This window comes from Eubalaena glacialis, chromosome 6 (genome assembly GCF_028564815.1).
Source record: "Eubalaena glacialis isolate mEubGla1 chromosome 6, mEubGla1.1.hap2.+ XY, whole genome shotgun sequence".
In the NCBI taxonomy this organism is placed as follows: Eukaryota; Metazoa; Chordata; class Mammalia; order Artiodactyla; family Balaenidae; genus Eubalaena; species Eubalaena glacialis.
In genome coordinates, this window is record NC_083721.1 from 76,664,951 (window position 1) to 76,809,129 (window position 144,179).

The 144,179-nt window shown below is 42.2% G+C and overlaps 1 protein-coding gene across 1 annotated transcript; it reads left to right on the top strand.

Moving 5' to 3' along the window:
- The first annotated feature begins 15,468 nt into the window (after positions 1-15,468).
- MB21D2 (Mab-21 domain containing 2) lies at positions 15,469-117,657 on the top strand. Its single transcript, XM_061193265.1, has 2 exons — positions 15,469-16,150; positions 115,648-117,657. Exons 1-2 carry the CDS (start codon positions 15,940-15,942, stop codon positions 116,910-116,912), a joined length of 1,476 nt encoding a protein of 491 aa, XP_061049248.1. The 5' UTR covers positions 15,469-15,939; the 3' UTR covers positions 116,913-117,657.
- Positions 117,658-144,179: the final 26,522 nt, after the last annotated feature.

Consider the following 144,179-nt stretch of genomic DNA (forward strand, 5'->3'; position numbering starts at 1 on the left):
TGAAAGTGCTAATAAGAAGAGGCACATGATAATTATGTAAATGAGGTAGAGTATATTTAAAATTTTTAAGTGGCATAATTCACGAGACTGCAGAACATTTTCTGAAGACAAAGAGCTATTCACAAAGCAGGTGCAAGGATCTGTGTCTACCTGGGCAATCAGCAAGCATCATTAAGAGCAACAGAAAGTGACTGATGAACAAAATACCACTTGAGCGTAGGACTCTAGTTTCAGTGGCAATGTGTTTATTCAGAACAGAGAAGGCCATGAGTTCGTAAAAGAATTTAAAGGGGAAGCAGGGTAAACTTGCTGATGAGATCTGTTACAAGCTATGAACAGTGTGTGGGCTGAAGGATCTCAGTGAAGAGGGAGGGAGTGTAGGCACAATAACTGCTGAAGGATTCCCCATACTTACAGGGATTATCAAGGAAGGAGGTGGCCTGACTCAACAGATTTCCTTCATATGAGATAAATTGGTTATTTTTGGAAACAATGTTGGAGGAAAGGTAAGAAGAAGTGAATACTTGGCTTTAAATTTTGAAGATCACACTCATGATCGTATGTGGTTGAAATGAGGATGTGGACGATAAGTTTAAACCTCTTCTGTATTTGTTAAAGTGAGTTGCTAATTCCTGTTGGTTTAACACAATAAAGGTATATTTCTCACTCATGTAAGAATTCAATGTGGGTGATGCTTGTGGCATGACATTTCAGGTGCAGAGAGCCAGAAACTCTGTTTCTCATGACTAAGCTCTCCTTTAGAGCCTAGAAGCCTCTCCATTCACTTAACAGATAGAGACAGGGGCTCTGGAAAAGGCACACCCACCTCTTAACCATCCCACCCAGAAGAGACACACATCACTTCCTCACGCTTCCCATTGGCAAGAACTAACCAGATGCCTCCCACTCCAGACACACAGGAGAAGGAGCAAGAAATATAATCCCAGGCTGGGCATCACTTCCTAGTGACAAACTTACACTATGAAGGAGTCTTTAGGGGTCAATTATCTAGCTTTGCTACACCTACTGATTCAGTTATGAACAAAAGTATTTACAACTAACCAACCTATCTATGTATAGAGAAATAGGAAACTTCTGTGGTAGGTACTCAAAAATAGGAGCTATGACTCACAGCATTGAATACCTATAAAATGAATGAATAAAAGTAATTTTTAAAGGAACAAACTACAGTTTAAAGAAAAGAGAGGTGCTCTATTTTAGACTGTAAATGTCTCCAAGTCAAGCTTGGGTGATACCCGTGTGTGTGTGTGTGTGTGTGTGTGTATGTGGGCACAGTATCTCTTCCTTTGAGAAACTACCCCACCCTCATTCTGTAAATATCTTACTCACTTCTTGCAGTTAAAGGAGGTGGGGGAAGGACTGACCAGAGTCACTTCCCTACCTCTGGGCTTGCATGTGACCCAGTCCTGGCCAATCAAGCAGCTTCATCCCTCTGGTCACAGTGAGTTTTTGGAGATGAGCATGTGACCTAAGCTGGGCCAATCAGAGCTCACTTTGGAGGCTTTTTTGCAGAGGCTCTTTCTCTAGGGCCATAATCTCTAAAACCCATGTAAGCCTGGCAGACATTCTAATATTACATGGAGACAGACTAAGAATGAAGCCAATCGAGAGAGCTGATGACATTATTTGAGTGCCTGGACAACCAAGACCAAAGTCCATTACTTGAACTTCCTGTTATATGAGCCAATAAATTTCTCTACTTATACTTTTTCTTACTTTGCTTAATTTGATTTGAGTTATTTCTGATAGTAAAGCCTTCAAAATTAAAAATGTCCTAACTATGACACTTGGTTTGGATTTTTCATATCTTTTCATCATATTACTATTCTAAACCTTTAATGGCCTCATTAATTGCCCACGAAGCCAAATTAAATCTCCTCTGCTTTATTTTCAGAACTTTCCATAAAAAGTGTACACCTTCCTAATCCAAGAACATAAACCTTAGAATGCCCAAGCACGTCTTTCTCATATTGACATCTGGTTTTGGTCAGGTGTTTTAACCTGTCTCAACCTCTAAAATTCCACTTGTTAGCACAGCTCCTGTGGAAATTATTACTGCTCTGACGTCAGGGACCAGGTCTCACAGACAATGGTAGTCAACATGGCCATCTACACCCTTACCGCTTGCAACAGTTCAATTCTTAGTGTGGTACAGAACCCGTAAAACACTCAGCAAATACTTGTTGAACTATTTTTCCACAGTGATATTTATTTGGGATGCAGACATTAAAAGTTTGAACAGTCTACATTTTTTTTTCTTTCTGAGAGGGAAATAACTATCTAAGTAGACAATTTGGGGAGTAAATTTACAGCTTGAAAAAGGTGCTGAATTGACTGAAGCCTTCTTGGAGGTTAGCATTAGGGTGACCTTTTTCTTTATTTCATTTTGAACACAGTTATAGCTCAGATAGCAATTCAGAGAGGGTTTCCCAGTAACTTATCTAAGCGGTCTTTTAAACATGAAAAAAGAAATCAAGTTCTTCACAGATCAGCCATCCTGAAGCTGTTAAATGCCTGTTCTTCATTATTCTTGATGTGCCATATAGTATAGTGTATAGTATTTGTTGAATGAATAAATGATATCCTCCTTCCACTGGGTTTTCCCCCCAAACCCAGATCTCATTAATTCCTGAAAAATATTAGAAAAGTGTAAAATTAAGGTGTAACAGTTCCTTACATCTTTAAGTATTTTTATAGTTTTTATTCACATCCTATCATTTTTACATGCCCTCTATAAAAACTTTGTAGCTAAGAGGGAAGAATAATATCCATTTTGCAGAGGAGGTAACTCAGGCTCAGAGGTCCTAAAGGTCATACAGCTGGCAAACAACAGACCCAAGGTATCAGGCCTCCCGAGGCAGCTGTATCACTTCCCACCCAGTACCCTATCCACTAGGTCATCACATGTTTTGGGAGGCAACCAGGAAGGCAGCCCAGTGTGGTGGTCAAGACCATAGAGTTTTACTGAAGTAGATACAGGTGAAAGTCCAGGTGTGCTGCTTACACAATATGGCCTTGGATGAGTTACATGATCAATTCAAACCTCAGTTTTCTACCCTGACAAATGGGAATAATCCAATAACCTTTTATGGAGATCATGAGGCTTGAATGACATGCTGTCTGAGACTCAACAAGAGCTTGGAAAGCACCAGCTATTAAGGACAAAGTTGTTGGGGAAATGAAGAGTCACGCAGGTACAGAGAGTGGTTACCACAGGTCTGAAAACTGGACTTCGATCTCCATTTGGATGAAATCAACTAGTTATCGTGTCTATTTAAGGCACTGTAGAGGACTGGACTGCTACTGTGGGAAATTCTCCCTCTCTGGAGAACATCAAGAAGAAGTTGCTGGCATTCACCCTCCCCCTTCCATGACTTTATCATTGAAATATTATCCCTCGGTGAATACGCAAGGGAACCCACCTGAACAAACTCAGAGTAAAGTCTCCCAAGGAGGGCAATGGCAGGATTAGAATCCCGGGGTGGAGGGGTTGGATCTCCGCTAACCCCATGCCACCTGAAACTCTCAAAGGAATTTCTTGCTAAAGCACTTGTTGCACTCTCCCCACGTGACAGCACTTCCTCCTTTAATGATCAGCTACATGGGCAGCTTTTCCCACCCAGCTTTGTGGTGTTCTCAAGTCCTGGAAGAAACAGATGCCTCCTCCAGCTGCCACACCCCCGCCCACCCCACAGATGGGAGCCTGACCCATCCGGAAGTGACTTTTGACTTTTCATACTCTTCTAGTTCCAATATCAAGCAAGTGAGGCTTCTTATTTTCTACCTACCTCAGCCCTGCCTTTTGTACTTTTCTGAGGCCCTCTACCCTGATGATTGTCTTTGAGAATGTACACTCTTTTCAGGGGATACTCTTCTCTCTATCTGAAGGGATGTGACCTTATCCTGAGACCAGAGTGAAAAACAATAAGCTAAACCTTGTTACAGTAGATTAATACCCACTCTTGAAGGAGAAATTTTATTTAACGAAGACGGTCAGTTAGTTCGTGTGATTACCATTTATCTTCACCAAGATGCTCCATGTCTATCTCTCCACACCAGCCCTTCTGAAATACACACAGGTACCTTCCTAGACACACAGCTAATCAGGTTATTCACGTGCTGTGGAGGGTTGAACTCTGCCCTCCAAAATGTAATCCAGTAGTCTGTGAGGCTATGGTTTGCCTGTCCTACAGGATTGTTGTGGAGATTAGCAATAAGATAATATCGTACACAATAAATCTAAAGCATTGTGTAAATTTAAAGTAATGGGATTCTAAATCTTTAGACACTTTCTGATTCTCCCCACCCTTGGAAATAATAGGACCGCGTCACAAGACAAATGTCCAGCTATCCACTGAGGAAGTTGAACTTTGATCCCCCTTGAGCAGTCCACACATCTGTGAATATCCACTCCTTGGTGATGTCCATTTATCTAATACCTTTGATTAATAACCTCATTTCTCCCCAGCCTCCCTTTTACTAGCCTCTTTGATAGATTTAATTAAAGTAATGCACTTTATGGAGATATGAAACCAGACACTTGATGATGTCACTTCCTGGTTTGGGTCCTCAGCTTCCCTTTCATAAAGCAGAAAGTAGGAGGGGCAGAGGGGGAAGATAGGTCTACTTTGCTTCTGCTCAATTCACCGCGATATGAAACTGAGTAAAGACTTGCTTGGCAAATGTCTGGAATCCTCTAATTACTATAATTCTCTTAATTTTTTTAAATGTTATACTAGTCTCAAAACCAGGCACAAGGGCTTCCCTGGTGGCTCAGTGGTTAGAAGTCCGCCTGCCGATGCACGGGACACGGGTTCGTGCCCCGGTCCGGGAGGATCCCACATGCCGCGGAGCGGCTGGGCCCGTGAGCCACAACTGCTGAGCCTGCGCGTCTGGAGCCTGTGCTCCGCAACGGGAGAGGCCGCGACGGAGAGAGGCCCGTGCACCGCGATGAAGAGTGGCCCCCGCTCGCCGCAACTAGAGAAAGCCCTCGCACAGAAACGAAGACCCAACACAGCCATAAATAAATAAATAAATAAATTTATAAAAAAAAACCAGGCACATTGTTTTGAGTGCCATAAAACCATCAGTTTGGGGAACAAACCCATGGCTGGTGAGGTCATTAGTAGAAAACATGAATTCCTAGGTTAGCAAAAAGATGACTGACTTTAATGCAGGGATGGGGGAGGCTGGTAGTGGAGTAAGGCACGGGCAATATCTATTTCACAGTGACTTGCTAGACCAACAGCTATTCCTTGAAATAAGGGAGGGGCTTGGGGCATGGAAATGTGATGGCTGGAAGGAACTGTAACAAGTGGAATATAAAAAGCACACCACTGTGAAATAACTGGAGTCCTGGGTGAACTTGACTTTCTGGTGAACACGGTGGCTCCTATATGTACTTGCTTTCTGCATACCGTTCCCCTGACCATGGCAATTTAATTATAGCACAAACCAAGAAATACCCTCGACTGAGTGCTAAAAGCAATAAGTTTTAACTTTATGATATATAAATCCCTAACCATCTTATTCGGGGCATCGATCCCTATATGCTCATTGAAAGCTAGGACCTAATAAATTTCTTCCACTTATCAAAGAATAACATGACTTTTTCAAAGATAAGTAAATTGAAATAACAAAGATAAAGCATAGTCTCCTTTCTTAGGGATGGTAAAAATCATTTTTGAAGAGTCAACTGTAGCTTCTGAAAGAAAATGGTACTGACTTGTATGTGAAAGTTTTCTGTGTGACTTTGGAGGAGCCTCTTGATCTCTCTGTTTCATCTGCAAATGTTTTAATATCTTTGGAATAAGTACTTGAACAAGTACTGGGTAATCACTAGCTAAATAAAAGAGGTTTTGATGAATGCTCTATATTTCCAGCCCAACTGAACCACTCCATGTTTCTATATACATCACACATTTTCCTGACTCTACACTTTTGCTTTTGCCATTTCTTCCACTAGGAAGTCACCCTCCTGTTTTCCTTGTTCTAATTTTACCCATTCTCTAAGGACAAGGTCAACTGTCTTTTGTGTTTTCAGCTTTTCCCAACTTCTTTAACTAAAAGTACTGTTTCTTTTTCCAGACCCTCAAAGTTAGCACTTGTTCTTTACCTCTCTTATAGATGTATAGAGCTTCATATTTTTATGTAAATGGTTTATGCCCTTCCTTCAGAGGGCAGGGACTGTGCATGATGTATCTCAGAGCTTGGAATGTGATCAGCACTTAATAGATTTATAAGGTAGATGTGTGATGGTTAGTGTTATGTGTCAGGTTGGCTGGGCCACAGTACCGAATTCTTTTATCAAACACTAATCTAGCTGTTGCTGAGAAAGTATTTTGTAGAAGTGGTTAATATCTATAATCAGTTGACTTTAAGTAAAGATTACCCTCAATAATGTGCATGGGCCTCATAGAATTAGTTGAAAGCTCTTAAGGACAAAAATGAAGTTTTCTAGAAGCAATTCTGCCTCAAGACTGCAGGATCAACTTTTGCTTGAGTTTCCAGCCTGCCAGGCTGCCCTACAGATTTAGGACTTGCCTGCTGTACAGATTTTGAGTTTGTTAGTCCTCAGGATTGCATAAGCCAATTCCTTGAAATAAATCTCTTTATGTACATATACACTATTAGCTCCATTTCTCTAGAGAGCCCTGACTGATATAGATAAAGAGGTTACTTGCAGCACAATATATCCAGTTTATCATTTAAATTAAGTGACTTACCAAAAAAATCTCATCTAGATCCATATAGACCATTATTCTCCAAGTAACATTTTCTACTCAACCTGGGAAAAAAATTTAAGTGACTTCCATGAACTGTAAGCTCTAAAGTGACATGAATTTTTGCTTTGTTCAATGCTGTATTCCCAGTGCCTAGAACAGTGCCTGACACATAATAGAAGTTCAAGAAATACTTGCTGAAAGAATGAAGGAATAAAAAAGACACCTTTATGGAAAATACCACTTTTGGCTATATAGTAGGTTTCAACTTGCCCTTACATACTTTGGCTCTTGTGCTGACATACATGGCAGAAAAAATCTCAGTCCTGCCATTTGGTGTGTTCCTATAGGCAAGTCACATGCATTCTTTGTATCAATGCATCATCTTTTTTATCTGAATGGTTAGGATTTTGATCTGGTAGAATTCTGAACTCCCTCCTACCCTTCTTTAATACCTGTGATTTGTGTGCCTGGCTATAATATCGTTAATTTTGCATCATTTTTGTTATCATACACACTTGAATATTATTTATTATGTGATGATTGCTATTTCTTTCATGGCTCATCATGCTATCATCAATTACTACCTGAGATTTAGAAATTTGCTCTTCTCCAAAGTACCTAAAGAAAACTTCAGCCTACATTTCTGGGACCAGACTTCTTTTACATCTTGGTTGTAAAGAAATAAAAAGCCTCCTTAAGGCTTTTTGCCAAAACCACAATTCCTTGTCTTCAAGCGCTTCATAAACCGGCTATAAAGGCCCATATATACATTCATCCTGCACCTGAGCTTCAGAACATCAAACCTTTGCTTCTCATTTTAGGGTCAGAAAATTATTTTATAACTGTTTTGCAGCCTCTTGTAAATACTTCCTGGGGTACTTTCTTTGGGTACCTTTATTTCCTCTCATCTTGAAGGGAAAATTTCTAGAGTCTGAACATACCTGCTGAGCCCTGGCTGGTCCCTCAGAGCCCAGAGGCCATCTCTCTGTGCCCCAGGGCCAAGCTGCTGAGTGAGTTTCCACAGCAGGCTTTGCTCTATCCCGCCCCCCAGCAGAGAATAAGAGGCTATTAGCCAAGACATGCCAAGGAGGGGTTCTCCATGCACTTACAAATTCTCCTCTCTTGATTTCAGGTTAATTCTTTTAAAGCTAGGAACCTCAACAAAATTCTTAGGACGTCCAACTATGGAGTGTCCAACTGTGCAGGGAAAGACTGGGGAAACATAAACAAACAAAACGTGCTAGAAATTGTACTGAGCACAAGACTGCTTTGCTTGTCTTTTCCTGTCAGAGTCACAGTCTCAGAACGTCACACCTGGATGACACCTTATTCTATTCATTCACACTTGAGGAAAAGGAGTTTCAGAGAAGAGGAGAGGATTTTCCTCTGATAATGGAACTAACTAATGGCAAAATCCAGATTCACATCTGTCTCCTGACTTCTGGCCCTTTGCTTTTATCTGAATGTATTTATCCATAATGCGTATCTATATGGCTCCACCACCCCCCGCAAAAATTCCGAGGCACAATAAGGTGAGCGTAACTCACATTCGCAGGGTAGTTTAAATAGACATGATTCATCAGAAATTAAATAGAGAAAGGGGGCTGTGGGGTTTTTTCTGTTCTTTTTTATATTTCTTTCCTTTTTTTCCCCGTTTTCTTTTGTTTTTCCACTAGATGATGTAGAAGCACTGGATAATTATTTAAGAGGTTTGAGGGTTTGTTTTTTTTTTTTCTGCTTAGAAACTACTAACAGAGAAAGTAGAATGCGAAGACATGGTCCAGGAAGTATATTTATGGTTGTGTGTGATAATGTTGTCAGAGCTGAAGGAGTGTCAGCATTTTCTTTAAATGCCCTCTCCAGGTTTTGCAACTTGGAATTTAAAATGAGCTTTGGACCACAGCTAAACATGCTGGGTCTCGGACAAGGGGAAACAACTCCTTCTGTTCATGTACTGTGCTGGGCATAGTTGAAGGAAAAAAAAGCCAAGGTTTTCAAATAAACTTGTTACAGTGTAGGGCTTAGAGAATCATTTTTTGACAAGCTTTAGAAAACAAAACAGGCATCATTACCATTCCCTGCTCAATTTTACAAGTCCGCTCAGAGAGCCAGCTTCTATCATTATACGAAGTGTGTAAATAAATGTGTTCAAGGAAATCCCTTTCTTTTCTTTTTACTGAGAGCTTCTCTGAATGTGAATTTGGGTGTGGAATTTGTGTTTGATGTGTGGGACAGGTGTCTATACCAACAGAATTTCTTTGTAGGCGGTGGAATGAAATTGCCTGCTAGATTGGACAGTAGGAAAGCCAGAAACAACGAAATCCATGGATATTTTAAGCCGAGAAAAAGAAAGACACAATCCTTTATTTGGGAACTTATGTGAAAACTGATATAAAACACCTCGTGTTCAGAGTGCAGAATATAGTTCTGTTTTGAGGTGGATCCTTACAGGAAACTAGTTCTCAGTTATTGCATTAACTGAAAAAGTATCACAGTCTTAGGTTCTCAGAGCTGAAAGGCACCTCAGGGGTCAAAGCCTATGCTCCTTACCAACTCGGTAACCTCTTCTGGTGTAACCCTGACAGATGGGTACAGGGCTCTCTGAACACCACCCGTGATGGGGAGTTTACTAATTCAGAAGGCAGCATATTCTGTGCAGAGTGGCTCACATGGATAGAAAATGCTTCTGTATCCTGAGCTGGAGCCTGCATTTCTGTAACTGCCACCCATCTCTCCTGGTTCCATCCTCTGTAGCCACCCAGAAATAATATAAATTAATTTCCCCTGTGACACGCTTCATTTAATGGCTCACAGCGAACCAAACCGAACATCTCCAGTCTTCACTGATAAGGTATTGTGCACCCTCCCCCCACCATCAGTACCTGACCCAGCACCCAAGGTACATACAAGACAGGATATGGATTGGTGTAGAGGACCCAGAGCCTGGCCTTTTGGCAAGTTCAAGGGCTAGATGGGGATGGTGCAGTGTCCAGGGATTGCTAAGAGGGGTCCCACAGTTTCCCCAGAGCAGTGGATGAGGTTAAGTCATTTGTAAAGAAATAGGATTTCTAGGGCAATTATTCCATTTGCTTTTTCTTGCCTGATGTGTGGAGGTCAAGGAGGCTTAAGTTTCCCCAAAAGAAGGACATATTGAATATTTAGACTTAATTTTTTGTAAGTTATTTTGTCATAAAATTTATTCAACAAAGAGCCTTCGCTCAGACTTTAAAAGACAGAGAAGAAAAGGTTTTGCTTGCCATGATGGAACTTGAGCTTTGGGAGCCGATTGTGTATGCAAAATGCTAGGTAAAGTGTAAAGCTCTCAAAAGCATAAGAGATGGTTGGTGTTTTTCTGGAGGCTCGGTGGTTGCTGATAACAGAGCCAGGGAGGTTTGGTGGAAAGAACCTGGGTGGTAAATCAAAGACCTGAGTTTGGGGCCTGAGCCAGCCACATGGTTCATTCATTTACTTTCTCCTTTATCAAACTTGTATTGAACACTTACTGTGTGCCAGACACATTGGTGATCAAGAGAGACACAGTCTCTGCCCACATAGAACGTACACTTTTGTGAGGGAGACAGACAAGTTATGAGGCAGCTACAACGAAGTGATAGAGTCAAAGGCAATGAGTCTATAAGGAGCCTCCAGGACCTACCCGGGTGTGGGGAGGGGGCGGAAGAGGTTCAGAAAAAGCCCTTTGCAGGAGATGCCATCTAAATAGAGAGCTGACAGACAACAATTAGTCAGATGACTCCACAAACATCACCATCTCTCTGAGCCTCAGTTTCTTATCTCTAAAATTGGAATAATAATCACAATCCCGACCAACCTGCTTTATTCAGTAGGAGGTTGTGAGGATAAACAGATTTATGTGATAAGTGCTTTGAACCGGAAAGTGTTCCATCATTGGAAGGAAGACAATTGTTAATAATTGTTATCAGATATTGTTATCTCCCATCCTAGAGTCCATTTTCTTCTTTCCACAGGTACAGATTTGGCTTCCTGGGGCACAGCAGGAGCAGAGAATAAAAGGACAGATTTGGGTGATTTATATGCAGTTTCTGCACAGCTAGACCACCCAGGCCCCCAGGGCTATTAGGGCACAGGGTTCAAGGAGAGGGTGAAACGAGCCCCCATGAACCATGTGAGTGTCAGAGGGGTGGGGCTTCACTCTGGGGTCACCTTGTTAGAACTGAATAGACTTAAGTCATGACTTATCCATCCTGCTCTGGGGACCTCACTAACAATTCACTGGCCTAATCTCACAAGAGGTAAAATTAGCAACTTGCCCCAGACGGGGTCATGTGCACCTGAACGACTTTGTGAGATACCCAGGAAATTCAGCTCTAGTCCTGATTACTACCTATTAGTGGCAAAAAGCTGTAGCTAAGTAATTCCAAACGTCAGCAATTCCTGATATATCGAAATTTAAACTTTCAAGATCAATGAGTCCATTTTGCCCAAGGGCCATTCTCCTCTTGTTTTTCTTACGATTCTGGTCCAATTTCCTAGCATTTTCCACACCCCCTCTGGTGGTCTGGAAACACAAGAAATATTTACTAAATTTGAAGTTAGTATGAGAAATAGAACAGCACTGCCTCTACTATGTAGGCAAGCCTCCTCTCCTTTTCTGTGTCCCAGTTCTCCTATCTCAAAGTGAAGGCGGTGGATGGAATTTATCCCCCAAGTCCCTTCTGCTGTCAACATTCCACATGTCTGTGGTGTTTGCCTCTCTTTTTCCTGCCTACATTTTCAAATCATAAGAAGCTCGGGCTACCTCCTCTGGTTAGACTTTTATTGAAAATGGAACTGCCCAAGAAGGCCAGATCTTGTAGCCTGGGCTGCTCTCAGACCAGAGAATCTTTGTTTAAAATTAAATTTTGTTAATCCATCATGTGGGTGTGGAGCTTGCTATTTTTAATGCATGGGCTGCACAGCCCAGTTATTCATGGCTGAGAGTTTGCCACAGAACTTGAGAGCCATATTTAAAAACAAACAGCCCCAGAGAAGCAAGCAGAAGGCTTCTCTCACAAGCTCATACAATTTGGGTGCGGGAAAGTAAGGGGCCAAGTTCTGCCTCTAAGTGGGACAGCAGTTTGGAAAGGCAGTGAGTTTCTTTGGTCTGTTTGATGCCACACAAGCAAGTAAAGGAACGACCTACCTTAGTGCTTATTTAGATGGTACACTCCATTGACCTTTCCTGAGTCATCTGTCAAAACTCTAGAAACCTGCACTTTTTTTACAAGTCCGAGACACTCTTTAGTATCTTCTAATAATTTTCTCTTTCTCTTTCTCTTCACCTTCCTCTCCATTTCCCTTCCTTCTCTTAGGCCATATAACATACACAGGGAAAAATAAAAGGCACACAAATAGAAACATTTCATTAAACTTAAGCAGAAATACCTACATTTATAAGAACTCAAGTGATTGTCAGGAAACCATAGATAGCTTGCATTGAGATATTTAATTGTAGCAAAAATCAACTAAATGTTGACTTCCTGGACTTTGAGAGATGGTACTAATTTGTTCATTCATTCATTCATTCAAACACATTAATTAAGGTCATAAGATGAGCCAGGAAATGTATTAAATGTGGTGTTTACAAAGGTGAAGAGACAGCACTCCCCCTTGAGGAGTTCACAGTCTACTAGGTTAAAAAGTCTCCCAAAAGGGGAGTCTCACTATGAGAACCGTCCTGTGACTGGTCATCGGCCCTGTTACTACATTAATTTGGAAAGATGTTAGATGGAAGCTGGCCATGTAAAGTGGTCCGGACCTTCTGAGAGCTTTCATTCTGCTATACAGCCTAATGAGGGGAGGCTACCCAGTCAGTGATGGGTTTTTCTTACAGCTTAAGTAATTCCAATTTGGTGGATGAACCAATCTTTAGCAAAACAAGATACTTCAAAAGAGATCTTTTTTTTTGGTTCTGTGGATTGTGAAGGACATCCAAATCTTTTTAAACTAATTATTTTAAATTAGAAGAGTAATACAAGCACATGTAAAGAATTGTAGAAAGGGAGTAATACAAAATAACCAGTCACTCATAGGTGATCACTGTTGAAAGTTTCTCTCTTTAACTCTTATCGTAGTTACCATTACAACTTCTACCTATTGATTTATCAACTTTGGGTAACATCTATTGACTCCTCACTATGGGATATGAAGTATTAAGTGCAATTGCAATATCATTCATGTCCCATCTTCCACAACATTCTCAGTTTTTGTTAGTTATATTTAATTATTACAAAGAATATCTTTGTAATTTTAATACCTCTACTTCTTGATTTATTGAAATTAGACTTCTATTTATTTCCTGCTATGTTTTGTTTTCCTGTTTCCTGTTTTGTTTTATGATTATGATGTTTTCGGTATTTAGTTTGTAATTTGATTTAAAAAAATTTAAAACCAAAAAAAAAAAAAAAGTCTCCCAAAAGACCAATTCAGGAAATTACGGTCTGATCCTCTTTCCCTATTTTGCCAATTGGACAAGGGATATTTATATCATCTTATCAGAGTTGTATAAGAGCATATAAAAGGTATTTAGTTTACTATTTAGGACATTCTCCAAATATATAGACTCACTGAAGGTCAATGATTCATAGAATTCGGATCTGGCTGATGGAAAGTAAACAGAGAATGTAGAAGAACAGAGAGACCATTTGTTGACTCCCTCATTCAAAACATCCAAAACCCAGGGCTGAGGCACAATAAGGCACAATTCCTGCTAACTACTTGTTTTATCTCTATGAATATAAGTATCACAATGGAGAAGCATTGCCTCATTCACACTTTTGGAAATTAACAAAGAAAAAATGTCTTGATTTTTTTGCCTGAATTCTTTCAAACTGTTATTAGGTTGGAGGTTGTTGCTTGCATGGGTGAACTAGGATCATTCTGATCCATGAAATGACTGTGCCTCAGCCAGCTGTCTCACAGATGCCTACCATTGATCATGAGAGAAGCACTGACAGATGGGAGTGGATGGATTTGTGTTGGAGTTCCGACCGCTTGCATAGCTTATCCCACTGCCCAGTTAATGGTAATACCCTCTCAGATGAGAAGTCAGGGCAGCACAGCAGACCTGCAAAAGCCAGAGTTTTAAGTAGCTCCCCCATCAGTGCACCAGCGCTCATGTGGACATGTATCCTCCCTCTTTAATATTGAGTAGGTAAGAAAGTTTGTTTCAGAGAGAAGGAAACCAAAAGCAAAAGAAATTAACTGGTTATGCCAAAGTTCTTCACTCATCACTTGGTTCAATAAACATTGAGTACCTTCCTGCAGGGACAAATCTGAAGATGAGTAAGATGTAGTTCTTATCCTAGGGAAGCTCATAGTTTGAAACTTGCATTAACAATGATAAAGTAGGGCCAAAATTCATCAGAGGCATATGAAAGTTTCTGAAAGGGTGCAGTGGAGGTTCTAAGGAGGAAAATGTTGCCATCAGCTTGGGGGAGGGTCTTAGGGAAGGCTTTCGAAAAAGGCATGTTATGGAATTGACTTTGGTATAAAGTTGGGAAGGGAGTAAAGAAGAGAAAAATCCAGGAGGATGTCAATACCCAGATCTGTGTTTTGTAAAAATCACCATGGCAACAATGTGGATAGGTTGGAAAGAGGAAAGAGCTAAGTTTATAACAACAACAATAGTAGCAGCTAACATTTAATTAAATGTTTATTATGTCAGGTATTGCACTTAGTGCTTGACCCACTTTATTTCATGTAATCCTTGAAACAACATATGAGACAGGAATTATCATCTCCATTTTATAGGGAAAGGCACGACAGAGCCTGGACGAACAAAAGAGTTTGTATTATTGGCCATGAGAACCCAGGTAAGAAAAAGCTTTTATCTCATATCAGGGACTGTGGGATAGAGATGAGTTGGATTTTGGAGAATTAGGGAGGAAGATAACCTTTTTTTCTAAGAACAAATAGGCCTCCTTAGTGTCTGAGTCAAAAACCTCATAAACACTGAAAACACCTCTGAGATCCTATTGTGTCTAAAGGACCATGACTTAGTAGAATCTGCCTTGTCAAGTGAGTATGACTCCAGCTCAGGAACCATGTCCTTTGGCTTATCCCTGTCCACTGAGATTCTGGCACTCCGCCTGGCAAATAGTGGATGCTCAAATTGTAGTTGCTGTATGAGAGAATTTTCACCTGTCATTCAACATTCATTGGAACCTGGGGCAATTCATTGTTCTTCCCCCTCCCCCACACCTACCCTTGAGTTCTCCTATCTTTATATTGGAGGGGGCTGAACCGCATGAAGTCATTGTATGTTAAGTTTAATAGGCTGTTATCCAGGAAAAATTAATTACCTCGGGCAAAGGTTGGGATACTTTATTGGCTAATGGGCGTGTCTCTACGGGACGGGGTGGGCACTGTCTCTCTTTTTTTTTTTTGATACGCTTAATCATATCATATTGGGCAATCTGTGCAGAAACGGCTGATGATTGGTTTATATTCCTTAAGGCAGGTTCCTTCACCACCTAAAGGCTTTGGAGTTCTAGAGATGGAAACGCTCCCATAGGGATGCCCTCGCCCAGGACACCGCCCTTAAAATCAGACAGAGGAAGGCTCCCTTCATGAACGCGCTTGGCAAGCCCTGCCCCCAAAAGGGGTGGAGGTAGAGAAAGAATACGTCTACACCCCTCTCGTCTGCCCGAGTACAGATTGGCAAGTGGCATAGGCGCGCAGACCTCTGTCATTTATTTATTTTTCTTTCCTCTGGGTGCGCTGTCCCTTTAAATGGGGGACGCTGGTGCTGGCTCCGTAACACCGGAGCCGGCAGCTTGTTGATTTCAGAGCTGGTGAATTTCACATTGTTTCCACTTCACTTTCCTCGCCCGGGGGAGGCTCGGGTTGGCTCTACAACCGCTACCGCAGTTGCCAGCTAGGTCCAGGGGAGAGCAGAGACCTGCAGCATCTGGGCCGGCGTGGGGCCGCAGGGAAGGGTGTCGGGGCCACACACGCACTCTCGCTGCAGTCCAGATCCTTCTGAAGCCCGGACGCCCGGAGCGCACCGAGCCGGAACCGCCCGCCTAGACGCCCGCCCGCCAGCCAGCCCGCCCGCCCACGGGCCGGGGTCACAGCCAGGGAGCCGGCGAGGGGAGGAGGCCCAGGGGGGCTGGGTGGGGGGGCGGGGGTGGGTGCTGCTGCTGCCGCGGAGCTGCTACTCGGCGCGTTTTGTATGAAGATGGCGGCTCCCACCGCCAGCAAGGCAGCCTCCCTGGGCTGTAACAACAAGCCTGCGTTCCCGGAGCTGGATTTCAGGTCGGGAGCTCGGGTGGAGGAATTGAACAAACTCATCCAAGAATTCACGAAGCACGACCAGCGGGAATACGACGACCAGAGAGCCCTGGAGATTCACACAGCCAAGGATTTCATCTTTTCCATGCTGGGTAAGGAGGAAAAAGAGGGAGGGATGTGTGTGTGTGTGTGTGTGTGTGTGTGTGAGATGGGAAGCGGGGTAAAGAACCCATTCCCCCTTCTCGCGCGCTCTTTCCTTCTTGATTTTCTTCCCGGAGCCGGGTGCCTGGGGTATAACCCATCTCTGTTCCGCCTCTTCCCTTCTTTCTCCGCGGCAACCTGAGCTGCCTTCCCTCCCCTCCCTACTATACTTTGTGCCGGGTCCCTTTTCCACCCGAGTTCGCTGGCTCTTTTGTTAATTTCTCACCGACGGGGGGCTGGAGCGCAGGTGAAGTGTTCGTGGTGAAACGTCTCACTGTTTGGGGGAAGCCCCTGGAAGCCGCGCGGTCCAGGTGAGAACCGGCTGCGCCTTTCAATTAAGGGATTTGTCTCCAGAGACACGGACCTGCTCCTTCCCAACGCCGAGTCTCGGGTCATCTCCAGAGCTCGGGGCGCGGAGACAGCCTGGGGCTCTGGCTCGGCGCCCGAGCGACAAGTTGCTCTCTAGTCTCGCTTGCGGCGCGGCGCTGTCAAGCCGGGCCCCCGGTGGCCAAACTTGTTGGGTGTTCCCTGGTAACCCGCTCAAGTAGGCTGGGCGCAGGGAGTTTCTGCAACTTTGATTTGCAAATAGATTTCCCACTGAAGCGGTCGGAAGCATTTCCGGTGCTTCTCCGGGCTTCTTGCTGAGCTCGTAATTCCTAATTCCCAGCTCTAAAACGACCACGCTCAGAGCTCTGACCCCGAGGAGCGCCAGCCCCTTCCTCTTTGTGTGCTGTCTATGCACCGGCCGAGAGAGGTGTCCTGGGTTTCGAACCCTGGCGACGTCCGGGTTTAGAATAATGCCGCCCCTCCCACCTACAGGCACCTACAGGTCCTTAACAGATTGTTCAATGTTGTGTAAAGGAAAATAATTGAGTCAGGCCGGGGAGACCGAACCCCTCCCCAGGTGTCCTGTCGTTCGGATTAGTGCTGTGAGTGTCCGCTGCTGGGAGCCTCCCGCGTAGCTTGCGTCTCCACCGGTGCAACTCTGGCTGCATGCAGTACGTGGCCTGGCGGTGAACACTCCGCAGAACTGAGACTCCAGTGTAGCGCTGCCCTACCGCGTGTCTCTGTGCGCTCGACAAATACATTCTTAGGCAATTTTCCAGGTAGTGGGAAATTTAATTGAAAAAGGTTTTGGCCCACAGAGGAAGACTGAGCTTTTGCCTTCCTCCTGCCGTCTACTTGGATTTTAGCCGGCTGTCTGCTGTCCTTGCTGGTTCTATCATCGGGTATTACCTCTCGGTTTGCTTCCTCCCCACAGCCCAGGTTGGGGGTAATACAAACTGAACGTGTGCCGGCGGTGGGTAGTAACGCTTTGGGAAGTTGGATGAAGCATGTTAAAACTTGGGGCTGGATTTTACTTTTTGCTCCACACTCCCCAAGTGTATCCTAGGTTGTGTATGGGGTTGAAAAGCTCTCCGTTGAGACATTCGACCATTCAACTAATATTCAGATGAATTAAATGTGGGGTGTGTGTGTGTGTGTGTGTGTGTGTGTGTGTGTTTAAATAACTCCCTAACCTTGCGGTGGGAAGCTTACAAGCTTACAAAGCTTTCACATCTGAAAACCAGCACAGTGATTGTCAGAAGGGTGGGGATACACAGAGAAGGCTCAGGGCAGTTATTTAAGTTGCTTAATCATGGCCTTTCTCTTTGACGTATATAATGGAAGTCTGCCATTGTGTTATTATAGCACCGGCCTCAATTCCGATGTCTCCTGCCCTAGGTCGTTCACTAGGAAAAGGTGCTGGGTCACCATCAGTCCAGGATAGTCATGGAACAGAAAATGGGAGGCTGATGGGGAGGGGTAAGTTTAAGTGCCCAGCTCATGAGGAAATCCTGTGCTAACCCCACGGCTGATACACTGATTTTGCAAAGCCTTTACGAAGGGTGAATTATTGCAGGGTGCTTAATTTATTTTGTGTTTAATGTCATGAGTGGCATGGTGTTGACAGGTAAACGAAATTCCCTTTTATTCCTTTTTACCCAGTTGATCTTGCGAGAGAAGTCTTTCTTGCCCCCTGGGAATTTGATGTTTCCACCTGCGGGAGAGAAAATTCAGGAGAATGTCGTTTAAGCCTCTTGCCCCTCTGGACACTAGAAGGCAGATGGCGAAATGAGCTTGCCTGTCTGTGTGTGGTGCTGCATTCATTTGTGAGTTGCTTGCTTTCCTTTAATGAGGTGCTGGCGGCTCTAGACAAGTGAAGGTTTGGCGACAGCAAGGGTCCCTGTGTGGATTTACTTTTCCTAAAGCGGATTTTCGCTTGGCTTGAAAAAACAAAATCTCTTTTTGTGCACATTGTTTCACTTGCCGCAGTCCACAGTCTTTCATGAATATGCGAATGATGTGTCTTAATGACCCTCAGCTTGTTAAGGTGTTAACAGGGGTGGCACCAGGCCCTTATTTCTGGGAGTTTTTGGTGGGGTGGGTGTGAGTCCTCTTGGCTTTGTTCTGCTTCTGTATGAGCGGCACCTGAGGATTGTCAGCAGCCTAAAAACATTATCCCCTCACACAGAACGAAATGGCAGAGGAGTTTGGTGCAAACCTCTTTAATGGAGCTGTGGATAACGCTACCTCTGTTTTTAGGCAGCTGGCAGGGGCAGCCACTTTCTGTATGAGATTGTTAGCCTGGACTAAAGCCCCCACCCACCGGCTTCCCAGATCCTTTTCGTTTTATCGAGATTGGAGGCAACTTTACGCAGAAGGGCAAAGTTGTGGTAGGCTATTGTCATAAACAATGACCTGTCGGCACCGGGAAACTCCACTGTCCTATCAAAGCAGGGGTCTGCATAGGCTGTGTAGTTGATCTGAGCCTGCTAGTGGTCACCCAGCTGTCCATGGTCCGTCCTGACCTTCTCTGCTTGTCCGGAGATTCTGATTCCTTTGGAGGCAGGTATTTGCGGGAGTCATCTAGACTCACTATTTATTTCTCTACACCTTGGTCTTTTAGGAGAATGATTGCTGTTATTATCTAGTTAATATGTGAGAGCCCAGATTCTGGGAGAGGCTGGCAGTGCATAATAAACACCATTTATCAGAATTCAGGGAAATTGCCAGAGTTCATTAATATTTTAATAATATTTGGTATTTGCATAATGTCTCTGCCAGCTCTTTTGTTATCTTCATTCCCTGGTGAGGTCGAATGAAGACTGGTTGTGTCCCCATTGAACAGATGCAGAACAGGGGTTATGAAGAAGCTAGAAGAGCCAGGAAGAAATAAGTCGCTTCCCCTTCAGTCCAGATGGTTGGTACCATGGTGTGGTCATTAGAGTAGTTATCACTTACTGACTGCCTTCTCCGTGCCAGGAACTTCACACAACCTTAGGAGTGGTATTGCTTTCCCATTACCCAGATGAGGATATTGAAATTTACTAGGGTTAAGAATCATCCAGGGTCCCATGGCTAATAAATGGAAGAGATGTTGCTAAAACTCTCTTGACCCAATTCTGTCTTTTGCTATCAAGAATTGATGTATTAAATCCAGAGAAGGGGCTTTGTTTAAAAAAAAAAATATTGTCTCTTCTTTCAGAAATTTGTTTCTGATTTCAGCTGTATTAGGGTAATCCGGTCAGCATTTGACGTGAGTTCTGGAGCAGTCTGAGTTGGAGTATTTTATTCCGTAGAAAGATCATTTGTTTGAATTTCAGGTTAAGAAACTGATGGTCATTAGAATAAAATGTTAAAATCTATAGTTCCTGTCTCAGTCTGCCTCTTGCTGCCTAGGTGGTCTTAGTTTTTTCATCCAGTAAACACAGATAATAGTATTTTCATCTATTAAACATGGAATAATAGTAATGCACTGTTTCAGAATTATGTGTGTGAATATGAAGTTACTTTGTAAACTGAAAAGGAATGTATACATGATTTTATTATTTATTTAAAGAAATGGGCATTGTTAGAAAATCTAGTGAACTTACACTGGAATTATTTCTGCAGCTTCCTATCAGAAAGACTATAGAGTATACTTAGAGGTGACCTAGGAGAATATATAGGCTCTGGCTGGAGAGGGCATGATTAATTCCAACCCACATTGCCATTTGTTAAGTTCATACTGTATGCTGGCCCTTGTGCTAGCTACTTTGCATAAATATATTCATGTAATTTTCTTCCAGAAACTTTGTAAGGATAAATACCATCATGCCTGTTTTAGAGGTGAAGTAGGTGGTATTAATCCCCCTTTAAAGATGAAACACTGAGGCTCAAAGAGGTCAAGTACTTATGCCAAGATCATACGGAGTTTGAGTTTGAACCCAAGTATTCCTGACTCGAAAGCTCATGTTCCTTCCACTGTATGGGCAATCAGTTTCTATCGCTCTTGGGCCAGACAACCAAAAAGGCCCCACCCCGTGGGGAATGCTATACTCAGTACCCTGCTTAGCTTGCAGGAGCAGAGATGGTCCCTTTTGGCCTGTCTGTCTTTCTTACTTTCATGCGTTCAGCAAATATTTACTGAATGTTATACTGTTTGCCAAGCAGTATGCAGGGTCCTAAGGATAAAATAATGAGCAAAAACGTTAATTCATATGGGCCTGTGGAGACCCCTCCCTCTTCTGCTTTGCCCATCAACTTTAAGAGAATAGTTTGCTGACTCTTGTCTCCTTTCAGGCCCATGGTTGTGGTGTTTCTGAGTGCTGTCGGAACTACCGTATTTTTAGGTACTTTCTATATCTACAGAGTAGGCCATTTTGAAGCCCGGTCTTTCGAGTGTTTGAATGTCACTTTTCCTTAATGAATTCATCCAGCAATCTTTACTGAGGGAATTTATTGTGAATCTTTGCTTTGTGGGTCTCCAAGTCTTGGTACGTTCTTCAGTGTTCTAGTCACTAATGTGCTGTGGTATCTGTATGATGGATGTCATCTTTGAAGTCTGTTCCAGCTCTGAAAACATTATGCATCTGGGGCAGGGAAGTCCCTCTGAACATTTATTTTTGCTTCTGGTTTGAGTTGGTTTCAATTCTCCCTCCAGGGTTCTGGGCGTTTGCTGCCCTTCGTGACAGAAGAGCCCTGGAACCACTGATGATCCCTGGTCTTCCTATGATGCCTTGTTGGGCCATCCACTGGATAATGCATTGCTTGTGATTAGACTAGGTCCCTTTTGTATTCACAGAAATAGTAGAGTCTCTCATGTCAAACTAGGAACTTGTCCTTGATTGTTAGCTCTTTAGATTCTCCTGGAGCTTTTTAACAATTTGGAATCTCTGGTGCCATTTCAGACCTATTGAATCCGAATCCCTAGAGCTCCCAAACTGGCTGCTCAGCACTCTGACATTCTGTCCCGTGTGTTAGGCCTTGTTCATTTCCTGTCTAGTAGAGCTGCTTGTGCATACAATCAGCTGATGCCAGTTGACTTTTGAGACTAGAACTGGGCTGCTGTGTCTAATGAGCAGATATGTCTGCTGGCTTCTGGTAAAGCTGGAGTCCTTCCCCCTGGGACGGAGACAGGGAGGCATAGTGATTGAGATGATTATTAGAATGTTTCCTCTGTGTCAGAGGTTGTAATAGGGTTTCACATCATTGGATCATTTCCCAAGGACACCATAACGCTTTGAAGTAAAGAAGTATGGAGAACTCTAGGATTAGAAAAATTCAGGAATTTGTCCAAGTTTACTAGCAAGTAAGTGGTGTAGCTGGGACTTAACCAAGGTCAGGCTGATGCAAAACCCTTGCTTTCAACAGTGATACTATTCTGCCTTCTAGAGGGGCAGGAGAACTGGGTTCTAGCCCCAACTCCTCCAGTTAACTTGCTCTGTGATTTTGGGCAAGTCACTTAACAGACTCTTGAGTCTCAGAGTCTGAATATGTAAGTTGGGGTAAATAATTATACCTACCTCCTGTGTTCAGATGCATTCAGTTCTGAAGATGAAGGTACAAAAGAAGGACATTTCTGAGTTCTAGTAAAGCTCTGTTTTGTACTGTGTGGAATGTGTGTTACCCTAAGTCACCTAACCTTTTTTGGGCTTCTTTTTTGCCCACTTTCCAATTGTAGAAAATGCAAAGAAGAAAGTAAAATCACCTCCAAATTGTAATTACTGTTAATATTTGATGTACATTTTTTCTGGACGTCTATGTTTATAAAACACGCTTATACCCACTCATACTTACATGCATACATTTTTACATACATAATCCTATTGGATATGTGGGGTTTTTTTAAGTAAATTTATCAATGTGCTGTCATCTACTACACTTTTGGAAAGGAGCTATAACCTGTGTTAAGATGTTTTCTTGCTTCTTTCATTCATCTTTTATTTCAAAAGAAGATACTGTTCTGGAACTTAGAGCACATTCTGTGGTTTAATGATTGGGGAATGAAGAACCTTCTTGTTGGTGACTTCTGAGGGTTTGGTCTGCCTTTCAATGCCATCTCCTATTTGTATCTTTGCATGTTCTACATGGTCTCATAACATTACCCGAATTTCTCACTTTCTTCTTTTGCTTGGGCTGTTTTCTCTATCAGGATTTCTTAACCTGGGTCCATGGAAACAAAAACTTGGAATCTGTGAACTTGATTGGGGAAAAATTACCTGTTTATTTTTATAAACAGGTCGCTAACTGCAATATTGCATTTCCTTTCATTATAAAGGTAGGTAACAAACCATAGTAGTATTAGCAGTACCTATGTTTTTTGCTTTTGTTGCCAATAGAAATCACAGATATTTTCACTTCACATTACAGATATTACAGACGTCTCAAAAAGCCATTCACTGCTGCTTTGAAATTATGGTAGATGTTAGACTTGCTGCTAGATTTTATTGACTGCATTAATAAAGAATCACATATGGTACTCTATCACAAATTTGTTTTTTAACTGCATTTTGTGTTTTAATACCAATTTTCTTTGAAGTCCTGTGTAATTTTATCATTCATTTAAATATACTTGTTTTTTTTGCAGAGGTCGCCAGGCTTTTCCAGCCTGTCAAGACATCTGTGTCACAGAAACAGTTAAGAGTCTCAGCATTCTGACATCTTATCTCTGCTTTGTTTTCTTCTCCCAGCTTAAATGCTGCTTGACTCATGAAGCTTTCCTATATCTCTCCAAGGAGAAAAGAAATTTCCCTTTCCTCTGTGTTCTCCTAACACCTGGTCCACTTTCATAGCCCTTACCACATCGTTCCCCACGCTGTAGGCTAAATAATCCCTGCTCATTTACCTTTGCAGCGCCCAGTGGGCTTACGTAAACAGTAGGTGCCAACAGAGTGTTACGTGACTTGATGCATTTTAAAAGAGCCTTTCCGTGCACAGCTTCTTATTTCAGGCTCTATTTAAGGCATGAGCACTTTCTGACATTATCTCTTTATGGTTGCTCCCCTCATTAAGCCATATTCCGTCATCTTCTCTGGAGTCAAGAAAATCTTGATCTGATCTCCTCATGTGGTAGGGGAGTTTTTTCCTAGATTCCAATAATAACATCCTTAAGACTTATCATAGGGCAGTTTAAGAAATGTCCCAATTAATTGCTGTAGCTTGTTGACCAAGAGTGGCAAACCATGACTTGTGGGAAATACCCCTTTCTTGTAGACCCTGACTTTTCTTCCCTGGGCATCCGGGGTACTTGCGAACCTCCTGCACTCCCACACTTGGGGCTTTAAAGGATGCATAGAAAGCATAAGTCATCTTTCTCATGAAGGTGTTCCTTGTGCTTATCAGTCAACCTCCAGGTGTTTGGATGCCTATTCTGGAATCCTAATTGCAGCAATTATTTATGATTATAAGCTAATTTGCCATCAATACTTTATCTTTGAGCAGTGCTTTATAGATTACAATACATATTACATCTGATATGGTGTGATATTATTCTTTGGACCAGCCTTTGAGAAAGGAACTAGTAACCCCCATTTACAGATGGGAATACTGAGACTCTGGGAGGTGATATGACTTAGTTGGAGGTTATAGAGTAGGTTGTAGAACAGGACTCAACCCAGATCTCCGGTGTCTTCTGCTCCAGCACATAGTCTGCAAAGAGCTTGTGGCTTTTCTACCCAGATATCTTTCATGGTTGCTGGGGTGAGTCTATGTTCCCAGACCAGGCAAGGGTAGCAACTTTCATACCTCTCTGGCTTTTCTACTCCACTGGGCCAAGGGTACACAGTGGGTAAGGCTGGCTGAGGGCGGCATGGCTCAGTACATACCCTGTAGGCATGCATTCTCCATGTCTGTTTGTTAGCCTCGCATATCTGAGGGCCTGTGACAGCATTCACAATGGACTTGGGTGACTACTTGCCAGCTGAGTGATCTCTTTAAGGGCAGTTCATAATTATGCCATTATGTGAGGCCCTGTCTCCAGGAAACAGCTATCTGTTTTTCGTCCACTTAAGTGCCTTTTCATGAATTCCCTCTGCACGAGATAAAGAGACAGATTACTAGGGACAGTGCTGCTATGAATAAAGCTGGCACGGGGAGCTGTTGTTCAGTTTGTTTATTTTTTATATTTTTTTTCCTCAACACAGGAAGACATGATTAATACTTGTGAGTTAAGTCAGTAGTGGGAGTTGGTGTAAGGCTTGTTGAGGTTTTTGTTTCTTCTAATGAGTATTTGAATGTCTACAGTGTGCATAGAATTAAGCATTCATTCATTAATTCATAAAATTCATTCAACGTATGTTGGAGTGCCTACCATGAACTAGTGTAATTACTATGTTGAAGTTACTGTATTGTAAGAGCACAGAGTGGTGAATTAGAGAAGCAAGGTCACTACCTCCATAGGACTTATGTTCTCTGGGGAATTCAACAAGATTTAAGCACATGAGTAAATAAGGATGTGTGCTTAAAAAAAAAAAAAGCACAGACCCTTATGATGGAAGGTCACTGGGTAGGATGGAGTGAAGAGTGATAGAGAAGGCCTCTCGGAAGCAGAGACATTTGAACTGGAAAGATAAGAAGGACCTGGCCACCTGAAGACTGATGGAAGTGTATTCAAGTAGGTAGAACAGCATGTGCAAAGGCCCTGGGGTAGGTCCATTTGAAAGCAGCTTTCAAGGCTGCTTAAATTATAGCAAGTCTGATTTAGTCTCTACAAGGAGGAATGGTCTATGTTTGGATTAGGCCCACGGTGGAAGGAATGGGCTGCCTGCCTTGGAATATAGCGAGTTTCCTGCAGGTGGAGGTTTTCCAAGTGGGGCCACCCTTTGGCTAGGCTCTTGTTGATAGCATTCAGGGACTGGAGGAGAGGGGGACAGTGTAGAAAGGTTGGGTTACAGGTCCTCAAAAGGCCCTTTGTAGCCGTGTGATTCTCTGATTTCACCTCTGATAGCCCTAAGCTAACAACAGTGAATTCTGTATTAGATGGTTTATGCATCAAACTGCAGTTTTCATGGGAAAATGATAAACCTGTATCTTTTCATCTGGACTTCCACAGTCTACAAAATACTTTCATAGGCATAATCTAGTTTTGATTTCTCACAACAACCATATAGAGTAGGTATTATTATTGGCTCTATTTTAACATAGGAAGAAACCCATGGTCAAGAGAAGTAACTCACTCAAGGTCACTGAATGGTTGAGGTGGAATCAAATTGAAACCCTTTGAAGTTCACCCCAAATTCTTTGTATTAGGCTGATTCTAGAAACCTCCCTTATCCCACGCCATCTCAGGGTATGGAAGAAGGAGGATTTCTGGTCCAGAGAGAGGCACTGAGGATCGGTAGGAAGAACCAAGCCAATGGACTGCAGGTCTGCACGTGCCCGTTGTCGGTATGCAACTTGGAAGCACTTTTCTAGGCTGCTTCAAGATCACCCTTTTAGCAGCTGCAGCTGTTCCTAATAGCAGCTGCTTGTACGGCTGGTGCTGTGATTAATAAAGAAATCTCAACTGTCTGTTCTCAACTGTGCCCTTGGTGTGCGCAGCCTGCTTTAACACAGGCTGTGTTTCTGATCTGGAACAACCGAATCCTGCTGGCATATGGTGCCCCAGGGGCTCATAGCCCAGTTGTGAGAAGGGGCGGTCCCTCTAGATCCGAACCAGGGAGCCAAAGGCCCACCAGGGACTGGGTAGTAAGGAAAGTGTGTGCGGTGTGCCGCGTGGTAAATGCCAGCTGGTTCTTGATGTCAGAGTCAGGGATGCCGGGCAGTAGGGGGCTGCACTGGTGAAGGAGATCACCTCTCACCTCCCTTGTAGGTCAAACTGTGGCTGCCAGTTTATCACCTCTGATTTGGAATCTGAGGCCCCAGAGAGGGGCCATAGTTCATCCACTACTGTACAGCTAGTTTGGGGGCAGAATCATGGTTAGAACCCAGGTTTCCCATCTGCCTGCTGTGTGTGTTTGTGTGTGTTGGTGTTACTTCTAGCAGGCCATTTCCAAATAAATTTTCCCTTTGAATGAAAAACTATCTGTGTAACTGAAAATAATAATAACCACACTCAAATAATGTCTACCATGTTCCAAGAATAGTTCTAAGTGCTTTATACTTTATGTACATTATCTAAATTAATTCTAGCAACAACCCTATGAGGAAGGTATTATTCTTATTTACTGATGAGCAATCCAAAGCACAGAGAGATTAAGCAATTTGCCCAAAGTCACAAAGCTAGTGGAAGACTGGCAATTTGAACCCAGGAAACCTAGCTTCAGGCAGAAAATAGCAAATACCTATGGATCTTTTTTTAACCTCATTAAGAAAAAAAACCTTTCCTCCTGCAAAGTGGAAATCATTGATGGAATACTACAATTTTTTTTAAAAATATTTATTTATTTTTGGCTGCGTTGGGTCTTTGTTGCTGCACGTGGGCTTTCTCTAGTTGTGGCGAGCGGGGACTACTCTTCGTTGTGGTGTGTGGGCTTCTCATTGCAGTGGCTTCTCTTGTGGAGCACGGGCTCTAGGCACGCGGGCTTCGGTAGTTGTGGCACGTGGGCTCAGTAGTTGTGGCTCGTGGGCTCTAGAGCGCAGGCTCAGTAGTTGTGGCGCACGGGCTTAGTTGCTCTGTGGCATGTGGGATCTTCCTGGACCAGGGATCGAACCCGTGTCCCCTGCATTGGCAGGCAGATTCTTAACCGCTGTGCCACCAGGGAAGTCCCGGAATACTACAATTTTAATGCTGTTAGGAAATTTGGAAGTTAGGTGGCCTGAGTTCCTCCCTCCTCCATTTTACAGAAGTGGAAACTGAGGCCCAGAAGGGAAAGGGGACTTGATCATCCTGAACACTGATTTTACTTTTGGGCAGAGTGGAGGTGAGTTAAATGTCTGGCAAGTGACTGCTTCCTGAGAAAGGTGTTTGCACCTAAGACTGTCCACTCAGTAGCACCTGCTCCCTGGGGAGCATCTGCCTGGGTTTAAAGTGAAGGGGAATCACTTTGAGAGGGCTGTGCTTCTAGATAGGGAACATTTCCCTGCTACAGGGCTGCCTTGTAGTTTGAAGTTTTTTTAAGCTATTAGGTGAAGAATGCTGAATAAATAACCTGGTGGGCACAGTGTATTTCTGGTGTGTCATGTTTGCTTTTTGTCTTTTGATTGTTCCTTGTCTTTCTCTCTGGTTCCCCCTGCCGCCCACCCCGTGACGTGTGTCCTTTTCTCACATCTCTGCTGTCTACACAGCTTTGAGTATCACAATGAATATTTTTGTCTCTGAAGAGTCTGTATCTACAGTAAGGAAGGGAGCTGGCTGAGTAGACTGTGGGACGCTGGGTCCAGCCTATGTCTGGGAGGAGTTGAAGCTCCATGGGCTAGTAAGACGCCTGGCAATGGACCTTCCCTCTCTGCTGCTGGTCTGAGAGCTCAGAGCCTTAGGAGGATTTAGAGAGTTGTAATAGGATTCAAAGAATTATAGAGGAGTTAAGCTAGTGGGGATCTTCCTGAGATCAGTTCATCCACCCCGTCATGTCGCTGGTGGGGACATTTAACCCCACGGTGGACGGTAACTTGCTCAAGGTCAAGCTGGTGGTGGTGATGACAATGACTGTATTGGGAAACTCTTCCCTGCTATTTATCAGGCATTGTTCCAAGTGCTTTGTAATCAGTAACCCATTTAATCCTCACAACAATACTGCGATGGGGGTGCTGCTACCATCCCCCTGCTTTACCTGTAAAGCAATTACAGCAGTTAAGTCACTTGCTCAAGCTGGTGAGAGGCTGGATTCAAATCTAGGCAGTTGAGCTCTTAACCCCGTGTACCTTTCCATAACATGAGCGCCGTCACCATGCCAGGCCCTGTGCTCGTTGCTGGCATAAAGCATGAGGTGATGCTAAACGTTGAGGGAGAGGATGGAAGTGAGGGAATAGTGGGCAGAGTGGAGAAGAGGTTGGTTTGATTGTCCGGCGAGCCAGTTGCTAATATGATTCTTCTGACTCCTGGTCCAGACTCTTTTCATTCTATCATTTGACCTTTCTTGGCAGCCCTCAGGACAAACATTCTTTTGATGCTTGTGGTTTATGTTTATTGAAAGTCCTTTGTGTGAAATACCGTCTTATCCATGCTGTCTCCTCATTTTGAAAGTAAGAAGGTGTGTCTCAGCTAATTGATTGATTTAAGGCTCTATAAAGGTCAACTGGGCCCTTGATGCTAAGTAAATTAGGGCAAGTCTTATGAAGGTACAGGCTCTGCCCCCCCTCTTTCCCCCCATGTCATTCCAGATTTAGAACATTTAATTAGGACATAGTTAATGTAGTCTATCATTGTGGGGGGAATGGGAGCTCATCTTTTTTCAGTGAAAGGCAGATGCCAAACGTACTCTTAAGACAGTTACTGTGAAATCAAAATTTATAAATCGAATTGGGTTTTAAGTGAACTAAGGGATCTGACTCTTTAGTGCAGTAAGTGACTACTTTTGAAAAGGGAATAATTCTTTAAGTAAAAACTGGATCTAGTTGCCCTGCTTTGTAAGGGCAGATGTTTGTACGTTGACTTGACTTAAAGCACTGAAGGACATTGGCTTCATGCTACAAAATCAGTCGTTGGGATGAAATCACTTCTTGAAAATCTGGTGCTCATGATGCAGAGGATTGGAACTGGAATCCTCAGAGAGGCCTCATCCCCAACCTACTTACTCATTTTTTCCTGGAATAAAATCTCAGGGGAATGGAGCATCCGGGATGGGCGAGCCCATCTGGACAGTGTAGAAACTCATGGGAGAGAATTTTATCATCTCTGGTTCTTGGGGAAGAGGATGGATGGGAAATGATCTTTCTGAGTATCTTTGTGTCATTCAGGACCAACCTACCTCTGTTCCTGTCTCCTGGGTCCCATCCTCTCTGCCGGCCCACCTTCTTCCCTGGGGATTATTTCTGCCCCTTTTATCTGCAGTTTCTCCTTCATTACTGATTCCTTCTTAAACACTCACACGTGCATTCTCCATATTCCTTCAACAGAGATCTTTGAGAATTTCTGTGCAACAAGCCCTCTGTGAACAGTAGGAGTACAGTGGGGAACAAACCTTCATATTGTTGGTTACAAGTCTTAGAAGGACATGGACAGTGAAAAAAAATTGTAGGTTATGATTAATGCCCTGAAGGAAATACCAACCAGAACAGAACATGGTGCTGTGATTTGTCTTTCCTTCTCCAACTTGACCTTGTAGACCATTCTCTCCTAAACTCTCTTCCCTTGGCTTCCATCCAGCATCCTCTTGCTGGTTTTCTCCTTTTCCTCAATCTCCATGTAAGGGACAGATTTGTATTTCTTTGTCCAGCCCTTGGTGATCCTTCTGTCTTTTCTCCCCTCACACTTTCTCTGATCCTCTCGTAGTATCATTTTCCATCCCTCTTGCTGCCTTCCGAGCCTGTGCCCCAGCCTGGACTTGACTGCCTCTTGCACAAGTCCACTTGGTTGACCCAAAGGTGCCACGAATTGAGTGTCCAAAGTGAATCTGTCTGTGCTTCAAGCCTGGATCAGCCACACCACCTTTCACCAGAGTCATAAGATGGGAACTCGGGAATCATCCTGAGCCCCTCTCTCGTCCTCCTACCCCGAAGCTGAAAAGAAACCGAGGCCTGTCCATTCTGCCTCATCCTTTAGGCTCTGTTCTCTTCTCTCCATTCCCACTGTCACCACCTTAGTTAGGGTCACTACTGTCAGTTTCCTAGGATACTGTGGATCATCTCCCTGGGTTTTCTGCTTCCAATCCCTTAAATCCATTCTCCACGCTGAGTCACCTTTTAAATAGGCCTAAACCCTCAGGGACAACCCATCATTCTTCACAGTAAAGTTAAACTCCTTAGCATATTTTACAGAGTCTTTGGAGACCCAGCTCCTGCTCACATCTCTGGCTTCACCTCCTGCTACCCCTTCAGTTTCACCGTATATTTCTTTTAAATTTATTTATTTATTTATTTTTAGCTGGGTTGGGTCTTCGTTTCTGTGTGAGGGCTTTCTCTAGTTGCGGCGAGCGGGGCCACTCTTCATCGCGGTGCGCGGGCCTCTCACTGCCGCGGCCTCTCTTGTTGCGGAGCACAGGCTCCAGATGCGCAGGCTCAGTAGCTGTGGCTCACGGGCCCAGTTGCTCCACGGCATGTGGGATCCTCCCAGACCAGGGCTCGAACCCGTGTCCCCTGCATTGGCAGGCAGATTCTCAACCACTGCGCCACCAGGGAAGCCCCTCACTGTATGTTTCTTATACACCTGCTTTGAGATGGGCGCTCTGTAAGGTACTGACATTGCAATCTCTCTTGAAGTAAAAGCCTAAACATTCTGAACAGGATTAGAAGGACTCAGTGCTCTGTTTCCTAAGGCCTCTTCAAGCCCCATCTCAAACCTCAGATGTCCTCACTCTCTTGGTTTCAGCCACACTGGCCTTTCAGTTCTTTGGAAATACCATATCCCCACCACTGAGGCCCTTTGCTGGAATGCCCCATCCCTCCTCCCACACACCCATGCAACCAACGCCTTAACTTCTACTTCCCTAGATGATCTCAGCTCAATCCAAATGTCACTTCTCGAGGAGGCCTTTCAGGCTAGCCCAGGACAGGTCACATTCTCCTAAACCTGCATTCTATCTTCATAGGTGTCTCAGTTGCACCGACCCGTTATGAGTTTGCTGATGTCTGACATTTCCCATTGTCATGAAGGCTCAATGATAGCTTATCTCGGACCTATTCTTGCTTGTCTTTTTCTACTTGCCTGAAACACAGTTGTTCAATAAACATTGCTAGTGTGGTTGGCTACTTTGCTTTTGTTCTTGAACTTGAACAGTTAGGTAGAACACAGTTCACAATAGGCATTGAGTTAGCCATTGTGTGCCGAGTTTTAAGGACATACCTTGGTGTGTTCAGGGGACTTCTCTTCCTAGACTCCCACCTCTCTGCAGCTTATAGCCATGGAATTATAAAAATGTACACTTTAGAAATTATCTAGTTTAGTCATTTCCAACCTTTTCTAAACATGAGGGTCTTTTTTTTTTCCAATTAAAAAATGAGGATTCAAATGGTAGTGGTTATATTTTTACTATCAGTTTATTGGAGAAAAATGAGTAGTTATAGAAAGCTACTATGAATTTAGCTAACCATGTGAATTACTTTGAATTTTTTCATAATAGCATCTATATATACTTGAAAAATAGTAGTATGTAGGCTTGAGAGGTAGTGCTTGGTGGGCACATGGATTTATAGCACCAATAACTCCATGCCCTTGTGGTCCTTTAGTTAGGAACTAGCCACTTGGTCTCGCCCTTTATTATGCAAATTTACATCAGATTTAGAACTGGTTACCTGTGGGTTTGGTTTCCCCTATATGTGTTTGATTTGACCAACATGGTGTTTTTAAATATTTAGAGCAAACATTTAAAAGTTGGGAGATTTTTCACAAAACCAGATTTCCAGCTTGAAAAATGAGAAGGACTACCTTTATTTCCTGTATGGCCATAATCTCCTGGAACTGAATAGCAGCTGTGTCCTTTCGAGGCACCACACTTTCTCCAGTTTGTCACAGTCCTCACTCTATCTCTGTCGCTGTATAACAAGTTCACGGTAGAATGGCGACTAGAAACCCAGTGACTTCACCCGACGTGAGCGAGTGAGGCCATCTCCATCTCCACAGAGGCTTGTGAGCAGAGAGAGCCCTGGGCCCAGAGTCAGGAAACCTGAATCCTTGTCTCCTCGCTGTTACTGACTAGCTTGGTGACCTTGAACAAGCTACGTAACTTCTCTGAACCTCAGTTTTGTCATTTGTCATTTTGTAGTAAATACCTCTTAAGGCTCACAGAGTTGTTGGATCTCTGGACGGAAAGTTGTTTAGTCTAATGGAACATGTTTGTTATTAACTCCCTCATCTTCTCTTTCCTTGTCTTTTTTTTTCCCTCTCACTGTTATAGAGGAATCTACCATTTATTGTTGCACCTTGATGTTCATTTTAGAAATATGAGAAGGGAGCTATTGATTTCTCTCCCCAACCCTTTCTTATCCACATCATGTCTGGAGGCAGCTCTAATCCTTTCATCCCATGCCGTCTGCTCCTGCTGGGGGTCCCATGGCCGTAAGCAAGCTCCTGCAGTGACTTCCAAGACACCCCAAAGTTGAACTCCAAATATCAAAGAATTGGAGCCCACTGATTGCTTGTGGAGATGCTCAGTAACTAGCCAGCTCTGTCATTGCTCACGTCTATGAAATACTAACAGGATTCCAGGCTAACATGGAGGATTTCGTTTTTAGTGGCAATATCCTTGTAGCCAGATTTGTGGAACAAACAAATTTCATTGTTTCAGAGGAACCGTACTGGTTATTTTTGTCCTTCTGGATCTGCAAGGGAGAGTAGGCATCAGTACCACAAAAGAGGAAATAAATAGGAGTGTCAGCCTCGGAGATTACAAGAAGCAGTGTGGATCCTGGAAAACAAAAATGGGGACTTTGGAGTCAGGCAGACCTGAGTCTGTTACTGCATAGCTGTGTCACCTTGACTAGCTTGTGTGACCTTGAGCCAACTAGCCTTTTTGATGCTTTTCTTCATTCATAAAGCAGGGATAAAAGAATGTATTTCATCTTTTAATTTTATACTCAGTTTTAGTTTTTAAGGATTTTGAAGAGAATGCCAACTTCATAGGGTTGTTTTAAGGATGAAATTAGTGCATGTTTAATATGTTAAATGAGCAACACAGTACACGAAACTGCCCTTCTCTTCCTACTTTTGGCTGAAAATCCTTTTTTACTTCCTTTAAATAGGATTAATAGGTCAGCCTGTGAACAGGGAAGCAGAACATAAAGTTGCCTGAATAAAGGTCTAGTGTAAGTCTTTGTGCAAACCTTTTGGTTTAACATTTTACGGAGCAGGTAGAGTGGAGCTCCTACTGATTTTTTTTTTTTTTTAAGTTTTGTAAATAAAAAGCTAGGTTTCCCAGGAAACTAAAAGAAATTTCTTCTGCCTTTATTAGTTTCCCAGACATTTCCAAAAGTGAGGATGCTTACTGTAGCCACCCTGTGAACCCAGCCCGAGGGGCCTTTGGAAGGGGAGCAGAACACCTCTTGCTTGGCTGGATTAAAGTAATCGAAGTAAAGCTGAGGTATTCAATCTGATGCTTATACGAATAATGTTCACTTAGAAGAGAGGGAGATAGTTTAGGGGAGACCTGACTTGGAGATGGTTGGACTGTGTATTCAGCTGTGGGAGAATGCGAAACTCTCACTCAAAAGTCTGCATGTGGAGTTTAAGGTTACACTAATCCTTTTGAGAATTTAGGGTGGTGCTGGAGATTGCACACCTGCTGGTGAAATGAAGAAGGTGGGCACTGGACCGGAAGTAAAGGTATTAAGAAAAGACGTCCCCACCTACACGTCCCTTGAGAAGTGAGGGCCATGGCGAGATTCCCTAGCAGGTCCCCCAGTCCCTCGCCCACCCCCCCAGTTCTCTTCATTTCCTGCATCTGTAGGAAATCCCTGTGACCAGCTGGTTGTGTGGAGTGGGTTGATGAAATTGGAGTTGATCATGAGTTGGATACCGAGAAGAATCTGGTTTTTTTTTTTTTTACTTGAAGTATACTTGATTTATGATGTTGTGTTAGTTTCAGGTGTACAGCAAAAGTGATTCAGTTATACATATACATACATATATTTTTTTTTCAGACTCTTTTCCATTATAGGTTATTACAAGATACTGAATATAGTTCCCTGTGCTATACAGTAGATCCTTGTTGTTTATTTTATATATATTAGTGTGTATCTGTTAATCCCAAACTCCTAATTTATTCCTCCCCGCCCCTTTCCCCTTTGGTAACCATAAATTTGTTTTCTATGTCTGTGAGTCTGTTTTGTAAATAAGTTCATTTATATCGTTTTTTTTTTTTAGATTCTACATATAAGTGATATGATACTTGCCTTTCTTCGTCTGACTTACTTCACTTAGTATGATAATCTCTAGGTCCATCCATGTTGCTGCAAGAGGCATTATTTTACTCTTTTTTAAGGCTGAGTAGTATTCCATTGTATGTATATACCACATCTTCTTTATCTGTTCATCTGTCGATGGACGCTTAGGCTGCTTCCATGTCTTGGCTATTGTTAGTAGTTCTGCTATGAACATTGGGGTGCATGTATCTTTTCAAATTAGGGTTTTCATTTTTTCTGGCTATATGCCCAGGAATGGGATTGCTGGGTCACATGGTAACTCTATTTTTAGTTTTTTAAGGATACCAAGAAGAATCTTGAAGAGACTGAGAAGGGCTTGGGAATGTGCTCTGAGATTTCAGACAAAGAAGAGATTGCTTACCAATCCTTATCTTTCTTATTAGTCTTACCTTTTTGCATTGTGGTTGGATGAGAAGCCTAAGGGAGTCTTCCCCTTGAGGGAGAGCTGCCTCATGAAATGGGGGCATCTCTGGTCAGAATGCTTGCTCCTGTTACTCAGGTGGGAGATGCAGGGGTGGGGTGCTGGGTGGGGAGGAGAAGAGGGCTTCTTAAAGAACGGAGAGGTGGAGCTTCATCTCCAGTTTGAGGAATAGAAGGGGAAACTCTAACAATGTTCTCAGGAAAAAAATTAGACTGTACATTATGGACCATGGGCAACAAGTTTATAAGATTCTGGCAGCTTTTAAATGTTCTTGGGTTTGGTGTTCTATTTACCTGTTGTCTCTCTGTTGTGATGAGAGGTTGAGATCTTCCAGGATGAAAAAGGTCATGTATTTGTCTTCAGGGAAGCCGGGTAGAGGGTTGGTCAGAAAGCTGGGCGGCACTATGCTGTACTCCAAAATCAGCTGGGGAGAGAAGAGCCTGGGCTGGGTTCTGAGAGATGGTCAGTGAAGCCTGCCTCAACAAGGCTAAGGATTGTTAAGGACGTTTCCCAAGCATTGCAGGAAATGGAGTATGGTTTTATATGACCGGTGTTGGATACCTCATTCTGTTACTGTGTGTCTTCATCTTCAGCAAGGCACTTCCTCTCTCCAACCCTGACTTTCCCCAACTGTCAAATGAAGAAATTGGGTTGCCCTAGTCTGTGATGCTAGGATTCCATAAGTAGAATCATCTCTCTCTTAACTGATACCAAAACTTGCATCAAATAGCTCTACTTTTGAATCCTGGGATAGACATGGAGATTTGCTGCAGTGGTTGGTTTGGGGGCAGTTATTTATTTTTCGAGGGAGTGTCTGGAGGGCAGTTTCTGTTCTCATTTGAGGCAGTCCTGGTGTCATGTCACAGGACACATGGGGAAGCCCAGATCCCCTCCTGTGGTTCTCAGAAGAGTCACTCATAGATTCCAGGGGAGTTTGGCCCCTGTCAGGGTTTGTTCACTTGGCCCCTTCTGCTGTCAGTGGTACGAAAGCTCAGGGCTTTCTCCTGAGCAGCCTGTGTCGTTACTATGGAAGGCCCCAAGGAGGCAGTTTACACTGAAGGTGACAGCCAAATCTTTTTGTGCAAAGTAAGTAGGACACCAAATGGGAAATTCATCTTAATCTTCTTTAAATACTTCCTGCTCATGTGCCAAGGTTCTAAGTAATACAATTTCAAAGGTTCAGAGGTGTCTAATATAATTTCCCCCCCTCTGTACATAATTCTGTGCCCATTGTGTAGCTCTATTAGAAGCATTAGGGTAATTATAGAGCAACTTTCTGCTTTTCAATTGCTGTAACATTAGCCCCGAGTCTGCCCGGACTGGCCGTATTAATAAGCAATGACTGCAAATTAAAAAGAATTCAACAGAATTTTCTGAGGCTTTCTCCCTCAGAATGTGCTACTACAGGCAGGCAGTGTGGTCCATGGGGATGCACTTTGGGTGAGGAGTTCAGAGGCTCAGTTTCTAAATCTTCATCTGTAAAATGGAGACAGAAGTCTCTGAACGCCGAGTCACTGGTGGGTGTGAGGACCAGCGAGCCTGTTGGGTGTGAAGGTAGGTACTTTGGAAGCTCATGATGGATCATACATGTGATAAGCAGTGGGGGTTGTCTGAGCAACAAGGAGCTGCCACTTTCTCATGTGCTTCTTATGTGTGTATTTTGTGGAATAGAAATTTTATATTTCATATTTGGGCTAATAATTGTAATATTTGTTTGGCACGGAATAGTGTACAAAGTGCTTTTACCCCCAAACCCTGTGAGGTAAGTGGTTTTGTTTTTTCCCCTCCTACCAACCCAGCAATTAAGGTGTAGATGGGTTAAATAATATGCCTAAAATCAGATTAAACTATTGGAAAGTAATTTGTTAAAACTTCTGCCTTGTGTTCACAGCTTTTGGAGCTTTTCTTTTCTCATGTAGCGCATTTTTACTTTGGGAAGGGCTTCCCATCACCTCTGTAACAATAACAATAGCTGACATTTTCCCCATTTTACAGATGGGGAAGGTGAGGCACAGAGAGGTTAACTAGCTTGCCAAAGGTGACACAGCTCATGTGGAAGACCAATTCGAGCTTTTTCTGTACTATTACTACAACTACTAAAAACATTAACATTGACATTTCTCGTTAACTCCTGTCTTTGCCCCTCTCTCACAGTCGATTTGATTTTCAAAATCCCTCTTTTGCTTTTCTCTTACTGATTTGGAAACAGGAAAAGTCAGTGCTTTTCTGACTCTCCTATTAGCTTTGTTATTCTAATCCAGATGTTATATGTCAGCTGTCTGCAGCCTGAATTTTGCTTGTCGACCTATTGTGTTTGGCCCTGATTGTATTAAAAACAAATACACAGTTGAGTTAGATGACAACATCTTCAGGCGACTGTTTAAAACAAGTCTAGTAGCTAGTGGGAAGCAGCACAGGGAGGAGATCAGCTCCGTGCTTTGTGACCACCTAGAGGGGTGGGATAGGGAGGGTGGGAGGGAGACGCAAGAGGGAGGAGATGTGGGGATATATGTATACATACAGCTGATTCACTTTGCTATAAAGCAGAAACTAACACACCATTGTAAAGCATTTATACTCCAATACAGATGTTAAAAAAGAATTAATAAACAATATAAGGAGAATCCAGAATTCAAAGGTGTAAATTCAAGCATAGAGGTAAAATAAAGGGAGCGAATTGGATAAATTTATTGCTACTGCCTAAATGACCTGCCTTCTATTACCAAAGTCAAAGACTATGTAATAAATCTTTTGTGTAACTAAAAAAGTAAATAAATGAAACAAATCTAGATTTCTGGTTTCTCATGTAAAATTGTGGCAATATGGGATCTGCTTATCCACACACTACAAAGGGAGTAGCATCAAACTACTCTCTTTAGCCTGGAAATGATCTTCATTTTTTTCTCCCTATCTCCTTTCTCCATCCCCCACCTAACTACTAGACTGAGATCCCTAGGAGTATATACTTTATGTAAGAGAAAAAAATAAGTAAATTTTGGCATAGAGATGAAACTCAGTAAGTGTATGTTGAGTTGAATTAAAGTGGGTGGCTTAAGAAATAAGCCTAGTTTGGTAACAGAACATTTGCTATTTGTGAGGTGACTTGTTCTTATGGTACTTTTTGCGCAGGTGGGCATATAGGGCTTAATCTGTTATGTAAGGGAATAAGGGCTCTATCCCTCTTCTTGAAGGTCTGTGACTCATCAAAAGGTGATATACTCAGACCTGTTTTTAATGAAAGTACTTGATTATACTGCCCAGTATTTTGGAAATATGAGGAAACTTTTCCTTAAAACAAACGGTAGAATTGATGAGTTAAATGAGATAACATATGTGAAAGCCCTTTCTATATTGTTGGGTATGAAGCCAATAAGTTATTGGAGATGTTTGGAGAGCATTATCCCCTTATTACCATTTCAAGCTCAAGATAGCCTTTGAAATCTGCTCACTGCCACTTTGTCCCTGGCTCAACAAGCCACTTAACCTCTCTGAGCCATTTCCACAAATGTATGTAAATGTGGCTAATGCTATCTCCCTCCCGCCTTTGCCAGTGCCTGGCAAAGAGAAAGTGTTCAGTATAGATGCTGAATAAGTGAATGAATAAATAAATAAATATGGTGATTTTTGAGACTGAGCTAATGCACATAAAGCATCAAGGAGAGTGTCAGCGTATATTAGACAGCTTGCAGTTTTTAGTTTAGGTTGGTTTTTAAACCTTTCTCCTGCATGCAGGCTTGAAAATGATCTAAATTCTTGGATGAAGGGAGCTGAGGGCTGGCAGGTATGCTGGCAGGCAGGTGACAGGAACCACAGAGCCCCAGCTACGTGAGAGACATTGGATAGAGAGAAGCAAACTCATACCAGTGCCAGAGCTGCCCTTGATGCTCTGATCCGTGTCTTTTCCCATCCAGAGCATGCTGCAGGCAAATAATTAGGCACGGGCAAGATGAGTTCAGACCTGGACCTGGAGATGAAGACTATTGGAAATAAAATGTCAGATCTGGAAGGGACCTTCACAGTCATTAGGCTGAACACTTTCTTTTTATGAAAGCTGTGTAGAGATGTGGAAAGAACAAAGAGCAAGGACTTTGGAGTTGGACAGTCCTTGGTCTAAATTTCTGTTTTGCCTTTTCCTATCTAAATGTTAGCATGAGTCTTAACTTTCTTGACCCTCATGGCAATTCACTGGATGTTTGTGAGGTTGAATTAAGTATAAAACATTCTTAGCCCAACGCCTGATGTGTAGTTGGTACCTAAGAAAAATGGCCACCATCCTTGTTATAGAAAAGAAATGGAAGCCCAGAGAGATAGGACTCCTTGGTCAAAGGTACCAGCCATGTGGGGTGGAGCTGGTGCTGACACTTCCTGATGTGGGAGTGTGGTGGGAAAGGACAGGGTGAAGGGGAAGGGGGAGGAGACGTGGACTTACTATGACCAAGATTGAGTTGCCTCTTTTGGGGAGGGAGCTAAGACAGTAAGTTTAGTACCATCAAGGCAGGACCTTACTCGCCTGTTTGAAATAAAATGGCTCAGCCAATTAATTTGAGCAGGAAGCTTCCAGTGGAACTTTCTATGAGTCAGAAGATGATGTGTGTTTTTTAGTGTAAATAAATCTTTTGTTTCATCTTCCCCTGAGTGGTGTTCTTTTTCTTTGAGATAAGCTGTTAAGAAATGATGAGAAAATGACCTCTAAAAGTACAACTTTGAGCATGTCACCATCATTTTTCCTCCACTGAAGACAGTCTTTGAATTTTTATTATTAATATGTTAAAACCTCCATTCTTCCTCTCCCCATTGCTCTGCCTGGATCTGATATTTCTGAGAGGCCTGCACGTTCTATAACATAACCACCTGCCATGGGAGATGTGAGGGCGGCCGTTATGACTTCACGCTATGTTCTCATGTCATATATCGTTTTTGCTGAAATGCACTTGTTTCAGAGGTTTTTACAAGATAGCACAATCACTGAGCTTCATGGCTTTCAGAATTTATGATCCTATGCCGTCAGGAAGAGGCATGGTTTGCCAACTGTTAACTTTATAGGTAAGGTTTTTTCTTTAATCATTTCTTACAAAACAGACTTTTTCAATACCTAGAAAATTATCTTGCAGGAAGCTCAGGTTGTTTTCCTCCTTCATGTATTATAAGTACCCGTATTTCAAGGCCCAGCCTGAAAACCATCTTAGTGGAGACCTCCTTAATCCTCTTGTCAGAAAGATTCCCTCTGCCTCCTCTGAACAAAATTATAGGATGTGAGTGTGTGAGGGGGGAGTGAATAAATAATATTTTAATTTTTCTGCTGGTGACTTTCCACTCATCTGTTTGTTGAAGGCAGGGACGGTGTGGGTTTCTTCCATACCCTTCCTGTGGCTGGTCCCTTCTCTGCCTGTGTGAATGGTGAGGGAGGGGCGTATTCTGAGTCTTTCCGCTAGACTTTGGATCGCTTGGATCTGGAGTTCAAAGGGCAGAGAGCTAGTGCCTTTTGTGCAACATCATTCCCTGCTGAGAAAAGCAAGAATGAACCTTTTAGGAAAAATATTTGCAAAGAGGCAAGGGAGTTAGAAGCTTGTAATTAGATTGCAAAAGACAATGAGTGAAGACAAAGCATTTTAAGTGAAATAATTCATATAAACTGCTCAGTGCTTGCCTAGCACTTAGCAAGCTCTCAGGGAGCTGTGAGATCATATGGTAATGGCTTAATCACATATCATACTGGCTAAAGGAGGGAATCCTCCATTATAAATTATAATCCCTGCCCTCTGGGCATGCCTAGTCTAACAGATAATAGAATAGTCTCTGAGGACCAAAGACTTTGTCCTCAAGTTTACCTGATGACCATAAAACATTAGACAAACTAATTGGATTTTGTGGTAGGATTTTTACAGGTAGAAATTCTTTTCTTTTTTTGGTTCTTGAGAGATTGATGGTTGTTTAGGAACACGCACGCTTAAATGGATTTTTGTTTCTTTTATCAGATGGAATTTACTAGAGTTTCTAAGATATTTTGCTCTTTTAACCTCACGGCTTGTTAATGATTCCCAAGTCTTGCCTGGGCCTCTGAGCTTTGACTTCTAGACGCGTTTCTTTGGTTTAGTCATTATTTAATAGATTTAAAAGCAGAAACCTATCAGGGCAGGACTTTTTCATTGTTATTTAATGAGTTTAGGTGTACAGGACTGGCCCTGAAAAAAACAAACTTGATTCCTGGGATTCTTCTGGTTTTGTCCTGTCCGTTTTGGTGGTTACCACTGGATGAGTAGTGGTGCCTGGTGCTGGGGTGCAAAGGAGTGGGGAGACCTTTCTCCAGAACAGGGCAGTAGTGTTGGTACCCTTCTACTCCCTGAGAAGCAATCTAAATAAAGCTTTGCTGACTTCTCCCCTTGCAAACGCTTGCTGCCTATAAGCCTTGCTACTCCAGGTGTGACCCTTGGACCGGCAGCATCACCTGGGAACTTGTTAGAAATGCAGAATTTCAGGCCCTACCCTGGTCCTGCTGAACAGAAACCACATTTTAACAAGTTCTCAAGGTGAACCATATGCACATGCATTCAACTTTGAGAAGCACTGTCCATTCTAGAACTACAACAGGTGAAAAAGGTCTCAGAACCATTAACATTTGAAAAATATGCTGCTTTTTATTTCTACTTAAAAGCAAAACAACTGGTTAAGCAAGTTGGGGGGTGGGTTATGGTTGGGCTAAACCCTTATTTAAATTTTCTTATTTTGGAGAACTTCAAAGATATAAAAGCAGGGAGACTAGTAAAATGAATCCCCATTTACCTATCACCTAGCTTCAGTTGTTATCAACTCGGCTGATTTTGTTTCATCAGTAACCCCCATCCTACCCTGGATTATTTTAAAGCAAATCCCAGACATATAATTCTCCCCTAAGGATTTCTTTTTCCTTTTTCAAAATTGGTGGTAAAATATGTAGAAAATAAAATTTACTAACTTAACCATTCACAGTTCAGTGGTGTTCAGTACTGCATTCATATTTCTGTGCAACCAATCTCGAGAACTCTTTCCATCTTGCAAAACTGAAACTTTGTAAACATTAAGCAACATCTTTTGCCTTTTTAACATAGCCACAGTACCATCACACCTCAAAAGATGTTCCATTAATTCCTTAATAGCATCAAATACCCCAGCAGTGTTCAAATTTCCCAGAGTGTAGTTTAGCTTAAAGAAATCAAAGGCATTCAGTTTGGCATCTTCTCTGCATGAAGTTGGTGGCCTAGTTTGTTCAGTGAAGAATCTCAAGACAATGGTGAGAGTGGAGGTTTTTCTACTTTCCCAACCTGAAGCTGGGTAGGATTTTGTGTGAAGACTTTGTAATTTCTAATCTTATTCTATTTTCAGGTATCAAGAATTTTACAGTAAAAAGAGCATGGGACTTTTGAATAAGAAGAATTAAGTCAGAGTCAATCACTGCTTCGTAGAATTGGGCAAAATATTTACCCTGTTATCATTCCAGGCACAAGATGACTATGAAAATCGAATTAAATTCTAATACCGTATAGCAATCAGAATGTATGAACCAGAGTCATATTTTCAACATAGGACAATGTCAAAATCATAAAGTTTAGAAGAGAAAGTTGCAGAACGGTTTGTACAACAACACTGTTTATTTAATGTTCAACAAAAAACAATACTATGCATTGTTTATGATTACACACGGAGTAAAAGCACATGAACACATGCTTGAGAATGACACCTGCACATTTCAGGGTAGGAATCAGCACTCTAAATGGAATGGAGTAATCGTATCTGTATTGTCTATTCAAAAATCTGAAGGAAATGTGGCAAAGTATCAAGATTTGCCTGATGGATGCATGGGTATTCATGGTATTATCTCTGTTACGTACGTTTGGAAATATTGTAAAAGAAAGACTTTTAAAAAGCTGGTCAATTTATGTACACATATTTTGTAAACTCAAGTACTCAAAAATGTTCGTGTGATTTATTGATGCACCAAGCTCATCACAAAAAATTGGATGCTGTGGACAAAAATTATGAAAATGATTTAACTGGTGGGGTTCAAGACAAAAAAAGTGAAAAGGGACCACTGTGAAATATGGGAAATTTGTCTCAAATTTCCGCTGGTCTTCTGTGCCCTACCCACCTTGTCTACGTAGATTCTGGTGATGTTCCAAAGAGTTATAATGGTGGGCCAGGGCCATTTTGATTTTATTGGAATTTATAGCTCTGCTGCTTCTGAGGAAGCTTTGAGGTGGCAAAGTCCCAGCTCTGCCGTGGCCTTGAAAGCATTTTACACGCCCAGAGCCTGCACATTGCTCTCACTTTCATCTATTGCTGTCCCAGCCCTAGATAGCACTACTTCTGAGTCCTCTGAGACAGATGGTGTTTTTAAAGATCACTGAGAAAGGGGGCTTCTCGGAGGACTGTTTCATGTTTAATCACCTCTCCCTTCGGAATGGCCTTCCTCACATCCGGGTTTTCCTGCTGTGCCAGTGGAGACCACTGATCAGTGGTCTCATTATAATAATCCTTGCCTAGAGGATGTGATAAAGGTCACAAACTTGATATTTATTCATGAGCAGAGTATAGAACTGAAACTGATCATAGTGGATCTTCTTTCTGGCAAAAAGGAGGAGGATTTGGGCTTTTAAACCAAAATACGTTTGCTGGGGGTGGGAGCAGACACATTGTTAATTGAGCTACATTGACAAAAATGATAGAATATGTCTTCCCAAGAGTTTAAATACTGTGCTATTTCTGAGGTTGTCTAGTGGCAAGATCCCTTCGTTGTGGATGTTTTATTGTTACTAATTAAATGGAGCTCACAACTGTAGTCACATTGGTATCTGAAGACAGCCCGAAGGTCTGCCTCTGGTCTAATGTAACCCTTGCTACTATGATTTTATTTGCCTCACAGAACCGATTTTTTCCTCTTAATCATATTTATTGCTCTTATCTCAACTCTCAAATATGTCTAATCTTCCAGAAACATATAATTATCTTTTAAGGGTCTGAATCATGCCAGATGTAGCAGAAGAATTGCTTCTTGGCTCTCGCATGTCACTAAATCTTTCTGTACCAGGTTTTACCTCTTTGGAGTAGGAATGATACTCTGTCCTTTCCCATCTCTAAGTGATTCATGGATTTGTCCTCTTATTTAAGTATTCATCAGATGTTTTTTGAGCTCAGAAACATTCGTTTGTTCATTTATTTAATAATTATTGAATGTCAGTTTTGTGCCGAGCAGTAGCGTAGGCGTTAGAGACATGTAACTGAATGAGGCAGATGGTCCTTGCTCTCATGGACCTCAGAGGCTACTCCAATAACATCCTAAAAAGGAGGCAGGGAGTTCTTTTCAGGAATTAGAAGCAATGGGAATGATCTTTGTTGGCTCTCAGTCCCTTGAGGTCTCAGTGCTTACAAGTCTAGGATAAAGGGCAAATATCACAGAGAATGACAACCAGAGCTCAGTACATTTGGGGACAAGAGCAGATAACACTGATGCCACTTCTTTTTGTCCACATCACATTTATACCTTTCTAGTGATAAAATTCCACAGGATCAAGGTTTTGTCATCTGACTCGGAGGGCTCCCACTGGCCTGTCCTGCCAAGTTTCTCCAGAGGCTTCCCTCTGTTTGCCTCCAGAGGTACAGATATGCTTATTAATTTAACCAGTTTGTGACATAAACTTCAACAATTTCTGTAGCAAAGACCTGCTGGAGAGCCTGCTTTTTCCCAGCAGGGTTTTGGTAACTGACAGCTCAGATTTCATGACTGTCAGTACAGTTTTCTTACAGCAAAGATATGCATTTATTTAGGGTATTTGGAGGGTTTGTCAGTTAAATTTAATTTTTTATTTCAAAAAATAGTGGGGTGGGGGAGTGGCTGACATTTCTCTTAGAACCATAATACACTGGCCTGAAAGGACCTGTAGAGATCTTCCAGCTTCCCCCTTCCCCAGCTATAACAGGTGGGGAAACCAAGGTCCAGAGTGGCTGGAAATTAGCCTTTGTTCTCCTGGTGAGTCACTACTGGATCTAGGATTTTTCTCTAGTCTTGGGTTCCTTCTTATGTTATGGTGGTTCTCACTTGGATTCATGGGTGGGATATAGAAGTCCAGAAAGGATGCTTTTGTTTTGAGTTTGCATCTTTGTATCTGTTTACAAAGACAGATGCTTGTTACAGAAAATTCAATTAATACTGAAAGATATTAAGAAGAAAGCAAAAATCCTCTGAAATCCCAGCACCCAGAGATAATTATACTGAACATTTTGGAGATGTTCATATTGGGGAACATCCTTCCAGGCAATCCTCTATATAATTTTATACATTTATATCTGTCTTAGTATACAGTTACAGATGTATATAACTCTTTATCATTTTCAGTAAATGGGAAGAGCAACATTTTCTTGCAATTATTTTTCCTTTAATCTGAAAAATGATTATCAACTTATTTTAAGTACAGATGGAAATATTCTCCTATTGATTTGTATTTTACTCATATTAATATATCCCCAGTAATGTAAATTATATTCTTACTATTCTTAAATTTAATCATAAATATCAAGGCAGGTTATGTCTTTGAAGAGGTGGCTGTGAAGAGATGAGCCACTCAGGTCCCCTTTGAGGGAAGGGCTGGCTGACAGTTGCACAGAGCGTAGTCTGCAGACAGCCTTGTGCTAGCTGTCAGCTCTGTGAGGGTCCCCCTGGCTGGGCTGCGCAGAGAGCTGCTCACCCTAGGACATGTCTTCCTGGGGCCACCTGCATTGGGGTAATATCTGGTGACATCAGGCAATAAATAAAGGAGTATGAAGGCTCCCCAGAAACCAGAACACCCCCTGATAGACTGAGGCTTTGGATGCTTTGCTGCCTCCTCTTCTGCCCAATCTTGCTTCCTCCTCCTCCCCTTACAAGGGTTGACCCCTAATTAACATCTTGAACCCCAAACTCCATCTCAGCTTCTGTTTCTGGAGAATCCAACTTGCAACTGTGGATATTGTCCTCGTAGTAATCATTGATGCAGCAGGAATGCCTACTGCAGCCCCTCCTGGGAGCCAGTGGAATCCTAGGGAGCTCAGGAATCTCCTCATCCTTTCCTCCTCTCCGAGTGAGCTCACCCTCTCACCCGTACTCAGAGGTTTGGCATTTGAAGAATTTGGCCTTGGGCAAGCTCACTGCTCTGTGGGTTTAAGGGAAAGCTTAAAGGCTTTCTTGCTATGAGGTATTCTCTGCAATAAAGATCTATTTTAATTGTTTATGACATTAGTCAGTTAAAGATTCATCTACTTTGGGAACTGCCGTGGCAGCCCAGTAGTTAGGACTCCCCCTTCCAATGCAGGGGGTACGGGTTTGATCCCTGGTCGGGGAGCTAGGATCCCACATGTCTCGTGGCCAAAAAAACAAAACATAAAACAATGTTGTAACAAATTCAATAAAGACTTTAAAAAAAAAAAAAGATTCGTCTGCTTTGGGAGAAATTTCTCTAGAACTGTTGAAAGCTCCTGCCTGAGAGTTGATTAAGAAGGGTTTGTTGTTGTTGTTGTTGTTTTGGGTTTTTTTTTTGCCTCCAGCAGATACCCCTTTCTTTAGCTCTCCCCCTTCTTCCAACCTGCTGCACAGTGATGGGCTCCCTGTCTTGAGATTTCCTATTTGCATAATCTCTCCGATCATTCTTTCATTTCCGGGAGAAATTAATAATCTCACTAAGCAGCTAGAAAGGAATACGGAGATGGAGGAAGCAGTGAATGCCTTTTTGAGGCCCGATGGGGGTTTGTTCCAGTCACTGCCTTTGCTCAAATGCTGTGTCGTCTTGGTTATTGTTGGGAGCATCCGTGGGCCCCGCCTCTCCATCTTCTTGAGGTCCCCTTGGAGACTTTAATTTCAAGGTTGTTTGTGCTGCCCTTGTGCTGGTGGCATCTGGCTTAAAAAGAGCCACATGTGCTCTGTGGTCCCTTGGAATTTCTCCTTTCTCTTTATTAAATACTATTGGGGGCAGAAAGAGCCGTTCTTGATCTCTCCCCTCCTAACCTCCAAGATGCAGTTTTTTTGGTGCTTTTAATCTTCAGCCTTAGCCAGCAACTGCTGTGTGTATTTTGGAATCTGTGAATTTTAGGGAGATAAGGAATGCTTGCTGAAGGTTTGGTCATTGCTTCTTTACTACCTATTCTGTCTCTTTTTTCCCCGGGGGTGGGGGGCTGGGGCGGTGTCCTTTCGTATTTTGCTGACACAGTGATCCTGTTCTTCAGCACAAAGTGCCCACCACGTGATCAGCATGCGTGTAGCTTGGGCTGAAGAGTGGAATTGGGATTCTCACAGTAAGGTCTGCAAGACACAGTTCATATAAATGCAGACATTCAAAAGCCTCACTTGCTTAACGGATGTTTTTTAAGGCTATCAAAAAGTTAGTTTTTCATGAAAGGGCAAACTAGACCAGAAGATGCTGCTGAATAAGTCTTTATTCTATAGAAGGTAATAGGCAAAAATCTGGTTTCAAAGAAGTTGTTAAGCTTTTTATTTCTTGTCCAGTTTTCTCTATAGGGGGAGAAAGGTCTATAAAGGCACTCACCTGTGTCCACCTTTTTAATAACTTAGTCCTGCCACTGAATTTGCCTGGGGGAAGAGAACTTATAAGTAGATGATGCACCATAGCGTCAAAAAGCCTTTTGAAGTCTTTTAGTTCACATTCACCATTTTGGATGTTGAGAGATGGGAAAAAGGGGATGGTAAACATTTGGTTGGGGGATAGTCCCTACCTAATTCCAGGTTTTTTTCCTCCACCATCATGCTGCCTGTCTGCGGTTTTATTCTTTTGCAACAGTAGGTTTGTGTGAAAAGGACGTTATGATTTATTTGGGAACCCGGAATTCCCAACAACTGGTATCTTTGGTCCTTCCAAGTTCTGACAACAAAAATGCCCATCAGAATTTTGACATGGAAACCCCTGGAGAGAAAGATGTGTAAAACCTGTGCATCAGTCTGTAATACTTGCATATGAGTAGCCTGGTGTCACTCAGTTGTCACTTACTCTTGTTAATAAAGATGCATTGGCTAGGAGTTTGAGCAAGTATTTGAATAACTACAGATAAATGTTGTAAAACATGTATGTATAGTATGTAACTACAAATAAACAATGAATATTTGAGTAATTTCAGATGAACAGTGTGGACCATGGGAAGATCTCTGTGTGAAGCCTTGTGGGAGGACAGTGAGGTAAACTCTATCTTTATTCTCACTGACGTGGATGGTCGGGGAAGCCTTTGCGGATGAGTTGATATTTGAGATGGGCAGAGCTTGGAGTAGAGAACTGGGAATGGCACTGAAGAAAGGTTCAGATACTGAAAAAGTACATAACATCACCTGTTTGGTGGAGGGTACCTAGTTTGAAATGGTTCTGAACACTCAGAATAGTTGTCAGACTTCCTTACTTCGAAAGCTTAATTTCAGATTAAAAAAAAAAATTATGACCTAGATAGTTACGAGTGTTACTTTAAAGATGAGCTTGGAATCATCTGGAATGATTTGAGGGTAATACAGCTTGAGCACAAAATAATAGATGTAGTAATCTCTGAGAATTCATTCCATCTCCTAAGTTAGAACTCTGAGAAAATGTTAAGTGTGCAGCCAAGGCCTTTATGGAATCTGTGGGGTCCTGGCTAACATGGTACAGGGTCTTAGACTTGCCTACAAATCAGTTGCTTTTCATCTCCTACTTCTTTCTTCTTTCTCCCTCTTTCTCTTTCATGCATTCATCCATAATCATTTTTAATTACTGTGGGCAGACATAGTTCTTGATTCTGGAAATAAGTGATGAGAAAGCCTCTGCCCTCGAGTTTCACTCAGAAAACAGACTATTGTAATTCTGAATAATAAGCCTAAGGTGCTACAAGAGCAGCATAGGGAGAACACCTAACCCAGATTTGGAGCCCTAAGGAAGTTTATGGAGAAAGCTGGAGCCTTAGGGACCAGGAGTAGGAAGTAGCCAGACCAACATGTAGGAAAAATGTGGAAAGGAAGACCGTTCTAACGAGAGGGCGTGTTGTGTTCAGAGACCATGAGCCCAAGGAAAACATGGTCCCTGGGGGAGCCGCAAATAGCTTAGAATGACTGACAATGGAGGGACAGGAGGAAGGGGCCGGAAGTGAGGCTGAGAGTCAACAGGGACTAGATAATGTAGAGCCTGTGAACCGACCTCGAAATATAGGGCATTATCTTCAAGATATAGGGCAATTGAAGGGTTTTTTTTAGCAGGGGCGTGAACTGCTCTTTAGGAAGACCACCGTGGCTACCATGTTGATAACAGATTGAATAGACTAACTGAAGAAGACCGGTTAGATGTGTGTTGCAATGGTCCAAGAGAGGGATGACGAGAGCCTGAGCTGGAGTAGGAGCAGCAATTATGGTGAAAACAGGAGAGGGTCAAGAGACTGTTAGGGGACTTCCTCGGTGGCTCAGTGGTTAAGAATCTGCCTGTCAATGCAGGGGACATGGGTTCGAGTCGTGGTCCAGGAATATCCCACATGCCGCAGAGCAACTAAGCCTGGGCGCCACAACTACTGAGCCTGCATCCCACAACTACTGAAGTCTGCAAGCCTAGAGCCCGTGCTCCGCAACAAGAGAAGCCACCGCAATGAGAAGCCCCCGCACCACAACAAAGAGTAGTCCCCGCTCGCTGCAACTAGGGAAAGCCCGCGCGCAGCAACGAAGACCCCACACAGCCAAAAATAAATAAAATAAGTAAATAAATTTATAAAAAAAAAAAAAAAGAGAAGGTGAAACTGATCAGTTGAGGGGGTTTGATGTGGGTGGTAAAGGAGAGGCAGAAATCTAAGGTGACGGCCAGGTTGCTCTCTTGGGCACAAGAACACATGGTGGAGGCATTCACAGCAAAGAAAGACAGCAATGGGGAGCAAGGTTTTGTGTGAGATAGAGAGGTTGGCATTGGTCCTATTGAGTTGGCAGTGCCTCGGGAATGTTCTAGTAATTGTATTGACATTCCACCTTTGCCATCAGGTGTCCTAACACTCCAGGTAGTGAGCGTAGAATGTCAGAAGTATAGGGACTTCTAAGTTTGGCAGGGATCCTCTGATTTTCCACATGAGGGAAGTGGAGTCCAGAGTGGTAGAACAACTTGCTGAGGGTCAGTCACACAGCTACTTACTGTTTGATCTGGGCCTAGTATCTAAGTCTCCAGCATCTGTGTAGAAGTATTTCCACTCTGACTGTAGCATCTGAAAAATGTATAGAAGTAAATAAATGCATATAACCATGTAGTCCCTTGCTTGGGAAGAACTGCTGGCAGTAAAAATGTGGGCCATAAATCCATGTGGGGACTATGCCCTGTTTGCATCTCATTTGCTTCCATCTGCCTTGACTTAACATGATTATGGCAACTTTGTTAGGCAAGTGGTTGCTTAACACAGTGGAAAGTCTTAATTACTCTTTAATGCTATGTGTGGAGGGAAAGTCAACTTTAATGTTTAATCATTTGGCTGTCTCTTGACAAAGTTTATTTTAGTATTCCATTTGTGTACCCATAAAATATATAAATGCATATTTTTTACATTTCCCTTCTCATTCCAGATTTCAGTGACACAAAAATATTTTCTTTTTAAAGTATTATTGCTATATAAACACTGCGACTTTAATGAAAAATTAAAAATTAAAAATCCACCCACAGTCTTTCCATAATAACAACAACAAAAAATCAAGCTTTATGTTCTTTTACTTCTTTTCTCTCTACGTCCATATGGTAATTCTAATTCATATTCAGTTTTCTGACTTTTTTCTTCCATCAGATATTTTACCATATTGTTCGTTTGTCCATCCATCCATCCATTCATTCATTCATTCATCCATCTCTTTGGCAAGCATCTGAGTATCTTCTAAATGCCGGGTCCTCCACATGGTATTAGGGGATACAGCAGCATCAGTCCTCGCAAAGCTGACATTTGGAGAATAGGGGAATGGTTGGTGGGTAACATAGTAATAAGTAACAAAAACTAATAGAAAAAAAACTTACAATTGAGTTACTAAACATGGTGCAGGCTGTTGTTTTCATGTTGTAGATGTAACATAACTACTTTCTTGTTGTTCAACATGGTATCAGTCAGTGTCTCAGGAGGAAACAGGTGGCACACCCAAATTAGGGAAAACAGAGGAGCGGTTCCTAGAGGGAAATTTACAAAGGTGTGGTCAGCGTGTAGGAAACCCCCAGGATGGCGCAGTACTCCAGGGCTGGGGACCAAAAAGCACATGTTTGCCTGAAGGGGCCATAGGAGGAGACATTTTAAATGTAAACATTTAAAAAGCATCTTTCAGTATTGTGCCCAGTGCTGACGAGAAGGGAGGGAATGTTCTAGGGGAGTCTTCTGCTTCTAGGGAGTGGAGCTTACAGAGCAGGACAGCAGATCAGAGAGCGGTAAGGGAGGGATAACAGGGGAGAGGCACTAAGAGGCTGCTTGGTTTCTTCAGCTGTGAAATTGCCTGAATGGTGGGCGTGGGGGGATGGGAAGAGAAGGGAGGGAAGACTGCGTTGACCTCAGTGGTTCCTTCAGGCAGAGCTTTTCAGATTGGGGCAATGGACAGGTTATAGATGAGGGGGAATGGGCATGGAGGCCTCCTGGGACTGGTGACTTCTGGTCCTGGAAGCCTCTTCCCCTTCACCCCGGTATCATACTCACTCTCTTCTGTGTGCTATGACATGGTGAAGCTGGGAAGTATCCAGGGGCTCTTTGAGTTATTAAGTACTGTCATTCTAGAAATTCTCCCTGTGGTGTCTGAACTTACACCCTTGAGTGCTGGTAACCATTACTCAACTCTAATGGAATCATATCAATAGTTACTTCCTGTACAGTGGCTTTCCATTGTCAGGGTGGGGGGAGGCAGATGGTGCCGGGGGAAGGGCTTCATTTTGGAGCGAAGCACATAAGCACTGCCCCCCACTCTTGGTGTATAGGACAGGGGTGGGGGGTTGCTTCCTTGGGGTTTGTGTCTTCTAAACTGGTGAATTTCATGCTTGGTGCTTTGCTGAGCATTGCCCGTTTGGGGATCTGTTGGGCTTGGGGAGCTAATCACTTAGGCTGCGCCTCAAGGAAAAGGCAATAGAGGTCAGGATCCAATGGCATGTTTAATAGCTGTGCACGTCTGTGTGTGTGTGCGCACACACGCGTACCTTTGTGTTTCTGAAAGAGGGAAACCTTGGCTGTGGCCTCTGTTTTCAAAGACATAGTGTGGGGTCTTTAATGTTATCAAGTTATTTATTCGTCCATTGTTTTGTTCTCTTTGGCTCTTCTGAAGAAGGGAGAGGGGTTTGTCCAGACATGAGCCTGAAAAGAACCTGGAAACTTATTCTGGGTCTTCATGTCAGCCATCCCTTGACCCACAATTCTTTTCTGTCTATTGAAATGTTTGGCCCTAAAGTCAGAGCTTTGCCCTTTTGATCCAGAGGCCTCCAGGGGTGGTGCAAAAGGTTAGCAGTGAGCTCCCCTTTACATTTTGGTTTTTTGGTCTCTATTTATCTTTTTTTATTATTGCCTCAAATCCTTTTTGGAAACAGGTTGAGCAGTAAATGAGTAAATGTTCCTTTATCGAATCTAAACAGCCAAAAAGCAAGGCAAGCATTATTTCCATGCTTCAGTATTATGAGACACAAACTTGGATCATGATTATAAAAAAGTGGGTGAAATGTCTAGGATATGTCACAAGATTAGGTCAGCTCTTTGTTTTTCTTTATATCTCAGTACCTTATGATGTCTCTGTTTAGTACCCAAAGGTATTTCTAGTTACTAAAATGCCTTTTGAACCATCCAATAGAGTCTAACTAATTGCTCTCCCCATAGAGCTTTGCCCGCATCATGTCACTCCTCTACTTGAAACCTTCCATGGCTCCCATTATCATGAAATTGAAAGTCATCCCTGTCAACGTGTTTTTAGGGACCTCCTGGCCTCTGCCCACTCCCCCAACCTCATCTCATGCCTCTAGCCTCTTCGTGCTCTCCACTCTGGGTTCCTTCAAGGTCCTTTAACCCGACTCACTTCCTCTTGACTTCAGACCTTGGAACATGCTCTCTCTGCCCTCTCTCTCTCTCCTATTCTTCAGGTCTTTCCCTGACCCCATAGATGAGGCTAGATTTTTCGGTTCTATTCCCACATCTGTACCTGTACTTGTCAGCTCTTCTCCATAGAAGATGCTCCCCATGAGGACAGGTTTTGTGTTGTTCTTGGCACCATTGTATGCCTAGCTTCCTGCACAGTGTCTTTTTGTTGAGAAAAAGGAGGCATGTTTTACAGTAGTCAGGTTTTTTCTGACATTATTAATCCATGTTTAGTAGGTCCCATCACCTCCTAGATAACCATAGTTTTTAATAAGTTAGTACCCTTCCTTTTCCAAAGAACCTGGATACTTTCAATCTACAAATGGTTGTAACTTTCCGCACTAGGGAACTGTCAGCATGGGTGGCATGGGCAGAAGGTGGATTGTGTATAGAAGTGACTGACTCATGAGCATGCTCGCCTTCCATGTGAATTAAAGCTTTAGAATTGGAAATTCTTATTTGTATAATATCCATTGGTGGCCTCATAATAACCTCTGAAAGTTCTTTATCCACATCTTACAACTAAGAGATGTTCCTGGTAACTGAGTAGTGTCTGGTGGAGCAGTCGCATTGGATATTTGCTCTGGGGATGGAGATGACCAATTAGGCCACGTTGATTAGAAAGAGAGCAGTATGGCGTTACAGAAGGAGACCATTCTGTTCGGAAGTAATATATTTTAACCTAAACAAGGCATGTGATAAGAAGCTATCCCTGGACCTGCCTGTTTCAATGTGGGTTTTGTATTTTTAAATATAAGGGTAGCATGGTCAAAACACCCAACTGATCTAGGGCACTCACTCATTGCCCTCACTATGCTGTAAATGTTCTGGTTTATTTACCCATTTCACAGATAAGCTGAGAGTCAGAGGATATCATTTCCCAGGGAGATTCAGTTGGGGGGATGGAGTTGAGTTTCAGATCCAGGTTTCCTGACTCATGCTGGGGAAATCCTCTCTGGGCACTTGAGAGTAAAGGGCAGCCCTGATTGCATGGTTTGGGGATCATTGTGTACCTGAGCAGTTCTGGGCCAAGATCATCAGATTTGGTTGTATTAATGTATTTCATGATGGTTGTTAATTGGCCTCCTCCAGAAAGTCATTCTGACAAATCTCAGGCCCTTGTTCCACTCGAGCATCATCCATCCAAGTACTATTGCTGTACAATTTATTTTCCTCTGGGAATTGCTTCGCATGCCTCTAATAGAACGTGAGTGCTGCAGCCGCCCTGTTTCTTGCTGTTCAGTTCCCTTTCCTTGCTCAGTTCGGCAGTTGTAGACAGTGCTGGTGGCTGCCCAGAGAGCCGTGGTCTTTTCCATTATTCATGATGTTAGTGGCAGGTCGCTTGCTTTGGCCTGTGCAGGCTGGAAGAGACTCATTGATGTCAGGGGCTGCAGCTACTGCTCTTTCCAGTGGAACTGGCCATCACCCCAACTGCAAGCCGAGGTCTAGGGCTATTGGGGTGGGGTTTGCAGAGTGAAGTGTCTCATCTGGGTAATTGGCAGCCCTCACTCTCCTTTGGCACAGCCAGGAAACCCAACTGTGATTAGAGTCTGGGCAGTGTAAGCCACGTACTATGTTGTGCTTGGGGTTTATTCTAGTGATGTGGGAAACAGGATTTGAGCATCAGACCTCAGCTGGAGCCCGCTTTCGGATTCTGGATCTCTTCCTTCACTGTGTCTGTCTCCTTCACCACCCAATCCAGCCACATTATTTTTCCTCCTCTTATCTCATTACTAAATACAGTACATTTATTTTAACAGCTAGTCTGTGGCCTGCTGAATCAGTTAGTGTTTATTAGATGGATACATTTTCAGTTAGTAACATGGTCCGCAAACTCTCTGTTTCATTGCCTCTGTCATTTCCCACTGTGCTTTCTATGGTAGTTTGCTTAGCGAGCCACTAATACCAGTCTGCTGGGTTACCTTCAGTTTTTCATGATTATATGAGGTAGTGAGTAGCATGGAAGAGTTGCCCTCACAGAATCCCAGGGATGTTCTTCCTAGGATTATTCTTTCCTAAGAAAGAAAGAATTCTTCCTTCCCTCAACATAGCTCAGTCCAATCTTTCATTTTAAAGACCAGAAAGCGAGGCCCTGATGTGTTTTAAAATGTTGCCTGTATGTCTCCCCCTACTTCGTCCACCTCCAAGATGATGTCTTTCTCTGCTCCTGATGCCTGATTGGCTAGGAATGGAAGAAAGCAAGGGCCAGCGATACCCCTTTCTCCATTAAGGCAGTTAGGAATTTCAGCAGCAGCAAAGTGTCAGAAAACTCAACACAAAGTTGCTTAAGCAAAATGTGAATTTATTGACATGCATCACTGACAAGTCCAGGGGTAGGTTTGCTCTACCTGCCTCTTCTGTTTCAAGTTCATGGGGGGAACCTCTGCCTTATTTATGTCTCATTGGCTCTGAGTGAATCAGTTACCCACTCCTGAAGCAATCACCGTGATGAGAGGGATGATCAGGCTGATGGGCAGAGATAGGGGGTGGGATTACCCCTGGAGCAATGGAAGGTGAATCCCTTCCTTTTATGTGGACTGAGAGTGGGGAAGGGGTGGTTCCTCAAGTGAAAATCTTGTTCCTGGGCTATGGGGAGGATGGACGCAGACAGTGATGGTCCACCATAAACATGCACCCAACCCTTTCAACTTCTGGATTTGGCTGCCCTAGCGAGGATGGGGTAAGAAGTGGAGGACCACCAGGATGCATGAAGGTCACAGAATCAGAGTTGTTCGAGCTGGAAGGGCTTTTCTAGGTCCCTGTTTCAGGTACTGATTGCTGCATGAAAAACTACCCTAAAACCTAGTAGCTTAAGGTAAGGACTTTTGTATTAGACGAACCTGTGAGACAGGAATTCAGACAGTGTTACATAGGGGATGGCTCATAATTGCTGTATGATTTCTGTACCTCCGTTGAGAGCTGGCCAGACACCTCTCTCCCTTGCTCCTTCCAACCTCTCCCCCACCTCTAGTCTTTCTTTGTGACTAGTTTGGCTTATGTCATAGCATGACAGCCTCCGTGTAAGTCAGACTTCTTATGCGGAAGATGAAGGCTCCCAGAGAGAATGCTCCAAGAGGCTGAAAGTGGAAGCTGCTAGCTTCCTAAGGCCTGGGCCTGAAAGCCCACAAAGCATTCTTCCATGGTATTCTGTTGATCAAGTGGTGGCAGAGTCAGCCTAGATTCCAGGGGAGAGGTCCTCTTCCATTCATAGATAAAACACCTGAAGCCCTAAAGGAAGCAGTGATTGACCTCATTTCTCAAGAGCCCTCTTTCCAGAAATAACATGGAAACAAACAACAACCAGGACCAAGTCCACACCCTCTCCAGCCAGAATGCCTGCCCTCACCACCTTTTGCTGCCTCTCCTTGTGCCATCTGTGAGCCATGGGGCCCAGAGCAGGGGAAGCCAGGGCATAGGGTTTCCTCTCTGCAAATAAGATGCTGACAAGATGCCGCTTGTTGGTCTGGGGAGCCACTTTGCATCAGCCTTAGGCCGCTTGGCTCTGCTGGGACTCCTTCCTCAGCCAAGAGCCAGGAGCGTGAGCCCGTGAGCCCGTTTGAACTGTGCTGCAGAGGATTCCTTGTTGCGTTTTTCCTCCCTGCAAGGGTTGTGGGCGTCGGGTGTGAGGGACTGAGGGTTCCGCAGCTTGGCTTATCTGAGCTGCCTTTTCCTCCTTTCACCCCAGCGCTGCTACCACTAATTAGTGAGGCACTGACATTCCTGTTTGAAAGTTAGTCACTTCGTAACCTACTATTTCAATAGTTTCTGGGTTTATTGTCTCCCTCCGACCCCGGGCTTCACACCATCTTGTGTGTACACGCTCGGGAGAGGAGATGAGGGGGAAGGGAAATGGGTTTCTGCAATCCCTCTGTGTTCTCCCTTCTCTTCCGGGAGGAGGGAAAATGTACAACCTTTCCGCACACAGGGTGAGACATCTATTTCTAGGTCTGTGGGGCTGGAGGAGAAAGATGGTCAGAAAACATGGTTGTGCTTAGTATTTCAGCAACTTCCCAGGAAACCAGTGGACTCCTCTAAAGATGAGAACTATCTTCTCTCCTTCTGAATTATCTCATACCTAGTATGAGGACAGATTGTTTTTTATATGCTTATGTTTCATGCGATCACCCAAGTGCCTCAAAATCAAGCGCTGCCTTCATGGAAATGCAAGACAATTAAGTTAGTTCAGAATTCATTTACAACCTGGGGCACCTGGAAAAGAATACATAACAATTCAGAATGATGCGAGCATGTGTGTGTGTGCGTGTGTATGTGTGCATGCACGCATGTATGCTGAGATGCACTGTGTCTTTAACATTACAGATTAGGCAAAAATAAATCCCTGAAACACACATACTGGGCTACGGGATAGGATGAGGTAAGGAGATTAATTAAATGTAAACTTCATTTATTTCCTTGCATTAATTCCCTTTTTAATCAGAGAGACATCTTAAAACCAGAAGATGAGATCTAATTGATGTTCTTTTTGTTTTTTTAATCCTCATAAAGAGATAACACCAGTAGTATTCTCAGTTCTTTCGGGAAGAATGTGATTCTGGTTTACACTTGTATGTTGCAGCTTTAGTCTGTATTTAAATTTTGCAGTTACTTTCTTAACTTGAGCATTTGGGAGAAATTCTGAGCCCTGGAAATGAACAATTAGCTTAATAGAGTGATACTTCAGGAAAAGTCCATGGGCACAAGGGTCAATGACTCTGTTCTCAGTTTATGATGAGTTGATTTCCTCATTACCATTGGTATCAGCAACTTCAAGCAACCTCCCTTGCTTTTTAAAGGAGGCAGATATAGTCATATATTGGACACAGAAGTCATATATTGAACATAGGAGCATGGCAGGGGTGGCAGGTCAGGGAAGGGGTTAGAGGGGTCTGCTGGACCAGATCTGCTCCCTGAGCTCTATCGCAGCTACATGCATCCCACATCTTCAATTCCTACTTTAACCTCAACTCGTTTCTTAAGACACCCACATTCAGAATGTGGAGATGTAGTTATTTTGATGGTATGCATGAAATCTCTCTCACTTAAAAGATGGAGGAAAGCAGGACTTGCTCTTTTTACCCTTCCAGTAGACTCTTCGTGTAAGTTGAGTAGCTTCCGTTTACTCCTGCTGAACCATTTTCCCAGTATACCATCCTAGGAGTCCTTTTACATGCTTCAAAGGACAAATACACAGAGCTATGAAGGCAGGAGCACCCTGGGGTCAGGAGACCGAGGTCTAACCTTGGGGGAGCCTCCAACTTGCAGTTCACCTAACCCCTGGGCTACCTCTTAACCTCATAGATGCTACTCGGCTCCCATGGTTGTTATAAGAATAAAACCCAGTGACACGTGAGAGTGCTCTGGAGGGGGGAAGCTCTCTACACCAGAGGTTATATAATTATGTTCTGAGAGGGCTCACAGCTGTCATGTGTGACACACTGACATCTTCTTATGCTCCTCCACTATTGAGAAGCAGCTGTTAGTTTCATTTCTGCTTCTCCCATCTCCATATGCCAGAGTGAGGAGAAATGAATGGATTAAAAATCTGGTGGGGGAAACCATCTGATGCGTCTGGCTTTTCATCCATGAGTATTTTAAGTGTTGACATCCCCATTAGAACTACAAGGTGGACATGTATATGTATGGCTGAGTCGCTTTGCTGTGCACCTGAAACTATCACAACATTGTTAATTGGCTATACTCCAATATAAAAGAAAAAGTTAAAAAACATAAATAAAACCCTGAAAAAGAAAAAAAAAGAAAAAAGAACTACAAGGTGGTATATAACCAGCCATAGGGGAAGGAATCTAGCACTCCAGTTACTCTAAAATGAAACAATAAACATGACATAGTGTTCTGGGTGTGAGGGTGGGAAATTGAATAGGACTCTTAAAAATTGGAGTCAGGGTTGTCCAAGCACTTGTGAGGTTTCCTAGACTATTTCCTGTACAGGTTAAGATGCTTCCCCATAGCTCTTATTTTTTGTCCCTTCTTAGGCCCTAATCTACCCATATCTGGAGGAGTTAGTCCAAGGCCTTTGTACTGGGCTGTCATGTCTAGAAAGCACTTCCTTATCTGGTTCACCTGGAGAACACCTACTTTTTAAAGATCTAGTGCAGATGTAACCTTTGCAAAAAGTCTTCCCTGCCACCCACTGTCATGGATGACATTCTACTCTTTTGCTTACCTCTGTGTTTATAGATGCCTCTGTTACAGCACCCATCACTGATGTAAAGGCATCTGTAAAGTTATGGTAGAAGGTGGATGGTGAGTTCTCTGAGGGCAGGAATCATGTCTCCTTTATCCTGTGTCCTCAGGGCTTAGCAGAATTTTTGTCACATGTTAAGCATTCAGTGAATGAGTTTTAAAAAAAACCCAACTAAACCAGTTTCCTGCCATTCCTTCTGATTCAAAAATTAATGTTTTTACTCCATCAAAATTCCCACTTGGAAAACAACTTTCAGTTCCTAAGACATAGATAGAATGTCACCAGGTTCAGGGATTGCTACGTTTATCAATCTGAAGGGCTGCAGTAACACATTGCCGCAAATTGGGTGGCTTCAAACAAATTTATTCCCTCACAGCTCTGGAGGCTAGAATTCTGACATCAAGGAGCTGGCAGGGCCGTGCTCCCTCTGAAGGCCCTAAGGAAAAATCTTTTCCTTGCCTCTTCCTAGTTTCTGGTGGTTGCTGGCCATCCTTAGCATTCCTTGTCTTGCAGCTGCATGATTTCAGTGTGTGCCTTCATCTTAACATGCCGTCTTCTCTGTGTGTGTCTGTGTCCAGCTTTCCCTCTGGTCATTGGATTTAGGGCTCATCCTAATTCATAAGGACCTCCTCTTCACTTGATTACATCTGCAATGACCCTATTTCCAAATAAGGGCACGCTCATAGATAAGGGAGTTGGGGGGTTAGGACCTGATCTTTTTTGCAGGACACAGTTCATCCCAAATTGCACTTTTACCTCTTATGGAATCATGACTCCTTAACTCCTCAGCCTTTTTTCTCAGTGGTTGTCCAGCCCCTGCTTCAGTGCCTCTAGCACTGGGGAGTGACTCTTCCAGGGGCAAATTTTCTATATTTGGGCGGCAGCTTTTGGGGAATTTCTTTCTCTAATGGGGGCCCACTCTCCCTCCTGCCATCTCCATCATTCAGCAATCAGGGTGAACATGGAGTAATGAGCGTCCTCCTCTCGGGGGAGGAGGGAGGGCTTTCAGGCTTTGAAGATGGTGCTCCTGGCTTCCAAGGCTTCTCCTCTCTAAATCTTCCCAGTTTCTTCAAGTCTTCGTCCAAGTATAGTTTCATCACCAAGCTTCCTCCACACTAATGGAACTTCCTATTTGTCAGTGCGTTGGGTGAAATGAAATGAGGATCTTCCAGGTGTAGTGTGGGCACAAATCAAAGCAGACACATCTACTTCCAGAGAATCCACTTCTGTTCATGCAGCTTCAGTCACACAATCTTAGTGGTCATCACACCCCCTTGAAACATTTGAATTATTCTCGGTTGCATGTGGTGCTGCTAAGCTCCGTTCTTCTCATTTAGCATTTTGGCCCCTAGAGCAGGGCCTGGCCCTAGTGTGATTATACTTTTCTCTGCTGCACTTGGCCTGTGCCCCAGCCTATGGAAACAACTGTTCTCACAGTGTTGTCATTGCACGTTGGATGATAATGTCGGATGATAGTAGACTGTGATGGGGGAGGGTGATAGGAGGGGCTGTCACTAGAAATGGGTCTTTGTTAGAGGTCATGGTACTGCTTCTCTGTCCCCAGACAGCTAATCAGAACAGAACCCAGATATGATTTGGGGCTTTAAGGAGCTTTTCACTGCTTCTCTGATTTGCTACTGAGGTGGAAAACACCTTTCATACCATTAGGTGGGAGGTCTCCTCCCATACTTGGGTGCTATTTGAATGCAGGTAGACTCTGGTGGCCTCAACCCTTTCTATTTGAATGAATTTACACAGATGAATAAATGAGTGCCTTAGATGGTCAGAACCAGAAGGGGCTTGGAGATGATAACCTGAGGGCAGTATAGGATTTGGATTAAGGACATGAGACTGGGAATCAGGCAGATTCGCAGTCCTGGCTCAGTTAGCAGATATTTGATCCTGTCCAAAATGCTCATAAGACATTTGGTCCATAAAACATTTGGTCCATGCCAAAAGGTTTTTGATATTCGGTCATATTTGGTCCTGTCCAAAATGTCCACGGAGATGGAGACAGTTGATCCACACCCAAAGGTTCTTGGTATTTGTTCCTGTCCGAAGCCATTTGGCATGGAACAAATATGCTCATGGACGTTTTGGATAGGACCAGCTTTTAAGGACCTTTTGGCGTGGACCTAATGTCTTATGGATGTTTTGGACAGGGCCAAATGTCCAGCGAGGCCCGGCTCTTCCTCTTGCCTGTGAGTTTTGGAAAAATTATTTTGTTAAATGGGGTTAATAATAGTATCAACTCAGAGGGTTGTTACAATTCAATGAACTAATAGCATCCATTTAATTCTCAGTAAGATGCAGTCAGGAAGGGAAGCTGAGGCCCAAGGAAGCCTAATGATTTGCCCAAGGTCACTTGGTGTGCGCTGCCCCAAAGCAGGAACGAAGTTTAACCTTTTGGTTTTTCGTTCAAGGCACTTTCCTCTAAACCACTCCAGCGCTTCAGAAATCGTCAGCTTACGTTATTTATTTACCAATCTGCTTTTGTTTACAGAATAAAGAAAGAGAAATAAAATTGGTATTTAAAACCTTCCTCACTAGAACATCGATTGTATCCCTCTGAGCGTCTATGGATTTATTTCAGATGTGTTTAGATTACTTGTGGGAAATGGCTGCCTTCTGAGTCAGGGACATAAGTGAAAAAGTGGCCGTAGACGTTGGTAATGTCACCTGCTTGTCCTGGGTGGCTCTGGCAGTGCTGGCCCCTGGGGCGGGCAGGCAGACAGGGCACAGAGGCTGTCTGTGCCCACTCAGCAACTGCCTGCATCCTGAGGCCATGTTCTCTCCATTTAATATGCAATGTGGACTATATTTTCTCTCAATTTCCTGTGAATTGGAGAGGTACATTGTGCCAGCTTTCCTAAATTGCCACAATCAATATTCTACTGCCTTTATTTTTTATGCATGCTAATGACTTTTCTCCTTTTCAGATTTACTTGTTTCCCAAATCAGTCTTTGCAGCGTTAAAAAATATATAAATAAAATAACTAGAAAAGAAAAAAAAAAAGCCCTTTGCATCCCCGTGAGTTTCTGCCCAGTTTTGTGGCATGAACCTGAAATGGGGGTGGAAAACAATGCAGGAGACACCCTGGCTGGCCTTTCCGGGCTGGCCAAGGCAGAGTGAAGGGCGGGGCAGCGCTTTGGCTCAGGGAAACACTTGGCCTCGTGAACAACAGTTTGAAGGCCTGTGCTACATTCAGTGGCTTCAAGCATCATTCTCTCCCCCTACCCTCCCCGCCTCCCCAGCTGAATTGCTTTTTAACAGGGTCTGTGTGAGATTGGGGCTACCAAAGTGGCCTCCTGAGATTGGGTGGTAGCCTTCCAGCTCTATTTATACAGAATTATGTGTATATACTGTCCCAGACATTTTGGGTTTCCTTGTACGGTATCTCTGCTTTCGTTTTCTTTAATCATCTTGCATTTAGGACAAGGAACCCCTCACTGCTGTGACATTGCTTCCTCCACCTGTAATGTCTACTCTGACACCTACTCATGTCAGCATCTGTTTTTTGGGGTTTTTTTTTTTTTCCTGAATACCATCCATCATTTCAGGATGAGGGCAAATGATGTTTTCTTCATGAAGCCTCTGATTTCTGCGTTTATTCATTGTTTTCAATAAACATTTCATTGGGTGTCTAATACACGCTTGGTGCTGCGGATGAAGCTCTGAGGAAAACGGACAGAGATCACTGCCCATGGCCCTTCCATCCTATGCAGGGGAGAGAGAGAAAAAATGTATGCATAGGGTGTCAGATGGTGGAGCAGGGATGGGGTTGTCCTTAGTCAAATGGTCCAGGAGAGAGGGCCTCACTGGGAAGGTGATACTTGAGTTGGGACATGAAGATGGAAATTCTGCCTTCTTCTCTGACTGACCTTCAGGCACTCTCTTAGCTCTGTTGTGGGCACGGAATCCTTTTGGGGGGTGGAGGGAGGAGGGAGAAAGAAAGAAACACGAGAGAGCATGTGTATGTGTCCGTGTATGCACACACTCGCCACACTGTCTAGCATTTTGTCTCATGGTGCTTAATAAGTGACTTTGGAGTAAAGATTGATGGCCAGTCTTGTTTTACTGCTGTTCCCAGTGAGGTGAAGTGAGACCTATTCTGTATTGTGCAGTATTGTTCAGCGAGGGTCCATGGTCTTTGGTGGTGGTGCTGCCATTGCTGTGTGAGCCCACTACCCAAGAGCCCCTTCCAAAAGCTTAGTTTTCTCAACCTTAAAATAATGGAGTTGAATAACTGACTTTTTAAGAGCTCTCCCAGATCCATAGTCCATCCATTTTGTGTTATGAAATCCTGGTTCAAGTGTCATCCTGTGTAGGATCCTTTGCGGATGAGTCCAGCTCACAAATTTCTCCCCTGCCTATGCTGTGGTCTGTATCCTGGAAGTAGCATCTGCAGGTGTATCGTCTTCAGCCCTGTGTGTCCTGAGAGCGTGTCTTCTCCAGCTAGATTGTGAGTACTTACGAGATAGGTCCAGGAACATATCTTGTCCCATTTATAACCTGCAATAGATGATACTAAATTGAGGGTTAGCTGATTCATAACTTTATCCATTGATCTCCATTATTTATTGAGTGCCTGGAAAATCTGTCAGCCTCTGTGTTAGATCCTGGAAATACTCCTCCGTGAGTCCACTGGAAGTTCACAACATATGAGATGAATAATATTACTGTAAAGCACTTGGTTGTTTTCACAGTGCTTTCACATCTCTTTTACCCTCTTGGTCTTTAGACATCGCTCTGATCGAGGCAGGACTTATAATATGATGTTATATTTTGTGCCCTTTAATTACAGAAGTGTAATAATATGACTTGGAAAAAAACAGAAAGAGGGCAAGCAATTTAAAGGGTACTGATGACTTGGAGTCCCACCAGGAGGCAGTGTCCTCAGGGGCAGGAGATGGCAGATGGAGACAGAAGTGTGCGCTCTCCTTTGGCCTCAGGTCCCATGTGCTCTCATGGTATATGCATTAAAACTTGTTGACCCTACCATCTGGGTGAGTGTAGGGATATCCAGGGCTGCTTTTTTTTTTCGGTTTTAATATTTTTTATTATTTTTTTAGTTTTTTTTTTTTAGTTTTAATATTTTTTAAATTGAAGTATAGTTGATTGAAAATATTGTGTTAGTTTCTGCTGTACAGCAAAGTGATTCAGTTATACATAATATATATATATTCTTTTTTAAATACTCTTTTCCATTATGGTTTATCATAGGATATTGAATATAGGTCTCTGTACTATACAGTAGGACCTTGTTATTTATCCATTCTGTATATAAAAGTTTGCATCTGCTAACTCCAACCTCCCACTCCATCCCTCCTCCAACCCCCTCTGCCTTGGCAACCACCAGTCTGTTCTCTATGTCTGTGATTCTGTTTCTGTTTCATAGATAGGTTCATTTGTGTCATATTTTAGATTCCACATATAAGTGATATCATATGGCAGTTGTCTTTCTCTTTCTGACTTACTTCACATAGTATGATAATCTTTAGTTGCATCCATGTTGCTGGAAATGGTATTATTTCGTTCCTTTTTATGGCTGAGTAGTATTCCATTATATACGCCACATCTTCGTTATCCATCTGTCGATGGGCATTTAGGTTGTTTCCATGTCTTGGCTACTGTGAATAGCGCTGCTGTGAACACAGGGGTGTATGTATCTTTTTCAGTTATAGTTTTGTCTGTATACGTGCAGGGCTGCTTTTAACATACTTGATTTTTGCCCATTGACTTAGGAACCGATATCCTGATGTGATGTATTCCTCCCGCCTTTTCCCACATCACAGGTGAGGAAACTGTCTCAGAGGGAGGACTTTCCCTCCTCTCTCTGCATGAGGGGCAGAGTGAGAATTGATCTCATGCCCTCCTAACTGCAGCCAGGGCTTTTTCCTCTTTAGCCACATTTCTGTAGTTCCTCAGCGATACTGGACATGTAGACTGGCAATGCCTATGGGAGGAAAGGAGCCCAGGAGCTGGGTAAGATGCACAGGCTGGGTGGGTTCATCACAGAGTGGTTTTCCTTTGAGTCTTCAGCCAGCTCTGGGCTGCCTCGGGCTCCTCCTGGCCTGGGCTGGAGAGGCCTGTTCAGAAATCTGCGGCTGCTTCTCCTCTGGCGTCTAATGAATTCCAACTCACTTTGAATGCTCCCTCGGCTCAACTGCAGTTCTTTAAAGCCCGTCTTCCACGTGGAATTGGCAGGTTCATTTAATCGTTTGGGAGCCAGATAAAAACGCTTTGTCCTTTGTTCCTAGGTTATGCCATTTCAGAATATTTCTTCTCCCACAAATTGCTGAGGCTGCTCAATTTGGGCTTTCAATCGGTTCTCTCTGAGCAGATCTTTCAATTTATATTCCAAGGCCTGTTCTTTTTGATTACACGTTTTAGGATATCAGTTAGATTTCTTTATTTATTCGTATTTCCTTTGGCCTTTCTCTTTTCTTCCTTTATATCTCTTCCATTGTGAAAAGTGTGCAGTCACGGTAGCTGTAACGAAATGCAAATACTTCTTTTTCCTGTTTGCCTGCTGTAGGATATTATTTTTTAATTTATTTTTGCTTAATTTTTTTTCCTTATGTTTTAGGGTGGTGGTAATAATAATGATGATGACGAATATGCCGATGATGTCGTCATTATTTTTAGATGTCACGTAGGCAGCAGGTTATTAGCGGACAAGAGAAACACCCAGGAAACCATGATTCAGGCTTCAGAAAATGTGCCAAGTGCAATGCCAGGGGCAGGGGTAGAGCTGTGAAAAAGGTAAACTGGATCTCTTCCCTTGTGGTGCTTAGGGTCTGGATTCCCTCGTGTTTCCTCATTTCTCCTGTGAGATAGGCATTGCGATTCTCACTGAACCCGTGACGTAACTGAGACGCAGAGTGCTGAAGTGGTCTGCACCAGCTCACAGTGTTAAAAAGTCTGGAAGCTGGGGGCTAAAGCCAAGTGCGGAGGCTCCAGGGCTTGTGCTAAAGGAAGGTATCCCACATCTCACCTCCTCAAACCTGCCCTCTGATGAGACGTAGTGGGGGCAGCCCGTCCTGAGTACAATCAGAAGCTCTTCTGTTTTCCTTTATTCTGAGCATAGATCTGTGGCGTCTTTGTCTTGCTTTACAACTTCTCCAAAGCTCCATTTTCTATCCATTAAATAGTAGGGGGTGGGGAAGGGGGAGGGCAAGAGGGAGAGGAGTTTAATGTTCAAGAGAATGAGTTCTGGAATCAACAGACCTCGCACGGAATCCTGGCACTGCTGCGTTTTGACTCTGATCTTAGATGCTGGAACCCCAGTTTCCTTACTTATAAAATGGAAATGATGGTACTTACCTGAAAAGTCATTTGAGGATTTAATTAAAACGCACACACCCGCACCCACACACACACAGAAAAACAAAACCAGAAACGTAGGTGAAGCATTTAGTATAATGCCTGTCATTTAGCATAGTGCAAAATAAATGTCCGCAGACATCCTATTTCTGTTGGGGTCCCTTATTCATTGACATAGTCAGTGGGTATTTATTGAACGGCGCTCAGGTTGTAACCCCGATACTACTGTTGTAACCCCTGTGTTGGCCCATCATAGGTACTCAGTAAGGAATTGTAAATAAGACATGGTTACATTTGTGGTGAACTGAAACTTGGTGAGCATCAAATGATAAAAGTCACATGGCATTAAATGCTACCTTAGTGTGAAAAACCACTTGGCACAGAAGTGCCCTGCAGAGAAAGGAGTGTTGAGTTCCGACAGGGTCATGATGGACTAGAACGGCTGTGGAATGGTGTGGAGGTGAGGAGTCAAGTGGCCTTAAGTGGGAGAGGAGCGGATGTGGGTGTGATTGGTCTAAAGGTCAGGCTGAGGACTTCAGGCTTCACTCATGTACGCACACATATGTTCATTCATTTGCTTATTTGTTCATTTATGTATAAATATTGGGGTATGTGGAAGATGGATCAAAGAGCTATACAGTAAGATAAACCAGGTCAATGGCGATTCAGATAGTCTCAGGGGGAGGGAGATGTTGAGGGCTGGATTCAGGGTGATAATGGGAAAGAAAAGTAACTGAGAGAAATCAGAGACGATGAGATGGAAGCACTTTTAAGAATCTGGATTTCTGAGTGCTCTGGAAAATAGAAACAGGCAAACCCAGAGAAATTTGGAAATGGAATAAGATTGCTACAGGCAGAGAAAATGGGCATCTTGATGAAAGTGACCTGGAGAGACTGTCCAGAGAGTCTATGGTGAGGAGTTAATTCTGAAAATTCTAAGGCACAGCTTGAGGATTTGCTGGATGACTGGGCTTCACCTGTTTCTTTATCCATCTTCTAATTATGTCGGCCATATTGACACATTTTCTTTGTTCTAATTGTTTTAAATTTCGTATATGTAGAGCCTTTGGAGTCTGGAAAATGCAAGAAAGAACATTTCTTTTTTCTCTCCATCATAAAATAAAAACACTATTTTCATTTTCTTATTTGAGACTATAACGCATTTCCCCTTCCTCTGTTTTTTTCCTCCTTAAAAAATTTCTGTGGGGAAAATGACCTCTAGAACGTGTGTATGGGGCAGGTGGCAAGAATATATTTAAGAATTCTTCACTGCCCGCCGGTTCCAGAAAAGAAACTGTTGCTTTGAAATACGTGCCAGTTTGTTTCCTTTCTGTCCTTACCACTCTCCTTTCCAGTTCATTTATTTTTGTAGTCATTACATTGATTAAAGGGAGGCGGTATAAATAGGTTTGCATGTTGAAAATTGAGGCTGGGCATGCTGATGGAAGACTCTGATTATGACCCCAACTGAAAGGATGAGATAGGCTCCCCCTCCGCACCCCCTTTTTTAATCCTGAACTGATGCGTCCAAGTTCTGTTGTTTGATCATTTCCCCTGTTGGCACAACCTGCTTTGACCCTCAGCCTCAGTGAATGAGTGTGTGCTGGCCTGACTCCAAATGCCTGGGGGACCAAACTTGGCCCAAGTTGGCCAATCATTCCTTATAGCTGCTCAGTTGTTCTAGTCTTTGTTGATGTTTCCTAGAAAATTTTGGCTCCGCATTTGTCATTGGTTACTTAGTTTATCTGATGTTTAGTTTGTCTTGCTTTTTGTTGGGGACTTTGAGGGATACAATGTTAAGACTTGGGCATGGTTTTGGAGGCCGTAGAGGAGGAAGAGGAGGGATAATGCCCTTTTTCTTTAAAGTGTGCAATTTAGTGGTTTTAGTCTACTTAACAGCGTTGTACAGCGATCACCACTCTCTAATTCGAGAACATTTTCATCACCTTGAAAAGAAAGCCCATACCCATGAGCAGTCATTTTCCTTTCCCTCCTCCATAGCAACCCCTGGCAACCACTAAATCTACTTTCTGAATATAGATTTGCCTATTCTAGACATTGCATATAAGTGGTATCATATAACATGTGGCCTTTTGTGTCTGGCTTCTTTCGTTCAGCAGGTTTTCAAGGTTCATCCATTTTGTAGCATGTATCAGAACTTCATTTCTTTTTATAGCCAAATAATATTCCATTGTGTAGATACACTCCATTTCGTTTATGGGGGTTTATGGGAGTATCTTGAGTATTTGCTTGGGGTGTTTCTATGTTCACTGTTCCATGAGCTTTGCCTTCTTAAATTCGTCTGTCCTCACACTTAACCCACAGTAGGTGCACTTGCAATCACCATTTTAAACCTAGTAATTGGCACAGCTAGTAACTGGCAGAGCAGGCTTGTTTTAACTACAGTCTGTGCTCTTAACCCCCACCCACATTACAAGTCAGAGGATATGAAGCATTTAAAAGTGATTATAAACATGGAAGAAGGTTGCAAAAGTCTTAAACTGCTGTATGGGTCAGTAGCTCAGAGTCCGGGGTGGCTCGTGGTTCAAGGGTGGCTGATACAATGTGTGTTGTACTCTGAATCGTTCTTACATGCGCTTTGGATGATGGTGCACTGTGGATTTAGGTCAGCAAAAGTGATCCAGGCCAATGGCTGACTCAGGCAATGGGCGGGGCTGAGCCTGAGGTTCCCAGACAGTCTGTGCACGTGGGTGGGGCTGGGGGCAGGCAGGGACAAGCAGCTCTTTCGGTGGCATGTAGAGGAGCACATGCAGGGCTGAGGGTGGTGGCTGGCTCACCACACATGTGATGAGTGACGGAGTGAATGAGATACCACAGCTGGGTGCCAGATTAGAGAGCCTTGAACCTCGAATTGAAAAGTCCATGCAGTAGGGTGCCTTGGAAGGTGCTGAACCCTGCAGGGATGAGATGCTTGCTTTTTGGGTGGTGTACGTCTTGTCCAAGTCTGTCCATCTTTCTGTTACTCTGCTTGAGCTTTTGTCCAGCATCTGCCTGGGGTCCTTTCCAGGAGTCCTGTCCAAGTTCTTTCCTGTGGCATTGTAGAGTGAACGCCCTAGGAGATGGAATCTTCAGGCCTAGTCAGAGCCCCAGGCAGTCGTTCTGTCATAAAGCACTTCCGTCTCTGGCAGTTCAGTTATTCATTCAGCCAATATTTGAGGCCCTGCTATGCATCAGGAAGTGTTCTAGGCACTTGAGACACACATCATTGAACGAACTGGAGAAGGACTCCCACTCTCTTGGAACTTAAACATTCCAGCAGGGGAAAACAGACAATAAACAATTGACATGATAATAAATTATCATTTTGTTTTTTATTTATTTAAAATTTTTATTAAAAAGTTTTTTGGCTGTGTTGGGTCTTCGTTGCTGCACGCAGGCTATCTCTAGTTGCGGCGAGCGGGGGCTACTCTTCGTTGCGGTGCACGGGCTTCTCATTGCAGTGGCTTCTCTTGTTGTGGAGCATGGGCTCTAGGTGCGCGGCCTTCAGTAGTTGCAGCACGCGGGCTCAGTAGTTGTGGCTCTCAGGCTTAGTTGCTCCGCGGTATGTGGGATCTTCCCAGACCGGGGATCGAACCTGTGTCCCCTGCATTGGCAGGTGGGTTCTTAACCACTGTGCCACCAGGGAAGTCCCATTTTGTTTTTTATTGAATACAGTAAGTGTCATGAAAAAAAAGGAAAAGTAGAGCAGGGTAAAAGGCAATGGGAAGAGGTTGCAATTTTGAATAGAGTAAGATGGTGATACTAAAGCAAAAACTTGCAGACGGTTAGAGATGAGCTGTGAGAACATTGGAGAAGAGTCTTCCAGCCAGGGCAGAATTCTAAAGATAGTCAAGGAACAGCAAGGGGGCAAGTGTAGCTGGTGTGAGCACAGCAGAGGAAAGTGGTGGGAAAGCAAGGCTTGTCACCCCTCTGGCCATTGGGAGGACTCCAGCCTTTCCTCTAAGTGGGATGGCATTTCAGGACTGAACAGGGGAGTGACACATTTGCACGTGTGCTTTAAAATGATCTCTCTGGCTGCAGCATTGAGAATCTTATAATGGTATTGAATCTGTAATACGTTAAGTACACTTCTTTGTGTAGACAGATTAACTACTCAAGAAATAAAAAAGTCATAACTGTGGTGGATCCAGAACTTGGGGAATTCTAGAGTTCTCTGTTAGGCTCCCAGGGGCCCTCTGAATACATTTGCTTTTCCTTGTCTGTGGTCAATCAGAGCCTCAAGGGGAAATAACACTTTGTATAGCAGAAGCTTATCCAACGCCATGGTCATGGGGATGGGTTTTCCTGCTGCTGGCTGTACATGATCAGGCTTTGGATTTTATTCTAGGAAGATTTGGCAATTAGTACTGAATCATTTGTATACCTTAAGTGTATACTTTAAGAAATAGAGATGTGTGTATATACACACACACACACACACACACACACAGTACGTAGCTCCTGGATACTAGTGTATTAAACTGTTGTAGGTTGGTTTATTCCATTTTACAAGGTTTTCTTCAGGTTAGAAATATGAACTCAGAAGTATACTTTTAATGTGCAAAATAGTGGGTCTGTCACAATCTCAACTTACTTTGTTTGGAGTAGGAAGTGGGTCAGGAATTATCTCCTATATGAATGGACAGCCTCTTGTGGCATAAATGTATAATAATATTAAAGTACTGATGTCACATTTAAAAGTCTGGCTTGATGTTGGGCCTTCTCTGGGCCAGAATATTTTGAAGACACCTCCAGTGTTTGAAATTCGTGTATAATTGTTGTATTCCCTTCTCCCCTCCCCGTTAGGGATTTGTGGGATAACTCTTTGGCAAAATGTCAATGCAAATGTTTGTAGAGGTGGGTGAATGAATGAGAAAGCAGAGCAGGCATTTAACTGGCAGGTTGAAAGGAAAATGTCAGTTTTTGTGGGTTAAGCAGTATCTTTGCAGCATATTTGCACTTGACTTCTTCCAGATTTGTCTACATGAAATAACCTCTGTGTTTTCATATAGGAAATATTTGCATAACTTTAAAATATGTGTGTAATGCTGGGTATGTGACCAGATGGACGAGCATTTCTTGGCTGAGACATGTAAACAAGCTGCCGCTAATGTTAATGTCACAGCTGTAGACATAAATATATTTTGGTTGCTTATATTTTATTTTTGAGAGTGTACAGTACTTTGAAACTAAGCCCAAATGGAGTTTCTATTTGAATCTGGTTGATGGAATTTTCATTTTTGTTTATCAATTTTGCCTGCTCTGATTCAGCTAGAGTATTTCAACCCCACGTTAAATGGATGCAACTGTTTACATTTTTCAGATAGTGTCCAAATAATCATTTCCATCTCTAGATCCCTGGAAGACAGTGCTCTGCAAACAGCTTTAGGGTGTTGTAGTCAGTGAAAAGTAAGCTGTCAACTGTTGATGGGGTACTGAGTTTGTAAAAAGTCTGAGCAACTGATTTGCTGCTGTGTTGAATTGAGAATTGTTTGTCCTGCAAGAACTCTGATTTGGGGTGTTACGGTGTTCCATTGTTGTATAACCTGGGAATGAAGGAAGATGAAGTACCTACTATGTATCAAGAGACATCCTGTCATGTGCTATCTCATTTAATCCCAACTCTTCATGAAAATTGTTATTATTTCTATTTCATAATGAGGAAAATTACCCTTTGAGAGACACCATTCCCAAGATGCCTAACTACTAGTTAGTGGCAGAGCCAAGATATGGAATCAGTTCTAATCTACTCAAAAGCCCCTGTTCTTTTTACTGTCTTTGGTTGACTTTAGGGAGGGAGCAATCTGACGTTTGTCAAGCATGTCCCAAAAGATTGGGTCTGACAGGTCTAATGTTTCTTAATCTCTGGATAATTAAATGGAGAACCTATGCCTTTGCCTGATTGTGAGTTTATTTTCAACCCTTAATCAGCAAAGTAATACTGGGTCTCTGAGACCCAATCATCTGGATCTTGTTTTGACAAATAATTGTGCGATTGTCTTGGGGACTAATAAAGCCTTAGGTTCCTTCCAACTCTGTGACCCTGAGACCGTGAAGACTCAGGAATGGCTTCTCCCAGGGGATTCCTGGAGACTCTGCTTCCATGTGGTTAGTTTTCCCTGCATCTGGGCTCTGGTTGCTACCTCCAAATAAAGGGGTTCAGGGAACCCTGAAATCAGGTCATCTGGGAGAGCTTAAATTAACTGGCATTTAACAAAAATGTTTGCAGGAATCAAGGTCCCATGCACACAGCTGCCTGTACCATAGTCTCACAGGCCATTGCCTGAGTTAGGGATGGTGTAATGTTCTTCCTGAGACTAGTAATGAATGAAGTGGTTGGAGTTGCTTTTTCCCTGGCTCTTAATTACATATGGAAAAAAAAACCTTACTCAGTAAATTATGTCATTTGAAGAAAGCGCCAGTCACCCTATAATCCTTCTTTTACAATTCTTTAGGCTTCTCATCACTTAAGTCTGCAACTTCTGAGCTTCCCAAGGAAGTAGGACAATGAATACATGTGTTTCTTTTACTTTTGAATCCGATTTACTTAGCAGTCAAATCTTTGGTGAGTAGAGGATCACTCTTGTTAAGAGGCTGTTAATCACCCATTGTAAAAGTTCCAAGTGAGAACTAAAGGGCCAGAGCTTTAATCTTGTTGCCCTCCCTCTGGAGGAAATGAGGGAAGAGGTTGCCAACCGTCTGGCTGAGGGATGGGAGGCTTGGAGGTAGACTTTCTCCTGCAGATCAAAGAGGGGCTCTTTACTTATTCAGGCTTCTCTTTTTTAAGGCAAAACATGGGCCGTGTGTGAATGGTGTCCTTGTGAAGGAAGAGGCTGGAATGGGGCCCTGGGGGGTTAACGTGGGGAAGGGGTCATGCGCGGGGAAGGGTGTTGAAGCATTTCATCTCCCTCTGGGGTCCCCAGCCTGTCGGAACGTGGGAGCTTTGTCACAGAGGCACTTAAACCGCCACTCCGTCTCCCTCAGGGGGTTTTGCTGGCTCCACTTGCCAGAGGAGAGAAATGACAGGGGAGAGATCTGCTGGGGAACAGAAGTGGGTGCTGCCATTTTGTTTACCTCCATCACCTGTGTTTCTGGATTGCATGGGCGCTTTGGCATCATGTTAGCAGTGTGGTGTATCTGCCCATCAGTCTTTGAAAGGGCAAGGCGAGCAGCACCGTGGGGGAGAGGTGAATGGAGATTGCCGAAGGTTTTAGGGAAAAGGTGCTGATGTCTCTGAAGTAACCACATGATTGAGGGCATCCAGCTCACACCAAGGCAAGGAATGTAGAGAGAGTTAATCACATGAGCACTAACTAGCCTTCCGGGGTAACAAAAATTGTCTAAACCCATTCCTTCCAAGGGTAAAATAAACTTGAATGTCGATGGGCATTGTGTATCCAGGCCCGACCATCGCAGAGACTGGGAAGAGGTATAAAGTGTCTCCTGAGACTTGGCCGGTGGGGAGGACCCCATTCAGGTGGTTTCAGTGTAGCTTTCTGACCAAGGGAGATGCAACTAGAAGGAACACAACTGAGCAGAAATCAAAACCTGGACGACAGCAGCATATTTCATAATCAGCAATGGAGAGTGGTCGCTCCAGAGCTGGGAAGACAAGAGCTCTGGCCCAAAGCTGGCGGTTTGGGACTCAGTCTGCAAAGGGGGAGTCCATTTCAGGAGGCTGCTTGTCCGACTCTGCTAGGAGGGTAGCTCTGGCTGCTGACATCCTGGGCTGGGCACTGCGTGAGCACCTCTCTCCCTCAGGCTTCTTGACATGTGGGCAAGGAAAAGGGTATTTATTTCTGTTTAACGGATGAGGAAACCAAGGCTCAGGAAAGTGAAATAACCTGCAGGTTAGGCGGCTGGTAAGTCACAGAGCCAGGATGGAAATACAGGCGTTCCCTTCCAACGTCTGGAGCTCTTTCTTCCCTGACCCAGCTATAGTTGTTTATATGTACGTACTGTACACGTGCCCTTTGGCAGATTTCACTGTTTCCCAAATAGAGAGATGTTTCTCTTTCTGTGACTTTATCAAGTCCAATTTTCAGGAGCAAACGTCCCTACCTCTATTGCTTTTGAACCGAGTAGGATGCTTGGCATCTCTTTCGTCCCGATACGGCATGGTGTTAGCAGAGCTGTCCCGAAGTGGTGATGACAGTCCTGTGTCATCACAGCAGGCGGAGAAGCACGGTTCCTGAAGCTGGGTGCTTAGCACCTTCACTCCCTGGAAGGCTAATCGGCATTCTGCTAGGACATGTCAAACACAGGAAGGAGCTTGCTTTCAGTCCTTGTCTTTTGTAGTTCCCCCGAAAGGACAGCCTTAGTGACAGACGATCTTCCGTTTAGCAAGCTACAGATGGGGCTGATGGAGCCCCTCCCTGTCTGGGGTTGAATCGCGTTACTCCCTTTGTAAAAGCGTCCATGTCTCCCCATTGCCTGAGAGATAAAGTTCACATTTCTCTTGGAATTCCAAGCCTCCCTGTGCGCCATGGCCTCCCAGCCATCTCCTTCTCAGGCCTCCCTAGAGCCAACCTTCCAGTGTGCGCCATGGCCTCCCAGACTTTCTGAATGGCCTCTGCCACCACTTCCCCGTTAGGACCCTAACTGCACTCTGAATGTCACCTTCTCCAGTAAGTCTGCTCTCCCCTCGCCCTTGATAGTCAGCCTTAGGTTAGTCAGTTATGACCATCTTCTGCCTCCACTAAAGTGCCCCAATCCCTGCTTCCATTTGCTCACAGACTCATCTCTACCTCACAGGACCTGGCAGAGTGCTGGGTATAGGGTAGATGCTCAAAGTGTGCTGAACTGAAGGGTTCGGGTTTTGTTTCTGGGTGGAAGTGAATGTCAGAGCACAGTGCGTTCCCTGGAGGCTCTTTGGAAGAATCTGCCTTCATCTTCCTCTTGCTGTCCACCACGGGGTGGAAGGAAGCGAGAAGAGTGCTGGGCTGGGGGTTAGAGAAACCAGGATGTAGTCCCAATCGACTCTCTAGGCTGCGCGATCTGGGCCAGTAGCTTTAAGTCTCGCTTAAGTCTCTCTCAGCCTCAGTTTCCCTAGCTGTCAAATGGGTGTGGGCCAGACGACCTCCCGCACATGCTAAACCACGTGGGCGCTAGCCTTGTAGGTCTGGGAAGTGATGGCCATGTGTGCTCTTCCCACCATGTGTGGCACGCTGCTCCCTCTCCTCCGGTGCCTTGGAGACTCTGTGAGTCAAAGACAGTCAGCCAAACGGTGGGGCCCCTTTGTCAGCTGTCCTGCTATAATTTCACCAGAATGGCCCTCACCGCTCTCAACATTAGCAGCAGCTTCTGGCAGCCTCTGAGTAATTGGATAGTGTCACTTCCCAGAGAACCCCAGGGATCCCACAATGTAAATGTTGTCTGAATCTCCATTGGCATTTTGGTGATTTTTCTCCTGTTACATAGATGACTGGGCGAGATTGATAGTACTAATATTGTTTCTTAGGGCTTTCCTCCTCCGACCTATCGCTGGCGTGAAGGATTGTTTTTGAATTTTCTGAGTGTCACTTACACAGTGTCCTCTTTTATTAGTATTTGACATTATTAAGGATAACAGTGTAATTTGGAGTCCATTCTTGCAGTCGAGGTGATTTAAGAGGAAACAAAGCTTACACATTCACTCTAATTTTGTGTCTAAATCATCTCCGATATTTATGGCATTAATTTCGTAGTGCAATGTGTCGTATGCCAGAACAGCATGTTATATGAATGACTGAAGGATGTGTCCCGTGGTAGTTGTGTCCTCAGGCATGTAACTGACTCTGCACACAGATTAAATGACCAAGTGGAGATTCAGACACCTCAGGCTCTGGCAGACGGCCATGCTCGACATGGTGGACCATGTTCATGATGTATCTCACATTCATTTCTTCTCTCCATTCTTACTTCAGCTGCACTCTAGGTCAGCTCCTTATTTCCTCCCCTGGGGCATTACGGAAGACTCCCGCTTGACTTCCTTGCCTCTGGTTTTGTGTAGCTAATTCATCTTCTACTACATGCCCACCAGTGGGAAATCTCAGCCCTAGTTACTGCCTAGGCATCTCCTTGCTCAAGGATCTGTACTCACCCTCCACGGTCTGAATTAGAAGTGGCAGATGCCCTGGCTGGCATCCTGTCTCTCTCCGCACCGCCCGTTGAACCTGTCTGATGCTTTCCTGCCTCTCTGCCTCGTTCACTCATGTCTGCAACCCAGCGCTGCTCCCTCACCTGTCAGACTCATCCTTCCTTCCAAACTTAATTCTGTGACAAACAACTCCCAGCCTTCAGGGATTTCTTCCTCTTCCAAACCTTGCAACTTTTAGTGTAACCTACTGTGTTAGTGATTTATTGCGGTGTAACAGGTTCCTCCACAACTTAAAACAACAAACATCTGTTATCTCCCACAATTTCAGAGGGCCAAGCATCTGGGAGTGGCTTAGGTAGGTGCGTGGCTCTGGCTCAGGGTTTCTCAACCAGGGCTGCGGTCATTTGAAGGCTTGACTGAGGTTGGAGGATCCATTTCTAAGCTCAATTATGAGGCTTTTGGCCAGAGACCTGAGTTCTTCTCCACTTGGTCCTCTCCAGAGGACTGTGCGATGATATGACAGCTGGCTTTCCCAAAGTGAGTGATCAGAGAGAGAGAGAGCGAGAGAGAGAGAGAGAGAGAGAGGAACACCAACTTAGATGGAAGCTGAAATGCCTTTTTGTTACCTAATCTTGGAAGTGAAAACTATCACTTCTGTTGGTCACATTGACCCGCCTTGGTACATTGTGAGAGGTGACCACTCAAAGATGTGACTACCAGAAGGTGAGATCATCAGGGGCCACCCTGGAGGCTGGTTACTGTACCTGCCTTGTCTTTTTCATTCATATACTCTGTTTTTCCAGCTAGCCTGGGAACTGTGGAAGATCAGAAGCTGGTGTCATTCACTGTTGTGGCGTCATTACTTCATTCAAAGTACTTTTTCGTGGAGATGCTTATTTTGTCTTCAAAATAAGCTGTTGGCTTTAAAAAAAAAAAGCGGGGGGTGGGGGTGGGGAAGGAAATGCAAGAAACTAAGGCCCAGGGGGTTTAGCTATCTAAATCAATCAATCAGCTACTATGAGGCAGAGCTTGTGAATTCAGCCCTAGGTCCTTCAGACCTAAAACCTGTTTTCTTTCCATTATACATGTGGTTTGCTGATTCTGATTTCTGTAAAATATTTTCTACAACCTGCTTCCTGTCTGTAAGCTCTGGTGAAAATTGAGACAACTCAGCAGCATCCAGTGATTGTAGGAAATATTTGTATGTAACAATCCCAAATTGTATATGAACGTTTCTAAGAGGTTGTGCTAATCAACTGAAACCTCGTCTTCTAGGCCTTCATTTATTCAGCAATTGCTTCATCAAAGCCTCTGATATCTGGCTGTTGTACTGGACAAGGTCGCTTGACAGGCCCTTACCAGTGCCGTCTTTCAGCAGGATTTTTCTTATTTGCTCATCTGGGGAGATCCAGCCTGTCACCTGCCACCACAAGAAACTTCCTACTGCAAAACCTTGCTCATCTGTTTCAAACAACGAAGGCTTTTGAGAACAAACTCTAGATTTTTTAGGTTTGGTAGGATTGGGCTATAATTTAAATGGGAATAACTCCTGATCAATTGCCCCAGATACTGTGACTTAACTTCACAGGGAGGGTGGAGGGTTTGTGGGGAGGGAAGAAAAGCAAAAAAGCAAAAAGGAAAAGTCCTTGCTGTACCCTCAAGCACAAAGTTATGGTGGTTGAATTAAAAGAGCTTTGATTTTCTTTTTCATTTCGAACAAACTCTGTCCCCCTTAGCTGACTTTGAAACTATGGGATGAGTATAAGCGTTTCTAATTTCAGCCCTTCTCCCTTTATTCTCTGCAAAAAGGGGAGCGCGGCAGGTGGCTTTCTAAAACTTGAACACCTCCAGTTTTTGTGTTCCCTCTCATGATCGCCTTTTATGTCCGCAGGGGACCTTTACACTTATTCTTGTAATGCTCCTTGAATTTTTGACTTATTAACTAAAGATACATTTAAAAAAATACTTTTGATTTAGGTATGTCCTCCAGGCCTCAGTGCTTGGAAGAGTTTTGAGTATTGTTTTTCAAGCTCTTTTCTTATCTCTGCGTGAGTATGCTTTTTGTTTTTTATTTTTTTCAAGGCCACGGGGTGGTTTAATATTACATGCCTTACCACAGTGATTTTCCCCCAAACGGTGGAATTTCTTGGGTCTCTTTAAAGAGTCTGAAAACCCTGGGGAGGAAGAGAAAGGGATTTGAAAAAGAATTGGGAATGAGCTTTCTCAGATGCGTTCCTACACCTCGGTGGTTATAAGTTTGTTTTCTGTGTAGATTGACGTTTCCTTTGGCAGCCGTACCCTGAATGAGATTCTTCAGAGCTCCAAGGAAGTTCCCATTCTGATTACAGTAGAATTCTGTCTCACTATTTTGTTTTATTTTTGCATATAGCAGGTTTAGATAAATAATACTTAAATATGTATATATAGACATACCCACAAGCACAAAATATTTCCAGATGTGTCCATATTTATTTGCAGTCCTTCTCACTCTTGCCTTCAATATGAATGGGCATTTACAAATTCAGGGGCACAATTGTAAGTCCTTGAGAGGCGTTACCTGATCAGGTAGCGTTAAGCAGTTTAGATACATTTTTCAGGGCCTGTGCAGACATAATTGCTAGGAACAGCACAGGTAGGATGTGTCCACCAGAAAGAATTTAGAGCAGGGAGATGAGTGTCCCTGTGGGTGGGATTTCCTTAGAGAGTGCTAAGGGGCTGCTTTGCACCTAGAAGGAAGGTATACAGATCCAGAGAGGGCCTATGCAAAAGGAATTAAGGTGACCTGGGTATATTGGCCTCATCACCTTCTGATGTGCATACCTTTGCTTATAATAAACATGCTAGTAATCATAATTATTAATATGTCTAGCACTTTGCTGTTTGTCCTGCACTGTCATGGATTTTATCTTCTTTGCCTTTGTAGAGTCTCTGCCCCTTCACCACTAGTGAGTAATAAATAATTTTCATTTTGTAAAGAAAGAGGGTAGTAGCTCAGTGGCTAAGTGAGGTACAAAGCTAAAGCTGGGCAAGTTGGGTCTCACACCCAAGTCTTTTTGACTTCTGATTTATTACATTTATGTGCCTCTGCCCCTAACCTAACTGACTGTTCGCTAGCTTGACTTCATAAAAGGAGAATAATGTATTGGGTACCCTGGTCCTTTCTTCTACCCCTGCTCCCACATTCCATGAGGGCAGCGTCAAGACCAGAGATGCTTCTGTATTTCTAATTTCTATTCCATTCTCAGAGTATGACATATATTGGAAATTGTAGTGGTTTAAAATATGTCCACAAATTCTTTGACACTTCCTTTAAAAGATGAGGCCTCGGGACTTCCCTGGTGGCGTAGAGGTTAAGAATCTGCCTGCCAATGCGGGGGACACGGGTTTGAGCCCTGGCCCGGGAAGATCCCACATGCTGCGGAGCAGCTAAGCCCCTGCGCCACAACTGCTGAGCAACCCCCGCTCGCCACAACTAGAGAAAGCCCACACACAGCAACGAAGACCCAATGCAGCCAAAAATAAAAATAAATAAAAATAAATTTATTTAAAAAAAAAGATGAGGCCTATTCTCCATGAATGTGAGTTGGACTTAGTGACTCATTTCTAATGAATAGAAAAAAGTGAAAGTGATAATGTGTAACTTCAGGGACTGGGTCATGAAAGGCACTGTGGCTTCCTCCTTTCTCTCTCTGTTGGATTACTTGCTCCTAGGGGAGGTACCTGCCATGTCATGAGGACACATAGGATGTCTTATGTAGAAGCCTAGGTGGGGAGGAACTAAGGCCTCTGCCAGCAGTCAGTGAGAAACTGAGGCCTCAGTTTGGAAGTGGATTATTCGGCCTCAGTCAAGCCTTCAGATGACTGCAGCCCCAGCCAGTGACTTAATGGCAACCTCGTGAAAACCCTTGAGCCAGAAATACCCAGCCCCACCACACCTGAATTCCCAACTTACAGAAACTGAAAGATAAGAAATGTTTGTTGTTACAAGTCACTAAGTTTTGGGATGTTCTTTGATCTAACAATGGATAAGCTAATATAGAAATAGATGGATGGTACCTCAAAGAACTCCAGGATTATGATGTTTGTGATAGTTAATGATAATGACTCAATGATATAAACTATGATTTGTAGACACCAGCTACTTCTCAGTTGTTTTCTTTCAACTCTGAAAAGTGTAGAGCGGTTTTGAGTATTTCCCAAATTTTATACTCACCCTAGGATCACCTAAAAATACACAGTCCAGAGCCCCACCCTAGACCCGTGAAATAGCACAGCCTAAGGATGAGGTTTTGAAGTTTATATTTTTAAAAAAAACCAAACCCTTTTGAGATGATTCAGATGCAGACAGCCCTGAACATGTCCATTTAGGAACCAGTGAGCTAGAACCTTTCCCTTTTTCCTTAAGCCAGTTTTGATAATCAAGGTTTGCTATGGATAATTTCATCTGAGTTCTCTTTCAGGGCCTCCGTCTTCTGTGGTGGGGGAACATGCAGCTAGGTCCCCCCCGGAGCCTCATCTCAGGCTTGGCATGGAGCCCGTGTCAGCCCAGGGACCCGGAGACTGCCTGGTCAGGTCTTGTGTGTGACCAGGAGTGGAGAATGGAGATGGGTTCCAGTGCAAATGTTGAGTCTCATGCCTGGTATTAGTCTCCAAAACAGTCATGCTTATGTTTGAGTGTCTCTCCCTGTACACAGACTTCAGGAGGCCCCTTTGGGAAAGAATAGAGCACAAACGAAAGTCAGTAGCTAAGGTGAGCACTCCCTGGAGGAAAGATGTTAGCCTTCTAGAGTAGAAGAAGTCCTAATACCTCCTGGATGCTGACAGAGTTCTGGGTAAAACAGGGCATGTTTTAAACATGTGTTTTCAGTTCAATGAAATACCATAATTTATAATTTGTCACTCAAGCATATTATGACTGTACACTGGGTATGAGTTCTTTGATGCCTATGTCTATGCCAAGTTTCAGTGTTTTATTGTATGACATGGATTGTTCTTAAGGAAAAAGTCCAGGCTGTTGAATGTACCTATTTCCCTCTATAAGCTCTGTTCTAGTATCTCTTCAGGCACTAAGTACCTGTGTGACCTTGGGAAAGTTACTTTCCTGCTTTAGAACTGAAGTCTTTTCATTGGAGAAAGGAGAGGTATAGACGAGAAGATCCAAGTTCTTATCTAAACAGGTGAATCAATTCAGCATTGTATTAGTTGTCAAGGGCTGCTGTAACAAAATACCACAGACTGGGTGGCTTAAACAACAAACATTTATTTTCTCACAGTTCTGGAGGCTGGAAGTCCAAGATCAAGTGGTCAGCAGATTTGGTTTCTCCTGAGACCCCTCTTCTTGGCTTCTCAATGTGTCCTCACATGGCCTTTCCTCTGGGTCTCTTTGTGTCCAGTCTCCTGTTCCTATAAGGACATCAGTCTGCTGGGATTAGGGTCAAATAGAGTCACATTTGGAGGTACTGGGGGGTTAGAGCTTCAAAATATGAATTTGAGGGGAGCACACTTCAGCCCATAACAAGCATCCAGATTACCTTTGGGTGTTAGAGGTCCACTGTGAAGCAATGGCCGGGGTTAGGTGCAGACCACCCATGGGCATCTATAGCAGAGGCAGAACAGACAGTAAACCCACCTCTAGATATCTGGTCCTTTCTCTGCTTTCCCAGAAACAAGCTCTGAGATTTTCTCTCTGTGTTAGTAGGGTCAAAGTTAGAGTCACAGGATGCTCGTGATAACCGGGACCTTTGAGTAATGCCCTTTATTTAATAACAGAGGAAGCTGAGGTCCAGGGAAGGATGGTGCTATGTTTATAATTAGGTCTCTTGATTTATGACCCAAGTCTATTCACTCAAAGCCAAATCAGAGCATATAACCATACTCTCTGACATCACTGTTGCCTCACTCCAACACCTCTGAGATACCCCAGCTTAGGAGAGGTAGGACATTTTTTTCAAGCTCCAAGGAAGGGAAGATATAATGGTTTTTCATAGGGAATGTGCTAAGAACATTCCAAAAATAGTGACATCCTGTAATCAAAGCTTTTTGTCCAAGGGAGGGCTTTTCTCACCACTTTGTTCTTGGTCTTCCAAAGGAGGGCAGGTTTTTCACCATGAGTTGTAGGATCAAGGCTAGAAAACCTTCAAACTGACAAGAGTTTTGTTATATTTAAACAGGTGAAGAAGAGAGAGAAACAGAAGTGAGCCATTTACTTCTTTAGTTTAATTCCAGAGTTATAACTGGGAACGATTTTTGATATCTAATGAAACTGTTTTAGACCCAACAGATTGTCAAAATGTTCTAAGCAATTACATCAAATTGTCATATTTCTTTCTGGAATCTGTAAGTGACTTGGGGATCAGAGACGTGACCTGGCCCTTTCTCTGGGTTAAGTGGGAAAAAATTGCAAATATTGCTACATGCTTTTAAGAAACTTTTTAAAGATGCAGGGGCAAATTGAATTAGAATAATCCTCTCAAATATCCATACCTGTTGTAGAAAGCAGTTGTCTACATAATCCAGATATTTCAGTCTATCCTGGGAAAGAAATTCTGTGAGCATCACACTGCTGGTCCCAGTTTGTCTTAATCTCATGCTAAAATAACTAACATTTCATTGTGAACCCATTGAAAGAAGAAGGCTGCCCAGGTTTTTCCCAGATTCTGAAACAGGGACATCCGAGTTTAAGCATCAGTTACATGTTATCTATAAAGTGAATTATCTGAACGCAAAAATAGAGATATCTTTTCATATTGTACAGGAAGGGTGAGTTGCTTTCGTTGTATCTCTGCTATTCATGAGACAGAATATTTGTACGACTGACCCACTCCTTATTTTTGGAGAGTTTTTAAATGATTTATTCATTCAACAAATAATTAGTCGAGTGAGGCTTCCTGCACTAGGGATATAGCAGTAAGCGGCAGCAACAAATACATGTTTCTACTCTCAGGGAGTTTAGTGAGAAAGCTGGACCTTCATAAAATAGTTTCACTTTTTTTTTTTTTTTAAGTTATTTATTTTATTTATTTTTGGCTGCGTTGGGTCTTCGCTGCACGCGGGCTTTCTCTAATTGCAGCGAGCAGGGGCTGCTCTTCATCATGGTGCGCGGGCTTCTCATTGCGGTGGCTTCTCTTGCTGCAGCGCACAGGCTTTAAGCGCCTGGGCTTCAGTAGTTGCGGCACGTGGGCTCAGTAGTTGTGGCACACCGGCTTAGTTGCTCCCCGGCACGTGGGTTCTTCCTGGACCAGGGCTCGAACCCGTGTCCCCTGCACCGGCAGGCGGATTCTTAACCACTGCACCACCAGGGAAGCCCAGTAGTTTCACTTTTGAAAGTATAATTGCAGGCTGGGATACATTCTCCACAGGAAAGAAGCATGATTCGAGGAGGTATGGGAGCAGATAATGAAGGAGGCTGCCCCAGGCTGGAAGGTTTCTCCCTGAGGACCTGACTCTGGGTTGAGAAATGATGGATGAGGGAGAGACTAACTAAATTGGAAGGTCCAAGAAGTGGTGGCAGAAGACAGGGGTCTGGCAAGTAGGTCAGAGGTCGTGTAATAAGTCAAGTAAAGGAGAATCAGTGGGTTGGGAATGAGAAAATTTGGATTTTTGTCTGTCTTGTTTCCTTTTTTTGGTGTAACTCTGGGAAAGATGGGTTCTTTGGGCCTAATGTCCTTATTTGCATGATGACTGAATTTGAATCAGAGAATCTGAGGGACCTTAGAGTCCCTGAACTAGATTCTTTCATTCATACAAATTGACCAAGCACCTGATGTGTACCAGGTAATCCGATTGGTCCTGCAGTTCAAAGAGGAATTAACTGGGATCACTGACCTCAAGCAACTTGGTCCAGCAGTGGAGACAAATAGATAAGGCAATCCATTGTGTTGCCATGTTGTGAGTGTCATGGGAAGACGGATGAGAATGGTATTAACCCTGATGGGAGGAGAGGGGCAGTTGGGAAGACTTCACAGAGTAAAGGATCTTTGACCGAAAAAACAGGGTGAAGTCAGCTTGGATAGCCAGATGGTATGAGGAAATTCGTGGAGATTGGAAATATTCATTGGAACATCAATGAGTTAACACTACTCCATACTCTATATCGATAACTTAGTCATGTCCTTTTGAGCCTCTACGTGCACCTCAGACTCCAAGGTTGATTAGGAAAATCCTTGCCCTGAGTCTCCTTGCTCCATAAGGCTGGGGAAGAGTAGAAGCAATTTCCATGTTCTGTCTTGGTATCCCATCTGTCAGAAAATGCCCTTTACACAGCAGGGTTGTAGTGACTTAATTATTGTTTGGGAGATATTTAGACATTCAGGTCAAGGATGAAATTCTGTTGCAAAACTGAAAGCACATGAGTAAGATGTTGGAAAATGAAGTGGAAGATTTTTTTGTGTGTTTTGTTCTTATAGGGAAAGATTTTAATGGCCTGACTCTGCTGCCATAGTTGGGTCAGATTGTCAGAAAATTATGTTATGCACCAGAGAAAACAAGAAGAGGCTTTTGAGGAGGTGCTCTAAAATTATTTTCTGTTTATTTGCATAAGTATTTGGCTTGAATAGAAAATCGACATTCCTTGCCAAGATGGGGTTAACATTCCTATGATGTTTTAAGAGCTGGCCAAGGGATTGGCATGAGAGGAGACAACCCACGTAACTCAGTGAAGAGTTGCTAGAAATTGCGTTGTGGTCATTTAGTCTAAACGTGATTAGAAACAGAACAAAACAAAACAAACAGTATTCATTTTAAAATCTGTTTCTTGCCTACTTCCAAAAGACGTGAGTATTAAGAAAAAACACATGACTATAACATGACCATTAAAATACACAACAAACTCAAAACCTCCCAAGAAGCTTTGTGCAGCAGCAACTATGTTTTTGACCAAAAATATTAATTATTTTTAATGTTATTATCATTTGGGGGGCATGGATTTTAGGTGAAAGATTCCTGGCAGTCTAAGCAAAAAAGGAAAATATGGTTGCTTAGCAACTCTTATTGACTGATGAAAAAGGAAACAGGTCACAAACTACTATGTATAAAATAAATAAGTGACAAGGATATATTGTACAGCGCAGGGAATATAGATAATATTTTATAATTATAAATGGAGTTTAACCTTTAAAAATTGTGAATCACTATGTTGTACACCTGAAACTTATATAATATTGTATGTCAGCTATACCTCAATTTTTAAAAAAGGAAACAGATCAGCCTGTTAGGAGATATATTCTTTAATATATCTCCTCTAATATTATACAGATTTTTATACTACAAGCATTGAATAGTATAATTTTCCATGACTTCAGTAAGTTTTCTAGTGATGGCAAATTCCTTTGTAAGACAGTTTGTTTGTTTTTTTTTTACATTGACCTTCAGTAAAATCTTATACCAGATCGAAGGCCTTTTTTATATGGGGACATAGCTAAGGCAATCCAGACTTATACTTTCCTATTATGATTTGATGCAAGGAAAAATATTAATAAGAGATGGATATTATCTTGTTTTGATCAGTGTTTTAAATCTTGTGTGTTCATAAGAACTGCCTGGGGCCCTTGGTAAAATATAGATTCCAACGCTCACTCCAGATTTACTGAATCAAAGTCTCTAGCAAGGGGCCTGGGTATATATTTAACAAATGCACTAAGTCATTTCTTATGCTCCAGCAAGTTTAGGGAGCACTGCCATAGATGGTTTTCCTTAACTATTTTTCCCTCTCAGTTGGGCTTTGTAGCAGTCATTTTGAGCACAAATTGTGATAGGAGCCCGAGGCAAGAGCATTAAAAGTGAAATGATGAAGCCCAGCAGAGCCAGTTTAATTAGCTGGTCTGGAACCATAGTGTCATTTCCCTTTCTCAAGCAGTGGTGCTTCAGAATGCAGCCCATCACCTCCCGCCTTCTCATCTGTTGTGCCATTGATCCTTTTACCATCTCCATGTGGCAGACAGAAAAAACATCATACTGTATTTCATCAATTTTAAGATGCACATCATCCCACAATTTTACATCTCTAAAATTTGTATGCATTTGAGGACCTAAGATGTACTAATTTGATGACATCTTTTTTTCCTGTCTTAGTGATATATAAAGTAATGGTGCATCTGTATGTTCAAAGGGGTTGAAGATTGGATGAACTGTGGTTGTTCCTTTTGTAGATGAGGCATCTGAGGCACTAAGAAGATGATGTGAGAGTGGAAAACCACTCCTAGTAGGGGGAGCCCAGTCTCAGACCCAGCTTTCTGTCCTTGTACTAGTTATTTGTCACTGAATAAGCAATACTGCAAAATTCAGTGGCTTAAAACAGCATTAAACATTGATTCGCTCACACGATCTCTTGGGATCAGGCATTTGGGAGTGGCTTAGTTGGGTGTTCCTGGCTTGGGGTCTCTCATGAAGTAGCAGGTAAGGCGTTGACTGGATCTGCAGTCACCTGAAAGCTTGGCTGGACCTGGAGGTTCCATCGACAAGCTGGCTTGTTCACGTGACTGGCAGTTGGTGCTGGGAGGCCCCAATTTATCTCCATGTGGGCCTCTCCACCAGGTCTTGAAAGAGCCCCCCACATAGCGATGGGCTTTCCACCTCCCTCCCCTCCCCACCCCACCCCACCCCACCCCAGCAAGTGATCCAAAGGACCAAGCCAGGAAAATGTTGCGGTGCCTGTTATGCCCTTGCCCCGGAAGTCTCGTGCTCTCACTTCTACACATTCGATTTGCCACACAGACCAACCCTGACTCCGTGTTCGCGGGAACTACACAAGGGCATGAATATCAGGAAGTAAGGGTCTTTGGGGCTGGCTGTTTCCTTCGCTCCACATTGCCTTTCCAACATAGTTTTGTCCCGATCTGCTTGGCCATCTTATATGCTTAGGTCAGGCTCTTGGAAAACTCTCTGGGGTTTATATCCCATTCTAGCACTTCTGAAACTTTAATGTGCCTACACATACTTGGGGTCCCCTGATTCAGTAGGTCTAGAGTCCGGCCTGAGACTCTGCATTCTAATGAACATTCTAATATAATGCCCTTGCTCCTGGTCCATGAACCACACTCTTAGTAGGAAAGTGAGCTGAGCCAGGCAGGCCTCCAGTGGCCCTCTGCAGGGCTGCCCTGCAACCGGAACTCCTCTCTCCTCAAGGGGTACTTGCCCCCTCCTCTTATTTTGGCTGAGAGACTAATGGTTTGGGGGAAGGAACTAGGGAAACCAGCCCACTTCACTAAGCTGGTTAAGGGAAAGAGAGGCATGAAGCCGATAAGAACCCAGGCATTACTAGGTAGACAGCTTGCTGCAGCTGTGAGCCTCTTCACAGTGAAGGTCAGGTTTCAGACAGCAACAGCTGGGTGCTCAAAACAGCAAGGCAATTAGCTTGCAGGGGGGTGGGGTGGGTGGGATGGAACACAAACATTGCTTAAAATGAAACGTGTTGATGCATTATTCAGAGCTCAGATGCCCATCAGTGGAATCCCCATCCTCCTTTCTTGCCTCTCTCCTCTCTCACTCTTTAACACACACGTGCGCGCACACACACACACATACACACATTAGCATTCAGGAAACCTTTAGACCTACAGTATATTTCCCTGAATAAAATGGAAGTTAGAGCTGCAGCAATCCCATAAATGCTGCCACACTTTAAGCTGCTTGGCTGAGATCTAGAATGCTGGCCCTGGCACTCTGCCTTTTTCCTTGCCCATGGCAAAACTTCTGTCCTGTGTCTTTCTACACATCAGTTAAAAGGAACACATTAGACTCTAAGCTCAACAAGAGAGGAACTCTTTCTTTTGTTCATTTCTCTCTCTCTCTCGCTGTATGTACGTATTTAATACATACACGTATACACACGTGTATACATTATAAATAAGGAGAAGAATAAATACACCAACATAATACGTGGAGAGAGGGAACTCTTGAACCGTTTGAATCTCTCAGGAAAACATGGTGAGGTCTGTGCAGCGGAACACAGGGCACTCCGTTTTCACATTCTAGTTGTTGGGGACTTTTGGAAGGGGGTCAAGTTTATCACCTACCATTTCTTTATCAGCCATGCCAGTCTATAACTGTAGAAGCTAAAAATTGCTATTTACCGGGCACTTACTGTGGGTTGAGCACACATAATTACATCATTTAATCTTCCGACAACCTGCGTGGAAGGTAATGATCACCTCCAGTTTGCAGAAGAGGAAATCAAGCCTGTGAGAGGTGAAAGTATTTACCTTACCCAGCTAGTAGGTGGTAGTTTTGCAGGCCGTCCCAGACCGATTTCAGCCTAAAGCCAGTGTTTACTCTCCACTGTCACAGAACAAGATGTCCAGAGAAGGAAAAAAGAGAATGATAGCGCTATCGGAGCCGGAAGGGCTCCCAACATGAGTCCGTGCACTTACTTTGCCTCTGTCCTTGGTGCTGTGAAGGCTACTGAGATGCATTTCAGGGGACCTCTGCTCTGGAAGAGTCGATATATTCATGGGACATTGATAGGAATCGCAGTCATTATCTGAGGCTACCCATTCAATAGCAACCAGTCCATATACATGGCTGGTGGGAACGCACAATGGCACAGCCACTTTGGAAAACAGTGAGACACTTTATAAGGAAGTTAAACACACACCCCACACTTAACAAATGGCACAGCTATCATACACCTAAGTATTTACTGAAGAGAAATGGAATTTATGTTAACACAGAGGCATACAGTTTTATTCATGTTAGCAAAAAACTGGACACAATCCAACTGTGCATCACCTGCTGAGTAGATAAACAAAGTGCATCATATCCATACAGGGAAATACTGCTCAACAATAAGAAGAAGCCAGCTATTGATTTGATGACTTCAACAACATGAATGAATATTAAAAGTTCCATGCTAAGTAAAAGAAGCCAGCCATGAAAGGCTATATACTTTGTCACCTATGTGCCCTTCAGGAAATGGTAAAACTACAGGGATAGAAATCAGATCTGAGATTGCCTGGGGCTTGGAAAGGGGATTGACTGCAAAAGGGCATGAGGACATTTTGGGGGGTGATGGAAGTCTTCTGTGTCTTAATTGTGGCTATAGTTATCAAACTGTATACCTTTGTCAGACTCATCAAACTGTATCTGTCAAAGGGGTGAGTTTTATTGTAGATAAGTTATACCTCAATAGACTTGACTTTAAAAAATACAACAGTCGGTCCAAACCCACCATTTTCCAGATGGGGAAACAGGCCCCAGATGAGGGGAATGACTTGCTACAGTTGTGAGTTGGGAATACAGGTTTCTCGGCCCCAGTCCTGAGGCAGAAGCAAGCTGGAACCTTGGCCTCCTGTCTGGGTCCATGGCACATTCCAGGGAGGACTGGAGCACTGACCCTCAGCTCTGAATGCAGCTCCGTGGGTGGCTTTTTAAAAACTCACACTCCACTGTGCCGCTCATCAGGCTGTTGACCTGCAATTTGGCTAGAGGTCTCCTCATTAGAGAATAAAGTAAATTAGCATTCAGCCAGAACGAAAGCACATAAAGCTCCGATGATGAACTTCTGTGTGCATATTCCATTGACTCTGTTGGGAAGAAAAGGCTTCAGTGTAGTACCATTAATTTATTCGGAAGAGTGCCTTGCAAGGCTTTGTCATCCAGTCTAGAAAGAACAAAATATCCCAGAGATTCACACCAACATCTCGTTGCAGAAAGCTGGTGAGATTTGGAGTGAGCCAGACCTGGTTTTAGTTCCTAAATTTCTTACTTCCTCACTTCATGCCCTTGAGCAACCACTTCTCTGTCTGCAAAATAGTAATCCTAATACCTACCTCTTATAGTTTCTTCAAGGTTTAGGTAGGAGATTGGGAAATTAAGCACCTAGCCCGGCTATGATAGACTTCAGCGTGGCCAGCCGTGGGCTTGTGCTCGACACACATTAACTATCGTCCCGCCCATTGTGGAAATGATCAAGCCCAGGGTAAGTTATCTGTCAGCCATTGTACCACCTGGCCAGAACCACTGGGCTATGTGTAGACTTCAGTAAATGATTATGGATCTGAGTCAAGTCCTATTTATAAAATAATTGATTACAGAGTTTGGAAAGGAGTGGAATTTTGCTTCTTAATTTGAGAGAAAGCCTTACTTTAACTTTTTTGCTTTTTAAGAAAGAATGGGAAACCATTGAAAACAAAATTAGGGCCCTGAGTGAGTGCCAAACTCCCAGTTGAAGGGAGGGTATTTTTCCCACTCAGACTCCTCTATCTTTGCCCAGAAAAAAAATACCCCAACCACGCAAGAGACCTTGAGCTATTCAGGGCCCAGGGAGACTTCCCTCCCACCCCTCAGCAGGGCAGCTCTCTGGGGACGTTCTCTGTAATCACAAATCATTTTGCCTTCTAAGATTGAGTCTGGTTTAACACTAACAGAAATAGGGTCAACTAGGCTTAGGGTTGACTTTTCTTAAACTTAATTGTTTTTCCTCTTTTACAATTGTAATAATATACCAAGTAAGTTTTTCACCTTCATTTGAAAATATGTCTCATTCTGTCACACAGCCAGATTTACAAAACGCCAACTAGTTTTAATAACCCAAGACAACTGGCAAAATACCAACTGGCAAACTTACCAGACAGTAGAATTAGTTTCTTTTTTATTTTTTTTTAAATTTTTATTGGAGTAGAGTTGATTTACACTGTTGTGTTTCAGGTGTGCAGCAAAGTGAATCAGTTATACACATACATGTATCCACTCTTTTTTAGATTCTTTTCCCATAGAGGTCATTACAGAGTATTGAGTAGAGTTCCCTGTGTTGTACAGCAGGTTCTTACACGCTATGTCTGTTTAAATCCCTCCATTATATGCTTCATGTGTGTGGACTCAATTTTCCTTTCCTGACTACTGTCTTCCAGTATGAAGTGGTCAGTTACAGATTCTAGTGCATTCTCTCAAGCACAGTAACAACAGTGGTTTAGGTGCCAGAGATTTCTCTGCTGCTCAGGGCAGAATTACCCTCTTAGGTAGTTAGGAGCCTGAGGACTAGAAAAACTGAAGTCAAGGCTAGTGGTCAAAGTGGGACGGTCTCCCAACACCAGCTCAGAGCTGTTTCCACTAGCCCACACCACATTCCCTTTGTGTAGGTTATTTAATAAATTCATTTCACAACCCGTAGAGCACAGTAGGAAACAATGCAATTACTGAACCATAGGAACACAGCTGCCAACATCTTGTTGATTCAGAATTGTCCAAACACTTCCATGTGTGGGCGGGACTGATGCAATTTGCTGGTTCAACAGTTGACATTGATAAATTGGAGTTTCGTTTCCTCAGCCTTCTGTTGGAGGTGCTAATGAGCATGAAAAGCTGGAGAAACACAGGCGGGAGAGGAAGAGAGGATCTTGCCTGATCTACATACTAAGTAACTGAGCCTGGATGATGTAGACTTGACACTGCCAGGTAATAGATGGACACTTTTGAAGGCACTAATAGAAGCCAGATAAAATTAGCACTGTGAACATTTTAATTAAGTTCTGCTTGCAGATTGTGTGGGCTGGTATCTTCCTTCATTAGAGAGAATGTTTGCTTTTCCTAATATTCTTTCATATGTTTTCTGAAATATTCTTTTATAGTTCATGCAGCACTAAGCCAAGATTACTTGGCTTCTGGAAAATGAGGAGGTTGGGCCACATGATCTCTGAGGTCTTTTCTACGCGCCATGTTTTTACTCGCTTGGCAAGAGAATTTGTCTGAAATGAATTGCATTCCCCCCACACACATTCGTCCAGGCCTCTGTTCTCCCCATTCATTGTTTCCATTCATTCAATAAGCACTTGGATGCTTTCTCTGTGCCGGTTACTGTGCTAGGCGCTAGAAGTAAAGAAGGGAATAGGCCAGAAGGCCACCAGGCCCCTACACCCAGGAGATGACATTCTAATTGGGAGCTAGGTAAGTAAGTAGAGTGTATCAGGGATATGCCTGGGGCAACACATGGCAGCAACTAGACAGAATCAAGGAAGGCTGCTCAGAGGATGTAATATTTTAAGTTGCTCCTTGAAATAAGGTAGAGACTAGGGTGGGGGGAAGAGTGTTTGGATGGACTTTCCTCTGTGTACCTCCCAGGACTTTTTGCCCTAAAGATCATTTGGCTATCTGCGGGATGTCCTTCCAGTAGAAGTATTTCTGTTAATGCTTCGGCATAGGAGTCAATGATTACTTCCATGACTTTTATATTTTCTCAACCTCTTAATCTTAATTTTATTCAGAAAAAAACTGATTTGAATAAAATGGGTTGGCAAAAGTACTGAACTTTTGAAATGAACCTTTTACGTATACATATGTGAAGTCCAAACCAGCCATGAGTAATCTTTTTCCTATCCTTTCAGCTCTCAGCCAGGAGAGTACACTTATCTTGGAGAGATGCATTTTGTTAAGCCGTGATCACAACCCAGTTAGGAATCCTCCAGCTACAAGTCATTTTAGAGATTATCAGACATTTATTGACTCAATGTTTTTAAAGCAAATTGGATTCATTTTTGTATGGCATTAGTCAAAATTAAATCTCTTCTAAACAGAATTTCTTTGCAGGTCATCCTGATTTTTAAAAAAATGTTAAATGTGTTTGGTTAAAGTTACCTATAAATAGAGAACTCAGGATATTCAGTGTGAAAATAATGTTTTAAAAAATGCCAATTTAACTTTGAACGAATACTATAGTAGCTTCTAAATGTGTCAAAAACAACTTCTATCATATTATTATATTCTATCATAGCTGTTTGGTAGAAACCAGAGAAATCAAATGTTAACTGATTATTGGCATTAGTGCGATGGCCGGGCTGTCCTGTAAAGGATTTAGGTTTGTATATTTATAGCCCATCTCAGCAACTCTGTGTGGTCATACTTGACTCTTATACCAGAGTGTCAGTGCTGATCCAAGAATTAGGAGACCTTGACCCACTCCAGGCTCTGACACTCACTAGCTTTGTGGGTTTTAAGTACATGCAGCCCTGCTTTGGCGTTCTTGTCCGTAAGTGTTCTCATCCCTACAATGAAGTGGTGAGACTAGATGCTCTAAGGACCCTGGCACTTTTGAGATGGATGAATGTGAGTGATGAATGCTTCCTTCCCATTTGCACGCAGAGAAGCAAAGCCATGAAAGAGAAAATGATCCACTCGTGGCTGTGGGGAGCGTCACTGGCTCAATAAGAACAGGTCAGGCTCTCACCTTTTTTGGTCCTCTCCGTCCCTTTGGATCTCATGCTCCCTCCTAATCACCCTGATAGCACTTACTTTGATATTGGATTTTATGGTTCACAAAACCCAGTAATTCGCATTTGCTCTTATGTTTGTGGGATAACTTCTAGGTGGATATTTAAAGGGCACGAGAGTAATAAAGTTAGTTGGCAAGATCTTGTTTTAATAGTGAATTCTATCCCACCATTCCTATCAAAACGGGTGTATGAAATGCACTAATATTACTTTTTTTTTATTGAATCTTATTTCGAGGAGAAACAAATAATTAAAGTGAAACAGTAAGAGTTACTCTCCAGGGTATCACAGGTTCTCCTCTTCAACCACATTTAGAAACAACTTCCTGTAGGAGTGAAGAATTGAAGCAGATTCCCCCACTCCCCATTGCCTTTGGATTGATTCTGTTAAGCTTGTTTGTGCTCGTGTAATTAGCTTCTGTATGACTTGCTGTGAATAATGTCTGTTGGTAGCCTCACATTTAGGAATATGATGAATATATATTTGTTTGTTTGGAATCAGATCACATATTTCCACGTAAAAACACCCCAAATAATGCCTGGGTTCATCGGTGCCATTTTAACTCAGTCATCAGCTGAGCCCTAATACTTGTCTTCTTAGCGTGGGTTGGGGGTAGGAGTCCGTGTAGTAGGAAGGAAGAGCAGTTTTGAAACCGACACCTCATTTCCTTGGCCCGGCCTCTGGAGGCCTCCCTGTCTCTGACGTCTGTCCTCAGGGCCTTGCAGCACAAATCACAATCACTGAATCAAAGCTCCCATCCCAGCCAGGCAGGTGGTCTCCACTGTGGTGAGAATGTCTCACTTCGACTGAACACATTTATCCTAAGGAGTAAATGGTAATTAGTACCTTAACTTCCAAGAAGCGATTTCCATTTTCTCTTTTTAATTGTGAAAATGAACCTAATGGGTAGAATTTCAGGCAAGAGGAGAGGGAAAAGACAGAAAATCCAGGCCTGAAAATCTGTCTCCAGGTTCAATTCTCCCTAGATTTCCCAGCTTCTTTCATTTCTGGACCCCTAGTATTTGAAGGCTTTAGTCCCTTTGCCATCTCCATGGAGCTGTGAGAAGGAGCTTAAGAAAAGGGGGAAATGAGATGTGGCTAGTCGTTCCCACTGACCTGTGTGAGATGTTTGTAAGTCAACTGTCTTCTTCTTTATATATACTATATATTGGTGACACTGCTTGGCATGCAGGGATCCCAATTCCCTGACCAGGGATCGGACCCGTGTCCCCTGCTTGCAGTGGAAGAGCAGAGTCCTAACCACTGAGCCGCCAGGGAATTCCCAAGTTAATTGTCTTCTGAATCAGACACTTGGGTTCAAAGGTCAGATCCACAGACTATGTAACTTTGGGTAATTATTTAACCTCAGAATGTCCCTTTCTTCATACCACTTAGGGGCAGCGTAAAGATGAACAGTAATACATTAAAAATCCTTGGCTCAAAGTAGATGCTCAATAAATGGGCTATGTTATTAAGAGGCTAGGAGTGGTTGGATGATGGCATTAGCAATATCTGGAAGACAGCAGCATCAAGGAGAATTTTCAAATCAGTGACATGGACATTGTTATTTGAAGGAGGCATAATGTCAGACTCTTCTGTGTGTGTGTTTGAAATAGATTTCTGGGAATGGAAAACAGGTGGTGAGGCTGCGATGTAGGTACCCCAGGGGTGGTACCTCCAGATGTGTGCAGGTGAGGCCAGCTGAGCTGCTCCCGCAGGGAGGAGGATGGGCCTTTGCAGTGAGAGCCCGGGGAGGGGGTGTGCGGGGGCCAGGATGCTGGGAAGCTTTCAAACACAGGCTGAGCAGTCACGGAGGCATGCGTGCTTTCATCTGCAATCACTTGTTGTCTGTCTGAGGCGAGAATCAATACCAGAAGGAGAAGGTGACGAATCATTCATTGACCGGAGACTGGCTGTAGATCCAGCGCCCGTTGTTTTCTTTCTAACCACTTTAAAGAAACTTCCCCGCACGTCCTTTCCCTGAAACATGGAGCCTCACCGCTGGACGCGGAGAGGTCCTTGGAAAGATCTGAAACGACCTTTTGTGTTGTTAGGCATTATTCTCTCAGGGGCGGAATTAAAGATAGATGTATTCTGTCCCATTCTGCTTCAGTTATATCAGCACTCATCATATTGCGCTTACTTTTTTCGCATCTGTTCCTTACTACTCATGAAGTTTAGAGAAACAACCCATCCGAAAGGTCTGTATTTGCCTCTGCGTGTGTCTGTGGGGCATGTGCTTTACACCCATTGCACCCATTACACCCATTTGCTTGCTATAAACTCACTCTTAAAACATCGCCCCCTCCTTCCCTCAGCTCAGAAACACACTCTTTTTCAGTCAGGATGAACATTAAAGAGTGTCTTGTCCAACCAGCTCTCTCGGTGGCAAGGAGCCCGCCTCTCTTAGGAAGCACCAGGACTGGGCCCTGGGGGTCCTGCTCGGGTTCGGATCCACCTTCTCCCTAGGGTGTTAGCTGGAGGGTCTGCCCTCCAGGCTCCTGCACCTCTGCCAGCCCCCGACCTGCCTTGCAATGTCTGGAAAGGGGTAGAGAGAGTCAAATGAGCGAGTAAAGTGGGCGTAAAGTGAAGTCTTTTTAGAGCTTTGGAATGATTAGAGCAGGGAATTTGGGGGACCTCCCCCCCCAATCCCACAACAGCATTCTGTATAGAGTAGATCTTTTGTAAGCAACTGATTTATTTTTCTGCTGAAGGCCAGCCTCAGGCAGAATTGGGAAATAGCCAACTTGATAGGATGCAGTGATTTTCAACCCTTTTTATTCCTCCCTTTTAAAACTGTAGGACTCTTACTTCAGATAGAAGCATCAGAGGAAGCCCAATATGTAAAACAGATAAAAGTGATTCTAGCAGGGGCGGGAGGCCCAGGGGCTGCCCATCTGGCTCAGGTGCAGTCTCCCTGACCCTTCACACGCCCTCACACTCCACTCGCTACAGGACCTGAGAGGAGCGCTCGGCCCTTGGCACTCAGTTTGGAAGCCACCATAGCAGTGAAAAGCCCATGCGTGGGGCTTGGGCAACCCTGTGTGAGTCACCACAGCAAAACCCTTAACCACTGAGTCTGACTCTTTTCTTGTAAATTGAGGGTAGAATGTCAGACTGAAAGATTTTGCATATAAGTAGTGAGATAACATATAATATACTTGGTTCGTAGCAGACACTCAGAAAACAACAGGGCTTGTGGGGAAAACAGGGTTAGGAGCAGATCACTCCAAACCTATTTGACCTTGTAACCAGGAAATTAACAAAAGCAGTAGCAGTACTGAACAAAAAAAGACAGAATACTCTAATACAGGAGTTTACCGTTGAAAAAAGGTTGAAAGTGGCTTTATGAAAAGGGTTTTAGGGGGGAAAAAAAGGGGGTAAAGTTGTTGAATTGTGGAGACAAAGATGAAATGCACTAAAATCATACAAAAGCATTTCCATGACAGATCACATGCCAATTTGAGTCTCGAAGAATTTGAGCGTCATTCGTTCTGTGGATTGATGCATTCTGCTGTATTTGAGCATGTTTTGTTTGATGGCTATTCCTTGGTTGTACAAAATATTAACATTCTTGGAAAATTGCGTATGAACTAACACTACTTTTATTGCACTGACATAATTTCGCTATTTGCAGTCCGAGCTAGTTCATATTATAAGGACATATTCTGTATCAGGATGGACTGTTTCTAGATCTCAGTAGCCTAACCCCCAGAACTCAGGGGGACACGGGTGAGTCCGCAAAAAACTTATCTTGTGTGAGACTTGGGAATGAATTCAGATAGCCGTAATACAAGTCACCTCATAAATCTCATAAAATATCAGGTTAATCAAAGAGATTGTACGAAGAAAGAAAGGAAATAACATGTGTGAACGTGGGGGGTTAGGAGGCAGAAGCTTTTAGATGGAGTTGGCCGGATTTCAACAGGCAAGGATGGAGGGTCAAAAGGAGAGAATGAGCAAAGGCTTGGGAGCTGGAAAGCAAGGACATAGTTAGGGGACCAGTAGAGTTTGGGGGATCCACTTTGGGGCTGGAGCCACTGAGGAAGATAAGGAAGCAGTAAGACCCATGTTGAAATAGAAGTTGGCCTCAGAATGTGGGAGGCCCTTTTTTTAAAAATTAATTAATTATTTTTATCAGTATATTTTGGCTGTGCCTTGTGTCATGTGGGATCTTAGTTCCCTGACCAGGGATCGAACCCGTGCCCCCTGCAGTGGAAGCACCAAGTCTTAACCACTGGGCTGCCAGGGAAGTCCCCTGGGAGGCCTTGGCTACAGGGATGGTGGCCACCCTATAGGATTTGGAGCAGGTGAGTGATGCGATCAGATCCGACCTTGAAGGAGCTCCTTTTGGCAGCTTATGCTGGGTGTTGGTGAAGGAGAGTGGAGTCCAATTAAGAGGGGTTGCAGTTGTCCTTGTGAGAGACATGAGGGCTTAAGCTCAACTGTAACAATGACATACAGTGGCAATAGGATGTATGGGGAGGGCATGACACAGCAGACATTTTAGAGACAGAATCTCAAGCATTTGTCAACTGAATGGATGGTGTAGAGCTCTGGTGATCTAATCATGACAAATGTACTGTTTCAGTAATGATAGCCAATACGGAGCTTGGTTTTGGAATGTTTGAGAGCTCAGGCTGACGGCTGGCAGGGCTATGGCACACCTGGGTTCTGGGACTGGTCTACACTGAAGTGTGGGCCAAGGTTGTGGCCCTTAGGTTACCGCTGGGTGATCCATGCAGACAGAATAAAAGAACTTGCCCTCAGCTCTGGGAAGGGAAATGGTGTTCCCTAGATTGAGACCTGCCCGAGCCCCAATCACTGCTCGTGTTCTGATCCTAGGACCATAGCATTTTTACATTTGAAAGACCTTAGGGATCATCTTATCTCTAAACCTCTTGCTAGATGGAAAACTATGACCCATAAGGGTTAAGTGTGTGTCCAGGGTAAGTCAGAGGCAGAACCAGACTAGAACCCAGGACTGTCACTTTCCAGTCTTTTAAGGAAATCTTTTAAGTAATGGCTGTGTATTAGAGTTCTCCAAAGAAACAGAACCAGCAGGATATAAAAGGAGATTTATTATGAAGAATCGACTCATGCAATCACGGAGGCTGAGAATTCTCGCTATCTGCCTATTGCAAGCTGGAGACCAGGAAAGTTGGTGCTGTAATTCGGTCTGAGTCTGAAGGCCTGGAACGAGGGGAGCCAGTGGTGTATATCCCAGTCTGAGGATGGGAGGAGGCGAGAGGAGATGTGCCAGCTCAAGCAGTGAGGAAGGAAAAAGAGGGTGAATCCTTCCTTCCTGCACCTTTTTGTTCTATTCAGGCCCTTGACAGATCAGATGATGCCCACCCACATTGGGGAGGGCCATCTACCTTACTGAGTCTACCAGTTCAAATGCTAACCTCATCTGGAAACACCCTGCAGACACACCCCCAGATTTGGGCATCCCCTGATGTAGTCAAGTTGGCATCTCAGATGAACTCTCATAGGCTGTTAGAATTGTTGATCCGTTACTTTGTTCCTCCAGAGTAGTTTCTAATTTTTCAAAGTTTTAATTTACCCATTTCTTCTTTTGACCCTCATTTGATCTCATCAGTAGAGAGACATTGTTCCTCTTTCCAGGTAAGCAAATTGGGCATGACAGGTAATGAACCTTCCTCACCACACAGTGAATTCATGGAAGATCAGGATTAGAGCCTAGAATTCCTTAAACTGATTCCATTTTCTTTCCTGTAGTTGGATTGTGAATTTTGTGACCGTGCTAAACCAGTTCTAACCAGCATCAGCATCAACCGGGAACTTGTTAGAAATGCACATTCCCAGGTCTTCCACCAGAACCACTGAATCAGAAACTCCGGTGGCCGAGGCCCAACAATCTGTGTTTTAATAATTTCTCCAGATGATTATTCTGCATGCTCATTAAGAGAACCACTGTAGTCACAAGACAGAATCTACTCAGTATCAAGGATTTCACTACATTTTGTTCATATACCAAATTCACAGAGAACAAAAAAGATGGTATTAAGCTAAAACTGACCATAAAAATCAGTACATCTGTCTTTTCCTGTTCCTTCTGTTTCCCTCTCTGCATCACTCCTACCAACCAGGTACTTTGTGCTGACTTTTCATTAAAAATGCTTTTCTGTCCCTTACAAAGATGGCAGAGTTGTCATGAGCTTTGATTCATTCAACCCACATTACTTGACAAACGTGGGGAAACTAAAATCAAAAGAAAAAAACAAGAAGGGAGGGAGGGAGATGGTTGAACAGATAGGCAAATACTGGAACATTTCCTTAAAAAAAAAAAAAAATCACATGCCCAAACAGCAAGGTAAAAGCCAGTAATATTAATTGACCCAGAGAAGTGTGAACAGAATGCTATTTTAAAAAGAAAATTACAATTTCTCAGCATCTGCAAAGTTCCGGAAATTGTATTGGGAGCTTTATGTAACTGTTTCAGGCAAGTCTCATAATAGCCTTGTGAAAGAGGTAGTATTATCCTCATTGTTTTTTTTTTTTTAAATGGGGAAACTAAAGTTTCAAAAAGTTCAGTACACTTACCCAAATGTCGCAAAGGTAATAAATCATGAAGCTAGGGTTCACATTCAAGCTTTTCTATATCCTAAAATTATGATCTCTCCATCACATCATCCACATTATCTCTTAGGGTATCTTCCTTTTCCATATGCCTTCTTTACCTTAAAGCTGTGGAAATTGATCAGTGAATGTATGACATCCATCCCACTATTTCAAAAGAATTGCTGCAAGCAGCACGCGGACACTGGGGGTTCACCGGTAAGAAACACTGTATCTGAAACCCAAATCCATTTCGGACTCACTTAGAAAGCATATCAGTAAAATCAGGTATGAATTTTAAAAATATATATCCAACCTGAATTCAGGCCTTTCTCCAGTCCTTTGGCTTGGAGCCTGTCCGAAACCTTAAAGAAAAAGGAAGGCACGACCTCTAGTGGAAACATGGAAAATGTCCTATGGTTTTGCTCAAGGGTTTCTCCCCAAACCACCCTTCCCCGCTTCTAAAATGAATTTATGGAATTTTTCATCTGAAAGGTACTCTCATGACAAGACTTGGGTCAGTGCACAAATGTCATTTTCCTAACGACCTTAAAATGAGATTTCTACATCTCACAGTCACATCACACTTGGGTTTGAGTCCTTTAATGACCTCTCTCAAGCTGGCACTACTTTTTAAAAGAATGCTTGTCATTTAGTCTTTTTCCCGCTTCACTATAAAACCTAATCTCACTGGATTTTTGGAAGGGACACAGTATGCATATGGGTGTCTGTGTTAAATCCACTGTGTCTAAATTCACCTCCCGGGCAGTTGATAGCTTTGGAGATTGTACACTTCTGTCTAAACGGTGTGATCTTTGATTTCAAGGACTGAGCTGTGATTGTGCCCACGGCCACAGGTGTATGGCTGGGCTGCCAAGTCAGCCCCACAGTGGATACCCCCCGACCCACATACGTGCTCCCGAGCGAGGATGGTGCTTGGGCAAAGTACCCTTAAGGATTTCAGTTGATTCCACAGTTGCTTTGTCCACACTTAAGATTGAACAGAAGACAAAAATCAGCCACTGTCTGATGGGTAGAGGGAGTTAGAGGGGTTGAAAAAATAATTGGCAGGAATCTAACAAAAATATCTTTTTCATTCAAAGCAAACTGAATAACTTGGAGGTTGGAGACGTAAATGAGTTCCCCAGGTGTGAGGCATGAGAGATGTCTCGTCTTTCCTGAATCTCAATTACTGGCATGTTTCCCAAAGTCCCACCAAAGTTGTATCTCTCCTGATTTGAAGGGTGGTTAATCTCAGCTCTTGAAGATTTTAGAGAATCACTGGTCCAGTGAACCCCTTCCTCTAACCAGACAGCTCTGCCTTTTCTTGAGTCCATGTAATAAAACTTCCTGCTTTGAAATTGAGGGAGGGAGCAGGCAGTCTCCATTTTTAAAAGCATTTAAAAATTTGCTAGTTTAAAGCACATATGTCTCCTTAGAGATTATGCTTCAGTCCTTCTGGGGTGGGATGGGGGGACCCATATTTTCCCACCGTTTGGTTAGTGACCCCGGCATGGAGTGGAGAGAGCCCTTGACTGAGTGAGGGTCAGGACTTTGCGTTTGCTTCTCAGTACCTGTGCCAGGTGCTGTGCTGTGTCACCCTTGCCCTTTGGGCCTTAGCAACATGTTCTGTCCCATGACAGTTGGAGTACAGAACTTTGGAATTCATTTCTGGCCCCAATAATCTATGATTCATTCCCATTCTTTGTGCAGGGTACACACAAGTTCAGTTTCATCCCCTGGAGTCCAAGAGTTACCAAATTGGCAACTGATTCAAACAACATCCTTCAACAGTATAAAGCTAAAAAAAAAAAAAAAAAAAAAAATCCAAACCCTTTTATATCTTTCTTAGCCACCATTTTAGTTTACAATCTCTGGCTAGAATATTGAATTTCCCTTTTCATCCTCATACCACTGACTCTTGCTCTAGTTTTTGATGGTTGGAGGAAAAGTAGGCGAAAGAAGCCATTTTCAAAGTATCACTTGCACTTGTCAGCATGAAGAGACTCCCTTTTTGACTTTCTCTTCGACTTTTTTTTTTTTATTGTGCCAGCCTGGATTTAAAAACACTGCAACAATTTGACCCTCTTTCAAATGATCTACTCATGCTTTTAAACTGCAAATGTCAACCTCCTGCACAGGGCTTTTTGACTAGTTGTTTTTTAAGTCTGACTTCTTTTGATGTGAACATTTTCAAGCTCAAACAATAAAGTATGGTTTTATCCAGTCATTGAAAGTAATTATCAGGTAGACAATTGTGGCTCAGAAGTAGATTCTTCTCTTTATTAGTGTGTCAGGCTGTCAGTACTTTTTTCCAGGTCTGTTTTCCTTGGAAATATTTATTTGATCCCCTCGTCCTTCCTTAAATTTTAGGTACGGGTGTAATTGTACTAATCTGAACTTTTGTATGGAATGTTCCAGCTTTATACAGTGGAAAAACTTTTAAGACTTGTTAACTGAGATGTTATTTTTTTTTTTTTTAATAAATTTATTTATTTATTTATTTTGGGGTGTGTTGGGTCCTCGTTTCTGTGCGAGGGCTTTCTCCAGTTGCGGCGAGCGGGGGCCACTCTTCATCGCGGTGCGCGGGCCTCTCACTGTCGCGGCCTCTCTTGTTGCAGAGCACAGGCTCCAGACGCGCAGGCTCAGTAGTTGTGGCTCTCAGGCCCAGTTGCTCCGCGGCATGTGGGATCCTCCCAGACCAGGGCTCGAAACCGTGTCCCCCTGCATTAGCAGGCAGATTCTCAACCACTGCGCCACCAGGGAAGCCCCTGAGATGTTATTTTTTGAAGTAGCAGATTTTTAGGATGTTACTACTTTGTTGTTTGGAAACTTGATTTGAGGGTATTAGTACAATGAAATAACATTTTTTTTTCAAGTTAAATGAAGATAAAGGCAATATAGACAAGGGGGTCATGGCTAATCATAGGTGTTATAACAATATGTGGAAAATTAATTACTAATTTTAGGTATCTCATTATTTGAAACTTAAAGACGAATTATTTTCTAGGAATGATGTGTGTTTGTTTAGCAGGTGTCGTTAAGGAAAGAGGGGCATTTTGTCAGTAACGCAGTCAGTCTAGGCGTAACTCAGACCTCTAGGTTTATCATCCGTAGGTAGATTGCCTCTGGCAGAGCAAGCTTTACATTTTCAGCCCTTTCTTTCTCCTTCCGCTCACTCTGTAAGAAACAAATTGATAACCTGGTAAAGAACCCAGATAACACCCCCTTCCTTCTTTCAAAATAATTGTATGTGATCAGACTAGTTTTTAATCTTGTTCAGACCAAAGAACTCTGTGGATATTTTGTACACTTATCTTGGCTAGTCACTTAGCTGTCAAGAGCCAGCTTCCATGCCTGTACAATGAGAACTCTAGTGTTCTTCACAGCATTATTGCTGGGAACAAATGAGGAAAGGATCTGGGAACTGCAAAGCATCACACAAAAAGTAAGGCAGTGTTTATTTGGATTATTTATTGATTGAAGCCAGGTTTTAAAGAATCAATTCCATCTTGGCTCCTGAAATCTTTGAGTGTGTTATTTGTAGTCAGAATGAAACAGTTTTGCAGAAAGAGCGGTGCTTTAAACCTCATACCATCAAAAACTGTTTACTCTGCCTTCTGTCTCCCTTATTCCTGGCACCTGAAGCTTTATTCATGGTTTTTTTGTTTTGTTTTCATCTCAGCTGCAACCGATGAGAGCTGAAACTGTACTTTGCAACGAGGTCTTCAATATACTCTTAAGAATCGTTTGCCAACCATGTTGCCTGCCCAGACAAAGCATCTTTCAGCCTGGGCTCCACCTAGATGGAGCACGTCAGCTCCCGAATAACCAGATTTCCTCTGGGAGACCAAAAGACAAGGTTTTGAGTCGCTGAGGGCAAATAGGCCCCGAAGTGGTGCTTTAATATAGTCTTATCAAGTCTTAGCTCTTTGCTAAGCCTGTTTCCCTAGAGCTTTCTTTGGAGGATTTTATGACTTCGGTGCCAAAAACTCTTAGTAAATGAATGGAGTGTGGGCGCCACCTCCTGGCAGTTATTGGGAATTGCTTTACAAGACGGAATCCGTTTATTTACCTGGTCTGTTCTTGGGCATCAAAGGAAAAATGCACTGTTATAATCTTTTTTAAAAATCAGGTATTAGACTATGATCTTAGCTCACACTGTAATTATATAGTAGCTTTTTAAAAATCTCTGGCTAAGGTTGTTGGCTGCAAATTGGTGCTTTGGAAAATGTCCTAGAGTTAAATTATTCTCAGAGGACAAGAGGAGATGCCTTTAGGTACTTACCATGTAGTTTATAGTCAGCTTATTAACAGGCTCCTAGTTTCTCCCTTCCATCTCTTCTGAGTATGTAATAGGAGTCCCTTGGTTGCAGATATAGTGGCTCTGGGGTCTCTCATCATGTCAGGAAATAACAGTGTCAGACTGACAGTGTCAATCCAAGTATATCACTGAAAATTTTCACCCTTGAAGATTCCAGTAAACTCTTGATGTGATAGCTCACTTGGGAGGTGATTGTGAGAAGCACGAGGGAGGGAGTAGAGCAGTTGAGACGGAGAAGGGAGAAAAACCAATTAAGGGACTGTTCATGAGCAGATTCATCTTTTGGGACCCTCAGGGAAGTTGTGTAGAACTCAGAATTGTCCCACCAGAGTCTGGTGAAGCAGGGCACTTGTCTGCTGATTCCTACCCTCCCCTGCTGCTGGATTAAAGTAAGTTCTCCTGCATGAACTCCCCTGCACTTCCCAGTGGTGCCAGAGCAGAGATAACCCTCAGGCCAAGGAGCAGAATCATTGGCCTTAAGGAGGGAAGTTGCCATCTCACAGGAAACCGCCTACCAATGGCTGCAGGTACAGGGCATCAACAGCCTGTCCTACACGTACACACTCATATATTCACGCATATTAGGAAAAAGGTAAAATCAGTGAAGTCAATAATAGTAATAATAAGTAATCATTTTAAATCTTCTTTAGATATGAAAATGGTGGTTACAGTTTTTTTTAATTTATTTATTTATTTATTTATTTATTTATTTATTTTTGGCTGTGTTGGGTCTTAGTTTCTGTGTGAGGGCTTTCTCCAGTTGCGGCGAGCGGGGGCCACTCTTCATCGCTGTGCGCGGGCCTCTCACTGCCGCGGCCTCTCTTGTTGCGGAGCACAGGCTCCAGACGCGCAGGCTCAGTAGTTGTGGCTCACGGGCCCAATTGCTCCGCGGCATGTGGGATCTTCCCGGACCAGGGCTTGAACCCACGTCCCCTGCATCGGCAGGCAGACTCTCAACCACTGCACCACCAGGGAAGCCCGTGGTTACAGTTTTAAAAGGTTTTGTCAGACAAATATTTTGAAGTGTTTTATGGGTGAAATGGTATAATATCTGGGCTTTGCTTTAAAGAACTACAGCCAAAAATTTGTGAATAAATGAAACAAGAATGGCAAGCATAATTGTTGAAGCTGAGTAGTGGGTACATGGTGATTCATTATACTATTATCTCTACATTTCTGTATGAACATTTCCAAAGTAAACTAATTTTAAGGCAGGACTTTTGCTAGCCAATGAAGTTTTAAAATCCTTTAGCTGGGTCTTTATATAAATTGCAACCATTTTTGAGCTAATGTAGCAACTCTGAGTGTGTCGTGTAGACCACAGCTACACTACTCTACACTGTGGAGTCCCTTTTTAATCAACAGTGACATAGTTTCTCAGGCTGCTGAGTCACAAGGGGCATATCTCTTATTGAGACTCAGGATAACAGTTAGGTTGTTTAGGTTTGATTTGGGTTTGGGTTGCTTTTTTTTTTTTTTTTTTTAGAGAAGGCACAGAATTCGTCATGTTTCTCTCCCCGTGGCTCAGTGTGCCTGAGCTGAGTTTTGCACAGAGGAAAAAAGTGACGGTGGTAGATACTGCTGTGTCCACAAATGAAAAAGATTTAGAACTCAGTAACAGCTTCTAGCTTTGTGGTTAGTATTTCCCTTGGTAATGATGTTCTTGGCCACTCTCTGTCCCCCCCAGTCTAGTAGTAAAAACTTAGGGGATAGGACTTTAAAATTTAGGCTTTGCGGTTGGATTAAAGTAAGCAAATTAAACTACGCATCTGAATATATAGGAACATTTTCAGAGTTTGTCTTGGGGGCCTGAAAGAATTCCAAGGATGCCCTTGGAATTAAAATACTTGTGGAATGCTCTTTCAGAATTGTCTGAGTTAAGTATGCAGCGCACACACGTGCAAGCACACATGGCTGTGTGTCACAGCACTAGATACTCACTTTTTTTTTTTTTAAGTCATTTGTAATCTTTTCTTTCCTATAATCCTTGACCCATTTTACTTATAATACTTCATTTCCCAGGGATGGCTAAAATGAGCTTTTAATCTGCTTTAAAAATCATTTTACTCCAAAATAGAATTTGTTTTATTTTTGGACAGAGAAATAAGCTTCCACTAACTGTTTCTTACAGTGTTTCATGTGGCAATTTTAAAGGTCCAAAGATATTAAATTATTTATCCTCTCAGGAGAGCCCATTTAATGCTGGAAAGCATCACTGGGATAGTGAAAAGAGTATGGAATGAATCTGAATTTTCATCCCATTTCAGTTTTTATGGCCATGAACAATTTACTCGACTGTTATTTATCTTGATTTCCTCATCCGGAAAATGGGGACAGGATGACCTACTTCGAAGTGCCAAGAGGATAGAAGGAAATGACATAGGTGAGACATTCAGCCTATGCCTTAATGCATAGTAGAGCCAATCAATGTTTGTGCCCTTCTCAGAGAGCCCTTGACATGAGATGTACATACTTTGAAAGTGTGCTTTGTAAAGTCAGTCCTTCTTTTGTTCTGATGTGTGTTATTGCTACTACTGTGATCTCTTCTTGTAAAATCGGTGGAGTTGGTTGGAGGATTGTGATAGCAGCTGGGTTGCAGATTAGAAATGACAGAGTAAAACAGATGAGAGGGAAGAGCAGCCTCCTCCACTGGAACATAATAAATGCTCCCCTGGATTTCTTCCTGCACCTGTTATGGGGCCCACATTGCACGGTCGTCGGTGGCTACAGCAGTCTACGTGGTATCTTCAGCAGGAGGAGGATTTGGTGATAGGCAGCCACCTTGAAGGACACCTATACTCAGACTCCATCGCATGTTAGTATTTTTAGTCGTCACTCCTGCTGAAAATGCTGATTGGTCATTTCTTGGGACAGGAAATGTACTCCCTCCACAGGCAGCCTTGCTAGAAGATTCTACTAGATAGACAAGCCTTTCATTTACAGATTAGACTGATTTTTTTTTCTCTCTATACACCTTCTACTTATTGGAATCCTAAAGTCCGTTTCTCCTTTACCAGGATAACTCATCACATATTTGAAGATGGATCTCATGGTCTTCTTGAATTTTTCATTCTCCAGGCGAAACAATTTGCAGTCCTCCTCATCCTCTTCTATGTTTCGGCTAGGACCTTTATTCACTTCCTTCAGAGTTATTATCTCAGCTTATAATTATATGTTCATTAGTGTGTGCTTATTTGATTAGTGTGGGAGTTGTTCATGCTGCTTATCAAATATTTCTGGCTCTCTGCTTTCCCAGCATGAGGTAGAACTGCAGTTTCTTCTCTGGGGTTGGGTGGGACTAGTTTTGGCCAGTGATGTGTGAATGAAAATGACATATGTCCTTCCCAGGCCAAGGCATTTAGCTGCCGAAAAGAGATGCCCCAGGGCTTCCTTTTCCTCCGGTAGAGGGCCTGTGAGTTTCTAGATGAGGGGTACTGTAGCCACCTGGGTCCTGGAAGAAGGAAAGAAGAGCCCTAGCCAGCAACCTCCGATGGTCACGTTGCCTGAATGAAAAATAAGACTTTGTTGTTTGAAGTCACTGAGGTTTTAGGTTTGTTACTCAGCATAATCACATCTCTCCTGATTGATTCAAATGTAACTGGCTTTCTCGCTCCACATAAGGACCATGCAGTGGGGACAGTGTGTTTCTTTTCACTGTTGTGTCTTCAGTATCTGACATAGTACTGGCTCAGAGGAGGCACTGATACTTATGGGTCACATGCATGAATAAATGAAACCCAAGTTTTGAATCCCACCGCCATGCTTGCAATTTCCCAGACTTGGCCTCCTTCGTTATTCCTCTTCTAAAATCTAGAGCCTCCCCCCCACCCATCAAACCCAGCCTTCCAGTTTCAGAGTAATTAAGTAGTTGGCATATACATCCCCAAATGAGAAAGGAATACAAACCAGACTCAGCTGGGTCACAGGCTGAAGGAGGGTACATTTGACTTAATGCTGAACATCTCCATTAGAAGCTTCTTGCTGCTTCTGAAGATCAGGAGAGAGGTAATCTGGTCATCACTGGTATATTTCTGTATCCTTAGGTAGCCTTATGATACCGTATTGGCATCACTCTTATTTTTCACTTGCTACTGTTTTTATCTTTCAAGAATGAGCCTTCTAAAATGATCACTCCTTTTGTAAACTAACAACCTATCTTTCATGCCCTGTTGTAGCTGTAGGCAGCTGCTAGGTGGGGCTAATGAGACACTCCTTTGAGTCTTGCCAATAAGTCTTGATTGGCAGAAACCATGAGTTTTTAAACTATCCTAAGAACTAAAAGGAGGAAAAGGGCAAGGCTTATTGGATGGGAAAAATATTTTGCTAATGTGAGCACATGCCCAGAACCCTCTGTTTATTGACTGCCAAGTGAGTGCCAGACCACACACTAAGTAATTTGGTGTGCATTTTCTTGTTTTATCCCCATGGCCACCCAGCAAACTTTTAATTGTTATTCCCCAATGTCATTTAAGGAAACCTAGGCCCACAACGTTTAATTAGGTTGGTCCTGGATGAATCGGACTTGAGTCCAGGTCTAACTCATGTGCATTCTGTTCAAAATAGCTTAGTAGACTTTGCCAAAGCTGACCAATTTTTAGAACTTGAGTTTTAATTTTCAAAAAAGAAAATAATGAAAGATTCGAGAGGCTTTTTTTTTTCCAACCTGACTTTTGGATGATTTTATAGAGATATGCTGATAGTATTTTCTATTGCATTATATGGCAAATCTCATGATTCCCAATTTGTGATTGATGAGGTAGTCAAGTTGACTGAGCCAAATGATGCACCCAACCCACAGTTGCCTTCTAATCCCAAAGTTTGTATTAGCCCCTGCAGTAGTAAAACCTTGACTGCAGGAGCTCATAGACAATTGACTGTGAGAGCATCTTTCATTTACTGACACTCTTTGCCAATTACTGTGCCAAATGCTTTATGTTGTTATCTCATTAAGGAAGGACAATAAGCCATGAATACAACCTACTATGATTATAGGTGTAGAAAGTGCTAGGGTAAGAATTCAGATCAGGGTCCTTCACAGGGGTGTATAGGTTGTTCATTTTGCAGGGCACTTGTTCTGAGGGAACACGAAAGGGCTGGAATCCAGCCCACCTTCTACTGGCCAGGCTGTGCACCATGCTACCCAATGGCAGCCACCAGAGGAGGCATCCCTGGGCTAGCTTCAGTCTGGGTGCAGCTGGAGGAGAGGATGCTCCATTTGTTTCCCTTCATCTAACATGTTTTGTAGGCCTTACACATGCTTAGAGGCTTTAGATTATCAACTCTGTGGAATAGGAGTTGTTTGGCCAAGCCAGTTTTCTAGGTGGTGGAGAAAGGGAAGGCTATATGGGGAAAATGAACTAAATATCTACAGTGTGCTTCGACATTTCATATCAACCCTAGAAGTGCAGTTTTATGGTTTTATTTGTTCATTTTGAATAGATGAGGAATTGGAAGCTCAGAGAGGTTAAATAACTTGTCAGGCTTACTTAAGTAGTAAATGACAAAACCAGGATTCAAACCCAAGCCTGTCTTGCTCTGACTCCAGTGTTCTTGCAGACATTATTAGTGTCAAGATGCGAAAAGATCAAGGAAGACTTCTTTGAGGAGGCATCTTTTGAATCAATCCTATTACTATATATATTTGGTCAATAGGTTATTACCATACGTGAATTAATCAGGTCTCTAAAAAGTTTAAATAAAATTACCTGCAGTTGTCTCAGAAGTTATGCCAAATAAAACAGACTCTGACTTATAAAACATACTATAAAATTGTTAATATTAATGATCACTCAGCAGATAATTGAAAAGCTAGGAAGCTCCACTGGTATCTTACTTCTGTATTTCCTGTGTCTTATAAGTGTATTTATTTGGAAATATGGGTAGCTTCTTGTAAGACAGATCAGGTGCATTCTTCCTTCTGATAAATGTGGATGATGGGGCATGTTCTACTGACGGTCCAAGGTCACACGAAAGCTTTGACCAACAAAAGTGCAAAGCTGGCACTTTGCCTTGAGACCTCTGCTACTTTCCTTCCCAGCCATTCTACATTCATGTCAAGTCGGGTCATTGTCATAGGGAGAACCATATGCATTTGCCACTCTGACCTTCACAACAAATGTGGGAATTAAAGGCAATGCTGTTAATCTGTCCCCAGGGCTGTGTGACCTTGAATGAGTTATTTCTCCTCTCTGAACTCAGTTTTTCACCTATAAAGTGAGGGACTTCATATAGATGATTTCTGGCTGTGAATAAAGAAAATGAAAAAACTTTCCCCAATTTGAAGTCATTAAAAATCTCATAGATTGGTGACTTTTCTAGAAGAAGATGGCCATGCCTACTTTTTAGAATGTTGCTCAGACTATCAAATAAGTTTGACAAAAATATTTGAAACATAGATTATAATATCTTTACAGGAAGGTTTATAGTGTTTATTAACAGCTAAGGAGACTGCTACCCTAAGAGAATGTATCAAAATCACAGAAGGACTTTGCAAAATCATCCCATTCTGTACCCTTCCTACTATTAAGGATCAGTGCCATAAAGGCACTGTTATTGGTGTTTCACATGAGTTGAGGTGAAAAAGGTAATACTTTTTTTATGAAACAATGAATATTATTGAGCTATTCAGGTCTTTTTTATCTACATAGAAATCTTTTTTATATACATAGTCAAAGATATAGAGAGAGATAAAATGTATTCTGTAGTTTTAATGACAAGATGTAAAAGTTTTATCTCTTTGATAGATCTTTCTCTCTTCAACATAGTTAAGAATTCTTTCTTTTAAAGGAATCTATATAAGTACTAATTTCACTTATCTATTTACTAATTGAGTTCTCATAGATGTACTTGAGGGAAGCTGTGAGGATGGGAGAAGACAAATGATACTTAGTTCTTGTGCTCTGGTGTCAACCAGCTGGCATTATATGTTTGAGTGATGGGAATTCGTCATCTGAATTCAACAGAATGTGATAAAGTTTTGTTCACTAGAATACAAGGGAGTCCAGGACAGACTTCAGTTTTTCACTTGATATTCTAAAGGCAGTCAGCAAAGAACTAAGTGGATGATAGGGAACTCATTCCTTAAACTTGGGACCCCAGTACCTAAAACAGTAGTTTTAAGGTCTTCATAAGCAGATACTATGAAATAAACTGAAATCAAGGAATCAATTACAGGAAGGGAGGCTGGGAGGCACTTTTGCTTTGTGTTTTTAAGAGCAAACATATGCCAGTGCTTCGCTGAAAAGAAGAGACCCACCCAGGGGAATAAGCTACTTCTCCATCTCTCCATTTCTCTGCTGCTAACAAGCTCAGTGGTGTGTGTTCAACCTTTCTTTTGTTCCCACTCAGGGTTTCCGATAATTTACTAATAGCCAAACAGCCAGAGGCACCTGATATCACAAAAATCTCCTGTAATTACACAAAAAACCTTGGATCAGTTCAGAGATGGCACTTGTTGGAACTAATGCCTACAGCCAAAGTGTACAGTAGAATTTTTTTCCCCTCTCAGACCCTGCCTGTGTTTTAGTTGCCTGGCAACCCATCTGGGATGATAGCTAATGTCAGCTGATTTTTACTTAAACTTAGCCCAGGAAAGTTTTCAAGGAGGGCCTTTGAGTTTGTGTAGTTCTGGGGAAGGTTCCAATTTGTGCTACCAAATAATCTGTAAAACTGCAGACTAATGGGTTCAGGCAGGCTAAATGTAAATGTGGAGGTCTCAGGGGATCAGCTTCCGGAACAGTGTGGCCTTAGGGATTTTGTTTCTAGCTCCTAGAAGCTTAGCAAATGAGCTTCAGCTATATTCTCACTACTGCTCAAGTTCTGTCTGCCCTTTTTAAAGGAATAAGAAATGTCCAACATTATCCTAACCCCTGAATATTAGAATTTAGCCAAATACTTTATACGGCTCTTTTGAAAGAAGGGCCAACATTTTAGGTGCATAAGCAGCAATTGGGAGGAAAGAGGAATATTCTAACAAGTGAAAATATGTTAAAACTTCTTCTTTAATCCAGTAGAGGGCAGAAAGGAATTTTAGCTTTTTTCTCACCCGTAATTTTCCGAACAAAACTGTGGCAATCCAAGGCAAAGTTCAGTGACATGTCTGTAAACAAGTTATCCCCAGCCCATTACTACACATGTTATTCTGGTTGTGTAGACAGGTTCTGGCTAGTGTGCTCAGAGCCAGTTGGATCCTGTCTAGGAGAAAAAGATGTATATAATTTTGAGCTATTTATGCCTAAGAGGGGACAATTACGTAGTGTCCATATAACAATACTACTAATCAATTCAGATCTTATTTACTACTTACAACCCAGCATGTCACGGTTTTCCCCATGTATGTTTGGGGCGCTCCAGATGCTGGAATGAAACAATATATGAAATAATGAGTAAATTATTTCAAGATCAAATGTTTCCTTTTGAAAGTATCTGTACCTCCATGTGAGCCTGTAAAATAGTAAAAGTGATTTTCACCACCTACTCGGGATTCTGAAAGTTCCATCTTATCCTTTTAGAGCTACAGCCAAACTTGTGGTGGTAGTAGCTATTACTTTGTAAAGATGAGGTTAATACTGAAATATGATGACAACTGAGAAATGAATTTTTTTCTCGGTGTTACAATTTCCACACTGGTTGCTGTCTGGCTTTATTTTCCTTTTTTTTAAAAGGAAAATAAATTGTTCACTGCTGATTTGTAGTGTGAAGGCTGCTTGGGTTAGTATGTAGTGTTTTAGATTGGGTTCCTCAGGAAGCAGCCCCTGAGATGGAGTGAGGATATTTACAAAGGAGCACCCTTGGGATCTGCACCTGTGCAGGGGAGGGGGCGGAAGCAGGATCAGGCGGAGGGAGAAGTGTGGTGTCCTTCTCAGCGGGCCCCAGTGGGAACTCTGGATGCCGGGGACTCGTCAGAGTACCCTGAACTGGGGCACTTCCACACCGATTGGTTACGGGATGTTTACCTCCTACCCTAACCCTAACCACAGCCCACGGTCTTGGTTGAGGTGGCTCTTTGCGGTCAGACCATCCTTAAGGGACAGCACTGACGGCCTCAGCAGCTGAGACAAGAAGTCTTTATTGAAGAGGGATCTGGGTGCCACATCACAGCGCAGGGGAGTGTGAGAAACAGCACCACCACCCCCCAAAAAAAAATCAGGTACACGGAATTCTCTTTCTGATGAATTGTTGACTCTTTAATGCTGGATAACTTATCGATTGCTTTAAAAAGAAAGTGATCGTTCGCTATTTGTTGTTTGGAAAATAGGATTTTAAAGAATGAAAAAGAGCACATTTTTATAAAAGAGTGTCAGATTCTGAAATATAGTGGTAGCATAGACACATATACATGGTTTATTTATCTGCATTGGTATTGCCTTATGAATAAAAAACTATGCTGATTAAAAGTAACCACAATGACTAATGGAATCATAGTTTGTGGTCATTCTTTTCGATCTTTCAGGAAAAGTTGTTAAATAAGTCACAGAGTGATGCTGGTAGTTTGTCAGATAATGAAGCACAGGTAGCTCCATAATAAAAAGACAGGAAGCAGGGAAGGTAAATTTTTATGTTGATCCTGGAACAGTCATTTCCGTCTTGCCTTTATGTATTTCATATTTAAGCCTATTAATTTCATCTATTTGTTCCTTTGTCATTCAATCATAGCTTCAATTGTGTGCCTGCTGGGAGCAGACCCCTGTGGCTGCTTCACACATCTTTGAGACATGGTTCTCACTCTCAGAGAGCTCATAATATCATCCCTAAAAGTCACATTTGTTCTATCACCACCAATCTCATTAGAAAAGTATACAATTTGGGAAGATGTTAAGTTTATGGTACAGGAGATAAGTTTTCTAAAATAATGTTTTTTTCCTGAAAGGTCTGATATTTTCATTGGCAATAAATATTTCTGTTTTTGTGAAGACAGTCTTAATCTGTTCAGTTTTTAAGAAAATGTCTATTACATACTGAAGTCTAAATACCCATAGTTTATATGTAATTCTTTAAATTAAAAATGGTGTTCCATGAAGAAAGCAGCTCATTTAGCCTCCAACTCAAACATGAGTGCTTTTCTTGAAGACAGAGTTTGTATTTCAGTATGCAGCAGAAGTGCTTTATGGTTACTTCCTATTTTGTCACATAAAAAGGAGGTTTGAAAGTTGGGATTCAACAAAATTAATCCAGTTTTCTTTTCCATTAAGGATTTTAAGTGAAACTGGATTATTACAAATTTTTAAATGCTAGTGCGTGCCAATAAAAAAGAATCAAATGACTGTTAGTACGGTTGGTGCCACTGTCTTGACTAATGCTAAGGCACCAGCAATTTTGCCCTCCTTTACTTTTGTACCATTAAATGTCAGCTCAAGTGTCAACACAGTGAAAAAGGCAAATAATGTATTAGTATTATGAAAGGAGTCATGACCTCACTGTCCTCTGAAAGTGTCTTACTTTCAGTGTCCACAGCCCACATTGAGAATCGTCGGAACAGAGGAAAGTTTAAGCAGGGGGAGGGTGTGGGGGAGGGAGACAGCTTTGGCAAGAGATGGAAGAGCCAGGCGTTATATGATGGCAGCAGAGATGGAGAACAGGGAAGGAACAAGAAATGTTGCAGAGGTTATATAGATAAGATTTGGCAGTAGAAAGGCAAGTAAGACTTGAAACTTACTAAGGTTTTTCAGCCTGGGTGACTGAGTGGATGGCAGTGCCATTAACCGAGGTGATGACTGGGGGAAGAGGAGCCCTGGTTTATGATTGAAAACGATACTGCTTTCACCATGAGAGAAGAATCTGCATAATTCTCCCATTTGGAAAAGGATGGATTCTAGCACCGATGAAAATGAACAATGTACTGTTGGCTGGGTCCGTGCAGCAGCCTAAGATCTGGTTTTGTATTGATAATGAATAGTGGCTCTTGGAAGCTCAGCACATTCTGGATTGATGCATAAGACTCTTGTATTGGTGCTTCCTGTAATAGTGTTTTCTCCTTCTGTTTCTAGGAATGGTGCAAAAGCTGGACCAAAAACTTCCAGTGGCCAATGAGTATCTATTGCTTTCTGGAGGAGTCCGGGAAGGCGTGGTAGACCTGGACTTAGATGAGCTTAATGTCTACGCCCGAGGGACCGACTATGATATGGACTTCACTCTTCTGGTGCCAGCCCTGAAGCTTCATGACCGTAATCAGCCTGTGACACTGGATATGCGCCATTCAGCCTTGTGCCACTCTTGGCTGAGCCTTCGGCTCTTTGACGAGGGGACGATCAGTAAGTGGAAAGACTGTTGCACCATCGTAGATCACATCAATGGTACCACCAACTACTTCTTCTCCCCAACCAAAGTGGCTGACTGGTTCTATGACTCCATCAGCATTGTCCTATCAGAGATACAGAAGAAACCCCAGCGAGGGATGCCAAAGGTGGAAAAGGTAGAAAAGAATGGGACCATCATCTCCATCATCCTGGGTGTGGGGAGCAGTCGTATGTTGTACGATATTGTCCCGGTGGTGTCTTTCAAGGGTTGGCCGGCAGTGGCCCAGAGCTGGCTCATGGAGAACCACTTTTGGGATGGGAAGATCACTGAGGAAGAAGTCATCAGTGGGTTTTACCTGGTGCCTGCTTGCTCCTACAAGGGAAAGAAGGACAATGAGTGGCGGCTGTCCTTTGCCAGGAGTGAGGTGCAGTTGAAGAAGTGCATCTCCAGCAGCCTCATGCAGGCCTACCAGGCCTGCAAAGCCATCATCATTAAACTCCTGTCCCGGCCCAAGGCTATCAGCCCCTATCACCTGCGGAGCATGATGCTCTGGGCCTGCGACAGACTTCCTGCCAACTATTTGGCCCAAGAAGACTATGCAGCCCACTTTTTGCTGGGCCTCATTGATGACCTGCAACACTGTCTGGTCAACAAGATGTGTCCCAATTACTTCATCCCGCAGTGCAACATGCTGGAGCACCTGTCCGAGGAGACGGTCATGCTCCACGCGCGGAAGCTCTCCTCCGTCCGCTCAGACCCGGCGGAGCACTTGCGCACCGCCATCGAGCACGTCAAGGCAGCCAACCGGCTGACACTGGAGCTCCAGAGACGAGGGAGCACCACTAGCATCCCCTCCCCGCAGTCCGACGGAGGGGACCCCAACCAGCCCGATGACCGTCTGGCCAAAAAACTGCAGCAACTAGTGACTGAGAACCCGGGGAAGTCGATCTCCGTCTTCATTAACCCTGATGATGTGACAAGGCCCCATTTCAGAATTGATGATAAATTTTTCTGAGCGTTTTTGCTGCCTTTTTTCCCCCTCGGGTTCTAAAACTCTCATAATATGTAGTGTGGTTTGTGATGCCGTCTTTCTGTTTTTTACATATCCAGACTAGATTGGATCTGTTAAGAACACATTTTAAGTTTCCTGGTTCTGCAGGATGGTGCAGGCTCTGAAACAGTATATTACTATTTCATATTCTGCCTCTGATTTTGTTGTTTACTTTTTGTAGTTATTACACATTGTTTTGGTGTTTGGTTTTGTTTTTGTTTTTTTAAGGAGAACTTGAGCCATAGATGAAAATACCCATGAATTCTCTCACTTTTTTCTGTTTCATACTTTGTGCTTTCATACTTTTGTTCATGGGAGTGGGGAAACAAATCTCTTTCTCATGCTTCAGGATTCTCTTATTTTTTTGTTTTCCTTTTTTTGTCTTTATTTTTTTTAGTGAGCGTTCATCACCACAGGTATTTGAAAATCATCTGAACCTGGGAACTACCTGGTACGTTAGTTGGATTTATTTCTTTCGACCAGTGGCCAGGGTATTTTCTCCCTCTCTGCCAAACAACGTAGACTTTGAAAGTGATAATGCTACAAATTGTGTTTGGAGCAACTTCATTGAATGTAATTGTCCTTAAATCAGAACTTTGGATGGTTTGGAAGGGTGTCTTTGACAACTTTCCAGATAGAATTAAGGTTTCCAAATGGTAGTTTTAGTGTGTGTAATTATTTGAAGCCTTATTTAAATCCTATTAAAGAATATACCATTATAATTGTTATTTGCACTAATGAGATTTTTGCCATTGTCGGAGTTCCAATGCGTGTATTTCAATATAAATTGACATCCACTGTTGAAATGCTATCATTTCTTCATTTAGCCCATTTGTCTTAATCAATAGAATGATTCTTTGTTTAGTTCTTTAATTGTGGGGTCCTGTTTTGCCCTCCTTGGTATTCCTGGTTGCTATCTTACTGAGAAATTTTTAAAGCTTTATATCTGCTAAGTGACTTTATCTGAAGCTGGGGAAAGTACATACTTGATAAAGTAGTTGTCTTTGTATGTACAGTTGATCCTTGAACAACACGGGTTTAAACTGCATGGGTTCACTTATACACGGATTTTTTCCACTAAATGTGTTAGTTGAATATATGGATTTGGACCCGTGAATAGAAGGTCAACTGTAAAGTTATATATGTATATTCAACCTCACAGGGGTCGGTGCCGCTGACCCCCGCATTATTCGTGGGTCAACTGTATTTCTTTTGACATTATAGAGGTAGGCTTTTTTGTAAAGTCTCTTTGCTTCTACTGAGAGTTTTGAGGAAAACTGGAAGGAAAAATTAATATCAGTCCCCAAATAGAAGATACCATGCCTGTTCAAAAGCAGGTTTTTCTATAGAGCAGGAACCAGGAGATAACTGTGGGTGGCAGCCTTGGTGTAGAGGTGTCCTGTCTTCATGAATGAAATTACTTGCCAGGTTTAGGTGCTGCAAGGCATCGATCGGCTCCCTGTTTTGGTATGAACTCATGGCAAACTGTAGTGTTTGGGAGGTCAGGGGCCTGCCGATCTCTCAAAGGATGACCGTGATGTCTACTACTGGAAAGGTCAAGCAACATTTTGATTTTGATCTTGAATGTCCAGTCTCACGGGTTAGATTTTGGCCGATTGAAATTAGGCATATACGGTCTTGGTTTTTGCATGGGAATTATTGTAATGCTTATAAATGAAAATGAAATCATTCAACCATCTTAAGTCAAACAAAAATAATAATAATAAAAGAAACATACTGGCCTTGGAATTTTGTTGTTGTTTGTTAGTTTGTAATCTGGAAACTATTTTCTTATTAGTAATCCCAACAGTAATTTTCAGTAGATATAGCCCTGGGCTTGCTGTTGTCTTTCAGGCCAGATGTCTATGTAGCGAACAACCAGTATTCATTCTTCCCTTTCTCCAGTTTTCCTACTAGTATCTACCTATCCTCCATATAATCTGTGTCCTTCTTGGGAAACGACTTCATCCCCAGCTTCAGACATGCACCCTGATTGGTGTAGGCCAATCAAAATAACCATTTTCCTGGCCACAATCATTAGTTAGGCATTGGGCATACAATGTCAGCTGCTCCATTCAGGGACATGCTCAGGATTCTAGCTTGGGATGCTGGGGCAGCAGCATGCACCCTGGATATGGAAGAGGAAGTACTTGGATTTGCTTTCAGTACCGTAGACCTAGGGCTGGTAAGTCAGACATTGTTGAAGGTGAGTAGAAATGAGATGTAGTCTGATACCTTTTCTTGTCTGAAACATAAGCAAGTCATTGACCTGCTAACCCTCTGTCCTTTTGAAGCCCGGAAGATTGGTTAAAATAATGTTTCAAGTACAGTATAAAATGCCTCAAGGCAGCAGTCATCATTTTAATGTTACTTACATACACTTCTTTGGGTTGTGGGAATTCATAAGCTATAACTCAACAGGATTCCAATTCTCTGATGGGACATGTTTTTACATATTTCAAGAGTAGATTATTCTGGACTGTATGGCTTTCTCATCTGAAATGGAAGATCCAAAGATGCAAGTAAAGGTTGCTTTCAGAGCGGATGGAGCCAAACGGGACCAGACATTTTAAAAATAAGAATGTCCCTGAAATTACTGTGCAAAGTTATTTCAGAGCAAATGAGAGGCAGGTATATGTGGCTAATTTAACTTTTAGGTGGAGATGTGAGCAAACAGGGAGGAGGCTTTGGGGGCTCGTTGAAGAGCCCCTAGTGACTTCTTCACCAACCCCTTATAAACATACACACACACACACACTTGCTTTCACATCATGAATTGGAGGTTTCGTTAGGGTGTTTTGTGAACACTTCCTGGAAGGATTAAGCCCATTGGCTGGTCACAGCTAAGTGCTGATTATTTTGGATCAGATCATTACCTTGCTGAGAAAAATTTCCTAACTTGGAGTTCAGCCTTGGACAGTATGGCCGGGAAGGAAAAGGAAGGCTGTGCTTAGCAGCAGCTGCTGGGTCAGGGAGCTTCCTGCTGCGCCATACCTCAGCGGTGGTCTTCGGGGAAGGTACTGAACTCCATCCTTATAAGCTCTCTCCAGAACCTCTTCCTTTGAGTCACCCAAGGGACTGCTTGTATGGCTATTCCACTTCCCATCTGGTCATTACTGGGGGTCAAGGAAAGACTCCCCATATTCTTATCTGCAGGTAAACCTTTTTACCATGAAATGGAGCACTAACTACTACCTATACTAAAGGAAGGGGGTGGACAGTATTTCCTGTTCCTGTTATTTTATTAATATCAGGTAAATATGTATATAGTTTTAAACTGATTGAATCGATGTAGTTAATGCTCCTCTCTGAGAAAAATAGCCAGTTTTGAAAATGTACCTCTTATGCTGTAATTTTCATTAGGTAAACAAAAAATGTATGATCTAAACCTTGTTTAGAATAAATATTCACCAATGGAGAATTATTTGCAATATGTCTAAAGTTCTCTAAAGTTCTACCTTCTGTTAATTAACTGGAAAAATCTCTTTTTTTCATTTTTTAAGAAAATACACATTATACATAGTAGAAATCAAGCTATAAAAATTTTAACTAATTCTGTTTCTTTCTCTATGCCCATTTTATAATGCTACCCTATTAGCAGTAAGTTCAAAAGCAGCATGTTTAATAAACTGGGGCATTTGCCATATGGCACTGAACTCATACTAATGTAGTGTGACCCTGGCTTTCTAAGTGTGGGCTGGCAGTTTTCAATCCACACTTGGGTCCTGACATTCATCAAACTTCAGGGAGTCCATATGCCTGGGTCTGTGTGGTTTAGGGTAATGAAGAAATTTCAGAAAACTCAAATATTAATCTCCCATATAAAAGCATTGTTTTTCAAAGATCTTTAAAGACACATTTAGCCTTCATTTGGCATGGCAGCTGAGATGAAAATATTTGCATTTCTAGACCACATTCCCTCTCTTTTCAGGACGAATGGATTATTAATGTGGCTTGGGAAGGGAAGGCACATTTTTCATCTGCCATCTTCTGTTCTACCAATTTATCACAGATGCTTAAGGGGGGGCTAAGTGTGGGTAGAAGCAAAACCTTGTTTCTTTGACTTTACATTCTTATCTGTAAAATGCAGAATTGAGGCTGTTCCCTGCCTTTCTGGCTTTCACAATCTAAGATTAATTACCTCTGTTTCCAAAACCATCTCAATTTTAGATTTATAAATCCATCTATTTACAGACATAGAGTATTCATTTCTGCAGAATGTCATTATAAAAAATCTTATTTATTGCACTGGCATATGTGGGGGGCCGAGCAAACATTTATTGAATACTTGCTGGCGCAGATCTTCTTGCTAGATGCTTTTACTCATGAACCTGTTTACGACTCACAATAACTCTAAACATTTAAGAAAACCACAGTTCAGACATTAGATAACCTGTTCAAAGTTCCAAAGGCAATTAAGTGGTAGGGCAGGGCCAACATTTGAAACCATTTGTCTGTTTCCAAAATTAAGAACTTTTTGCTATGCCACTCTGCCTCTGATATTAGTATCCTTATTATTTAGATTCAATTCTGTGCATTTATACAGGATCTTCATTTAGTTAAAAGGTAAACCATAGATAACAGAACCTGGGGTAAACTTTTCTTCAGAGCTTTTCATCAGCAGAGTAGATGGATCATTTAGAGAAAGTTAATTTTCTGTCACTGACAGATCCTGGGAGAAGAGAGATGACCATTGTGGGAAAGTTTCCGGTTGGGATAGGAAATGGACCAAATATGAAGTAGCAGTATCACCTATGAAGTATTCTTGCCAGGAGTGAGTTTATTCAAATTTTTGTTACATCTTCTACTTCATACAGAATTCAGAAACTAGACAAACAACGAGCACCACAAGGAAATAATCAAACAAATCTAGGAGGCAGGTCATCTTGTAGATAACTGGTCTGGCCTTTTCAACAATTAATACCATGGTACAAAAAGAGAGTGGGGAGGAGGTGTTTTAGAGTTACATAATGAGCAAATGCTATCCATGATCCTTCAGAGGATACTGATTTGAACAAACCAGCTATAAAAAAAATTTTTGGAGCAATTTGGGATTTTTTTTTTTAAACCATTCCTAATGAGCATTTTTTTTTTAATTTAATTTTTTTAATTTTTGGCTGTGTTGGGTCTTCGTTTCTGTGCGAGGGCTTTCTCCAGTTGCGGCGAGCGGAGGCCACTCTTCATCGCGATGCGCGGGCCTTTCACTATCGCGGCCTCTCGTTGCGGAGCACAGGCTCCAGACGCGCAGGCTCAGTAATTGTGGCTCACCGGCCCAGCTGCTCCGCGGCATGGGGGATCTCCCCGGACCAGGGCTCAAACCCGTGTCCCCTGCATTGGCAGGCAGACTCTCAACCACTGCGCCACCAGGGAAGCCCCAATTTGGGATTTTTGAGTATGGTATTAAAGAATTACTAATAAGTTTTGTCAGGTATGATAATGGTATTGTGATTATATAAGAAAATATCCTTATTTAAAGACGCATGCTGAAGTATTAGGGAGTGAAATATGCCTGTAACTTATGTTAAAATATTTCAACAAAAAATTAAAGCAAATACGGCAAAATGCTAAAGAAATTTATTTTAATCCCTGAGCTCAAAGGAATGGGCAGTAGGAGAACTACTACTATTAGCAAAACACTACTCATTTTTCAAGATGTAGGGAGAGAGGTATTGTCTTTGAAAGAAAAAAAATGTGCAGTTGGGAACTTAGTTACATTTAAAAATTAACTACTAATGATAGGTAACCAACAACTGTAATAGATCTTTCAGAGGCATTGATGTAAAAATGAAATACATGTAAATAGAACAGCTTGTATTTTTAGAACTGTATTTTTTTAATTTAGGTTTTTTTGTAATGTGATGGTATTTTAAAAATTTTCTGGTCATCAGTTAAAACTTTGATTAAACCTCTATAAAATCTTACCATTTACATTTTATAAACCTATACATTTATTAGTTACATTCATAAATCTTTTCATAGAAATCACACTCTTAAACCAGGTTTTGTAAAACCAGCTATCAGTAAATTAAAGACATGATTTTAGTGATGACTTAAGGGCTGGCCCCAAGGGGCAAGATGGCATTTCTTGGTTACGACTGTCAAAGCTATCTTGAAATAAACAGGTTCGTTTGTGATCCTTGCTTCTTCCAGCCTCAACACAGGCTGTGCTTGGAAGACTGAAGCAAATATCTGTCATCATGAGCCAAGCTCTTCCTTATTTATGGCAATGAATAAATGCAAAGAAGCTTTCCATTTCATGTGATAATAAGAATTATTAAAAATAAAATAAAACACTTGGTTCACAACCAGGGCAACTTCCCGAGTGAAATCTGAAATTCGCCCCTGTACACAGAGGGCAAGATGCTGAAGAAAGGGCCAGATGACTCCAGGTTGGTAGGTGGCAGACTTAATAAGCAAGAGAACTTATATTTGAGGGTAGGCTTGTCTTGGGTGGCTGCAGGAGGAGTAGATCTCCGTACCTGCCCCCCAGAATCTTTAAGTTTCCATAGAGGCCTTTACAGGGTTCAGTCAGTATCCAGTCCAGATGGTCTCAGCATCACTTTACTCTCTCAAGGCTGCATCCTTGCTCCTAGTGTGGGAATGGTGGGCAGAGCATACATTACCAGGATGAGAGGAGGGGTGAAGAGCCTCTGACTGCCAGGGTCCAGCTCTTGGGTCAGCTGGAGGTTTCATCCTCTTGATAATCTCCTCCAGAAAACACACCAGATCTTCTACGGTGATTGGCAGGTACTTTCTATAATGCTTATTGAAATTCACCGAATGACTGTCCTCTTCCCTTTTCTGGGTCTTGTTTGCTCTTGTCATTTATAAATTGAGGAGTGAGATTTGTGACCTCTAAGGACCCCTCCATGAAGAGTTGTTGGCTGTAGAGGGAGAATTAACACAAAGATAGGAGCTGGACCCGAGGGAAGATTAATTGATGACACTTTATGACTGGTAGATGGAATTTGCAGACCCCGGCGGGTGCTCCAAATGAACTGAGGTGGATGGACATTTGGGGCAGTGCTCCGATAGGCTAGGTTAATGAGAAGACATCGCTTTTGCTTATCCCATCCTTCCCCTCCTCCCCTTCCCCCTCCCCTCCCCCTTGTTTTAAAAATTTCACTTCAGGGTGGCATCATTGTTCTGAAAGTTCCCCAAGGCCAGTCTCGTGCTCATAGGTACAAATCTCTCTGTGCCCTCCACACAGCTGTGTTTGTGACATTTTATAAAGCTATTGCTTACAAAAGGATTTCACTGGATAGTTGAAACTGTTTTTGCTCTCAAGTTGCTAAATATAGCGTTGACCCTAGCTAACTCACACATCAGTTTTGTTCGGCTTCTTTATACAAGAATTCTAAGAGGAAAAAAGCCGTTTGGGGGTTTGTGTGACGTGAAGGTAGATTGTGTGTATAATCCACTTAAATTTGATCTCTGACTACTATGTGTTCACCTCGTGGTAGAAACCTTTGGGGCAATGTCTTCCATCATAATCCTGCGACTCTGACAAGATCACAGCATGACTCCAGCCTCATACTGACCTTCCAGTCATTTTGTGTTTTTCTATGCTGATAGTGTGGGAAAGAATCATAACAGCAGTATAGCAGAGAGCCCAGGAATGGTTTCCTTATCTTCACAGTAAAGGTCCTGGCCTATATCTCTGGCCTTTGGCATTGGCCGCTTCATTTTCCAAACGTTCGATGCCCAGACTCAATCCTCTTTCGATTGCTTTTAACACCAGCTACATAGAACGTTGAAAGGTCCCAGGTCATTACATGAAATTCCCTGTGTTCTACCTCCCACTTTTAAATATCCTGCAGTCTTCTGATAAACACAAAACCTCATGCTGCAACCTCTCCTTGTGAGATTCTCTTAGACATCCCTTTTCTACTTTCCTATTATTTGTTAGAGAATCACTATCTTCTAAGTATTCCCACCTGCCAGCCAAAAATATTTTGACAAGCTTTCTGAGGTATGTATTACAAAAATTATAGGTATTAGGGGGGGTTAAAAATAAATTTACAGGCTATGCTTTTTCAGACTACACATTCTCCTAATTCCCAAATCCCATTATGTAACAACACTCCCCCCCCATTAAGAATCATTTATTTACATAGAAGGGCAAGTGGGTGTTAAAGGACTTTAAAAAATTTTTTCCTGTCTAAATTGATCTCACAGAAGTACCTGTCTCACTAGAAAGAAGGATTCATAAAGAAATGTCTCTATAGCTAGTTGATCCACAGATTTTGTTCATCTTGAATTTCCATGGTGGCGAGGGGCCTCATGGAGTTTTTAGGAGGTGAATGTGGTAGTGGGGGGAATCAGCCCTAGTTGCTCAGATATAAACACACACACATATATTAGCATAGTATAATATTAGGTTAGTTCAACATAATAGGAACCTTTGTTCTGCACCTGTCTTTCAGGGTGCTTAATGAATGAACACAGCTTCAGTTAGTGACCTACCACTATCTAGCCTTCTGACTTTATTCTAGTTACTTTCACTTTCTACTTCAGTTTTCCTGATTGTTATTTGAGTGTAATTTGAGTGGGTTGGTTCTCAATGTCCACCTTAGGGATGGACTGGCCGTTGGGCTCTGGATCCCTCACCTTGACTCAATGGAGCATCTCTATTTTTATCTGCCTTCCGTGTTAGAATTTCCCATAGGAAGTTATTTGAAGAAAAGTTGCCACTGTCTTGAATATTAAAAAGCACATGATGCACTTATCTCTGAAGGTCCTTCTAGATTGTTGAAGGGTCAGTCGTTCTAGAAAGCAAGTGTTAAACAAATGTGTTGGGAAGAATGGATAATATTTCAATACTTCATTATCCATTTAACACTTACTGAGCACCTCAAAGAGGAGGGCCAGTTTCCAGCCTCATGAACGTATTAGTCTAGTGAAGTGGGGGTGAATGGGAGGGGAGAACATCAGCCCTAGATTCGCAGACATAAAAAATAAGTCAGATGAAAATGTCATAATTTAGAAGATGAAAACAAATACTGAGAACTATTTTTATATATCTCAGCCCACATAGGCACAGAAAATTACAGTTTCTCAACCTTGGTACTATTGACATTTTGAGCCAGATAATTCTTTGTTGTGGACGGCTGCCCTGTGCATTGCAGGGTGCCTAACAGCATCCTTGGGTTCTATTCACTCTATGCCGATAGCATCCTGCACCTCCTAGTTGCCACAAACAAAAATGTCTTCAGGTAGTGCTAAGTGTCCCCTGGGGAGCAAAACTTCCTCTAGCTAAGAGCCACTGCAGGAAATAATTCTACCTTACCTTTTATTTTCTGGGAGTAGAGACAATTTCAGGTTTATTTCTATGACTAGCCAAAAGTAAATAAATACCTAGGAAATGTTAATTCAATTAAATTTGTAAGAGCAAAGTGTGGATGAGTCTTTCCATAGTCCTTCATTTATTACTTTTGTGTTTGCAACTAAAAATACCTGCTCAAGCAGTTAATCAACCAACATTTTCCAGTGTTTCAAGTATGCCAGCAGGGGCTGTGGATTGTACTCTAAGATGTAACTTTTTCCCTCAAGAAATTTACAGCATATATGGGGAGATATTGATTGTGTAGGTGGATATATACTAAGCAAGAAAAGATCAATACACAAAGGGTCAAATGAAAGACCAGATAATAGTTATTACAGGAGTTGAGCTTAGGGAGAAATCTTGGGCTGGGATGTTTAGGGAAGCCTTTGAAGGTTAAGAGGATTTATAAAATTATGAGGATGGTTGGGAAAGTGTTGTAGAGGGAGAATTACTTGAGTTGTACGAGCTGTTTGTATATTTTGGAAATTAAGCCCTTGTCAGTTAAAGCGGGAGGTATGGCAGGGCCACATATGGGAATAAAAGATAAGAAACACAGATAGTTCCATTCTTTCATACACTGAGGTCTGGAAAATACTCCTGGAACTGTAGTTTGAACTTGGGAAATATATCTGCTGCAAATTTGTGTGGAAATGGCATTTCATTTCTTGTTTTATCTTTGGCCAACATGGGAAGTGTATAAAGCAGTTTGAATGTACTTGAGATTCAAATATTAGTTGTCAATGAAATGACATTAGTATTGAATAAGTTTCACACATTAGCACTGTTTTGCCCTGTTATTTTTGGTTGAATTCATTAAGAAACATTATCAAATTTGTAGTAACAGCTTATTTCCAAAGCCATTAAAAGTTTAACAATAGCCAATGAGGGCAATTCTTATTCAAAAAAATTTCAATCTCAGCCCTGTGCCCAAAAATGTCACCAAAAAAGTTTACTAGTGTCAGGTTGTTAACGTTCTACATGGTTGGGTAATTAAAGCTATTCAACTATTTCTGAACAAAAATTATCAGAATTGCCAGTGATTAAGTCTATAAGAGCACATAAAGTTCACCGTTGATGCCACTGTGTTCATAACACACGATCGATTCAAATATCATCCTCAAAGTCCCTGTTGATGAATTGTACAATGAACAATAAAGGGTTTAAACATTACATTTTCCACAAGTTTTGCAAATTTGTCAATCTAAGCTTTTGTTCTGCTCCACATGTATTTATGCCACCATCAGTTGTAATACATGTTGGCAGATTCCACACTTCAGGTTGTACAGAATTAGTGTTTTTCTTAACTTTCAAAATGTTCTCACCTGTAATTCTTCAGTCACATCAAACTCTGCATTGATTCCTCAAACAAACAACAACTCAGCAGTATTGATAAACCTATGAACACATCAAGAGCCAAGGAAAACCACTCAAAATCCTTTTCTTATTTTTGACTGTTGGCTTTGCTCCCAATGTCATTTTCTCTTCTGTTATGATTATCCCTCCCATGTTTTTTTTAAAAATTTCTCTAACATTGAAATTCCACATTAGAATAGGTTTTGGTTTGACCACTCTGAGAAATATTTACCAGTTCCCTGGAGTTTTACTTCAGCTTATATATTCAATTTTTTTTTTTAATTTTAGAAAACTTTCTTAAGATATAGTTTTAAATATTTATTTTTGTTTTGATTTTTCTTCTTCTGAGATTCATTAGTATCCATATTCCATTTCCCTGTTGGTTTTCCATATCTGTCATTGTCTTAAAATCTTTTTGTTTCTAATTTTTAAAATTTATTTTAATTTCTTAACCATTTTTCATTTTCTTTGCTCTGCTTTCTGTGTCTATCTATTCTTATCTTCCTTCTAATTTACTCTTTTCTTTTTTTGTAACAATGTCAAATTTACAGAATATTTGAAAGTACAACACAAAGACATTTTCCCTTGAAACTTTTGAGAGTAAAATGTAGATATGATGCCCCATCACCACCAAATGCTTATGTGCATTTCCTACTAACAAGGAAATTTTTCCACATAACTACAACTGTCAAATTTAGAGAATTGACATTGATATATTGTTACTATTTAATATTCAGCCTCAATTCAAGTTGGACCAATATCTCTAGCAATGTCCTTTACAGCAAAGAGGATCCAGCTCAGATTCTTACATTGCATTTAATTGTCACATTTCTTTAGTCTTCTTAGCTATCTACAACCATTTCTCAGTCTTTTCTTAGTTTTTAGGGCCTTGATGCTTTTGAAGATTACAAGGTAGTTAATTTAGACAAGTCAGTTTAGACTTGTCAGTTTTTCCTACATGTTTATAATTCATTTTTGCATCATTGACTGTAAAAACAAACTCTGTGCTGTTGTGTATATATATATATATATATCTATATCTATCTATCTATCTATCTATCTATCTATATATATATATATATCACGTCTTCTTTATCCATTCATCTGTTGATGGACACATAGGTTGCTTCCATGTCTTGGCTATTGTAAACAGTGTTACTATGAACATTGGGGTACATGTATCTTTTCAAATTAGAGTTTTCGTCTTTTCCAGATATATGCCCAGGAGTGGGATTGCTGTATCTTTTTTTTAGTTTTTTAAGGAACCTACCTACTGTTTTTCATAGTAGCTGCACAAGTTTACATTCCCACAGTGTAGGAGGGTTCCCTTTTCTCCACACCCTCTCCAGCATTTATTATTTGTAGATTTTTTGATGATAGCCATTCTGACTGGTGTGAGATGATACCTCATTTTGGTTTTGGTTTGCATTTCTCTAATAATTAGCGATGTTGAACATGTTTTCATGTGCCTGTTGGCCATCTGTATGTCTTCTTTGGAGAAAAGACGTATTTAGGTCTTCTGCCAATTTTTTGATTTTTTTTTCAATTGAGTTGTACGAGCTATTTGTATATTTTGGAAATTAAGCCCTTGTCAGTCGCATCATTTGCAAATATTTTCTCCCATTCCATATGTTGTCTTTTTGTTTTGTTTATGGTTTCCTTTGCTGTTACACTGAGTTCGCAATGCATCCCATTACATGGTATATTATTTAGATTTTCCTATTACTGGTAATGTTAACTTGGCTACTTGATTACAATGTTGTCTTCCAGGTTCCTCTACTAATTTTTTTCTCAAAAGTATTTTGTAAAGAGTTACTTTCAAACTATGTAAATATTCTATTCCTCAACATGTTGTTACTTAGTTCATTTATTTAAATTAGGATGGACTTGTGGATTTTTAAGGGCTTATAATCCATTATTATCATTGTTTATTGTAATGTTCAAATTGTCCCAGATTTGGCTAGTGGGAATCCCTTAAAGACGGCTTCTGTGTCCTCTTGAATTGACCCTATTACTTCTTTATTTTCATGCACAACAAGATATTCCAGACTTATTTTGTACTTTCCCTGCCCTAGGCCTGGAATTATTCATTTTTCCAAGGAACTCTGGTTTCTTTTAGTAGAAAATGGTATTTAAAAACCAAGATCTGGGTTCTGAGTGTGCTAATAGCTACTGGTATGTCACTTCTCCCAGGCCCTCCCACTGGGGACATGAAGTAAGAACCAAGAGATCTCTGGGAATAATTAAGAAAGAAAAAAAAACCCCTCTTTTTAAACAATTTGGTCCAAAACTATTAGATGAAGCCAAACATGGTAGAGATTCACATGATGTATGTGTGTTTGTGTGTGTGTGGTGCATATTAGCTTGAAGAACTAATTTCTGAGATTTTCTATTTCTGATTTGTGCTTTTCTCTCAAAGGTGCAATAATTTTCTTAATGTGTTTTAGTTCATTTTGTAATCTCAGTTTTCATCTGCTTTGTCAGCCATTTTTCTGTGTTCTCATAGTCAGAATATTATGAGGTTCATTTTAATATTTTTTCTTATAATTTGTAATTTATGGGGTTAAATTGTATCCTTTGTGTTACCCATGTTTAAATAAGGTGTTTTTCTGGGCTATTAGGAGTTTCCTGCTGAATGGGAAGGATGGAGTAGGATATATTTCCTAGCTGCTCTGTTATTACCATAGAAAACTTAAAATATGGCCTCTCTTTGTAGCCTTGTTGGATTCAGTAACATCGGATTCAAGAGCCAAGTTGGATTCAATAACATTTTCTGCCTCTAGCCCTGTGTGCTCCAGCTTCCACCCTACAGGCCTTGCTGCCAGGTTGGTGCTCTCCGCTTTAGACTGTGTTTTGCTGTTGCACTACTTTCTGGGATCTGCTTCCTCAGAGCCTTTTTTCTTTTAGTCTTTGTTGTCCTTGCTCTGCTCAATTTGGTATGTTTACAATATTTTCTCTCAAGATAGAGCTTTATCCTTCTGGAAAATAATTCTTGGTGGTTATTTCTGAGATTCTCAAAGGCCCAGACAGCCTTAGCACTTTTTCATCCATATGACTTTTGCTGCTGCTGCTGTTGTTGTTGTAGTTACCAAAACTTGGACCTCATGAAAGTCTTTCCCTTTCGCTGTTTATCAAGTCCATACTAGTTTTCCATCAGGATGGTGTTTCCCTTCTTGCGGATGAGCACTTACTGGTAATTTTTTTAGTTTTGATATCTTTTAGGATACAGTAGTGAACTTCCACCACACAACAGTTATTTCATGCAGATCCTACTGCTATTGATGGTTTGGCCACAGATGCTTTTGGGGGGATCTTGCTGAAAATGTTGTCCATGTCTTTTCCTCTCCTATACTGGTGGATGTATTTTCTTTTCAGGAAATTTTGGTAAAATTAAAAACTACACATGCGGTGCCAACCCACAGCAAGCGCCTTGGATTTTGAATGAGGTAAATTCTTCCTTGGCTAGTTATCTGCAATAGGGGGATAGTGTGGAAAACCCAGGAATTCTCTCTAACTCAGAATGAAGCTCATGTGAAACAGGGGCTGTGGTTATAAGGGGTTAAGTCCTGTTCATTTTGGCTGAGAAAGATTAGCAACTGCAGAGCTTCTTGCTCATCAAAATTCTTTCCAACCCTGGCACATGGTAGCAGATGTGGCATGTTGGAAGCTTCTATTCTTCTGTCTCTTTCCTCATTTGTCCTTACTTCCTTTGCCTCTCTGTGATATTAAAGGGGATTCAACGAGGCTCTCAGATGCTGCTTCCTCATCTGCAAACAAAAGTTCATTGATTTTGCCCTCTTTCATGTCCCTCATATTTTAGAATCAGCTGCTTCCACTTGAGCTCTGTAGTGAGCATGCTCCCTCCACATTCTCCCTTCCCTGGTCCAATTTTCACCATTCCTGGCAGGAATTCTTCAAATATACGTGACTAGGGGCATGGGTGTTTCCTAGTTTTATTTCAGAAAGGATTTTTTTTTTCCCACTTCAATTGTTGCTTTCAATTGATTGCTTAAAAAAGTTAGCAAGGGGCTTCCCTGGTGGTGCAGTGGTTGAGAATCTGCCTGCTAATGCAGGGGACACAGGTTCGAGCCCTGGTCTGGGAAGATCCCACATGCCGCGGAGCAACTAGGCCCGTGAGCCACAACTACTGAGCCTGCGCGTCTGGAGCCTGTGCTCCGCAACAAGAGAGGCCACGATAGTGAGAGGCCGGCACACCGCAATGAAGAGTGGCCCCCGCTTGCCGCAACTAGAGGAAGCCCTCACACAGAAACGAAGACCCAACACAGCCAAAAATAAATAAATAAATAAATAAATAAATAGCACCACAAAATTAAATTTATTAAAAAAAAAAAGCAAAGATATCTTTACTACACCATTTTACAGCTCTTTAGCTGTTATTTATTGTCTTTTCATACACAGAAGTATTGAGTTTTTCTTTACCTAAAACCTACCAATCTTTTCATTTATGATTACTAAAGTTATTTTTAGAAAGGCCTTTAATTATAAGAATGCTCATGTATATTTTCTTTTCGTGTTTTATTTTGTATATTTTTAGAGATTTAATTCCCTAATCCTACTGGAGTTTATTTTTGTATAAGGTTATTGTAAACGTTTAATTTACTTATTTTTTAAAATAAATTTATTTATTTATTTATTTTTGGCTGAGTTGCATCTTTGTTGCTGCGCGCGGGATTTCTCTAGTTGCAGCGAGCGGGGGCTACTCTTCGTTGCAGTGCGCGGGCTCTTCCTTGCAGTGGCTTCTTTCGTTGTGAGGCACGGGCTCTATGTGCGCGGGCTTCAGTAGTTGTGGAGCACGGGCTTAGTTGCTCCTCTGCATGGGGGATCTTCCTAGACCAGGGCTCGAACCCGTGTCCCCTGCATTGGCAGGTGGATTCTTAACTACTGTGCCACCAGGGAAGCCCTAAATTACTTATTTTTATGAATGTTAGTCTGTTTACCTCCTAGCATTTGTTTATATCTGTCCTTTCCCCACTGTTATGTAATGCCACAAAATGTATTAAATTCTGATGTAGACTTTCTGGAGCTCAATGTGCTATTTAACCCAATCATCTGTCATTCTGTTTCTGTTTCAGATCCACAGTGTCTTAATTATTGTATCTTGAATATGTGGTTTATTATATGAAATAGTAAGTCTCTTTTTTTTCCTCCAAAATTTGTCCTAGCTATTCCAGCTATTTTTGAGGCATTTTGTTAAATTAATTGATATTTTGCACCCTTGAAGTCCCTTTCAGAAATATGGAATTTATTTCCATTATGTCAGTATATCAGTAAAGTTTTCTGATTTTCTTCACAGATCCCATTCCTGCAAATGTGATTTCCACTCTTATTCCATTATGCAGTTTCTTAATAGTGACCACAGTAATAGAGACAAATTTAATATCAAGTTGAGACTGGACCTGTGAAATTCATTGGAAAGATTGCCATTAAAAGTCCATTTACAGTGTTTAAATATTAAGAATGGTCTATTCCTTGAATATTTAAAGAAATTCCATTAAAACCAGCTAGGACTGATGCCATGCTGTGGGAGGGCTACGTTTGCATTTTTTTAAGTTTTTAATAGATTTAATGGCATAAGAGAGACAAAACCATCCACTTAATTCAGTCATTTAATAAACATCACATGCCAGGCATTGTTCAGTGTTGGGGATATTAAAGTAAAACATGTTTTTTGCTTCCTAGTTTCTCAAGAATTTATTTTAACTGAATAAAGTGGCAAATATTCAGATATTAAATAATGATTAAACTGGCAAAATAATCTGAGTTAAAGTTCTTTTGACAAGTCCTTCTTTTGAGGTTATCACTTCTTAAAGTAATTCTGGAAGGTTGACTGCTATAATCTTCAAATGAGTCATTGATGAGCTTTCTATCTGAGCTCCCACTATAACTTCTAGAGCAGCAGTTGTCAGTCTTATCTCTATCCCAACCGGCACACCCAAGGGATATTATGCAATACTACTGATGCCAGTGATTCATTGGGTTAGTTTGAATTGTTTGAAGAAACCCCATGCTGATTTCTCACCACGCACTCCACACATGTGAAATCACCTTTTTAGAGCTTACAAAACTCACATGTGTTTATCCTTTTGTTCCATATAAAATGAATTCACGATTATTTTTTCATTTCCTTCTCAGAACATTCTATGGGGTAGTTAGGGTAAAGATTATTTCCTTCATTTTTCAATTGACAAAACTGAGGCTTAAACAGAATGATTTTTCCTAGGTTACACAGCTAGTGAGAGATGGCTAAAAGGCATGTTGGAGGAGGTCATTAAAAGCAAGTAACCACTAGTTGGCCAGTGAGCTTGACCCAGGCATTTGGAGGCTCCTTACTCCCTCCCCTGCCCTTGAAATATATGTCTACCCACCATTCCCACAGTGGGAGTCATTTTCAAGGACGCAGCCCTGAGGGAGTAATGTGGCGTTGAGACCATCTGGACTGAATACATGACAACCCTTTTAAGACCTCTGTATAAACTTTTAAGATTCTGGTGGTTGGGGTAGAGATGTACTCATCTTGACAAGCCTCGTAAGTTAAAACTGCCACCCAGTCTGCTGTGGTCTTCCCCTTTCTCCTGTCTCTCCCTGCCTTCTTTGTATGGGGGCCACTCTGTGAACCAACAGGCATAGATCCAGACTCCTCACTGCAAATGTCTGTGAAGAAAGTAGTTTTTAATTTACATAGTTTCTACTACAGACAGTGATGACTGTTTGGATCTAAATTCTGTAGTGACTAAATTTCCTTCTGAATTATCTTGTAACTGGATAACTGGATAGTTCTTCCTCTGTGCCTGGCAATGGCTCCTACCCTTCCTTTTATTTGGCCACACCGCTTGGCATGCAGGATCTTAGTTCCCCGACCACGGATTGAACCCATACCCCCTGCAGTGCAAGCACCTAGTCTTAACCACTGGACTGCCACGGAAGCCCCAGCTTCTACCTTTCCTTTTTAACAAGGAGCTGAAAAGCGCCATTGTGTAAGCCTTCTAACTTGGCATGTGGGTCCTGACTAAATTATAGGAGTTGCTTCTTCATGAAGACAACTTTTTTTATCTTGCTAACCTTCCAGCTTTGTCCAATTTTATTCCAATTTGTTATTTGTAATTTTTTTCCTGAGAGAAAAATAGGCTGTGTAATGAGACTAGTAGGGAGATATAATTTTGTATTATTGAAATATAATTTTCTGTCCTGTTTTGTATTTTATAATGAAAGAAGAATCTTAAAATTATTTCCTACCTTTGGGATTAGAGTCTTTAAGTGAGTGAGATAATATTTCCAAGAGTAAGCATATAATTATAAACAGATAATGAAAAGAGTTTTTTCACACCTTGTTTTGTGAAATGTAATATCGTTCAGAAAAAGGCATAAAATGTAAATACACAACTTAACTTTAACAAATTTTTAGAAAACTGAACACCCATTTAACCACCACCCAGATCAAGAAATAGAACATCGCCAGCCCCCTGGAAATCTACCTGTGCTTCTTCCCAATTACAACCCCCTTTTGCCCTAACAAATGTAACTTTGTTAAACTTTATAATAATCTCTTCTTTGCCTTTCTTTGTAGCATTTCTGTATGCCGCTGCAGCTTTAGATGATGTAGTTTAGTTTGTGTTTTTGAATTTTGTATAAATGGAATCATTCTTTTGTGTCTGATTTCCTCCACTTACCTTTATGTTTGAGATTTGTCCGTGTAATTTTAGGAAGTTGTAGTTTGTTAATTTCCAATGCTATCCGATATTCCATTACACAAATACACCACTATTTATTTCACTATATATTGTTGGTGAATATGAAACCATAGGTAATCATTAGTTAAATCATTATACCTGTAACCTGCCCTCACTAATCAAGGTCGTTTTAATGGTTGCTACAAAAAAACTTGCGTGTCCTCCGAGCGGCAAGAACCCCAAAACAAGATGTTCGCCGGAGCTGTTTTCCAGGAACCTGGAGTCAGATGAGTCTAGATCCAGCTGAGCTGGTTAAGACTAGATAGGACCAAGTAACACAACATTGTAAATCAATTATACGCCAATAAAAAAATTAATTAAAAAAAAAAAGCCTGGATAGTACCATTGACCCTCCAACTGCGCATGCGCAAATGTCCTGGCTTTTTGAGGCCTAGAGCTTAGTAACGCCTGTGCAGAACGACTACTGTCGCACCTTTTCCCAATCACCTTTCCTCACGCCCTCCACGCCCCCACGCCCCCCACGCCCCCACGCTCCTCACGCCCCCACACGCTCCCACACCCTCCCCACGCTCCTCACGCCCCCCGACGCTCCCCGCGCTCCTCACGCTCCTCACGCCCTCCACGCTCCCCGCGCCCCCCGCGCCCCCCGCGCCCCCCGCGCCCCCCGCGCCCCCCGCGCCCCCCGCGCCCCTCGAGCCCCTCGCGCCCCTCGCGCCCCTCGCGCCCCTCACGCCTCTGAGCATCCTGCTTCTTTATCCCATAAATACCCGAGTTGCTCGCCTTCCTTTAAAAGATGTGGGTCTGAGGTTTGTCTCCTTGCTTGGCTGCTTGGTGAATAAACCCTCTCTTCGCTGCAGACCTCGGCGTCTTCTCGGCTTGGCTGGCTGCGCATCAGGTAAAATGAACTTGTTTCGGTAACAAATATTTGACTTCTTTCTGACTTTTTAGTTATTATAAATAATACTGTTACAAACATTCTTATCCGTGTCTCCTCGTATTCATATGCACACCTTTTTTTTGCACATAAATCCTGGAATAGAATAGTTTTAAATATTTCAAATATCTTTTCCCACTCTGACTTGTGTTTTCATCCACTTGGTGATATCTTTTGATAAGTAGTTCTTAATTTTATAGTAAAATAAAATTTATCAATCGTTTCATCCTGTTTAGAAATTTCTTTGACCTGATGGTCGAAGCCATTTTCCTATATTATCTTCTACAGGGTTTATAGTTTTTCATTTCAAATTTATGTTTACAATCCACCTGGTAACATTAGGGTTGTTTCGAAATTTTGCCTGTTCTTAACAGCTTTTAATGATTAGGAATAAAACTCCTATGTATATTTTGTACATGTCTTTTTATTGAACATATGTACTTGTTCCTCTTGGGTATATATACTGTATAGGAGTAGAATTTCTGAGTTAGATGATAGTAGATAATTCCAAACAGATATCTAAAGTGTTGGCTAATTTATACCTCCACAGCAATATATGAGATTTCCAGTTTTTTCACATCTTTGCCAGCACATGATATTGCCAAGGCTTTTTATTTGTGGTCATTTTGGTGGGTGTATACTGGTATCTCATTGCCATTCTAATTTGCATGTTCTAATATTAATGATGTTGAATAATTTGTCTTATGCTGATATCTTCCTTGGTAAACTGCCTGTTTTAAGTTATTTGCCCATTTTTGCCATTGTTTTGTTTTTCGGTTTTTCCTTATTAATATATGAATTCTGTATATATTTCAGAAACAAGTGCTTTACCATGTAAATGTAAACACTTTTCTCACTACGTATCTTTTTTTTTAATATAAATTTATTTATTTTTATTTTTGGCTGCTTTGGGTCTTCGTTTCTGTGCACGGGCTTTCTCTGGTTGTGGCGAGCGGGGGCCACTCTTCATTGCGGTGTGCAGACTTCTCACTGCAGTGGCCTCTCTTATTGTGGAGCACAGGCTCCAGGGGTGCGGGCTTCAGTAGTTGTGGCTCGCGAGCTCTAGAGCGCAGGCTCAGTAGTTGTGGTGCACAGGCCTAGTTGCTCCGCGGCATGTGGGATCCTCCCAGGCCAGGGCTCGAACCCATGTCCCCTGCACTGGCAGGCAGATTCCCAACCACTACGCCACCAGGGAAGCCCCTCACTACGTATCTTTTCACTCTCCTAATAATGTCTTTGATAAATAGAAGCTTAATTGTAACAAAGTTCAATTTCTCTAGTTCTTTTCTTTTATGATTGTTGTTATTTGTGTTCTATTAAAAAAAAAATCTTTGCCTACCCCACGTGTCATAGCGATATTCTCATTTGTTTCTTTTAGAAGTTTTGTTTCATCTTTGCCACTTAGATTTATAATGTATCTCAAATTAAAATTTACATGTGAGGTGGGGGTCAAGGTTTATTTTTTCCCTATGACTATCCAACTGACCCAGTACCGTTCTATTAAAAGCTCGTCCTATCTCCTGTGAATTGCAAAGATACCTTTGTTGAAAATCAAGTGACTATACAGACACACATATATTTCTGGATACTTTATTCTGTTTTATGGTTGATTTCTCTATCCTATGGCCAGTGCTGTTACCTACCCTTTGTTCGGTTCTTTCCCTACCTGGTTATTGTTCTCATCAATAAGGCGAAATTACTTTTTGTAGCAGCAAACAGAAACCTTATTCATTGGCCAAGGAATGGAGAAGGGAGAGCTCATCCTCTGAAAGCACCTTCTCCCTGATTACAAGTGAGAACAAGCTTTTTATAGACAAGGGTTTAGGAGGTTATGGGGGGCAAGGGTGTATTGTCATCCTGATTAGTTGAAATGGGTGGCGATTTCACAGAGTGCAGTTCTCACTTCTTTTCTGCCCTTGTATGGTCCTCTGGTGTCTGGGTCAGAAGCAGGTCCAACAACCTTGGTGCAGGCGGTGGAGATCTTATTATTACAATGAACTGTAAAAATGTAAGGAACTGTAGAGCTGTAAGGAACTGTAGAGCAACCTTTGTCCCAGTTTTGAAGTTCAGCCAACTTATGCCAGTTTCTTGTGGTTAAGGCCTCTTGTTTCCTGTCATGTAAACACAGCTAGAAGATACAGTCAGCTTTGGTTTTCTGCAGGTTTGCCCGGAGGGAGGTTTTTATTAGAAATGGGGAATGGCGTTTCTCGCCTCTTTGCCTCAAGACAGGTGCACTTGTATACTACTATGCAGAGAGAGTTTAGGTATGGATTAAGGACCCTGGGGTTCCCCCGGGTGACAGTGCCACACTGTGTGAATTACTGTAGCTTTAAAGTAAGTCCTGAAATCTGGAGATGTAAAACTTTTAAATTTGTTCTTCTTCAAAGCCTATTCTAGGTTTATGCATTTCCATATAAATTTGAGAATCCTTTGTCAATTTTCACACACACACACAAAGCTTGCTGGGATTGATTGGGATGGTGTTGAATCTACAAATTAATTTGTGGAGAAGGACACTTAATAATTTAGGGAGAAGATGCAATTTAAAATATTGCATCTTTCAATCTATAAATATGGTTTAACTCTGCATTTATAAGGTTGTCTTTAATTCCTTTCAATCATATTTGATAATTTTAATTAGAGATCTTGTATATTTTATTAGATTTATTCCTAGATATTAAACTTTTTTGATGCTATTGTAAAAGGTATTGTTTTTTTAAATGTAATTGTCCAGTTATGATTTTCTTATTATGTTTTCAGTTAAATCTAATCCTTTGGACACCTGTAATATGATGTTACTTTGAGAAGATTGTGTCTTTTCTAATCTTTCCTAGCTTCAGTTCACTTTTGTTTCACAGTTTCACTGTTTCTTTGTTTACTTCCATTCTAGGTTTTTTAATTTCTGAATTGAAATGCCTTTTCATATCTGCAAATTCTTGTTTAATTGTTTTGAACTCAGAGCATTTGGGTACAGTTTTCTTTGTGATTGTTGTTTTGTGGACAGTTATCATTAGCTAATTATTTTCATTCTTAAATCCTGTTTTATTCTTGTAATCGCTTTTGCATGCAAAATTTTATTGGGGAGTACTCTCATTAAAAACACTTGTGGGAACCAACAAGGACTCTCAGTGCTGTACTTGGAGAGAAGTTAAAATGGACAATCACTTAGAACATTTAGAGAACTCAGAGGAAATAAGCGTTTGAATGAATCATTGACCCAAATAAGAAAAGCTTCTATATTATTTTAAATGCATCAGGAAGCCTAAAATAAGTAGTAGCAAATATGAGTACAGTGGAACAAGCCTAGATCTTTGCTCCAGGAGCAAAATGGTGAATCATCCTTCTGGGGCCCATCTAAAATTAACATTCTTCAAGACTCCCTTCATAGCATTTACTGTAGGTATGTTTCACTTCATCAGAGAAGAATATGCATAAATTGGTGTTAAAATACACAATCTAGCCCCAAAAAAATTATTATTCCTTACAATTTTCTGTTTTTCTATAAAATGCCACTTTTTGATATCACTATCCAAACAACTCCACTAAAAAAATAATGAAAATTAAAATGCTAATTGGCTATTGTCTCTAGTCTGTCCATAATAATATATCTGCTTGAAAGATCTATTTTTACACTTCTTCTTGAAATTAGTAATATCTGTGAATACCAAAAAAAAATTGTATTTCCTGATCTGGATAGTGGTTACAGAAGTGTCTTCACTTAAAAGAAAAATCATGAATTTAAGTATGTTTTGTGTGTATGTTATACTTCAATAAAATATTTAAAAAAAAAAAAAAAACAAAACACTTGTGGGAACCAACAAGGACCTACTGTGTAACACAGGGAACTCTACTCAATATTCTGTAATAACCTATATGGGAAAAGAATCTGAAAAAGAATGAATACATGTATATGTATAACTGAATCACTTTGCCGTACACCTGAAACCAACACGACATTGCAAGTCAACCATACTCCAATAAAATCAAAATTAAGAGAAAAAAACAAAAAACACTTGTGGGAGGAAAAGAAGGAAGCAGGTTTGGGCAGAAGGAGAAGATGGTGCAGTTGTAACAAGCCCTCACCCTACCCTTTAGGGAGCCCTGAAGTTGGGATGGCCCATTAGAGTTACCCCATTTGGAGTGAAGAGGTTATGCCTTGATTCCCCGTAACAACCAATCACTGGATGCAGGCTTCCCTGGGAAGGGAGTATTACTCTAAGCTAGGCAGCTCTCTTTAGCCAACAACTTTCCCAGAAGCTGAAGGAATAAGTCCTTTGGTGCTGAAGGGGAATCTGAGTGGTACAGCACCCCATCCCGACAGTAGCCTTCACCAAGATTGGCCCGCCAAATTCTGTTCATTTTTAAATGTCTTAGGTTTTCCTCCCCCAGCCATGGCAAGTGTTTCTGTGAAGGAGGTGTATGAGGGTTTTGGTTCTTGCTGTGTTACTTATGTATGTTTCTTTCAAGTGTACTTTTGTGTCAGTTCAGTGACGTATAGTTTTATTAATAGATGATCTTTGTGGGGAGCAAGAGATGCATTATTATGACTTATGATTTTGTGATATTCTCATTTTAATTAAAAAAACCTATAATCTTGGATTTGACCAATGATTTCAGAATGTCTTTACCTATATCTGTTTCTTCAGTGACTGCTACCTATACTAATTCAAAATTTAGATAACATCAAATTTAAGGGTAAAAAATTTTCTCAGTTCTAAACCTTTAAACACTACAAAAATCTATTCAACTTATTCCTTTGCAGGCTTTATTGTGAATCTCTAGTAAAATGTAAATGTCTCCACTCTATCTATATTCAGTTCCTTGGTTGCTGTTCTTTCTGTGATGGTTATTGGAATGCATTTACTTAAAGCTTCTAGTCCCCTTTACGGTAATATAGAAAACATTTTGCATTTCTGTACAGTGGTTACTTTCATTAGAGACTTTCAGAGCACTTTATTCACATTGAACGGTGGATAATTTTATTAGAAAGGATACCCAACAATTTAGATTCTTTCTACGTAACTTTATTGTGCTTTTCTTTTGGCTAATAGGAGTAGAAGAAGAAACTGAAGCCTTAGGAAGGCTGAGAGACTGATCCTAGTGTTTTATCATTTATGCTTCTTCTGGGATCAAACATTTTGAAAGTGTTGAAGATTAACCAGAAAGAAAATATCCAGATAGTGAGGAAGCCCAACTGACACCAATTTATCTCAATACCATCTTCAGAGTCTGAGATGCTAAGAGAATAGCTCCATATTATGGAAGACAGTTTCAACCCCGAGGCTTAATTACTATTCTGTCTATTGCTTGCAATTGTTCACAGAGATAAACATTTTTTCTCATAGGTCCATCAATAGCTTGGTTGCTTCCCTTCATGAAGTTCATTTCATCACCAGTAGAACAAAGCCTCTCTCTGATGGCCAAGGTCCCCTAGGGGCAGCAGAGTAGCAGGTGCCATCTACTTGGCAGTTACTGGAGGAGTCTGGAGGAGTCCTGGGACTGTGGGGAAGCCCCAGTCTGCGAGAAAGACCAGAAGACAAGAGCAGAAAAGTGTCAGGACTTCAGGATCAAGAAAATACATACAAGTGTGCTCTGGGGGCAGAACTGTAACTGAGCTAGAAATGAGAGCTGGGTTTGTGGCAGTTAAATAGAGAAGGTAATGTGTACATTTTCAGCCAGTGTTTCCTGAGTACTTGACCTGGGACAGGCCCTTAAGGAGTGTAATAAGGAGTTCTCTGCTCAGTGTGGTACTAAGACACATAAGCAAGTAATTAAAGTACAGTGCGTTAAGTGCCTCAAAGAAATGCAAAAGTGCTGTAGGATTTGAAGAAGGTGACTACGGGGGTGGTGGTGTGGCGGTGAGGAGGGGCTTCAAGGGTGGGTGACATAGATACCAAGTCTTAGAGAATGAGTAGTAAGAGAACAGGGAGAGGTTAAAGTACGTACTGCACATCTGGGCAGTGGTGAGCCTTTGGTTGAGCTGCAACATAATGTCCACATGAGGAAGTGGGAAGATGAGACGGTCAACTTTGCCATCTGTGCAACTGCCCTCGAAAGCATATCATCTCTGTTAATATACTCTGAAGATAAGGTCCAGGAACCCCATTCATCAATATTTCATGGATCTTTGGGGTTCTTAAGAGAATGAAGACTAACTTGGTTTGTGGAAAGTTGGGAGGTTTTATTATTTGGTCAAAGCCTGAAAGCCCCAAGGAAAATAAGCACCTGTGAGCCCTTCCTCAGCTACAATGTTGCAAGCCTAGGACATGGGGGTGGGGAGGCGGGACTTTACCAACAAAGATAAAATAGGTCAACTCATCACACAACCTTTGTTCATTAGTCCCCTTGCAGCTTCTCTTTGTGAGATCTAGACATCATGAAATTCTAGGGCTTAAGTATTAAAGGATCCAGGTTTTTAAGATGTCTTGACAGTTGGGTGCTTTCCCTCACTTAGTATTGATATATAAGACATCCAGAAAAATATAGGTCTTGAAAATCAACTAGTGGAGGGAATTCCCTGGCGGTCCAGTGGTTAGGACTCTGAGTTTTCACTGCCAAGGGCCCAGGTTCGATATTTGGTAGGGGAACTAAGATCCCACAAGCTAAGCAGTGCGGTTAAAAAAAAAAAAAAAATCAACTAGTGGAGAGGTAACATACATCCTGTGAAAAATGAGTGTGGGTAATCACTGGTTAGCTTGTTTGATGTTTGATGTGATGTGGGATGTGGTAGTACCATTGCTTTGTCTGGAGTTAAGATTCCAGACTCCCAGTGCCTAAGTAAGGGCTCCCAGAATGTCTGCTCAATTCCATTTGCAACAATATTTAGACTAACATTAGTGCCTGGACAGAATAAGCACTTGGTCAGTAGTTGTCAAATAGATGGATGAAGTCATCAATCAATCAGCTGAACTGTATGAAAACAAAGATATTTGTGAGAGTTCCTAGTCCTGAATTTGCTGCTCTCTAGCTCTTGCCTAAGAAAATTCGAGAACATTGAAACCTGTGAAAGAAAGTCGTAGAGACATGCTAATTTTTCTCTGAAGCAGAGCTTCCCAACCAGCGTACTGGGGATGGTTTAATGCATGAGCAGTGAGAAACTGATCAACTTATAGCTGATGAGGTTCTCCCACAGCTAAGGCCCTTATGCTAGTTCCTCAGGACATATACAGCCTCATCTGAGGGTCCTCAGAGGGTAGCATGATTGGAGAAGAATTTGAGGGTATGCCCCACGGTGCCCACAAACTCAAAGAATGAAAGTTGGCGTTCTCTGCTTGGTGACAAGAGACCAAGTATCCAGGAGGTGCTCTTCCACCTAAATTTCTATCTCAGCTGCCAAGTACAGGGTGTGGCTGACCATTTTGGAAAAGAGATGTGTGATGATACAGGAGTTCCTGTTCCAGTTGACCAGAAAGCATTGCCGATGTAGCTCAAGGTGCAGCTGGTAAGGGTTGGCGGAGGGCTGACTGTGGGCTCCTGGTGATGCACTTTTCAAATCTGTCTTTACTAATAGGGGATACTTTTGTCACTTTTGTGGCCGATGTACCCTTTAAGTGGAGTCCGAACTAGCCCCAGGGGGACTGTTCTAACAATGCATGTACCATCTGCAAGTTAAAGCATTATCACTATTTTGAAATATTCGATATTGAAAATTTTTATTGCAGTCAAACCCCACTTAAAAGTCACATGAAAATTAACCATTGAATCTGTTAATAGAAGTTAAGGAAAAGTTGTTAGATTCTTTAAATGTTATTTCAAAAGTTTTAAATATTTAGATGGTTGTGAAAAAAAAAGTGGCTTTAAATTTTTTATCATTTACTTTTGCGAATGGTTTCTCATCAACAATGACTGGAGAATTTGAAAAGTTCACTAAGAAACTGTCAGGAATAGCCATTTCAAGTATAAAACCTGAA

What these genes read in the sequence shown, in the direction of transcription:
- MB21D2 (XM_061193265.1), top strand. Translation starts at nt 15,940, where the DNA reads ATGAAGATGGCGGCTCCCACCGCCAGCAAGGCAGCCTCCCTGGGCTGT. An exon ending in TTTCATCTTTTCCATGCTGG is followed by an intron (nt 16,151 to 115,647) that starts GTAAGGAGGAAA and finishes TTCTGTTTCTAG; the next exon opens with GAATGGTGCAAAAGCTGGAC.